The sequence below is a fragment of the Patella vulgata genome, chromosome 4, assembly GCF_932274485.2.
Source record: "Patella vulgata chromosome 4, xgPatVulg1.2, whole genome shotgun sequence".
Lineage (NCBI taxonomy): Eukaryota > Metazoa > Mollusca > Gastropoda > Patellidae > Patella > Patella vulgata.
In genome coordinates, this window is record NC_065882.2 from 38,306,177 (window position 1) to 38,450,355 (window position 144,179).

General features: G+C 35.3%; 1 long non-coding RNA gene and 1 pseudogene across 1 annotated transcript; both read right to left on the reverse strand.

Moving 5' to 3' along the window:
* Positions 1-3,584: 3,584 nt before the first annotated feature.
* On the reverse strand, positions 3,585-86,237 carry LOC126818830 (uncharacterized; annotated as a pseudogene).
* A 39,490-nt stretch (positions 86,238-125,727) lies between these two features.
* Positions 125,728-128,087, reverse strand: LOC126818848 (uncharacterized). Its single transcript, XR_007679362.2, has 3 exons — positions 127,257-128,087; positions 126,642-126,773; positions 125,728-126,322 (listed from the first exon to the last, which is right to left on the reverse strand). It is a non-coding gene; the product is annotated as an uncharacterized LOC126818848 (long non-coding RNA).
* Between the last annotated feature and the right edge of the window lie 16,092 nt (positions 128,088-144,179).

Here is a 144,179-nt window from a genome sequence, read left to right on the forward strand (position 1 = left end):
CGCCTAAAACCGCCGCTATCGAGTTAAAGGGTCTGTATTTGTCTGGCATTTTGGATATTACTATCATCTAATCATCCTACAAAATAATGAACGATTTCCGCGTATTCCTTGGTCCCAAAAACATGCGGTTAGACACCTAAATTAGCATCCTAGACTAAACACTATAGGAGTTATAGGGAATTGTTGGAAATGGCGGCCGTCTTGTACGAATACTACAATATTGAATAATGGGGATAAAGAATTGGGTAAGTTAATTATCATGATAAGTAAACGAAGATACACATCGCCTATCGCATTGAGTCAGCAAGGACGTCAGCAAGAGCATCATATCATGTGTTCACAGCTAAATACGGATTCATTTTCAATATTATAGATATATAGGCCTATTAAATTTAGTATATTTGACCTCTATTGATAGCTGATATGTTAAACTACGTCACCGCGTCACGTCATCAAGTAATATCCCCCCATGTCACGACATGTAACGGCTTGGCACGTCATGTCATGGCACATCAACAATAAAGATACAACATGCAATGTCGAGTATAGTAACAACAAGTATCTAAAGAGTCATTTTCAACTCTTCATAGAACCGGAAGCTATACTTCAAGATCAAACGTTTTGATATTAGCTGTTAATAGAGATCAAGGTTATCATATTGTAATTGGTAATTGTGATATATTTTCATCTTATTCTGCTCGTAATATTGGCGCTATCTTTGATAGTTTTATGCTTATGGGAGCTCAAGTAAATAATATTTGTAAATTGTGCTATTTTAATATTAGAAATATAGGTAAAATACGTAAATGTGTAACTGTAGAGGACACTAAGTCACTTGTTAATTCTCTGGTCACTTCTCGATTAGATAACTTTAATTCACTTTTAGTTGGTTTACCTTTAAAGCTTATAGATAAATTACAAAAAGTACAGAATACTGCGGCTAGACTTGTTACTTTAACTAAGAAATGTGACCACATAACCCCTGTTTTATATAATTTACACTGGTTACCTGTTAAATATCGAATTGATTTTAAGATTTTATTACTTACTTTTAAATGTTTAAATAATTTAGCTCCTGTTTACCTCTCAGATCTTTTAGAACTTTATACACCTGGCCGAACATTACGTACATCAGATAAACTACTTTTAAAGCCCAAAACTGTTCAACTAGTCTCCTATGGTCAGCGCTCTTTTAGTTATCAAGCACCTGTTTTATGGAATAATCTACCATTTAGTTTAAGATGTTGTACATCTCTGTATTCTTTTAAAAAACAACTTAAAACACATTTATTTAATCAGGCTTTTAACTGACTCTGTATACAATCGTTAACATGCCCATAATCTTGTTGTTTATGTGTGATTTACATTGTCACTTTGTAAAATGCCCCTGAACATGTTATATGAAAGGGTGCACTATAAATATGCTGTAATAATAATAATAATAATATATGATTGAAAATGTTGATGAAAGAAATAAAAGATGATATCTGGGGCCATGTCATTTTTAGTCTATTTTCATAAAGGAGAGATATATTCATTTTCGGCAAATATTGGAAGGTCTCGGAAATATCAGGAAGTTTTCGGAAGACATCACACAAATTTCCAATGTGCCATTTTGAAGACATCACTGTGTTTATTTTTGTAATATAATTGGGGATTTATGCCATGTCGAATAAGTTATATGACTATGGTAACGGTCTGGCCTAAAAAGCGACGTGTTTATTTAGAACGGAATTGATTTAACACAAGGTACAATTTTATGGATACACAATTACTGAGTTTAATACTACGCGACATTTCGACGAGGATACTCTCGTCTTTATCAAGCAAATGATACAAATATGTTGTTGTGGTTTATTACAGATTAACATCCAATACAATAAATATGATATTAGGGGCAGGTTGATTTAATTAAAATATTTACACAAAAATAAAAAAAAAAGTCCCTGTAAAGCAAAATGTCACCTTGAAAAAAAAAACACTTAAAAAATCGCTGTCGTGATAAGAGAGAACCGGTCATCTTCTCTCTTTGTCATAATAAAACAAGTTAAAACAGGGGGTCCAGCTGACGGATGTTTGGCGTCATCAGTGAATTTGTTCGTTCGTTCGTTTCTGGTGTTTTACGTCCACTTCCACCTAAGGTGATACCGTAGACAAAGTGAATTTGTGAAGAGTAGACAAATATATATACAGAATATGTATACATTTTATATTACAAAAATACCAATCAAATACAATTAAACACCTTTGATTAGGGGGCGATTTACAACTAAACCAACACAGTGCAATCCTTATAGGTAATTGCTATTGATTTATGAAGATCAATATATTTAACATTTAACACTATTAAGGGGAGGGGGGTTGGGTGGCTGAATGGTTAACACGTGCGCGGGTGTGTTCCCACTTAGCCGGCAGACTGTTAATCCTTTGATTGATGTTAAAACTATAGTCTGTTTAAAAGAAGTCACTCAAGAACTGTTCACTAGTGTTCAGCGTTAATGGGGCTCTTAATCCCTCTTAATAAAATTTATTAACCAACTAATTAATGACATTTTGAACACAGAAGTTTGGCATTCTAAGTTGAATAAAATGACAGCATTCCATCCTAATATTTACAAGTTCAATAACTTAATAAAACAAGAACAATCCTATGTCGAAATCACCATTTCACAGATATTATTTGGTGGTACCAAAAGGCCTCGAGTTAAGAAATATCGACAACTTGATACAAGAATTGAACATTTGAAAACACAGTTATTAAATGGCTCTTTAAGTGTAAATCGGTATGGAACAAATATTTCCTATTAAGTGGGGCTGTAAAATGATTGTTATGTTGTAAGGCATTTATTTATAAATTATATAATGCTATTTAATAAAAGTTAAATGTGTAAATTGTAATGCATTTTTATATGTGTAAATCATTTAATGTTATTTAATAAATATTAAATTTGTTAAAATCAATATATTTTTATATGTGTAAGCTATTTAATGTTATTTAATAAAAGTTAATTTTGTTAAAATCAATACAGTTTTAGTCTTATATAGTTTATAACACCATTGTTCTAGGATTAACTCTGGATTAGCGGCAAAATTTGACATCAAAGCCTGCCGGCTAAGTGGGAACACCCCGTGCGCGCTGTACCATAAAGTCTATCATTGAGTCAACTGGCGTGGTTTCGAATCCTCGGTTGTACGTGGCAAGGAGTAGGGTCGCCTGTCCAACCTCGTGGGTTTTTCTCCGGGTCCTCCGGTTTCCTCCCCTACGCGCAAGCGAATTATTGAAATAAAATTAAACCATGTGTTAGTCCCGAAATGACCTGGTTTGTGTCGAGTGGACGTTAAACCCCCCCTCTCTCTCTCTCTTTCTCTCTTTCTCTCTCTCAAGGGGAACCAATTAACCTGAGCCATAGATAAACAAAAATTAAAAGAAAATGTGTTGGTGGGGGGGAAGTGCTTAAGAGTGAAAAGGAGTAATCGATAATGCAAGTGAACCTGTAAATATACTAATTCAATAAGCTGAAAAATCTAGAAAGATAAAGATAAAATTTACTTCTGACTATAAAGCTGAATAAGTGTGTGTGTGTGTGTGTGGGGGGGGGGGGGGTAATATGCACTGACAGTATAGGTCAAACATGGGGCATAAGCCCTTGGTATAATGAGTCCCACATCACGGTTTATTTTGAGCTTGAAACGTTTCATATTGATGGCCGCAAGAAATTTCCCGGTTTTCTTCTCGTGGTGTTTTTCTACAGGGGTTCTTTTTTGGTCCTAATTTAAAAAATAAACGAATCTTACCCTGGTTAAGTTGAAGTTTGTTTATAATTTAAGAGTCACTTAACACAAAAGGGATCAGATGAGATGTGCGCACGCATGTGTTCTTCAGTCTTTAAAAGAAAGATTTTGCACTTGTTAATTTAATAAATAGATGCACATAATTTGTTAAACTCGACTGGAAGTTCCAGGGTTGGGTAATAAAGAACCTCCTTTATTTTTGTGGTGGGCATCTGATCCCCTTTGTGTTAAGTGACTCATAAAATTATAAACAAACTTCACCTTAACCAAGGTAAGATTCGTTTAGTTTTTAAATTTTATTACGTCACTACACTAAAAGGAACCGTATGAGACTTTAAAGCTCAAGTGCACAATCTTCTAAGAAAAAACAACTACTTTTGTTGATTAAGCATGTGATTTAAACTTTAATTACAATACAAAAATACAACTCATTCAGTCATCTGACGATTGCGGATCACAAATTAATACTGCTTTCTGATAAATCTCAGCAACAGGTTTATTTACATTTTTACAATAGTACTTCGAAAAAGTACCTGAATTAGACCACCCTGCAATTTGCAAAATATGTGAAATAGGAACTTTATCATCTTTTGCCTTTGACACTGAAGCAGAACGAGTACTATGACTAGAACACTCTGATATATCAATACCAGCCAATTGCATTACACATTTTATCCACCTACTAATTGTCTCCCTTGAAACACGTTTATGTGGCTTTACATAACTTATAAACAAAAACTGAGTCTCCTTTCTAATGTCTAATGTACGGACAAATTATTCTTTCAAACATGTCACTACACATAATCTTCTATCTGGTGGATAAGCACGTAGTTCCACTTCTTGATTAGTTGACCCTGGTCGCGATTGTTTTAACAGTCCATTTATGCCTAGTATGTACTTGTCTGTATCTTTATGAATATTATCAATAGAAAGCAAATGAAGTGTTTGAGATCTACCAGTAGTAACTAAAGCAATTAACATAGCTAATTTTAGCGTTAAATTTTTTAAAGAAATTGAATGAACTGGTGATAGTTTCTTTAAATACTGTAAAACAATAATTACATCCCAAATACGTTCACTCCGGGACACACTTGGTCTCAAATTAAACACACCTTTAAGAAACCTGATGACCATAGGATATTTTCCAGCTAAAAATCCATCAAAAATTAAACCTATAGCACTTAAAGATGACCGGGTTGTATTTATAGCACTATATCCAGCTCCATCATCAAATAATTTTGTCAGAAAATCAATAACATTCACTAAAGATATTTGAATTCCACTAATTTGTTTTTCACAACAGTACGATAACCATTTCCGGATATATATTGAATACTGTACCTTAGTTTTGCTTTTCCAAGATTCCATGATGATTGTATTAGATCTCTCCGAAAATTCATGCTTTTTAATGGATTCCCTGATAAACGACAGGCTATCAGAACAAGTTTTGGACTTAACGGGTGTGTTATGATTGTCTGTTTGGTTCCTGGAATTGTCAACAGATGTCGCCATTCTCACAGAATTAGAGGTACACTCACTATCATTTCCAGAAGCTGCGAAAACCAGCACTGCGTTGGCCATAATGGAACGATTATTACGCACTCCGTCATGTCTTTCCTTATCTTCTGGAGAACTCTTTCAACCAAACTGAAAGGTGGAAATGCATAACAATAATATTGTGACCAACTAAAAGAAAATGCATTAATGAAAGCCGAGTCTGGATCAGCTCTCCAACTGGCAAAAATTAGAAGCTGTGTATTAACCCTTGTTGCAAATAAATCTATATCTGGCATACCAAATATTTTAACAATTTTATCAAATATTGAAAAGTCCAATTTACATTCTATCTGATCACTGAATTTCCTGGAGGGTAAGTCGGCATCATTTTCTGCACTTTTAATCAAATCAGCAGATAGCCAAATTTGTCTTCCAATGCACCAAAGCCAAATGTCTAAAGCTAAGGAGTTCAAGAGGAGATTTGATTCCTCCCATTGAACTAAAATATGCCTGGGCACAAGAGTTATTACATTTCTCTGCTGGTAAATAAACTTTCATTGCTGAAGAGGTTGTAAAACAGACTGTCTTCTTCTCATGCACTATAAAACCTAACTTTTCAAAAAGATGTTTTGTACAATCTATGTTTTGTTCCCATTCAGCATAACTGTCAGACACTAGCAATGAATCATCTATGTACCCTAAACTTGTATGGCCAAACCTTCTAAATGTTGAGTATACCGGTTTGGTCATTTTAGTAAAAAAAAACGAGGGGCACAAGCAATACCATTGGGTAGGCAGCTATACTGATATATTTTATTTTTCCAAATAAATCTTAAATATTTTTGATGTTCTTGTGCCATTGGCACAGAAAATAGGCATGACGTAAATCTATAGATGCCAAATAACAATTAGGTTTAATTAATCTTAAAGCAGACTCAAAAGTGTCCATTTTAAAATGGTGGTAAGAAATAAATTCATTAAGTTTTTTCAGATTCAATATCATACGATATTCTGTTGGATTATCTTTTTTGGGCCTTGTGAAAATAGGTGACAGAAATTGACCTTTGCAATAACTAACTTCTTTAATAATGCCCATCTTTAAAAAAATTTCAATTTCTCTATCAATTAAATCATTTTCAGTTTTATTAAATTTGCAAAAATAAAACAAATTTTCTGTAGGTGGGGACGATTCAAATTTTAAGTGACAGTTAGATACTATGTCTAACACTTTTGAATCAGAAGTTATGGATTTCCACTCTTCTACAAAATGAGAAAGTCTGCCTGCCTTAAACTCATTGGTATTGCTTGTTGCTTCATTGAAAATATTCACATACCTCATTTATTTGTGATCCGCTTTCAAGTTTTTTTAATCTTTCTTGGTAGCCTTACCAGTGTCATAAGACCATCGACCCCAATTAGATCTTCCACCTCTGCCTCTAAAACCACCTCTACCTCTACGAGATCCACGACCTCGACCTCTAAAAAACGGTCATAACCACCTCTTGCATTATGAGACGTGAGTTTCTTACCAATGCGATTAATGTCTTGAATCTCTTTTACATTTTTGGTAACGTCGTCACCATATAATAAGTCTGTATACGGTACACTTTGTGAACTGAGGTGAAAATATTCTTTACCTAAATCTGGTTTGTGCAGCTCTTTTCTTTTCAAATTTATTAATTTGTTAGTGTGGCCTAACAGGGCCAAAGAATCTGAAATCATTTGAAGACAGATTTGCATAAAACCAGTCTGGTTAAGTTTATTAACCTCACAAGCAACTTTGGTTATATTAGTTGATGCTTTGATAATACAATTCTGTATAAACTAAAATTTGGAATCGTCAGTTTTGGTTTCATTGCTCAACAAATTCCAGACCAGTTTATTTACTCTAGTTTTTTGCAATGCAGAACAATTGGCAGGTCTATTTATAGATTTAGTTAAGTCGGCAAGTTTCTCATCAGACAAGCCCTCACGAAAAACTAGATTGACTATATCAGCAAGCCCGTTGTCTACTTCGGCATCAGTGGTTTCTGATTTTTTATATTTCTTAGCATACAGTGAAAACATACTCTCTGTAACTATTGTAGTGGTCTGGTCAATATCGTCTGCTGCCTTGGCCTTTTTTATCGGAAGCTCGTCAAGGTTAGTATTATCAGGCTCATTATCAGAATTTTCTCTAAGAAGAAGCCCTTCTTCAGCCTCATCATAGTCATAATAATAGAGTTCATCTACCTTGTCGCTCATATTTTTCAACTTCTCTTCTTGTTTGGCCTCAAATTCTTTTAGAAATGTGAGTACATCGCCTACACCAACTACTTCTGATGGCGTCTCACGGTCTTGTTTCGATTTGGAAGATTTACTACAAGACTTTTTAGAAGACTTTTTTGAAGTGTAACCTGTTTCACACAAGTTATTATTGGTAGTAGTAGCCAAGCCACTACTTGTTTCTAGGCTTATTTGTGAGCTAGCTGAAGGGCCTCTATCAAGCACATTACTCATGTTGTTGTTGTTACTTTCCGCCATATTGTATGCCATGGTAACCTAAACAACAAATAAACGAACACGGATTATTACCTCGTAATAATCTAAATCAAATAATTATTGCCTCGTAATAATAAATGATAATGGCCAATATAATATTGATCTAGAATACTCTAGAAAAAAAAATTCAACTCTACTAGTTGAATACTAGTTGGAAGAAGACAAACATAAAACGTGTCTTGTCTTATTCGAACACACGGAACGAACTGAAGAACACATGCGTGCGCACATCTCATATGGTTCCTTTTAGTGAAGTGACGTAATTAAATTATATGGTGTCCGTTGTTAATGATATGCTTGTTGTTAATGATGCTCCGCTACGGCCGAAGGATTAGTGGAGGCTAAGAACTTGTGCTCTTTTATCCGTACATCATTGGGCGCTTCGTTTCACCTACATATTTTTCGTTCCAAGAGCAAGTAATTTCATATATACATCCATCCTATGCACACCGTGGGGGTTGGTTTGCTGACTATGGTTTACCATTAGCTTTTAATATATTTTGAATATTTATGCCCACTTATTGTTTCGCCAACCTTCTGATCTGGATGTATATATATATACGATTTGGGACCCACGGTGGCTAGGTGGTTAAGACGGTGGTTAATGTTTGCCCGATTGCATTATTGTCCTTTGTTGGGACATGCAAACCCGACCACCATCCTTTCATTAGTTAGGTATTTTTACTGGTCTTTTTTTTAATATCGAATATTTTTTCGACTACTTCCGGTTTACGGATCATTGTCGGGATAGATTTAACACGTTGTATGGGAATTTAACTTCCTGTACCAGAAGTCTCAGAAAGATCCATTGGACAGTTTTTAAAAGAAAGGAAAATCAGAAGATATTTAACGATATTTAGCAAATAGAACTGCGATGCAGTAATGACGGGTTTCACCGGTGCCACGTTACCCTAAACATATGTCACTTCCGGTACCAATGAAATCATTAAACAGGTTTCCACATAAGCATTGTACACATCAAATACAATGGACGCCGAATCAACCAAATCCAGCAATATCAATTCATTATATACATTTGTTACATGTAAGTGAACAGTACTTCCGGTGATAATGAAAATGTTCAATTAGTTTTATGAAATCAGAAATGGCATAAGGCATCACATGGTGAAAATTTTATGTAAATCGAATAATAATTGCCACTTTTATAGACCAAAAACCTTGAAAAGTGACTTGTAGAAAACCGTCTATTTCTCTAGAACCGTACAAGTTAAAAACCATTTTCTGGTATCTGTATGATCGTATGGATTCAATCTATTTGTTGATTGGAATCAAATATCATAATTTTAAAAACATTACAAATCAGACTCATTTGAATCAAATATCTGTTTTGAAGGCTAAAAATACAGTTTTTTCCAAAATGACGTTACTTCCGGTGATAATGAAAATCTTAAATTACTTGCATGAAATTGTAAATGTCATTAGGTATCACACAGTGAAAATTTTATGAAAATCGAATAATAATTGACACTTTTATGGACCAAAAACCTTGAAAAGTGACCTGTTGAAAATCGCCTATTTCTCCGCAACTGAACAAGTTAGAAACCATTTTGTGATATCTATATGACCGTATGAATTTTATCAATATGTGAATGTAAACCAAAAGTTAAAATTATTAATACATATTTAATAATTCTTGGTTAAAAAAAATATTGATTTTAAAAGTTGAAAATGCATTTTTTGCCAAAATGGCGTCACTTCCGGTGTCAATTTTAAATTGTAATCAAATTGATACGACGCATACTTGCTTTTTGAATCAAATCGTGTCACTTTTGTGATAATCCAATAATAATTGACTATTTTACAGGCAAAATAACGAAAACAGTGACTTATGCAAAATTGCCCATTTCTAGGTAACTAGGTAGAAATATTTTAAAATCTGAAAAGCCTGAATGGGTTGTAAATAGGTCAATTTTACACCCTTTTTCACCTCTTAATCGAATTTGTCGAAAATGAAATTGAAATTAAAAAAACCGAGCCCAACATTTTGTGCGCCTTTAAAGGGCACACTCTTTTAGTTATATCAGTTTTTTAAAAAAATAATATCTGCTTTCGAAAAATGGTACCTAACTGCCAAAATTGTAGTTTTTGGTAAAATTAAGCCACTTCCGGTGCCGACAGATAACTCTATCGGTAACAAAATAAATGACAATTGAGACAACGGAGTATATGAACTTTGTTTTATACAAATCGAGCAATAAATAATAAATCTAGGACTGAATAACTGAATTAGCCAATGGCGACCAAGGAAAATTACTGAGACAAAAAAATCAAATTTTTGCCCAAGTCACATGACTCGTTAATTTTGTGTAAAACACGACTAAAAAAAAATATTGTAAAAATTTAAATTTTCAAATTTCGAACGACAAAAGCCATAGATGAATTTTCGAAATTGAAAAATGTGAGATAGCCATTGTCTCGGAAAAGATTCAGGGTTTCCAAAAATGTAAATTGTTTTAAAATAGGTAAAGAATTGACGAAACCACGGCCGATTTTTGATTTGTTGCTACCGTTCAAAATTCGGCCACTTCCGGTCTGCGCAGAAGTTTCAAAAATACTTTATCAAGTAACCACCACATGGTTTCCGGAGAGAAAATTGAACCCCAGATCGATATCTGTTTTCGATCATTTATAAAGCGCACACGTTCCAGCTAGTATAGCTGCTCAGTGGCGCTGGTTTTACATCAAGATAAATACTTTAAAAATACATTTTAAATTTAAAATATATTAAATTTATAATTATTTTTAAAAAACATATACGATTTAAACATGTAAATTTTAAAAGTTAATTAGCAAATACGAATAGAATCATTACATGAATAAAGCAATTTAACCACGATTTACACATTATTTAAAAGCATGATTAAAAAGTTCAGTTTTAAGGTTTTTCTTAAATACTGCATAATTTGAGCTGGATTTGGTTTGTTGGGAAAGTTTGTTCCACAGCATCGGGGCAGAAAATGAGAAGGCTCTTTGTCCAGGAGTAGTGACTTTTGGAATTTCCAAAAGATTTTGATCACTTGATCTTAAAGATCTTGATGACCTGTACGGTTGAATTAGATCTTTAAGATATTTTGGAACATTGTCACAGTTTAAACAAAGGTATGTCAATGATAATATTTTAAACTCAATACGGAATGGGATTGGAAGCCAATGTAAGACTTTGAGCACTGGTGTTATATGTATACTACTGATAGTCCGGGACACTATTCGGGCAGCTTTATTTTGAATTAGCTGTAACGATTGGATATATGAAGAAGGTAGGCCAGAAAGAAGCGAATTACAATAGTCTAATTTTGAGGTGATAAAGGCATTTACAAGTAGTTTAGTTGTGTCATAATCAATGAAGGACCTAATTTTGCCAATATTATACAGATGATAATTGTAGGATTTGCACATTGCAGTTATTTGTGCTTTCCTTGACATCTTTGAGTCGAATATAACACCCAAGTTCTTTACAGTATCAACACATGCGATTGAACTATTACCAACGCGCACTGCATTGATTTTCAAATTGTGTTTATTAAAACGGTTTGAAAATCTTATAACTTCGGTCTGGTCGTCATTAAGTTTTAAAAGATTTGTTTTCATCCAGGCTTTAATATCTAAAATACATTGTTCTAGAATAGTTATTTTCAGTTTCAGAATGTTGATTTACAGCGACACAAGAGTTGGGTGTCATCGGAGTACAACTGGTAGTCTAATCCATGATCTCGAATGACATCACCAAGAGGAGCTGTGTAGGCTTTGAAAAGCAATGGGCCCAATACGGAGCCTTGCGGTATTTCGTATTTTAATTCTTTTGGTTGAGACGAAACGCCGTGTATTGATACTTTTTGACATTTTAATTTTAGATATGATTCGAACCACGCATGAGCACATCCGTTAATTCCGAATCTGGATTTGAGACGTGTGAGTAGAATCTCCTGGTCGATTGTGTCAAAAGCGGCACTTAAATCTAGTAGAGTCAGCAAGACACAATTTTTACCAGCTAATGAAGACACTTCATCGTTGTGAACCCTTAAATGGGCTGTTTCAGTGCTGTGCTTCGTTTTGTAAGCTGATTGAAAAGGTTCCTCCAGTCTGAATTGTTGCAGATGGCTACGAAAACGGGCGGCTACAGTTTTTTTTCAATTACTTTCGAAAGAAAGGATAAGTTGGAGACCGGCCTATAGGTTTTTTTTAAGATTTCAGGATCCAGAGTAGGTTTTTTTAAGTAAAAGGTTTACAATAGCTTGTTTCAATATGGGAGATACAGTTTGTAAGGACGTATTTACAATATGTTTGATAATCCACAGTAGATCTGGTAAAGATAATTTTAATAGCCATGTTGATACTGGATCAAGACTGCAAGACTGCATGATGGTTTGTTTAAGTTCATCCTCCGTTACCAATGTAAATATGTTAAGATCGGTATCACTAGCCACAGAGTTATTGATATGCGTATGATTCAACAGAATGTCACTTTCTAATTCACTTCGTATTTCGGCTACTTTGTTGGTGAAGAAAGACGAAAATCTTTCTGAAAGTTGACATTGTCAGGAATTGATGGTAGCTGACTTTGATTACTTTGTTTAAGCAGACTATCCACAATACAATACACTTGTTTTTAATTAGTTTTGTTTTCTTCAATTTGTTTTGAATGTGATTTCGTTTTGTTGATTTTATCAATTTATTTTCTTCAGTACGGAGATTGCTGTATATTTGTCTGTTTATTTCAATTTTACAATTTCTCCATATTTTTTCCGCTGATTGCTTTTTATTTTTTATAACTAATATGTCCTTCGTAAACCATTGCTTGTTTGGTCGTTTTGTCACCAGTTTTGTTTGTTCTGGAGCATGTTTGTCAAATATTGTAGCCAATTGTTTGTCGTATTCCGAAATTTCATCGTCCAGATTACTTAGTTTGCTAAAATGTAAGAAAACGTCATTAATGTCACTTCTAAAGCTGTTTATATTTATGTTCTTTGTATTCCTAAAAGTCAGTCTTTCTTTTACACTGCCAGGTTTGTTGAGCTTAAGGGAGGCAAAAACACTGTGATGATCGGAGATACAGTGATCAAGAACATTTGTACCGGCTATTATGTCATCAATATCTCTTGTAATAACTAGATCCAGAGTGTGGCCCTTTCCGTGAGTAGGAACTTGCACATGTTGTGTAAGGTTATATGAAGATAAAACATTAAGAAACTGAACAGATTTGCTACCACTGACATTATCAATATGAAAATTGAAATCACGAACTATTAATAAATGACCTGTTGATGTTACTTAATTTTGCAGTAATTCAGAAAATTCGGCTATAAATTGATCAAATGTAACTTTGTTTTTAGGAGATTGTGGAGGACGATATATAGATACAAGTCTAATATGTTCACTTTTGTTCGACAGTAATGTGTGTAATATTTCAAAAGTTTTGGAATCAGGACTTTTAATTTCAATTGAATTAACAGAATGTTTGTATATTATTGCAACACCCCCGAGAGTTCGCCCTTTCCGATTTGCAGTTGTACAGGAATAATTTGGAGGAACTAGTTGATTGATAGGAACACTGTCATTGTCTTTAAGCCAGGTTTCAGTCAGAGTTAGAATATCGATGTCATTATCGGTAATATATTCGTGAATTTCGTCTGTTTTATTTTTGACAGATCGGACATTTAGTAAACAGAAACTGAATGTGTCTTTCGGGTCAAAATGTTTTTCTATGCAAGTGTTATTAGTATGGCCAGTATTAATTAGCCCGAAACTGCTGACACGTTTTTGAACCCTCGAATTTATTGGTCTGGAATGTATTGTTGTTTCAATATTATATACAATTGCAGGTGCATTTAACTGAACATGATTATTAGAATTTACACATCTCTTATAGTTATTAACATCAACTAAATTAGTAAAATCTACTTACCGCATACATTAGTGATACTGTATAGTATAGGCTACGGACAATGTTACTGTATGTCACATGGCATGTCACGTCACGCTACTTCACGTCAACAATCAAGGTACACCACGGACTGTCGAGTATTGTAACATCAATTACGTATTAAAGCGGAATAAAGTGTCATTTCTAATTCTTGCTAAAACAGGAAGTTATATTTCTAGATCAAACTTTTTTACCTGCACTAGCTTCAAAACAAAAAAATAGTTTGCGAAAAACGGACGAAATTTTGAGTCAGAATAATCGATTTGAAGCTTTTTTGTCATAATCAATATGGCGGCGAAACGGTTGAAAATGTTCGCGAACAAGGTGACTGAAAATAAAAGATATTGTGTAGGGCTAACACGAACATATACCATTTTTAAATCCAACCACACACACAGTTTCAAAATGCCACACAAGCCGCCAGGAATACTATTTGGATCGCCTTAGACTATAACCTCTGCTGTCGCAAGACCACGCCTCTCGAAACCGTACACGTTCTGTTAAAAGTAAATATCAAATTGATATTACTAAACGCTGCATTCTAACAATATTTAAATTCATTTGAAAATAAATCATCAGGTCAAACAGTAGCAATTCGTACATATCTTAGTTTATGGTCAAATGTACACTAGTCCGTCAGGAGAAATGTCTTGCCGCCTTTTGTGACATTGCTGACCTTGTCAAATTTGTATATATATAACCATATTTTTTTCATTTTATTTATTTGTGTTATATGCTTGATAACGACTTGTGAAATCTTGTTGAAACGTCGCAGTGAAATAAGCCATAGTAATTGTTATCCATAAATAGTGTGTTATTCGGTTGAATTTTAATGTTAGAAATAAATCTGAAGAACTGACAGATCTCAAGATTTACAGGTATGCTAAAACATTTAAACCCACCTTGTATTGTATGTGCTGGTACTGCGGGCATATCTTCAATTTGTGGTGAGATAGATTTTTCTTGGCTTGTTACACAATCACCTGCAGACATGTTTTCCTGAAACAAAATATTATTCAATATTTCTGAATGGGGCTGCAGAACCGGTTTAACCCCTCTCCATACATAATATATTTACATAATAATATACTAATTAAATAGTTATATATACAAAGATATAACGGTTTAAAACATTTGATTTATATAATAAATCCAAGGAATAAACAGCCACCATACTCTGTAGACCCCAGCAACATAAAAATGAATACAATCCTGTATGAGAATACTGGATGAATATCTGTATAATTATGTTAAAACCACGGTAATTAGATTTACCCTCGTGCGTTTGGGCACATCTGAAAAGGTAATGCTCGAGACATTCAAATATATGACTAGCAGCAAGGCACGACACACCTTTCTGATCCATGTAGTCTTAATATGAATACACGTAAATTGACGTCGCTGTCGTTGTAGTAATCAGTTGTCCTGTAAGACTTGGAAACCTGGTAAAAGAAAACACCGTGAAGATACCTGACAAAACAGCTTCCCCGCGTATACTACAAACATTTCTACAAATATTTGATTGTTTTTGTTCATGATTTTCACACGTATTGCACGTTCCGTGGGAGCCGCGAAGACCCGGCACTTAAGACGTTGGCTCGCTAACCTGGAGGTCCCGTGATCGATCCATGTTTTCTGGCGTGCTTCTCCCTTGTCAGTGGTGTACAGCGAACGACCTACCTGGATGGACGTAAACAAGACTGAATACCTGTGTACGCACTGTGTCGTAGTAAACGAATCTTTGACCGTACAAAGCCGGTATAAAAATGTTTGAAGTTAGGGGTCGGCCGATTTCGTTCATATTCACATGGTTTGGTCGACCCATCGAGCCTACTCCCCAGCCAAAATCGCCGATTTCAGAACATAACCGTTTCCAAGACAAAGGTCGTTTACGTTTTTTCGGCTGATTTTTGCCATTTTCAGGCCAAATTTTAGCTATTTTTGTCGCAGTAATACAGCTGTTACGTAACCCTGGCGAACTAGGTTTAGGTTGTTTATGATATTCGGGGTCTTACCCTATCACATTATCATAGTCACTCGGTCCAAGTTACTTTTCTGTAGGTGTTATGAAATCCCGTGCGCAATAAAAATAGGTGCACCTCGATATTCATTCAAATTTATGCTATTAATATTCGTACAAAATTACGTGTTTTCGTAATACATTGATTGAATGAAAGCTTGCCAATCCTGCTTCGGCTTCAAATTCACATCAGTGCTTTTCTTCAAAATTACGTGTCTTCCGAAATAAGAATAGTTTGTAATGTCAAAACATCGTTTTCTTCTCTTCTTTATAAAATATCAACAAAAATCTCAAAATCTGCACGTAATAATAATAGGGTCTACAGAGTTGATTTTGAGCTTCCCGTGTAAATAAAGGGCTAGTTAATAATTTCTATAACATCTCAAGCCTAAATCAAGACTTGCAATAGGCAGATTTAGCTCTTGCATAATATATGTTTAACAGGTATGTTTATAACCCAATGATCTATGTTCCTTTCGATATTCGCGCATATCGGATCGTAACTTGTACCAAAAAAAAACGCGTTTTTAGCCTGTAGCCCCTCTAGAGGTAACAATTTTTATTCGATTTAAATGAAAAAAACGTGTTAATATATCACCGTTATACTCTAATGATGGCGGAGTTCGAATTTCGTGAAAATCGGATCGAAACTGCCGGACAAAATGGCCACTCCTCGTACGCAAATAGTGTAAAAGTATGTTATTCCAAGGTCGTGGACACCCTCGAGGTCACAATATTTAACTGATTTTGATGAAACTTAACCCAATGATCTCGGTTCCTTTCGATATTCGTGAATATCGGCTCGTAACTTGTACCAAAAACAACGCGTTTTTAGCGTGTAGCCCCTCTAGAGGTCACGATGTTTATTCGATTTAAATAAAAACACGTTTTAATCGGCAATACTATATACCGGAAAACACCGGAAAACAACCGGAAAACACCATTTTATACTGAATACCGGAAAACACCGGAAAAACACTAAATACCGGAAAACATCCTAAATACCGGAAAACACCCTAAATTGGTAACCCGGAGCCTGGTCCTCTGTGTGCGGTTTTGAACCAAGTGAGCGCCGATGAAGGAAGGTCAAGGTCATTACGATGTTTGTTTATGTAAGTCTTCAGCCACCAGGAACTGGTTAACATAGTAATGTTTTATTACGATAGTAGTACATAAAACAAATTGGTTGCCTCATCGGCTAGAGTCCTCTATTTCACAAACAAAAACAACAATTGCTTCCTTGAAACTTTATCGATCAACCCTTTTCACAGACATCCAGCTTACCACTTCCCGTCAATGCAGTAAGATAGAATATGTAGTTTTCTCATGGACAATTGGTCGAAAGTTGGGGTTTTCTCAAGGAAAACTGGTCAACGAGTTGGGGGAAAAAGCTCGAAAAGTAATCAAGAAAAAAATCCTGTGTGCGGCCCTCGGAATATGATGGAATATGTTGAATATTATTATGGTTCAAGTGATTATATTTGACCCTGGAATGAAAGGAAGCTCAGAAACAAGTAGATTTTTAGCCCTTCCAACGAGATGGATAGCTCTTGGAAAGGATAGACACTTTTCAGATTACAGCTTGTCCGAGAATTGCGTGGCATCCATTTCGTTTGGTGATTAGGTCACATAGCGGTTAAACCTGGAACTTCAACTCGAACTATTCAGAGATTTATTAACTCGCTTTTGATGATACTTGCTGTTTTATGATGCGATTTTTTGTTACCTAGGGAGGAGTTGGCCTAATCGTGCCTTCCACTAATTCGTACAACCCTGATGCCAGCGTTACTAGTAAGAACCAGGAGACCGGCGCAACCGGCATATAACGGGGCCCTCAGAGGGCTGTGTTTAATCTACTGAAATACTGAAACACTGAAATCTACTGAAATTTACTAAAATACAAAATAAAATATGGTCAATGATGGAGGTAGACTGATTGCGTCTTTTAAAACATTCAAAACATAATAGGCATCAACAAAATTTTGGAGAAAAAAAATTGGATTTTTTAAATTTTTTTTGCGGGGGGGGGGGACTATTTGTAAAACGAACATCGTAATGACCTTGACCTTCCTTCATCGGCGCTCACTTGGTCCAAAACCGCAACACAGAGGACCAGGCTCCGGGTTACCTATTTAGGGTGTTTTCCGGTATTTAGGATGTTTTCCGGTATTTAGTGTTTTTCCGGTGTTTTCCGGTATTCAGTATAAAATGGTGTTTTCCGGTTGTTTTCCGGTATATAGTATGGCCCCGTTTTAATATATCACCGTTATACCCTAATAATGTAGGAGTTCGAATTTCGTGAAAATCGGGTCGAAACTGCCGAACAAAATGGCCACTCCTCGTACGGTAATAGTGTAAAAGTATGTAATTCCAAGGTCATTGACACCCTCGAGGTCACAATATTTAAATGATTTTGATCAAACTTAAAATATATGTTAGGATCCCAAAGATCTCCGTTACTTTCGATATTCGCGCATGATCAAACCGTAACCTCGTGAAATATGGCACCCGAGTGAACGAAAAATTGATTTGTTTTAGCTTGAAATTCCTCTAGAGGTGACAACTTTTATCCGATTTTACAACTGTTTTAATATATCACCGTTACGCCCTAATGACGACTTGGTTCGAATTGAATGACAATCGGACCGAAACTGCCGGATAAAATAGCCGCATCTCATACGCAAACAGTGAAAAAGTCCCTTCGGTAGTCTTATGCATGAATTCTGGTAAAATAACGTACTGAAAATCAAAAAAAAAGTTGAAAAATCGTGAAAATTTGGAAAATGCTCTATTACTTTATTATTTAAACAATTTTTTACAAAAAAAGTTACACATTCAGAAAGCTGATCTAATTACGATTCTAACGATGTATAATATTTTTTGAAATATTTAAATTTAATTTTCGATATTTTGACATTTTGATATTTTTGACACTTTTGAACATAGGATTTCCCAGGGGCATTTTATCTAATCAGACAATGTAATATATCATTACATAGCCCTGTGGCTATTTTATAAGCCACTCCAGTTATTAAAACTATCCCAACAATAATCTCCATACCGGAAGTATTCAAAAAATGAAGAAAAAAGGTTAAAAAAATAGCGCTCTTGCGAAAAACTTGATTTCTCCATCAGATGTTAGCGGACCAAAAGAACTAAAGTATCACTGGATAGCCCCATTAATGGACTATCATATGGCATCTGAATGATACGATTTAGATGGCTAAAAAATATGGACCATTTGGGGACGCCATTTTCTCGAAAACGAAAACTAAGATGTTTCTTAAACTTTCTTTTACTCAGAGTCCTATCGGTGGACTATGGCGTGAGTCCAAAAATAAAAGCATTGAAATAATATAAGTGTTCGAAAAAGAGCCTCAATCTTGGAAAAAAGTTGAAAAATCCTTAAATTACTGAAAATGCTGTTCTATTTTTCTTTCTTTGGAAAACAGTTAAATGGATTTTTCTGAAACTTCGTGTACAGAAGGTTAGGTAACCAAACAACTTGTTAAAATTATCCCGACAATGATCCAAAAACCGGTAGTAGTCGAAAAAATATCAAATATTTTGAGAAAAAAAACATAAGTTAAAAAAAAAAATGGTGATCTTGCGCAAAAAGTGATTACTACGTAAGATTTCAAAACAACTAAAGAGTCATTGGATAGCCCGAACAATGGACGATCGTGTGACATCTAAATGGTAAAAATTCGCTGGTTAGGCAATATATAATGGGACGCTGAAAATCTAGTATTTTCATTTTTGGGGGCTATTCAGATGCTTTCATCCCGAAAACTTCTCTTTTTTCCTTTCTGAAACTTCTGTTACTTAGAGTCCTTACGTTGGTCTAGGGTGTGAATCCAAATTTAAAAGCCTCAATATAGTATAATCGTCCAAAAAGGGCCACAATCTTTGAAAAAAGTTGAAAAATCGTTATATCTTCTTCTAATGGTATAAGGGAGATAACACATTGGTATCAGACTACCAATTATTTGCTAAATATTGTTAAATATCTTCTAATTTTCCTTTCTTTTAATAGGGTGCCCCGAGCTAAAAAAAAATCTCGAAAACTATTTACAGTTATGACACTATATCTATATAAACAACAACTCTAGACAATCCTTTATTATAAACTGCCAAGAAACTACACCTGCGTGCTATATTTCACAAGATATATCCATTCGACTGTACGTTAAAATACACTGCTTTTGTGTACTACCGGCGGAGATATTTACTTTGAGGTTTCAATGTAAACGGAGTTATGTTTTCTTGGTCATTTAAAATTACAGATTTCTTTTCCGAAATGAATGAACCACCACTACCATTCGGGACTATTCGTTTAAATCGTAATTTGCTATCTGAGGAAATCTGCTTCATGATTCGATAGAATTTCAGATCTCAGAGCATGCGCAACGCAGCTCAGTTTTTGGATCGGCCATTCCCGTGTACTTAATGTGTGCAGTCCAGTTTAAATGTATTTACGTTTTTGTAGATATATTAGAACAATCTATTTATATTTTCTGTATACCCATAGACACATAGGTCTATTTATATTGGTATTTATATGTTAATATGCCTTTGTAAATTTATATTTGATGTCCCATTTAAGAAATAATGTTCGGAAGTATGTTTATTGAAGAAACGTTTCATGGAATAATTAGAGTATTAAATAGATAATGACAAAGATAAATAGGTTAAAAATTAAGGTAATCAGCGCAGGTGTATTCACTTTATCAAACAAAGCATAACTCAAATCTTACCCCAAAACAGTTATTTAAAAATAATGATTTGTTAAAATACTCTGCGAAGTGTTGGAATGTCGGTCTGCTGGTACGTCTGGATTGACAAATAAATTAAAAACGGAGAATGAAGAAATTGTATGTTTTTATAACCGCTAAAAAGGGGCATTGAAAGTTTGGTAGGATCAACCAGGTCAATTAATTTTTGTAAATTTTCTTTTAAAACTGGAATCGAGTGATCCTTACCGGCGACAGAAAAATAAAATATAGACTTATTGGAAAGTTGCTGATTTAAAACATGCCTATGAAACCGGAGCTGTGCCTTCAGTGCCTCTTTCATTTCCCTATCTGTTAGTTGTAAAAGCCCATTTTCCATACCCTCTTTACTTTTCCAAAGACCCACCCCGACAATTTCTGTTGTTAGTCGCTCTTTTTTCCTAATCCCACGTTTTCCCATTTCTATTAATTCATTCTTTTTCGCAAAAAGAACCGCTAGTTTTTTTTCTTTCGATTTTTTCCTGTCTTTGCCTAATTTAGAAAGTTGATTTTTAGTTATCGTTTCAGCATCCATTAAGACCAAATTACGTTTATCAGGTGAAAGATTTTTTTTTAGCCATTCATCAGATTTATTCATTTTATATAAAATGGACACTTCGTTGCCAAAAATATTAGACGAGGGCGCGATCGAGATGACTGAACACGGTTTCTGGTAATTTGTTGTGAGGCATGGCAAAACTCGAACACGAAAGATTAAAGTCATCAGATCTCGATACTCAAGTAAATTTTTGCAATGTACTTTCTGACCAAATTATGGCATTCTGAAGTGTATCTTTGATTTTCGACATCATACAAAATTACTTCTTCCCCACGAGGTTGGGACTTACAACCAGTTTTTTTTATTTGTCAAAACTTTATTATCAGCCTTCGTGCGAATCAATTCTTTTGAGGTCTTCCTTAGTCGATTTTTTAAACGCAAAATTGTTTATGTATACCTATTGATTCTTCTTAATAAATTCGTATTTTTCCTATTTAACTTGGTCAAAGTCACAGCATCGACAGATGTCTGCGTCCCTCTATTTATGAAATGTATCTTGCTGGTATCTGCCGATGGTGTCTTATCCGCTATCTCCACTATCCCGGGGGAAAAGAGTCTGGCTAGATAATCGTCATATAATTTTAAAGATTTATTACAATTTGTCTTCAGTCTGACCAGCCTACTCCGAATACCGTTGTCATCAAACGTCACGCTGTCGTCATGTAAAGCAGTAATTATAGACTGGTGCTCTGTATTGGTCGGAAATTTATTAATGATGCCTACCTAGTACCAGCCTATTTTTAATTTTTGCAAAGGGAAGTTTAGTTATTGTACCAAGATCATAGTGATCGCCCAAACCAATGCTGGATAGTAATTCATCTTTTGACGTCATGCCTGCTAATTGAATCGACTGACAACAAATTAAAAAGAGTCCGTCGGTCAATTCCTGAACAAAATAAAATAATTGTTTACCCTGAACCCTAAAAGCCAATAGTCTCAAACAGTAAATCTGGTCAATCGAGGCTACCCTTCGTTTCCATTAATTCCCGGTGGCAAATTTAAAATACGAAACAATTTGTTAAATTTCTTAACTTGGCAAAACTCGTCTTGGGCAATTTAACGACTATTTCACGAACCTTGCAATATTAAAAGAAAAATACCGGTTGTACTCTTTTCTTGCCCAACACACGTTATTGGAAGATGTGAAATCGCCGAAACTAAACGACAGCACTCTGTAAATAAATACCGAATTGAAAAATAAAAACGACAATAATTTTTAGAATTTTTAAAGTAGTTAGCGATCCAGTAATAACTAAAGACAAAAGCGTAATGAGAATATTTTTAACATGTCTTTATTTACCATTTGATGTTGTGACAATACCACGTGAATGGCCTATATAGTGAATATTTTCTCCGACCACGTGCTCCAAGTGTGCCCGAGCCTGTTTCGTCATCATTGAGAAATTCGTCTTTGCACAGTCAACACCTCTCCAGGTAAGACCAAATCTTTTAGAGCTGCTCGGGGCACCCTACTTTTGAAAACTGTTCAATGGATCTTTCTGAAACTTCTGGTACAGGAAGTTAAGTTCCCATACAACGTGTTAAATCTATCCCGACAATGATCTGTAAACCGGAAGTAATCGAAAAAATATTCGATATTTTTAAAAAAAAAACAGTAAGCCTATTGAGATTACTAAAATTATTATTAAGCTTTCATATTTCATATAAAAGCTTATTGTTTCTGTTCTGCGTAGCTTGTGTGAAACACTGTTGTTTTTGTTAAGATTATTCTTCTTCTTATTATTATTTTTTTTTTTTCAATTTGATTGTATCTCAGAAACTACATGTCGGATCGATACGATTTCTTCGGTTTTATTGGAAAAGTGGGTGTGGCTTAGAGATTAAAGCTATTTTGAGCATTCTGTGACAATGCGAAATGTCCGAAATCACCGAAGTTTTCGTTTTTAAAAAAAATGCCTTAGTATTAACAATAATTATCGAATTTTAACATATGATGCACTTTGACATAGCCGAAGACCAGGCACACGGCTGTACTACTTTTGATTTTTGATTGTCAACGAATCTTCGTAGATATTAAGTGACAAATTTCGAAAATTTAAAATTTTACAAAAAACTTTTTTATTTATGAATATTTTTATATGGCATTTTAACTAGGGTTGAAGAGTTATCCGATTTGACTAAAAATGTCAACATTTTTTGTGTCCGTAATTTTCCTTGGCCGCCATTGGCTAATTCAGTTTTTCAGTCCTAGATTAATTATTTATTATTCGATTTGTACAAAAGAAAGTTCATATGCTGCGTGGTCCAAAATGTCATTTATTTTGTTTCCGGTAAAGATTCGTGTCGGCACCGGAAGTGAAGTAAAATCAGCAAAAACTACAATTTTGACAGTTCGGTACAACTTTTTGAAAGCAAATATTATTTTTTCAAAATTTGATATTACCAAAAGTATACGCCATGCAAAGGCGCACAAATCATCGGACTCAGTTTTTTTAATTTCGATTTCGTTTTCGGGCTATTTCGATTAAAAGGTGAAAAAAGGTCTAAAATTAAGCTATTTACAACCCATCCACCGTCTTCATATTTCAAAATATTTCATCGTAACTTTCATAACCTCGTAGCAATAACCCATACAAAGAGAATGTATGTCAAAATTAGTTTGTAATATCAGCAGTTGTCGAGAAATAGGCAATTTTGGCAAAAACTGAATTTTAGCCTTCAAAACCGATATTTTTTTTCAAATGACTCTTATATGTTAATTGTTTAAAAGTATGATATTTAATTTCAATCAACAAATAGAATGAACCCATACAACCATATAGATACCACAAAATGAGTTCTAACTTGTAAGGTTTCAGAGAAATAGACGATTTTCTACTAGTCACATTTCAAGGTTTTTGGTCTATAACAGTGTCAAATATTATTCGATTTTTATAAAATTTTCACCCTGTGATGCCTTATGCCATTTCTGATTTCATAAAACTAATTTAACATTTTCATTCTCACCGGAAGTAATGCCATTTTAGCAAAAACTGTATTTTTAGCCTTTAAAACAAATATTTTTTTGAAGTGAGTTATATTTAGTATTCGTTTACCATTATGATATTTCATTCCAATGGAAATATAGATTGGATCAATACGATCATAAATATGTCAAAAAATAGCTTCTAGCATCTTCTATTGCAAAGAAATAACCAATTTCGTCAGGATCCATTTTTAAGACTTTTCGCATTTTTATTACAGTTTATGGGTTCTAAATTAATTATTTATTGCCTGATTTGTATAAAACAAAAGCTCATATACTCCTTGATGCAAATTCTCAACATGTTTCTACCTATAAAGTTTTCTGTCGGCACCGGAAGTGACGTAATTCTGCCTAAAATTTAAATTTTGACGGGTCGGGAGGTCTTTTCCTAAGGAAAAATCTTAATTTCTACAAATCTTATCAATGAAGCTGAATACTCCTACTACAGGCGCAAAATATGTCGGGGTTAGTTTTTGTTTTTTTTTTATATCAGTTTTGTATATTTGCGCCATTTAGATTTAAGGTTGAAAAAAGGAGTAAAAATCAGCTATTTACAACCCATTCATCGTCTTCATATTTTAAATTATTTCTACGCAACTTTCATAATTTTGTAGCCTCAATACATACGAGGACAATGTATGTCAAAATTAGATTGTAATATGCGCAGTTGCAAAGAAATAGGCAATTTTGCATGCGTCACTTTTCACGTTATTTTGCATGTAAAAGAGTCAATTATCGTTCGATTTTCAATTTTTGTTACCATGTGATGCCTCATGCCACCTTTGACTAGGTCAAAAGCTCATATACTCCTTGGTGCAAATTCTCAACTTGTTTCTACCTATAAAGTTTTCTGTCGGCACCGGAAGTGACGTAATTCTGCCTAAAATTTAAATTTTGACGGGTCGGGAGGTCTTTTCCTAAGGAAAAATCTTAATTTCTACAAATCTTATCAATGAAGCTGAATACTCCTACTACAGGCGCAAAATATGTCGGGCTTTGTTTTTGGGTTTTTTTTATATCAGTTTTGTATATTTGCGCCATTTAGATTTAAGGTTGAAAAAAGGAGTAAAAATCAGCTATTTACAACCCATTCATCGTCTTCATATTTTGAATTATTTCTACGCAACTTTCATAATTTTGTAGCATCAATCCATACGAGGACAATGTATGTCAAAATTAGATTCTAATATGCGCAGTTGCAAAGAAATAGGCAATTTTGCATGCGTCACTTTTCACGTTATTTTGCATGTAAAAGAGTCAATTATCGTTCGATTTTCAATTTTTGTTACCATGTGATGCCTCATGCCACCTTTGACTAGGTCAATCAAATTTAACATTTTCATTGTCACTGAAAATGACGACATATTTCATATGAAAGCTTATTGTTTCTGTTAAGATTATTAAGCTTTCATATTTCATATGAAAGCTTATTGTTTCTGTTAAGATTATTAAGCTTTCATATGTATTACATGTGAAAACTTATTGTTTCTGTTAAGATATTTCATATGAAAGCTTATTGTTTCTATTAAGATTATTAAGCTTTCATATGTATTACATGTGAAAACTTATTGTTTCTGTTAAGATTGTTATTATTATTTTTTTTTTTTTTTTTTGTGTACTTTCTGCAAATCGGATTTCTCGGAATCTAACCGTGGTATCTTTCTGAAACTTTGACCTCCCCCCCCCCAAAAAAAAAATTGGGGGGGCAGCTTTTGATTAAATATATTTTCAAAACGTTTTACGAATCCGAAATCACCGAATTTTACGAACGAAGTACTGACCTGCATATTTTACTAATTCTTTTTTCTTTGAGTACATTGAAACATTTACTTCAAATCTGCAATTTCGGATTTTCAAATTTCGAAAATTCGTCGCTGTGATTTCGAACCGGAAGTTGAAACCAACTTGACAACTTCTTTAATAGTTGCACGATTTTCATGAAATTTAGTATGTATGTAGATCTTACCAATGCGACTTGAAAAATGTCATTAGAAATTTTCTAAATGATCTCCCCTTGATGAAATTAAGGATCAAGTGCCACCATCTTGAAATGTGAAATGTCGCTAAGGCTTTTTTGATATTTACTTACAGACAAGAGGATTATATTTTCCGAATTCTTGAAGAAAAGCCCATAAATTGTAGGAATTAGAATTTTGATTTTTGGCAAATGATAGACGCCATTTTGAATTGAAAATGAAAAATAGTGAAAAATCCACATTAATGGGCTTTAAAACATCCACAATTTGTCGTGGCTTAAAGAATCTGTCTCCTATTACCGAAATTAATACATTTCAGAATAGCCTGGCTCATGGTCGAATGTTTGGTATTTGAATATTTCGCCTTTGATGTTTTCCGTGCCGACAAGGTTGCTTTGAGTTTAGCTGGTTTTGACTTCGCGCATGTGCTACGCTGGAACCAAAGGTACCATGACCACATCGTCAAAACAACTTGTCTATGGCGTAGAGGACTGCGATATTATTAAATGTAGTGTAAAGGAAATGCGAAACGTGGGTCATTCCTGGTGAAAGTATGCATCGGCGGATGGTTCTTCCGTTGAAATTTATTTGTAATAAAGTTTATGACTTTCTAGGCGTTTTTTTTATTCTGCTTATTTTCAATGCCTGTGAAATGTCCAGCAAAAGAACTGCGCCTTCTATCATCACAATTAATTAAAATAATTATTCAATATTCTAATTTATATATTTTGCATATTAATATAAATCAAACCAAATTATGAAATAGGTGCCAATTGATATGTATAATAATTGATTTTTGTAATATGTTGTTATGTTAATTTAATGTCATTGTATATGTTTTGTTACTATGATTTTGACTAGTTGTTTCATGTACAATGTATAGAGCCATCCTCATCAATTGCGATCTGGGTCGGACTAAACGTCCGCTACTTATTGCTTGATAGGTATTTAAAACGGTATAAAAGTAACCGTGTATCAGAAATGGACAGTACTCTTTCTGTACATTTCTGATACACGGATACTTTTAAGCATGTATTGAAAATAAACAGGACAGTTTTATCAAAGGTTGCCAGTGGCAACGAGTAGAAGTGGGATGTAAGTGATAGGTATTAGTACTATACACATTATCCTTAAAAGACATTTTTTTTAAAATGACCGCAACGATGTATCGACACTAGAAACCGAAATCGCCTATTTTGACCTTTTTTGACGGCTGAGGCATCCTTCCGGTTCTCAAAATCTCTGGCATTTCTAGCGGTTGGCTGCGCCGCGATGATATTTATCACATATTAAAAGGAGAAAATGCTCAGATATCAAGAACAATAAAAATTCGATAAAATACGGCAATTTTTTAAGCAAAAAAACTTTAATCGGTGGGGGTGGGTTTCGAATTTATTTTCAACGTTCTCGGAATTCCAGACTCTTCTATTTTTAATATGTGATAGCTTGAATCCCAAAGTACATCCCGTGCAAATTTGAAGGTAATCGGACCACTGGAACGATGCCTGTGCATTGAAAATTAACCCCGGTCGCAAAAATTCATGAACGCTTGTTCATGTATTATGGCCGCCATCTTAGGTCCACCCGACCTCGCGGATCCACCCGACCACACCAAACCACTCCGAAATTCACCCAAAATCCACCACAACTTCGCTTGACTTCGCGCATGCGCCACGCTGGAACCAAAGGTACCATGACTACCAAATTCCGGCTAGGAACTTTTCACGTTGGTACCTAGGTGCCCTGAAAATTTCAAGGCGCTACATGCATTCGTTCATGTCGTTTGTTCTTGACCCTGTTCCTGCCGTTCGTCAATTTTCGGAATTTAAATTTTGTTTTAATTAATTTTGACATTGCAAATGTAAAGGGATCTTATCGCCTCTTCCGTAAGTGATAGGTGTTAGTACTATACACATTATCCTTACAAGACAATTTTTTAAAATGACCGCAAAACTAAAAACCGAAATCGTCTATTTTGACCTTTTTTGACTGCTGAGGCATCCTTCCGGGGGTCAAAATCTCTGGAATTTCCAGCGGTTGGCTGCGCCGCGATAATATTTATCATATATTAAAAGGAAAAATGTTCGTGATATTATATTTACTGACATGGGAGTTACATTTTCTGAATCCTTGAAGGAATGCCTAAAAAAACGTCCAGAACAGAATTTTGATTTCGGTCAACTGATGGTCTCCATTTGGAATTGAATATGGAGAACAGTGAAAAATCCACTTGAACAGACGTGAAAATAAACACAATAGGCCGTAATATTACAGACATGGGAGTTACATTTTCTGAATCCTTAAAGGAATGCATAAAGAACGTTCAGAGCAGAATTTTGATTTAGGCCAAATGATGGTCACCATTTTGAATTGAATATGAAAAATTGTGAAATATCCACATTAATGGGCTTGAAAACATACACAATTGGTCGTGGCATCAAACAATCTGTCTCCTATTACCGAAATTAATACATTTCAGGATAGCCTGGCTCATGGTCGAATGTTTGATATTTGAATATTTCAAAAATTCGAATTTCGCCTTTGATGTTTTCCGTGCCGACAAGGTTGTTTTCGAGTTTAGCTGGTTTTGACTTCGCGCATGCGCTACGCTGGAACCAAAGGTACCATGAGTACCAAATTCCGGCAAGGAACTTTTCACATTGGTACCTAGGTACCCTGAAAATTTCAAGGTGATACTTTCGCTTTTGATGTTTTCCGTTCCGACAAGGTTGTTTTCGAGTGTAGGCCCGCGCATGCGCGTCACAACCCTATAGGACCCGACCCATGGGGGGCGAGCGGTGGCCATTTTCCCGGGGGTACATAAAGTAAAACAAGAAAATAGAGATGGAATTAGGTGTTCGATTTTAATTTGGAGACAATTTTTGGATGCGCCGAGGTCGGAAATGGGGGGTTAGCCGAAGTTTCGAAGAGATAGGTCCATTTTGTAAAAAAATCCCTTCATAACAAACATATTTAGCTGCTTTTGACTTCGCGCATGCGCAACGCTGGAAACAAAGGTACCATGTCCACCATATTCCGGCTAGGAACTTTTCACGTTGGTACCTAGGTGTCCTGAAAATTTCAAGGCGATACATGCATTCGTTCATGTCGTGTGTTCTTGACACGGTTCCTGCCGTTCGTCAATTTACGGATTCTGTAAGGGGAAAAAATTGGAATTTCGCTACGACACCGGCACCGATTGTCCGAAAACCATGAAATTTGGACACGGCACGCCCATTACCATCCCGGACTCTCTGCTTTACTCCCATTGATCCAATTAAAAAAAAGAGTTTTAGTAAAAAAAAACAACGATTTTCGGAATTTAAATTTTGTTTTAATTAATTTTGACATTGCAAATGTAAAGGGATCTTATCGCCTCTTCCGTAAGTGATAGGTGTTAGTACCAACACATTATCCTTACAAGACAATTTTTTAAAATGACCGCAACACTAAAAACCGAAATCGAATATATTGACTTTTTTTGACTGCTGAGGCATCCTTCCGGTGAAGGAATGCCTAAAAAACGTTCAGAACAGAATTTTGATTTCAGTCAACTGATGGTCTCCATTTGGAATTGAATATAGAGAACAGTGAAAAATCCACTTGAACAGACGTGAAAATCAAAACAATAGGCCGTAATATATTCAATGCGTCTATTATTTCTGAAATTAATGCATTTCAGGATAGCTCGGTATCGAGATCGATTTTTTGGTGTTTGAAAATTTTCAAAATTTCGTGTTTCGCCTTTTGACCTTTTCTGTGCCGACAAAGTTGTTTGCAGGACAATTTATGCCTTTAATTTTCAAAATTTACAAATTTAACCTAAATATTCGAACAGCTAAGGTCAATCTGATTAAAAAAATATTAGTTCCGTTATTTCATTTATTTTTTGGATATTTTCCTGCCCCTTTTTAGTTCTTTCCCGCCATTTTCGTTTCATGTTCTTATCCGTCCCGTTTTTAAACGGCTTGATACATTTTTCTGAAACTTCTGGAACGGAAAGTCATTCCGATTACAGCAATCCAAGTCTCAGTTATTTCCCTTTAGTTTCCAGATTATTTTGTTGCCCGGATGCAATGTTTCTCACTATATTTAGACTTGTAACTTCGCGAATTTTTACTCCGATTTTGATAATTATTTTTTGTTGTTCTTTTTTCTTTTAAGATACTTGATATAATCCATGTCACGTGACGATGAATATGAAAGCTTTCATATCTGCATGGGACAGTAGCAGATCTAGTTATTATTAGGCTTTCAGACTTTCGTCTGAAAGCCTATTGAGATTACTAAAATTATTAGGCTTTCACCCAAAGTTGTTTGCAGGACAATTTATGCCTTTAATTTTCAAAATTTACAAATTTAACCTAAATATTCGAACAGCTAAGGTCAATCTGATTAAAAAAATATTAGTTCCGTTATTTCATTTATTTTTTGGATATTTTCCTGCCCCTTTTTAGTTCTTTCCCGCCATTTTCGTTTCATGTTCTTATCCGTCCCGTTTTTAAACGGCTTGATACATTTTTCTGAAACTTCTGGAACGGAAAGTCATTCCGATTACAGCAATCCAAGTCTCAGTTATTTCCCTTTAGTTTCCAGATTATTTTGTTGCCCGGATGCAATGTTTCTCACTATATTTAGACTTGTAACTTCGCGAATTTTTACTCCGATTTTGATAATTATTTTTTGTTGTTCTTTTTTCTTTTAAGATACTTGATATAATCCATGTCACGTGACGATGAATATGAAAGCTTTCATATCTGCATGGGACAGTAGCAGATCTAGTTATTATTAGGCTTTCAGACTTTCGTCTGAAAGCCTATTGAGATTACTAAAATTATTAGGCTTTCACCCTCGGTGAAAGACTATTGTTATTACTAAGATTATTGTTATTACTAAGATTATTATTATTTTTTTTTTTATTTTTTTTTTTTGGGGGGGGGAGCCTATTTCTCAGCAACTATAAGAGATAGAGGTCTGAAGTTTGGTTTTCTCTTGGGAAAATGGATAGTGGTTAGTGGTTAAATGTAAAACGAAATTTGTGCACGAAAATTGAAAATCGGCCATAATTCTGTTAATTCTCAACCGATTTTCTGATATTTACATATTTGGATAGCTGGAGACATTTCTGATGAGATAGCAGTTCAAAATCGTCGAATTTAAAAACTTTGTCGCTTTCATTTTTTTGGTGAAAATTGGTAAATTTTCAAAATTTTCTAAAATTTTTATTTCTTTGAATTTTTAAATTCTGATTACACTTTTGGATAGCTGGTGTCTATCAGATTCCAACGATATAAGCTTTGTTTTGAAATTCTGATTTTGATTTTGATCGATTTTTAGTCAAAATTTAATAACTCTAAAACGGCTCCAGCGATTTTTTGAAACTTCGATACAAAAGAAGTCATAGTACGAAACTAGTGCTTAAACTATAAATGAAAATCCTCTAATCACCGGAAGTGGTCAAGAAAAGTATCCGAACTTTGACAAAATTCTGAAAAATGGGTGCCTGTGCGGAAGATGGGATGTATCCATTGTGTTTTTGCCGATTAGTTAAAGTTTTATATCGTTTAATAGCCCATTGAATTGTCTATCAGATGGTACTAAAGCGTCAAGTTTCTATCAAATATTGAAAAGGTTATAGGACTTTAAATAGTAAGTTTTTTTACGATTTCGAGCAAATTTAGACGCCATTTTCTCGAAAACCACGCCTATTTTTTTTTTTTTTTAAACTGTGTCAATCGAGAGTCTAATTTGTAGTCTGTTGTGTGAATCCATTATATCATTTTTTGAAATGTCAAGGGAAGCCGAAAAAAGAGATCCGATATCGAAAACGTCGTATTTTTACGATTTGGACCATTTTTAGAGGTCTTTTTCTCGAAAAGTCAACATAACATTTTTTTGGAACTTTTTCTACAGAGAGTCTTATTCGTAGTGCTATGTATGAAACGATTGTACAACAGTTCCAAATATCAGGAGTAGGAGAACAAAGGAGTCGAAAATTGAAAACGGCAGCTTTCACTGTTAAGCGAAACAAGCAGTGAGGGTGGACAGGCCTACAATATGTACGTTTTGTCAACGAATAGAACCTATTCAAGAGTGCTCTTTTTCTTTCACAGTGACGATATTTGAACTAAAATTATTTCAACTATGAGTTTTTACTTCTATCCAAAATATGGGTTTAGTGACCCTATAAAAGAAATAGTTGATTTCTTTGTGTAATAATTAGTCTTTGAATTAATATTGTTGCTTCTTTGTCAAAATTATCTCATAACCGTAATCATCTCGACAGAAATCGAGGGCTCGCGCTATTTATAAGGAAGTCCAATTTGATAAATTGTTATAGTGTTATAGAATGTTGCACTTGTGATAGAAGGCATGGACTGTGTATGTAATTAATAGTAAACTTTTACATTTTAGTGACGTCAAATCTTTAACGTGCACGAAACCAGAAAATTGGCGATATTATATTGAATATTCAATGAATTTTTGAACCAGTTACATATTTGAGTAGCTGACATGAACGCGATTCCGAAGTCCCGTGTACACATTGGTGTGACTGTAAAAGATCCCTTGGCAGTTGGAATCCTATATAAGAGTAGACTAGCGCTACTGTACGAGCATGTTTAGACCGAGCGGGATCTCTCACCCGTATTCCAGCATCCGGATACGAGATTAAGTTAGCAGACATATTCTCTCACCGTATTCCAGCACCCGGATTCGAGATCAAGTTAGCAGACATATTCTCTCACCGTATTCCAGCATGTTTAGAGGTCTTTTTCTCAAAAAGGCAATCTAATATTTTTGCGTGAACTTCTTCTATGAAACCACTGTATCATTTTTTGAAATGTCAGGGGTAGCCGAAAAAAGAGATCGAAAATCGAAAACGTGGTATTTTTACGATTTGGAGCATTTTTTTGGAACCTGTTCTACAGAGAGGCCTATCGGTAGTGTTATACATAAAACGATTGTACAACAGTCCCAAAATATCAGGAGGAGGAGAAAAGAGGGATCGATTATTGAAAACGGCAGCGAAACATAGGGTGGATACATTCTGTCGTTTTGTCAACGTATAGAGCCTGTTCAAGAGTGTTTTTTTTTCTTTCACATTGACGATATTTTGATTTAAAATTATATCAAGTATGAGTGTTTAGTGACCCTGTAGCAGAAATAGTTGATTGCAGTGTGTAATAATTAATCTTTGAATTAATATTGTTACTTCTTTGTCAAGATTATCTTATAACCGTAATCATCTATACAGAAATGGACGGCTCGCGCTGTTTATAAGCAAATCCAATTTGATACTTGTATGCAGTAGTATCGTACAGAAGTATCGAATATTGCACCTCTGATAAAAGGCATGACGTTGTTTGAGCATGGACTCTATCTGAAATTATTAATATATTTTTATAATGTTAGTGACGTCAAATGTTAGTGGCGATATTTCATTGAATATTCAATCAATTTTTGAACCAGTTACATATTTGAGTAGCTGACATGAACGCGATTCCGAAGTCCCGTGTACAAATTGGTATGACCGTAAAAGATCCCTTGGCAGTTGGAATTCTATATAAGAGTAGACTAGCGCCGCTGTACGAGCATGTTTACAGGTCTTTTTCTCAAAAAGGCAATCTAATATTTTTTGGGGAACTCCTTCTATAGAGAGCCTAATTGATATATCTGTGTATGAAACCACCGTACAACGGTCAAAAGTATCAAGAGTGGTCAAACAAATGGCACTGTATATCGAGAAAGTCCGAAATGGTCATAATCGGAACGTTTTGCATACGTATAAAGTATATATAGAGACCTTTTTTTTAAGTGGCAATATTTGAACTAAGGGTATTTTACTGTCAACCAAAATACGGAATTGGTGCTTCTAGGCTGAAAAAAGTCGCCTTCTTCTTATCAAAAATGAAAATCTAATGCTTGTAAGTATGTTTTAGGTTTTGGTAGTTATCTTAGACCTAAGATTCCTTTTTTTGTCCCATTCAGAAAACTGTTTTGTTTATTCCTTTTCTAATTCGTGTAGATCTTTGAAACTGTGACGAAAATTGAAAATCGGCCCTAACTATGTCAATTCCCAACCGATTTTCGAAAAAGTTATATTTTTGTACAGCTGGGGATATTGCGGATATCGTGTCGTTCTCATTTTTTCTTCAAAATTTGAAAATTTACTAATATTGTTATTTCTTGGAATTTTGAGTTTTCGATTACATATTTGGATTGTCGGCAACTGTTCGATTCTACGGATCTAGGATTATCATGATGTGAATTGTTCAGCTATATTTTTCAATTCCCTTCTATCGTAATGCGCATGCAAAGAACGTGTCAATATCTGAGTTATGCAAGTATGTGATTTTATTTGGGGGATGGGGGGAGTGGCGGGGATAGTCTTTGTCATGCATCTGGCGACCGTGTGACGCCTTGGCTAGGGTGAAAGCCTTCAGTCTTGCAAGCAAGTCTAATTAGACTTTCACCTTTCAGTGAAAGACTATTGTTATTACTAAGATTAATATTATTATTTATTTTTTTATTGGGGGAGCCTATTTCTCAGCAACTAAAAGGGATAGAGGTCTGAAGTTTGGTTTTCTCTCTGGAAACTGGGTGGTGGTTAGTTGATAAATGTAAAACTAAATTTGTGCGCATACCGGAAATGCGTCAAATCTTCAACGTGCACGAAAATTGAAAATCGGCCATTTTTCTCTTAATTCTCAATGGATTCTTCAGATATTTACATTTTTAGATAGCTTGAGACATTTCTGAGCAAATAGCAGTTCCAAAACTGTGGAATTTAGAAATGTGTCGCTCTCATTTTTTTTGGTGAAAAATGGAAAATTTTCAAAATTTTTTGGAATTTTGAACTTTCAGTTATATTTTTGGATAGCTGACATCAATCCGATTCCAACAATATAAGTTTTGTTCTGAAATGTTAACTTTGATTTTTCACTTTTTTTCGCTTTTTGGTCAAATCGTAGACTTCTTATTTTTTTACAACAGCTCCAACGATTTTTCTGAAACTTCAGGAATATGAAGTCGAAGGACCAAACCAGTCCATGAAAATCCTCTAATCACCGGAAGTAGTCAAGGAAAGTACCCAAACTTTGACAAAATTCAGAAAAATGGGTGCCTGTGCGGAAAATGCGATGTACCAATTGTGTTTGGGGGGCTGGGTGGCCGAATGGTTAGCACGCGTGCGCTGTATCATACGGTCTGTCATTGAGTCAGCTGACGGAGTTTCGATTCCCCGGTTGTACGTGACAAGGAGTAGGGTTGCCTGTCCAACCTCGTGGGTTTTCCCCGGGTCCTCCGGTTTCCTCCCACTGCTAAAGACCCCTACGCGCATGCGAATTATTGAAATAAAATTGAACCATGTGTTAGTCCAGAAATTACCTAGTTTGTGTCGAGTGGACGTTAAACCCCATTTCTCTCTCTCTCTCCAATTGTGTTTTTGCCGATTAGTTAAAGTTTTACATCGTTTCATAGCCAATTGAATTGTCTATTAAAGAGTACTTCAGCGACAAGTTTCTATCAAAAAATAAAAAAGTGACTTTGAAAAGTAAGGTATTTTGCGATTTCGAGCAACTTTAGACGCATGTTTCTCGGAAACGCCCACAACGATTTTTTTTAAAACTTTCTCAATCGAGAGACTAATGGGTTGGCTGTTTTGTGAAACTACTTTATTATTTTTTTAAATGTCAGGGGTAGCCGAAAAAAGAGATCGAAAATCGAAAACGTCGTATTTTTACGATTTGGAGCATTTTTAGAGGTCTGTTTCTCGAAAAGTCAACATAATATGTTTTTGGAACTTCTTCTACAGAGAGTCCTATCAGTAGTGTTATATGTAAACCCATTGTACAACAGTTCCAAATTTCAGGAGTAGCAGAACAAAGGGATCGAAAATTGAACACGGCACCTTTCATTGTTAAGCGAAACATAAGGGGTATACAATCTGTACGTTTTTTCAACGTATAGAGCCTATTCAATAGTGCTTTTATCAGTGATGATATTTGAACTGAAATTATTTCAACTATGAGTGATTTCTTCTATCAAAAATATGGGTTTAGTGACTCTGTAACATAAATAGTTGATTGCCGTGTGTAATAATTAGTCTTTGAATTAATATTGTTGCTTCTTTGTCAAAATTATCTTATAACGGTAATCATCTGGACAGAAATCGACGGCTCGCGCTGTTTATAAGAAAATCCAATTTGATAAATTGTTACAGTGTTATAGAATGTTGCACTCTAGTTACCCATGACCTAGCCAAACTACAATACTGTTCTACTTAAGGATGTCAGTATTATAAATGAAATGGCAGAGAAGCCTACTTTTCTGCACCATCAACAGAGAGAGAGAGAGAGAGAAGTGGGGTTTAACGCCCACTCGACACAAACTAGGTCATTTTGGGACTTAACATATGGTTTCATTTTTTATTTCAATAATTCGCGTGCGCGTAGGGGTCTTTAGCAGTGGGAGGAAACCGGAGGACCCGGAGAATACCCACGAGGTTGGACAGGCGACCCTACTCCTTGGCACTGTATATCGACAAAAGTCCGAAATGGTCATAATCGGAACGTTCTGCATACGTATAATATAGAGAGCTATTTTTCAAAGTGGCAATATTTGAACTAAGGGTGTTCTACTGTTAACCAATATCTGGCACTGGTGCTTCTAGAGTGAAAATATATCATATTAGTAAATAACAGTTGCTCCCGAAATTAATATCCAAGTTTTTTGTGTACATGACGTCATCTCCTTATACCATTTAAAATAAAGCTCCCTGCTGCAGCTATTTATAAGGAAATCACCCCTCTATATGTATCAACCAAGGTTGATGTTGATAATTATGATTTAGGGTTTAAGTTGTTATCTGAGAATTAAAAGACTGTTTTTGTCCCTTTCGGAAAACTGTTTTTTTTTTATTCCATTTACAATTCGTGCAGATCTCTGAAACTAACAGATGGAGTTCTGAATATTGATTTTTCCCTTGTTTTTAACAAATATTACTTATAACTATTGCGAAAGTTGTGAACAGACCGGAAGTTGTGTAAATCTTTAACGTGCACGAAAATTGAAAACCGGACCTAATTATGTCAATTCCCAACCGATTTTCGAAAAAGTTATATTTTTGTAGAGCTAGAGATATTGCGGATGCGATAACGACCGAATTGAGATACCATGTCGTTCTCATTTTTTCTTCAAAATTTGAAAATTTACTAAAATTGTTATTTCTTGGAATTTTGAGTTTTCGATTACATATTTGGATTGCCGGCGTCTGTTCGATTCTACCGATCTAGGATTATCATGATGTGAATTGTTCAACTCTATTTTTCAATTCCCTTCTCTATCGTAATGCGCATGCAAAGAACGTGTCAATATCTAAGTTATGCTAGTATGTTTGGGGGGTGGGGTTGGGGGGATGGTCTTTTGTCATGCATCTGGCGATCGTATGACGCCTTGGCTACGGTGAAAGCATCCAGTCTTGTCTGAAAGCCTATTGAGATTACTAAAATTGTTATTAGGCTTTCAGACGAAAGTCTGAAAGCCTATTGAGATTACTAAAATTTGTTAAGATTATTAGGGTTTCACACTGCGTAGCTTGTGTGAAACACTATTGTTTTTGTTAAAATTATTCTTATTATTATTCTTATTATTATTTTTTTTTTTTTTCCAATTTGATTGTATCTCAGAAACTACTTGTCGGATTGATTCGATGTCTTCGGTTTTACTGGAAAAGTGGGTGTGACTTAGAGATTAAAGCTATTTCGAACGTTCTGCGACAATGCGAAATGTCCGAAATCGTCGAATTTGTCGATTTTTGAAATATTGCCGTAATATTAACAATAATCGTCGGATTTTAACATTGGATACATTTTGACATAGCCAGAGACAAGGCACATAGCCACGGTTCTTTAGATTTTTGATTTTCCACGAATCGTCGGAGATATTAGGCGCCAAATTTTGAAAATTTAAATTTTTACAAAAAACTTTTTTATTCATGAATATTTTAATGTGGTATTTTACCCAGGGTTAAAGAGTCATCTGATTTGACCAAAAATGGCAGAATTTTTTGTCATCGTAAATTTCCTTGGCCGCCATTGGCTAATTCGGTTTTTCACTTTTGGATTAATTATTTATTGTTCGATTTGTATAAAACAAAGTTCATATGCTCTGTTGTCTCAATTGACATTTTTTTTTGTTACCGATAGTGTTATCTGTCGGCACCGGAAGTGGCATAATTTTACCAAAAACTACAATTTTGACAGTTAGGTACCATTTTTCAAAAGCAAATATTAGTTTTTTTAAAACTGATATAACTAAAAGAGTGTGCCCTTTAAAGGCGCAAAAAACGCTGAGCTTAGTTTTTTTAATTTCGATTTCATTTTCGAGCAAATTCGATTTAAAGGTGAAAAAAGGTCTAAAATTAACCTCTTTACAACCCATTCAGGCTTTTCAAATATCTACGTAACTTTTATAACCTTGTAGCTATAATCCATACGAAGAAAATGTATGTTAAAATTAGTTTGTAATATAAGCAGTTGCCTAGAAATGTGCAATTTTGTTGAAGTCCCCGTTTTCGTTATTTTGCCTGTAAATAGTCAATTATTATTGGATTTTTATAAAAAAGACATAAAGGATTTTTCTGAGACTTCAGGAATATGAATTCGAAGGATGAAACTAGTCATTAAAGTAAAAATGAAAATTTTCTATTCACCGGAAGTGGTAAAAAAAAGTGCCCAAACTTGGACAAAATTCAGAAAAATGGGTGCCTGTGCGGAAAATGCGATGTATCAATTGTGTTCTTGTTGTTTAGTTAAAGTTTTATATCGTTTAATAGCCAATCGAATCGTCTATAAGATGGTACTTCAGCGACAAGTTTCAATCAAAAAATAAAAAAGTTATGTGACTTTGAAAAGTAAGGTATTTTGCGATTTCGAGCAACTTTAGACGCATGTTTCTCGAAAACGCCCGTAAATTTTTTTTAAAAACTTTCTCAATCGAGAGACTAATGGGTACTCTGTTGTTTGAAACCCCTGTATCATTTTTTGAAATGTCAGGGGTAGCCGAAAAAAGAGATCGAAAATCGAAAACGTCGTATTTTTACGATTTGGAGCATTTTTAGAGGTCTATTTCTCGAAAATTCAACATAATATTTTTTTGGAACTTCTTCTACAGAGAGGCCTATCAGTAGTGTTATATATAAAACCATTGTACAACAGTTCCAAATTTCAGGAGTAGGAGAACAAAGGGATCGAAAATTAAACACGGCACCTTTCATTGTTAAGCGAAACATAAGGTGGGATACAATCTGTACGTTTTGTCAACGTATAGAGCCTATTCAAGAGTGCTTTTATCAGTGATCATATTTGAACTGAAATTATTTCAACTATGAATGTTTTCTTCTATCCAAAATATGGGTTTAGTGACCTTGTAACAGAAATAGTTGATTGCTGTGTGTAATAATTAGTCTTTGAATTAATATTGTTGTCTCTTTGTCAAAATTATCTTATACCGGTAATCATCTGGACAGAAATCGACGGCTCGTGCTGTTTATAAGAAAGTCAAATTTATGAAACTGTTGCAGTAGTATCAGACAATATTATCGAATATTGCACCTATAATAAAAGGCATGACGTTGTTTGAGCATGGACTCTATCTGTAATTAAAATTAAATTTTTATTAGTGACGTCAAATCTTTAACGTGCACGAAACCAGAAAATTGGCGATATTTCATTGAATATTCAATCAATTTTTGAACCAGTTACATATTTGAGTAGCTGACATGAACGCGATTTCGAAGTCCCGTGTACACATTGGTGTGACCGTAAAAGATCCCTTGGCGGTTGGAATTCTATATAAAAGAAGACTAGCGCCGCTGTACGAGCATGTTTAGAGGTCTTTTTCTCAAAAGAGAGAGAGAGAGAGAGAGGGAGGGGGGAATGGGGTTTAACGTCCACTCGACACAAACTAGGTCATTTCGGGACTAACATATGGTTTATTTCTTTTTTATTTCAATTATTCGCGTAGGGGTCTTTAGCAGTGGGAGGAAACCGGAGGACCGGGAGAAAACCCACGAGGTTGGCGTACAATCGGGGAATCGAAACGCCGCCAGTTGATTCAATGACAGACCGTATGATACAGCGCAGTTCCAAAGGCACCGTGCAAATTCCAGCCATCATAATGTATCTATATAAGAGACATTTATTCCAACTGGCGATTTACAAATATTGCATGAAGAAATTCAAATCATAAGAACATAAACACGACTAATACACAGTATCATATTGATTATAAAAGTACAATGTATATATTGGTTACACTATATATGTCACAAAACAACAATCATTAGATAATAATAATTATTTACTAATTATATAAATCATTTTAAGAGGTAGGAGTTATCCATTGTTTAATGTAACAGTTATATAATTACCCTGGTTAGAAAGGTACGAACAATTAAGGTATTTAAACAAATGATTACGAAAGAACATAACACTATAGACTTCTATGATAAGACATATAATACATGTTTAATATATATATAAATGACAATGTCCTACGCTAACAAATAATGAAATATGATAGTATCAGTAAATATAAAAAAACAAAGTAGTCGCGAACATCCTGGCTCTTGACTGCTTCAGTAAACTTTTACATGTTAGTGACGTCAAGTCTTTAACGTGCACGAAACCAGAAAATTGGCGATATTTAATTTTTGAACCAGTTACATATTTCAGTAGCGGACATGAACGCGATTACGAAGTCCCGCATACACATTAGCGTGACTGTAAAATATCCCTTGGCAGTTGGAATTGTATATAAGAGTAGGCTAGCGCCGCTGTACGTTCGAAACATTCCTCATGATCCATTCCGAGCAGAATGGTGTTAAACCCCATTTCATTTTACTTTGATATTAATATCTATTGCGACATTGCTTTTCGTCCATTTCGCGAAACTGTTCTTTTAACATTTCGAGTAGATCAACTTTATTTTTCGATTCCCTTCTATCGTAATGCGCATGCAAAGAACATGTCAATATCTGAGTTATGCAAATGTGTGTTTTTATTTGGTTGGTGGGTGAGTTTGTGTTTGTTTAGGGGGTGAGAGGTGGGGGTAGTCTTTTGTCATGCATCTGGCGATCGTGTGACGCCTTGGCACGGTGAAAGCCTTCAGTCTTGCAAGCAAGTCTAGTTAGGCTTTCACCTTCGGTGAAAGACTATTGTTATTACTAAGATTATTATTTTTTTTTTTTTTTTTTTGGGGGGGGGAGCCTATTTCTCAGCAACTATAAGAGATAGAGGTCTGAAGTTTGGTTTTCTCTCGGGAAACTGGGTGGTGGTTAGTGCTTAAATGTAAAACAAAATTTGTGCGCATAGCGGAAATGCCTCAAATCTTTAACGTGCATGAAAATTAAAAATCAACTGATGGACGCCATTTTGAATTGAAAATGAAAAATAGTGAAAAATCCACATTAATGGGCTTGAAAACATACACAATTGGTCGTGACTTAGAGAATGTGTCTCCTATTACCGAAATTATTACATTTCAGGATAGCCTGGATCATGGTCGAATGTTTGGTATTTGAATATTTCAAAAATTCAAATTTCTCCTTTGATGTTTTCCGTGCCGACAAGGTTGTTTTCGAGTTTAGCTGGTTTTGATTTCGCGCATGCGCTACACAGGAACCAACGGTACCATGAGTACTAAATTCCGGCGAGCAACTTTTCACGTTGGTACCTAGGTACCCTGAAAATTTCAAAGTGATACCTGCATTCGTTCAAGTCGTTTCTTCTTGTCATCTGCCTTTCGTCGGGTTTTTTTCCAAGTCAATTTATGGCTTCCATGAGGGGAAAAAAGCGGAATTTCGCCGTGACACCGGCACCGATTGTCCGAAAACCATGAAATTTGGACACAATACGCCCATTACCACCCCGGACTCAGTGCTTTACCCCCATTTTGATCACATTAAAAAAAAAAGAAGAGTTTTCGGAATTTAATATTGGTTTTAATTAATTTTGAAATTGCAAATGCAAAGAGATGTTATCGCCTCTTCCGTATGTGATAGGTATTAGTACTATACACATTATCCTTAAAAGACAATCTTTTAAAATGACCGCAACGATGTTTCGACACTAGAAACCGAAATCGCGTATTTTGACCTATTTTGACTGCTGGGGCATCTTTCCGTACGTGACAAGGAGTAGGTCGCAGGATCACCCGGTTTCCTCACACTGCTAGACTCCTACGCGCAAGCGAATTATTGAAATAAAACTGAACCATACGTTAGTTCCGAAATGACCTAGTTTGTGTCGAGTGGTCGATCAACCCCATTTCGCTCTCTCAATTTTAGCACTCCTAACTCTAAAACTAAATGCAAGGAACGGGCTTATTTACAGAGGTCACAATTTTAACCCTGTAATACCCAGCATATCAGATATGCATACCTACATGATATACATATTATTATAATCCCTATGGGATATTTTAATTATTTACTGTTATAATATGAATTATCCCTTATTCCCCGTTAAATAAATATCGGTCACCGGGTGCAGCTGTACAACTTCAAGGACCCTGGCCTCAAGTGCATGGGACCAACTCTACATTTTCTGAAATGTCAATAAAAGCCCTGGAATGATTTCATTTAAAAAAGATAATCAGAAAGTAAATCTATTTTTATTTATATGCTATTTGTTGCCAGAAAATATATTTTGTTCCTACTCTAATTCAAATTTAAAAATAAACTATATTTTTTCTGGAAATCAATGTCGAAATTTAGTGTATCATATATGATACAATGGGTCTGAGGCATATTTTATTGATATATAGAAATTAATGCAGTGTTCTCATTATGTGTTAAAAGAGTGCCAGAAATGTCTCGAAATTCAGCCATTTGTGTATTTAGTATATCAAGTATATGCGTGTATTACAAAGCTCTGATTTGTGTGATTTGTGTACACCCCGCCCCCCCCCCCTCCTCCTCGTGTCACTATCATGTACATATCAATTCTGCTGCCAACCCACCCACGCGAACATGACTAAATTATGAAACATTGTCTAGTCGTTTGTATGTTACGACAAAACGAGGCCAGCGTGGCTCATTTGTGCAGAACGGAAGGCCTTGCAAGGATTAGTGTCTAGTCGTTTGGATGGTACGAAAACCCGAGGTCAAAGTGGTTCCCCGTTGGCAGTGGTGAAGTATGGAAGGCCTAGCAAGGATCTGTGTCTAGTCGTTTCGATGGGACGAAAAACGCCCGTCCCCTCGTCCATGGTACAAGGATTAGTGCCTAGTCGCTTGGATGGTATGCAAAACAGAGGTCCCCGTTCTCTCCCTTTGTCCGTGGTTCTTGACCGAAGGCCCGACAACTAACTTTGCGTGCATATTGGCGTGCACGAAAAATAACCCTTTGCATTTGTAATTTTATGCACCCACCCCACCATCGAACAACGCTTAACATAACATTTTGTATTCACTACCTACATTGTAAAATTTGTTTGATTTCAGATGACTTAGCCCCGGTTTTTCACAGTGAAAGATTTTGATGAAACTTGACATGCATGTTTATAACCCAAAGATATGGTTCCTTTCGATATTTGCGCATATCGAATCGTAACTTCATGAATTAAGGTCCCTGATTGTAAGAAAAATCACTTTATATTTCGCGTGTTCTCTATCTATCTCTCGGAAATGGAATATGGAAATACACAAGCTAGCTAGTGTATTACAGGGTGGTGGTGGTGGGGAGGAGGTCTTCGATTTGCAATGATTTTTTGACTACAAAATATACGCTCTAACTCATTACTCAAACTACATCAAAAAAGCGGGACCGTAAACCCCATTTTATATATTCTTACAATAGCAACGCACTTCGGGATTAACTTAGAAATGGTTCCACTACTGATGTCTTCCGCCTTACTCCTGCCACAGTAGTGGCTTGTCCTACGGAGTTCCTTTCCGCAAGTTTTTTTTAGTCAAATGACTACAAAAAGGTTACTGGGCTATGTATAGCCCCCTTAATTTACACATAAACTGACCTAAAACTGCACTGCACATATAATAAACCAATTCCCATTGAAATAAAGGTGAAGCCGTACCGCATAATTATATGATTTGATGAAACCCAACTGCTACCTGAAGTTTCTCGCCTATCGAAGTTATAATATCCGCCGGTGTCATGGCGGCTCGCACATTATAAGAATCATTGCTTTGAAAATGTAGAACGCATTAACACAAAGAAAAACTGATCGGTAACTAGTTTAGTGGTCCAGTCTTCACTATAATTTGTGATAGAATTACTTATTTAAAAAAAACTGAATGATGTAAAAATAAAAATGGTTGGAGTGCCCAAGTTTAGATTTGTCGTTGATTTCATAAAGATGTTAGGATATAGAACGTTAAATACTGTGTGATTCAACATGGCGGCCGAGGGGTTTAATATGATATAAGTACGAAATACATGTACATGTGGTACCAAATGGTTTATATGTATGAGAGTCAAGGTTTGGACTAAATGTAGGGGGGTTGGATGGCTGAATGGTTAGCACGTGCGCGCTGTATCATAAAGCCTGTCATTGAGTCTACTGGCGTGGTTTCGAATCCCCGGTTGTACGTGACAAGGAGTAGGGTCGCCTGTCCAACCTCGTCCTCCGGTTTCCTCCCACTGCTAAAGACTCCTACGCGCAAGCGAATTATTGAAATAAAGTTAAACCATATGTTAGTCCCGAAATGGCCTAGTTTGTGTCGAGTGGACGTTAAACCCCATTTCTCTCTCTCTCTCTCTGGACTAAATGTCTTGGGGAAGTAGGAGGCGACTAGTATGTGCCTCTCTTTAGTGGACCGATGTGAGATTGCCCATTGTATTAACTGGACGGGTAGGCCTATTCACCTTCAGTTATGTGTCAATGTCAAATAAGCGGCTTCTTATCAACACGGTCGGCTCTGGGCCGTTTTAATTCTACGTATCTGTCGTAGCTGAGAGAAAAAAAGATTTTTTAGCCGAGAGAATATCTTCCGTCAAAGTGGTTGTTGATTCATAGATTCTAATAACCCCTTTTGCAGTTTATATGAAAGCTTTGATATCTGCTATGCAGACCCAGTTATTATTATTTATTTTTTTTGTGTACTTTCTGCAAATCGGATTTCTCGGAATCTAACCGTGGGATCTTTCTGAAACTTTGACCTACCCCTCCATAATTGGGTGGCAGCTTTTGATTAAATATATTTTCAAAACGTTTTACGAATCCGAAATCACCGAATTTTACGAACGAAGATACTGACCTACATACCAATAACTCTGTGACTCTGAGACTTATTTTAATAATTCTTTTTTCTTTGAGTACATTGAAACATTTACTTCAAATCTGCTATTTCGGATTTTCGAATTTCGAAAATTCGTCGCTGTGATTTCGAACCGGAAGTTGAAACCAACTTGACAACTTCTTTAATAGTTGCACGATTTTCATGAAATTTAGTATCTATGCAGATCTTACCAATGCAAAAATGTCATTAGAAATTTTCTAAATTATCTCCCCTTGATGAAATTAAGGATCAAATTTTTCAAAAAAATCGACGAAATATAGGTCAGACTGCCTTGAATTTTTTTTTCTTTACTAGCTACGAGACTACTGATTCGTACACAAAAAATGGAGTTTGTTGCCCATTCCGGAAGTGCTACCACCTTGTAATGTGAAATGTCGCTAAGGCTTTTTTGATATTTACTTACAGACAAGGGAGTTATATTTTCCGATTCCTTGAAGAAAAGCTCATAAATTGCAGGAATTAGAATTTTGATTTTTGGCAAATGATGGACGCCATTTTGAATTGAAAATGAAAAATAGTGAAAAATCCACATTAATGGGCTTTAAAACATCCACAATTGGTCGTGGCTTAAAGAATTTGTCTCCTATTACCGAAATTAATACATTTCAGGATAGCCTGGCTCATGGTCGAATCTTTGGTATTTGAATATTTCAAAAATTCGAATTTCGCCTTTGATGTTTTCCGTGCCGACAAGGTTGCTTTGAGTTTAGCTGGTTTTGACTTCGCGCATGTGCTACGCTGGAACCAAAGGTACCATGAGTACCAAATTGAATTGAAAATGAAAAATAGTGAAAAATCCACATTAATGGGCTTTAAAACATCCACAATTTGTCGTGGCTTAAAGAATCTGTCTCCTATTACCGAAATTAATACATTTCAGAATAGCCTGGCTCATGGTCGAATGTTTGGTATTTGAATATTTCGCCTTTGATGTTTTCCGTGCCGACAAGGTTGCTTTGAGTTTAGCTGGTTTTGACTTCGCGCATGCGCTACGCTGGAACGAAAGGTACCATGAGTACCAAATTCCGGCGAGGAACTTTTCACGCTGGTACCTAGGTACCCTGATAATTTCAAGGTGATACCTGCATTCGTTCAAGTCGTTTGTTCTTGGCACGGCTCCAGGTCGGTTTTTTTACGGCTTCTATAAGGGGAAAAGGTGGAATTTCGTCGCGAAACCGGCACCGATTGTCCGAAAACCATGAAATTTGGACACAATACGCCCATTGCCACCCCGGACTCTGTGCTTTACTCCCATTTTGATTCGAGTTTTAGCAACAAAAAAAAAAAGATTTTCCATCAACTGATGGTCTCTATTTGGAATTGAATATGAAGAACAGTGAAAAATCTACTTGAACAGACGTGAAAATAAAGCACAATAGGCTGTAATATGTTCAATGCGTCTCTTATTTCTGAAATTAATGCATTTCAGGATAGCTCGAGATCAAGATCGATTTTTTGGTGTTTCGTATTTCGCCTTTGACCTTTTACGCGCCGACAAAGTTCTTTACAGGACAATTTATGCCTTTAATTTTCAAAATTTACAAATTTAACCTAAATATTCGAACAGTTAAGGTCAATCTGATTCAAACAATGTTAGTTCCGTTCAAAGTTATTTCATTTATTTTTTTGATATTTTCCTGCCCCTTTTTAGTTCTTTCCCGCCATTTTCGTTTCATGTTCTCATCCGTCCCGTTTTTAAACGGCTTGATCCATTTTTCTGAAACTTCTGGAACGGAAAGTCATTCCGATTACAGCAATCCAACTCTCAGTTATTTCCCTTTAGTTTTCAGATTATTTTGTTGCCCGGGTGCAATGTTTCTACCTGTAACTTCGCGACTTTGTAACCGATTTTGATAATCAGTTTTTGTTATTGTTCTTTCTATTAAGATACTTGATATAATCCATGTCACGTGACGATGAATATGAAATGAAATGAAATGAAATGGGGTTTAACGTCCTACTGTTCTGCTCTTATACTGGGCTAATGAAGACGTGCATACGCCATACAGTGTGCTATGAGGGAAATTTTTTTGCCCGGGCAGCGGCACTATCGCCTACTCTTATATCGAATTCCAACTGCCAAGGGATCTTTTACGTGCATTCCAATGTTTACACGATGAATATGAAAGCTTTCATATCTGCATGGGACAGTAGCAGATCTAGTTCTTCTTATTATTATTTTTTTTTTTTTTTTTTTGTGTACTTTCTGCAAATCGGATTTCTCAGAATCTAACCATAGGATCTTTCTGAAACTTTGACCTACCCCGCCCCCCCCCAAAAAAAAAAAATAATTGGGTGGCAGCGTTTGCTTAAATATATTTTCAAAACGTTTTACGAATCCGAAATCACCGAATTTTACGAACGAATGCATTTGACCTACAATGCTGTAACTTTGTGACTATTTGACCTATTTTAATAAATCTTTTTTCTTTGAGTACCTCGAGACAATTACTTCAAATCTGCAGATTCAGATTTTCGAATTTCGAAAATTCGTCGCTGTGATTTCGAACCGAAAGTTGAAACCAACTTGACAATTTCTTTAATAGTTGTACGATTTCCATGAAATTTAGCATGTAAGTAGATCTTACCAATGCGACTTCAAAAATATGATTAGAAATTTGCTAAATTATCTCCCCTTAATGAAATTAAGGATCAAAATTTTCAAAATAATCACCGAAATATAGGTCAGAATGACCTATTTTTTTTTTCTATACTAGACAAGTAATTACTGTTTCATATACAAAATATGGAGTTTGTCGATCGAACCGGAAATGCCACCATCTTGAAACGTGAAAAATTACTTTGCTTTTGCGATATTTTACTTACAGACATGGGAGTTACATTTTCTGAATCCTTAAAGGAATGCCTAAAAAACGTTCAGAGCAGAATTTTGATTTAGGCCAAATGATGGTCACCATTTTGAATTGAATATGAAAAATAGTGAAATATCCACATTAATGGGCTTGAAAACATACACAATTGGTCGTGGCTTAAAGAATATGTCTCCTATTACCGAAATTAATACATTTCAGGATAGCCTGGCTCATGGTCGAATGTTTGCTATTTGAATATTTCAAAAATTCGAATTTCGCCTTTGATGTTTCCCGTGCCGACAAGGTTTCTAACTTGTTCAGTTGCGGAGAAATAGGCGATTTTCAACAGGTCACTTTTCAAGGTTTTTGGTCCATAAAAGTGTCAATTATTATTCGATTTTCATAAAATTTTCACTGTGTGATACCTAATGCCATTTACAATTTCCTACAAGTAATTTAAGATTTTCATTATCACCGGAAGTAACGTCATTTTGGCAAAAACTGTATTTTTAGCCTTCAAAACAGATATTTTATTCAAATGAGTCTGATTTGTAATGTTTTTAAAATTATGATATTTGATTCCAATCAACAAATAGATTGAACCCAAACGATCATACAAATACCAAAAAATGGTTTCTAACTTGTACGGTTTTATACAAGTCACTTTTCAAGGTTTTTGGTCTACAAAAGTGGCAATTATTATTCGAATTACATGACATTTTCACCATGTGATGCCTTATGCCAATTCTGGTTTCATAAAACTAATTGAACATTTTCATTATCACCGGAAGTACTGTACACTTACATGTAACAAATGTATAAAATGAATTGATATTGCTGGATTTGGTTGATTCGGCGTCCATTTTATTTGATGTGTGCAATGCTTATGTGGAAACCTGTTTAATGGTTTCATTGGTACCGGAAGTGACATATGTTTAGGGTAACGTGGCACCGATGAAACCGTAGTCATAAAAATATTCGATATTAAAAAAAAAAACCCAGTAAAAATCGGGTGTGACCGGATCAAAACACCTAAAGTATCGTTTGGTAGCTCGATGAATGGGCTATTGTATGACACACGTCCTGTCTGATTCCTGAAAGCCGGCTCAGTCCTGCTTGCAGGTCTAGTTATTCTTATTATTATTTACCGCGGGAGCCTATTTCTCCATGATCAAAAACAGATATCGATCTGGGGTTCAATTTTCTATCGGGAAACCATGTGGTGGCTACTTGATAAAGTATTTTTGAAACTTCTGCGCAGACAGGAAGTGGCCGAATTTCGTGCGGTGCATAAAAATTAAAAAACGGCCGTAGCTTCGTCAATTCTGTACCTATATTCATACAAATGACATTTTCAGAGTTTTTTCTCGGACAATAGCATTTGAAAATTTCGAAATTTCGAAACTTCGTCGCTGACATCTAGCGTTCGAAAAATGAAAATTGTTGTTTAAGAGACAATTTTTGTTATTTTTCAAAATTTTGAAATTTGACCTACTTTTTTGAGTACTTGAAGGCAATCCGATTCCAGTAATATAACTTTTATTCAGAGTTATCACCCTTTATTTTTCGATTTTTTACGAATTCTCTGCCCATTTTGTGAGCCCGAGTTTCGTTTTACGACAGAATCGACTTTTCTGAAACTTCTGGAACATGAAGTTATAGTCCAAATCCAACTAATAAAGCTATTTCGACAAGGATCCTTAAACCGGAAGTGGTCGAAAAAATGTCCGATATTTTGAAGAAAACGCAAAAAATGGGTGTTTTCGGGAAAAACGTGATTTCTCCACCCGATATCAACAGATTAAAGAAATTAAGGTATGGGTGGGTAGCCCGGGGATTTGACTATCATATGATACCAATTTCACACGAATCCTATGAGAGGGTACCAAAATATGACATGCTGAAAATCAAGTATTTTCTGATTTGGAGCGTTTTGGGACGCCTTTATCTCGAAAACTACTACAAGGATTTTTTTTAAACTTTCCCTATCGAGAGTCCTTCCGATAGTCTTGTGCATGAATTCATCCAATAAGACATTGAATTTTTTGGAATAGGTAAAATAACGTACTGAAAATCGAAAAAAGTTGAAAAATCGCCAAATTTTAGAAAATGCTTTATTATTTCTTTATTTTAACAGATTTTCAAAAAAAAAAGTTATTCATTCAGATAGCTGTCCTAATTACGATTCTAACCATGTATAATATGTATTGAGTTATTGAAGTTTAATTTTCGATATTTTTACATTTTGATATTTTTGACACTTTTAAACATGGGATTTCCCAGGGGCATTTTATCTGATCAGACAATGTAATATTTCATTACATAGCCCTGTGGCTATTTGATAAGCTAATCCGGTTATTAAAACTATCCCGACAATAATCTCCATACCGGAAGTATTCAAAAAATGAAGAAAAAAGGTTAAAAAATAAAGCGCTCTTGCAAAAAAATTGATTTCTCCATCAGATGTTAGCGGACCAAAAGAACTAAAGTGTCGCTGGGTAGCCAAATTAATAGACTATCATATGACATCTGAATGATACGATTTAGATGGCTAGAAAATAAATTATGGTACGCCAAAAATCTAATATTTTCCGTTTTGGAGCATTTTGAGACGCCATTTTCTCGATTTCTCCATCGGATGTTAGCGTGAGTCCAAAAATTGTGGTCCAAAAAGAGCCTCAATATTGGAAAAAACTTGAAAAATCCTTAAATTACTGAAAATGCTCTTCTATTTTTCTTTCTTTGGAAAACAGCTGAATGGATTTTTCTGAAACTTCTTGTACAGATGGTTAGGTACCCAACAACTTGTTAAAATTATCCCGACAATGATCCAAATCCGGAAGTAGTCGAAAAAATATCTGATATTCAGGGACGCTGAATATCTAGTATTTTCATTTTGGGGGGTTATTCAAATGCTTTCATCCCGAAAACTTCTTTTTTTGCCTTTCTTAAACTTCTGTTACTTAGAGTCCTCAATATAATATAAATGGTCCAAAAAGGGCCTCAATCTAATGGTATAAGGGAGATAACACATTGGTATCAGACTACCAATTATTTGCTAAATATTGTTAAATATCTTCTAATTTTCCTTTCTTTTAATAGGGTGCCCCGAGCTAAAAAAATCTCGAAAACTATTTACAGTTATGACACTATATCTATATAAACAACAACCCTAGATAATCCTTTATTATAAACTGCCAAGAAACTATACCTGCGTGCTATATTTCACAAGATATATCCATTCGACTGTACTTTAAAATACACTGCTTTTGTGTACTACCGGCGGAGATATTTATTTTGAGGTTTCAATGTTAACGGAGTTATGTTTTCTTGGTCATTTAAAATGATAGATTTCTTTTCCGAAATGAATGAACCACCACTACCATTCGGGACTATTTGTTTAAATCGTAATTTGCTATCTGAGGAAATTTGCTTCATGATTCGATAGAATTTCAGATCTCAGAGCATGCGCAACGCAGCTCAGTTTTTGGATCGGCCGTTCCCGTGTACATAATGTGTGAAGTCCAATTTAAATGTATTTACGTTTTTCTAGATATATTAGAACAATCTATTTATATTTTCTGTATACCCATAGTCACATCGGTCTATTTATATTGGTATTTATATGTTAATATGCCTTTGTAAATTTATATTTGATGTCCCATTTAAGAAATAATGTTCGGAAGTATGTTCATTGAAGAAACGTTTCATGGAATAATTAGAGTATCAAATAAATAATGACAAAGATAAATGGATTAAAAATTAAGGTAATCAGCGCAAAGCCTAACTCAAATCTTACCCAAAAACACGATCTGTTACGACATTTCACAAATTGATTGATAATAAATAATACATAGTCATTATTTACCAAACACAGATATGTAATTTAGAAGTAATCTGTAATAAACATATATTCTCAATTGTTCCCCTTGGGACATACTTAGAGTATGTCAATGGCAACTTTTCAAACACGATATCAAAGTAGATCTACAGTAGTAGGCGTATTTTGTAAAATAAATTGCTACCCGAAAATTAACCGATTGGTTTAAAGAAAACAGTTATTTAAAAAAAGGACTTGTTAAAATACTCTGCGAAGTGTTGGAATGTCGGTCTGCTGGGACGTCTGGATTGACAAATAAATTAGAAACGGAGAATGAAGAAATTATTGGGACATGTGAAATCGCCGAAACTAAACGACAGCACTCTGTAAATAAATACCGAAATGAAAAATAAAAACGACAATAATTTTTAACGTAGCGTAATGAGAATATTTTTAACATGTCTCTATTTATCATTTGATGTTGTGACAATACCACGTGCATGGCCTATATAGTGAATATTTTCTCCGAGCACGTGCTCCAGGTGTGCCCGAGCCTGTTTCGTCGTCATTGAGAAATTCGTCTTTGCACAGTCAACACCTCTCCAGGTAAGACCAAATTTCTTAGAGCTGCTCCGGGCACCCTACTTTTAAAAACTGTCCAATGGATCGTTCTGAAACTTCTGGTACAGGAAGTTAAGTTCCCATACAACGTGTTAAATCTATCCCGACAATGATCCGTAAACCGGAAGTAGTCGATATCTTAAAAAAAAACCAGTAAAAATCGGTGCTCTTGCAAAAATCGTGATTTCACCGTCGGGTGTGACCGCATCAAAACATCTAAAGTATCGCTCGATGAATGGGCTATTGTATGACAAACTTCCCGTCTGATTCCTGAAAGCCGGTTCAGTGCTGCTTGCAGGTCTAGTTATTATTATTATTTACCGCGGGAGCCTATTTCTCCATGATCGAAAACAGATATCGATCTGGGGTTCAATTTTCTATTGGGAAACCATGTGATGGTTACTTGATAAAGTATTTTTGAAACTTCTGCGCAGACCGGAAGTGACCGAAGTTTGAACGGTAGCAATAAATCAAAAAGCGGCCATGGTTTTGCCAATTCTTTACCTATTTTAAAACACTTCACATTTTTGGAAACCCTGAATCTTTTCCGAGACGATAGATATCTCACATTTTTCAATTTTGAACATTCATCTATGGCTTTTGTCCTTCGAAATTTGAAATTACGTTGTTTAGGAGACAATTTTTGTAATTTTTTAAAATTTTGAAATTTGACCTACATTTTTGGATACCTGAAGGCAATCCGATTCCAGTAATATAACTTTCATTCAGAGGTATCACCCTTTATTTTTCGAATTGTTTCGAATTTTCTGCCCATTTTGGGTGCCCGAGTTTCGTTTTACGGCCGAATCGACGTTTTTGAAACTTCTAGAACATGAAGTTATAGTCCAAATCCAACTGATAAAGCTATTTCGACAAGGATCCTTAAACTGGAAGTGGTCGAAAAAATGTCCGATATTTTGAAGAAAACGCAAAAAATGGGTGCTTTTGGGAAAAACATGATTTCTCCACCCGATAACAATGGATTAAAGAAATTAAGGTATTGTTGGGTAGCCCGGGGATTTGATTATCATATGATACCAATCAAATCCTATGAGAGGGCAGCAAAATATGACATGCTGAAAATCAAGTATTTTCTGATTTGGAGTGTTTTTCGACGACTGTATCTCCTAAACTACTCAAAGGATTTTTCTTAAACTTTTCCTATCGAGAGTCCCTCCGGTAGTCGTGTGCATGAATCCATCCAATAAGACATTGAAATGTCTGGAATAGGTAAAATAACGTACTGAAAATCGAAAAAAGTTGAAAAATCGTGAAATTTTGGAAAATGCTCTATTTCTTTATTTTTTAAACAAATTTTAACAAAAAAGTTACACATTTAGATAGCTGACCTAATAACGATTCTAACCATGTATAATATGTATTGAAATATTTAAATTTAATTTTCGATATATTGACATTTTTGCATTTTTGGCACTATTGAACATAGGATTTCCCAGGGCCATTTTATCTGATGAGACAATGAAATATATCATTACATAGCCCTGTGGATATTTGATAAGTCAATCCGGTTATTAAAACTATCCCGATAATAATCTCCATACCGGAAGTATTCAAAAAATGAAGAAAAAGGTTTAAAAAAAATAGCGCTCTTGCAAAAAAATTGATTTCTCCATCAGATGTTAGCGGACCAAAAGAACTAAAGTGTCGCTGGGTAGCCCAATTAATAGACTATCATATGACATCTGAATGATACGATTTAGATGGCTAGAAAATAAATTATGGTACGCTAAAAATCTAATATTTTCCGTTTTGGAGCATTTTGAGACGCCATTTTCTCGAAAACTACAACCACGATTTTACTTAAACTATTTTTACTCAAAGTCCTATCGATGGACTATGGCGTGAGTCCAAAATTGAAATAATATAAGTGGTCCAAAAAGAGACTCAATCTTGGAAAAAAGTTGAAAAATCCTTAAATTACTGAAAATGCTCTTCTATTTTTCTTTCTTTGGAAAACAGCTGAATGGAGTTTTCTGAAACTTCTTGTGCAGAAGGTTTGGTAACCAAACAACCTGTTAAAATTATCCCGACAATGATCCAAAAACCGGAAGTAGTCGAAAAAATATTGGATATTTTGAATTAAAAAAACATAAAAAGTAAAAAAAATGGTGACCTTGCGAAAAAAAAGGGATTACTTCGCCAGATTTCACCGAATCAAAACAACTAAAGTGTCATTGGATAGCCCTAACAATGGATGATCGTATGACATCTAAATGGTAAAAATTTTAGGCAAATGGTTAGGCAATATATAATGGGACGCTGAAAATCTAGTATTTTCATTTTTGGGGGCTATTCAGATGCTTTCATCCCGAAAACGTCTCTTATTTCCTTTCTTAAACTTCTGTTACTTAGAGTCGTAACGGTGGTCTATAGTGTGAATCCAAAATTAAAAGCCTCAATATAGTATAAATGGTCCAATTATTTGCTAAATATCGTTAAATATCTTCTGATTTTCCTTTCCTTTCAATGGATCTTTCTGAAACTTCTGGTACTGGAAGTTAAGTTCTCATACAACGTGTTAAATCTATCCCGACAATGATCCGTAAATCGGAAGTAGTCGAAAAAATATTCGATATTAAAAAAAAACCCAGTAAAAATCGGTGCTTTTGCAAAAATCGTGATTTCACCGTCGGGTGAGACCGGATCAAAACACCTAAAGTATCGTTTGGTAGCTCGATACCACTTGTTAAATCTATCCCGACAATGATCCGTAAATCGGAAGTACTCGAAAAAATATTCGATATTTTAAAAAAAAATAGTAAAAAATAGGTGCTCTTGCGAAAATCGTGATTTCACCGTCGGGTGTGATCGGATCAAATTATCTAAAGTATCGTTTGGTAGCTCGATGAATGGGCTATTGTATGACAAACTTCCTGTCTGATTCCTGAAAGCCGGTTCAGTGCAGCTTGCAGGTCTAGTTATTATTATTATTATTTACCGCAGAACTTTATTTCTCAGTCCGTGTAAGAGATACCGATCTGGGATATAATTTTTTATCGGGAAACTATTTTTGAAACTTCTGCGCAGACCGGACGTTGCCGAATTTTGTATGGTGGCAAAAAGTTTAAAAAAAAACAGCCGTTCTTTTGTCAATTCTTTACCTATTTTCAAACAAATGACATTTTCGGAAACCCTGAGTCTTTTCTGGGACGATAGCAGTTGAAAATTTCTTAATTTCGAAACTTCGTCGCTGACTTCTAGCGATCGAAAAATGAAAAAATGTTCTTTAAGAGACAATTTTGTTTTGTGTCAAAATGTTCACATTTGACCTACATTTTTAGATACCTGATGTCCATCCAATTCCAGCTATATCAGTTTCATTCAGAGTTATCGCCCTTTATTTTTCGAATTTTTTTCGAAATTTCTACCTATTTGATAACCCTTATATTTTTTGAAAGGATCAGTCGATGTTTCTGAAAGTCCTGGAACATAAAGCTGTAATGTCAGACCATTGGATAAAGCAATTTCAACAACAATCTGTGTACCGGAAGTAGTGGAAATAATGTCCTATATTTCGAAAAAAAAAACGCAAAAGAAAATTGGTTTTGGGAAATAAAACTCGATTTCTCCGTCCAGTATCAATGGATTAAATAAATTAAGGTATCGTTGGGCGACAGAAGGATTGGACTATCGTATGATTCCCATTTTATACGGATACTATGACCCGGCAGCACAATATGGCACGCTGAAAAACAAGTATTTTCTGATTTGGAGCGTTTTTGGACGCCTTTATCTCAAAAACTTAACCTACAAATAATTTTCTACATCGAGAGTCCATTCGATAGTCTTGTGCATGACGCCATCCAATAAGACTTTGAAATATCTGGAATAGGATAAAAAAAAAAAATGGACTGAAAATCGAAAAAAAAGTAAATAAATCGTGAAATTTTGGAAAACAAATATTTACAGAAAAATTAAACATTCAGATAGTTGACCTAATTACGTTGTTAACGATGTATAATATGTATTGAAATATATAAATTTAATTTTCGATATATTGACATTTTTGCATTTTTGGCAATTTTGAACAAAGGATTTCCCAAGGGCATTTTATCTGACCAGACAATGTAATATATCATTATAGAGCCCTGTGGCTATTTAAGAGAACAATCCGGTTATTAAATATATCCCGACAATAATCTCCATACCGGAAGTATTCATAAAATGAAGTAAAGGGTTAATAGGGCTCTTGCGAAAAACTTGATTTCTCCATCAGATGTTAGCGGACCAAAAGAACTAAAGTTTCGCTGGATAGCCCCATTAATGGACTATCATATGACATCTGAATGATAATAATAATAATATTAAATAATAATTTATTAAACTTCTATAGCGCCAGAATCCAGCTGGAAAAAGCTGCTCTATGGCGCTTTTACAACATATAATAGACATATAAAAATATATTAGTAAACTTATAAAGATACCATAAAAGACAAGTAAAAGTATTTCAGTAAACTTATAAAACATATAAAAGACATGTAAAAGTATATCAGGACATGTAAAAGTATATCAAAAAATATATTTCAAACAGATTAAAACATGTTAAGAGCTAAGTAAACTTATATTCAATTAAAAGCTTTAATAAATAACTCTGTTTTAAGATTCTTTTTAAAAATACTGAAAGCTGGGCTAGTTTTTGTGGTGATGGACATGTCATTCCAACGTTTAGGAGCTGCCACTGAGAAAGAACGTTCACTAAAAAGAGATTTGGATTTTGGAATGTTGAGGAGATGTTGGTTTACCGAATGTAGTTGGCGTGAGGGTTCGTACTTTGATAAAATATCATGGAGATAGACTGGCGATCCTAGACAATGTAAAGATAAATAAGTGAGACAGAGAACTTTAAAATCAATCCTAAAGGGAATAGGGAGCCAGTGAAGCTGCTTTAGAACTGGGGTAATAGGGTAGCGTGATGGGGTTAACGACACAATTCTTCCTGCTTTATTTTGTATAAGTTTAATAGGGTATAGTGTTGTAGCAGGAAGGCCAACTAATAGAGAGTTACAATAATCTAAACATGAGGTTATAAGAGAGTTTACTAGCATTTTACAAGTTTCAACGTTCAGATATGGTCGAATTCTACCGATCTTATATAGGTTGAAATTACAAGCTTTACATACTGACAAAATATGAGACTGCATATTTAATGATGAGTCGAATATGACTCCAAGGTTGCGAACACTGGGTGTCGGTCCAACAATTGAGTCTCCAATTTTCACGGAATCACAGTTTATATTCAGAACACTTTTGCGTTTTGAAAGACGAATAACTTCATTTTTATTATCATTCAACTTTAACAGATTTTGTTTCATCCACAATCTTATTTCTGCGATACATTTTTCAAGTTTAATAATATTTTGTTCTTCATTGGAACTGATACGATTTAGATGGCTAGAAAATAAATTATGGTACGCCGAAAATCTAGTATTTTCCGTTTTGGAGCATTTTGAGACGCCTTTTTCTCGAAAATGACACCTACGATTTTCCTTAGACTTTTTTTACTCAGAGTCCTATCGGTGGATTATGGCGTGAGTTGAAAAATAAAAGCATTGAAATAATATAAGTGGTCCAAAAAAAAGCCTCAATCGTGTAAAAATCCTTAAATTACTGAAAATGCTCTTCTGTTTTTCTTTGTTTTGAAAACAGCTCAATTGATGTTTCTAAAACTTCTGGTACAGAAAGTTAACTATCCCGACAATGATCCAAAAACCGGAAGTAGTCGAAAAAATATCCGATATTTTGAAAAAAAAACGTAAAATGTAAAAAAATGATGATCTTGCGAAAAAAGTGATTACTACGCCAGATTTCACCGAATCAAAACAACTAAAGTGTTATTGGATAGCCCGAACAATGGACGATCGTATGACATCTAAATGGTAAAAATTCGCTGGTTAGGCAATATTTAATGGGTCGCTGGAAATCTTGTATTTTCCTTTTTTGAGCCTATTCAGGTGCTTTTATCTCGAAAACTACTCTTATTTCCTTTCTTAAACTTCTGTTACTTGGAGTCCTAACCGTGGTCTAGGGTGTGAATCCAAATTTAAAAGCCTCAATATAGTATAAATGGTCCAAAAAGGGCCACAATCTTTGAAAAAAGATTCTAATGGTATAAGGGAGTTAACACATTGGCATCAGACTATCAATTATTTGCTAAATATCGTTAAATATTTTCTAATTTTCCTTTCTTTTAAAAACTGTCCAACGGAACTTTCTGAAACTTTTATTACAGGAAGTTAAGTTCCCATCCCACTTGTTAAATCTATCCCGACAATGATCCGTAAATGGGAAGTACTCGAACAATATTCGATATTTAAAAAAAAAATAGTAAAAAATAGGTGCTCTTGCGAAAATCGTGATTTCACCGTCGTGTGTGATCGGATCAAATTATCTAAAGTATCGTTTGGTAGCTCGATTAATGGACTATTGTATGACACACTTCATGTCTGATTTCTGAAAGCCGGTTCAGTGCTGCTTGCAAGGCTAGTTATTATTATTAGGCTATTTTATTAATTCTTTTTTCTTTGAGCACCTTGACGAAAGTCATTTTGACCTGCAATTTCAGATTTTCGAATTTCGAAAATTCGTCGCTGTGACGTTGTTCCGAAAGTTAAGACCAATTTGACAACTTCTTTAATAGTTGCACGATTTTCATGAAATTTGGAATATAAGTAGATGATACACATGCGACTTGAAAGATGTCATTAGAAACTATCTAATTTATCTCCCCTTGGAGAAATTAAGGATGAAATATTTAAAAAAAATCGACGAAATATAGGTCAGATCACCTTGAATTACATTTTCTGTACTAGCTACGACACTACTGATTCGTACACAAAAAATGGAGTTTGTAGCTCAATCCGGAAGTGCCACAATCTTGAAATGTTAAATATGGCTAAGGCTTTTTTGATATTTTACTTACAGACAAGGGAGTTATATTTTCTGAATCCTTGAAGGAATGTCTAAAAAACGTTCAGGGCAGACATTTGATTTAGGTCAGCTGATGGTCACCATTTTGAAGTGAATATGAAAAATAGTGAAAAATCTACATTAACGGGCTTGTAAATAAACACAATAGGCCGTGGTATGTTCAATGAAGGAATGTCTAAAAAACCTTCAGGGCAGACGTTTGATTTAGGTCAGCTGATGGTCACCATTTTGAAGTGAATATGAAAAATAGTGAAAAATCTACATTAACGGGCTTGTAAATAAACACAATAGGCCGTAGTATGTTCAATGCATCCCCTATTTCTGAAATTAATACATTTCAGGAAAGCCTGGCTCATGGTCGATTGTTTGGTATTTGAATATTTCAAAAATTCGAATATCACCTTTGACGTTTTTCGTGCCGACAAAGTTGTTTTGGAGTGAAAGATTCGCATTAACGGCTTGAAAATAATCGAAATCGGTCAGCGTTTCGTGAATTCGTCTCCTATTTCCGAAATTAATACATTTCTGGTTAGCCTCCTTCCAGGAATGGGTGGTGACCTTGGAATCAATATATTTTCAAAACGTTTTACGAATCCGAAATCCCCGAAATTTACTGATGAAAAAATTGACTTACACAACTGTAACTTTGTGATATTGTGATCTATACTATTCAAAAAAAGTAGGGGATATTTGATTTTGGGGGCATAATACTAAAATATGCAAATGACTACGAAAAAAGTCACTATAGAACCTAACAGAAGAAACATTTCCAGTTACATGTGACGCCCAAACGCACCAATAGCTACCGCATGGAATGCAGGTGATCCTTGGGATCATCATGGGGGTCCAACCCAAGATTTGCACGACTCTGACTTTGAATGTTACAGTCATTGTGGCATTGAATTCCAGGGTGGAAACATCAGTTTAATTGTTTTAGTGACCAGAAAACAAATTTTGATATGCGTCGGCTTACCCAAAATGAAAGTTTACGTGCTCTTGGCATGCTACAGATCGGCACAACACAGGCGGTTGTGGCGCGGACGATGAATGTTTCTCAGTCTGTCATAAGCAGGCTATGGTCCAGATACCGTGATACACAATCTGTACAGGACAGACCACGCTCAGGGCGACAACTCAAGCCCAGGATCGATTTATCCGTACCTTGGCCTTGAGAAATCGTGTCATCACAGCAAATCAGATCAGCGCTCGTCTTCAAACAGACACTGGTGTGAGAGTGAGTGGCCAGACGATTCGGAATCGACTGCATAGGGGTCACCTTCGCGCCCGACGTCCTCGCGTGATCCCTTGTTTGAGAGATCATCACATTCAGGCAAGACGTCGTTGGTGTAGGGATCGTCAACACTGGGATAATCGACGCTGGAGCAATGTGATGTTTTCAGATGAGTCAAGGTTCACTGTTGATTTTTTGGACAGACGTAGGAGGGTGTGGCGTCGTCGAAACGAGCGCTTCCAAGACGTTAACGTCATCAGGCATGATCGATTTGGGGGTGGTTCTGTTATGGTGTGGGGAGGCATCACTGTTGCTGGAAGAACGGCTTTACATGTTGTTGCAGGGCGTGTTACAGGCCAGTACTACCGGGACAACATCTTGGCAGTCCATGTTGTGCCGTTCGCACGACGTCATGGCCGCCGTTTCATCTTCCAGGATGACAACGCAAGATGTCACAGGGCCAGGATCGTTACAGGTTACCTCCAACAACAGAACATCACCACATTACCTTGGCCAGCACTGAGTCCCGACCTCTCCCCCATCGAGCATGTCTGGGACATGCTTGGACAGAGGTTACGTCAACGTCAACAACGTCCTGCCAATGTCCAAGAACTTGCTGCTGCGTTGCAACAGGAATGGGACAATCTGGACCAAAATGACCTTAGACGTCTCATTAGGAGTATGCCACGTCGGATCAATGCTTGTTTGGCAAACAGAGGAGGATTTACCCGTTACTGACTTGGTTGTGATGCTGTGGTAACTTTGCTGTTTGACCCCGGGTATCATTTTACCCTTATAATGGTCAGTCTGTGCCTTACTTAGTCCAACGATCATTTGGAATAAATCGATGAATGTGAACTTCATTTCATTTTGTCATTTGTTTCTTCGTCAGTTTCATTAGGTGACTTTAATAACACTTAAAAATCAAATATCCCCTACTTTTTTTGAATAGTATATTTTACTAATTCTTTTTCCTGTGAGTACCTTAAAACATTTGCTTTAAATCTGCTATTTCCGATTTTCGAAATTCCAATTTTACGTCATTGACAGCTCATCCCGGAAGTAAAACCAACATGATAACTTCTTAAATATTAGAACGATTTTCATAAAATTAAGAATGTAAGTAGACATGGTTGATCCAACTTCTACGATGTCATTGGAAATTTTCTAAGTTATCTCCCCTTGGAGAAATTAAGGATCAAAGTTTTCAAAAAATTCCTCAAAAAGTAGGTCAGATTGTCATTGATGCATACACATAATATGAAGTCTATCCCTCGAACAGGAAGTGCCACTATCTTGAAATGTGAAAAATCCCTCAGGCTTTTGCGATATTTTACTTACAGACATGGGATTTGAATTTTCTGAATCCTTGAAGGAATGCCTAAAAAACGTTTAGAGCAGAATTTTGATTTCGGTCAACTGATGCTCTCCATTTTGAATTGAATATGAAAAACAATGAAAAATCCACTTTAACGGACGTAAAAATAAACACAATAGGCCGTAATATGTTCAATGCGTCTCCTATTTCTGAAATTAATACATTTCAGGTGGTCGGGATGAAGGTCGAATTTTTGGTGTTTGAAAATTTCAGATTTTCGAATTTCGACTTCGATCTTTTCCGTGTCGACACAGTTGTTTACAGGTCAATTTATGTCTTTAATTATCAAAATTTACAAATTTAACCTAAATATTCGAACAGCTGAGGTCAATCTGATTCTGAAAATATTAGTTCCGTTCAAAGTTATCTGATTTAATTTTTCGATATTTTCCTGCCTTTTTCATTTCATTTTCTCATCCGTCCCGTTTTTAAAAGGCTCGATCCATTTTTTTTAAACTTCTGGAACGGGGAGTCATTGCAATTACAGCAATTCAAGTCTCAGTTATTTCGCTTTAATTTTCAGATTATATTTTGCCCGGGTGCAATGTTTCTCACTATATTTAGACTTATAACCTCGCGAGTTTTTCACCGATTTTGATAATTATTTTTTCTTGTTATTTTTTCTTTTAAGATACTTGATATAATCCATGTCACGTTACGATGAATATGAAAGCTTTCATATCTGCATGGGACAGTAGCAGATCTGAAAGCCTATTGTGATTACTAAAATTATTATTATTATTATAATTTACCGCGGACCCTTATTTCTCAGTCCCTGTGAAACCTAATTTTCGACCAGAAAACCATGTAGTGGCTAGTGCATAAACTTTTTTTTAAACTTCTGCGCAGACCGGAAGTGGCCGAAATGGCCAAAATCAAAAACCGGCCATAGTTTCCTCAATTCTTCACCTATTTTCAAACCAATGATATTTTCGGAAAACTTGTGACTTTTCCTGGAAGATAGAAATTGAATATTTCAAAATTTCGAAACTTCGTAGCTGCCATTTTACGTCCGAAATTTAAAAAAAAAAAGTTGTTTAAGAGACAATTTTTGTTATTGTTCCAAATTGTCAATTTTGACCTACATATATGAATACCTGAAGTCAATTCGATTCCAGCAAAATAAGGTTCATTCAGAGTTATCGCCCTTTGTTTTTCGAATTTTTTCGAATTTTCTGTCCATTTTATAACCCTTATATCTTTTTGAAAGCCTCAACGATGTTTCTGAATCTCCTGGATCATACAGCCATATAGTCAAACCGTTGCATAAAGGAATTCCAACAACGTTCCGTAAACCGGAAGTAGTCGAAATAATGCCCGATTTTTGAAAATAACACAAAAATCAAGTATTTTCTGATTTGGAGCGTTTTTGGACGCCTTAATGTCGAAAACTTAACCTACGATTTTTTTTTACACTTTCTCTATCGAGAGTCCCTACGGTAGTCTTGTACATGAAGCTATCCAATAAGACTTTGAGATAATTGGAATAGCATAAAAAAAAGGGACTGAACATTGAAAAAAGTCGAAAAATCGTGAAATGTTGGAAAATGCTCTATTATTTTTTTATTTTAACAGATTTTCAAAAAAAGGTTATACATTCAAATAGCTGACCAAATTCTGATTCCAACGATGTATAATATTATTGAGTTATTGAAATTTTATTTTCAATATTTTGACATTTTTGCATTTATGGCACATTTGAACATGGGATTCCTCATGGTAATTTCATCTGATCGGATAATGTAATATATCATTATAGAGCCCTGCGACCATTCAATTACACAAACCGATTATTAAAACTATCCTGACAATAATCTCCATACCGGAAGTATTCAAAAAATGAAAAAAAAAGTTAAAAAAATTGGCTCCCTTGCGAAAAACTTGATTTCTCCGTCAGATATTAGCGGACCAAAAGAACTAAAGTGTCGTTGGATAGCCTTATTGATGGACTATCATACGACATCTAAATGATACGATTTCGATGGTTAGGAAATAAATTATGGTACGCCGAAAATGTAGTATTTTCCGTTTGAGATGCCTTTTTCTCGAACGACACCTACGATTTTTTTTTAAACCTTTTTTACTCAGGGTGTGAATCCAAAATTAAAAGCATTGAAATAATATAATATATATGTTTGAAAAAAGTTTAAAAAATCGTTAAATTACTGAAAATGCTCTTATACTTTCTCTTTTTTTTTTTCTTTTTTTTTTCTTGAAAACAGCTTAATGGATATTTTTGAAACTTCTGGTACAGAAAGTTAAGTATCCAAACAATTTGTTAAAACTATCCCGACAATAATAAAAAAAAAAAAAAAGGAATTAGTCGAAATAATATCCGATATTTTGAAAAAAACGTAAAAAGTAAAAAAATGCTGATCTTGCGAAAATAGTGATTACTACGCCAGATTTCACCGAATCAAAACAACTAAAGTGTCTTTGGATAGCCCGAAGAATGGACGATCTTATGACATCCAAATGGTAAATATATTATGGGACGCTGAAAATCTAGTATTTTCCTTTTTGGAGCCTATTCAGACGCTTTTATCTCGAAAACTACTCTTATTTCATTTCTTAAACTTCTGTTACTTAGAGTCCTAACGGTGGTCTAGGGTGTGAATCCAAATTTAAAAGCCTAAATATAGTATAAATGGTCAAAACTGGGCCACAATCTTTAAAAAAGGTCGAATAATATGGTAAATGTGGTATACGGGAGGTGACTAGTACTGCGCAAGATGGAGTCACACTACCAATTTTTTGCTGAAATCCGATTTTTTGAATAAAATGCAAAAAATTTTTTCGAGTTTTTTCGAATTTTCTGTCCATTTCACAACTCTTATATTTTTTGGAAAGGATTAATCGATGTTTCTGAACGTCCTGGAATATAAAGCCGTATCGTCATACTACTTCATAAAGCAATTTCAACAACGACCCGTAAGCTAGAAGTAGTAGAAATAATGCCCGATATTTTGAAAAAAAACGCAAAAAATGGGTGCTTTTGGGAAAAACGGGATTTCTCCGCCCAATTTCAACGGATTAAACAAATTATTGTATCGTTGGGTGGCACGATGATTGGACTGTCGTATGATACCCAATTCATACGGATATTATGACCAGGCAGCAAAATATAACACGTTGAAAATCAAGTATTGAGAGTCCATTCGATAGTCTTGTACATTAAGCCATCCAATAAAACTTTGAAACTTCTGGAATACGATAAAAAAAAAAAGGGACTGAAAATCGAAAAAAGTAGAAAAATCGTGAAATTTTAGAAAATGCTCTATTGCTTTATTATTTAAACAGATTTTTACAAAAAAGTTACACATTCAGATAGCTGGCATAATTACGATTCTAACCATGTATAATATGTATTGAGTTATTGAAATTTAATTTTCGATGTTTTGACATTTTTGCCTTTTTGGCACTTTTGAACATAGGATTTCTAAGGGACATTTTATCTGATGAGATAATGTAATAATTTTCGATGTTTTGACATTTTTGCCTTTTTGGCACTTTTGAACATAGGATTTCTAAGGGACATTTTATCTGATGAGATAATGTAATATATAATTGCCCAAACCGGTTGTTAAAACTATCCCGACAATAATCTCCATACCGGAAGTATTCAAAAAATGAAAAAAAAAGGTTAAAAAATTGGCGCTCTTGCAAAGAACTTGATTTCTCCGTCATATGTTAGCGGACCAAAACAACTAAAGTGATTTCTACGTCAGACTTCTGGAATACGATAAAAAAAAGGGACTGAAAATCGAAAAAAGTAGAAAAATCGTGAAATTTTGGAAAATGCTCTATCGCTTTATTATTTAAACAGATTTCTACAAAAAAAGTTACACATTCAGATAGCTGGCATAATTACGATTCTAACCATGTATAATATGTATTGAGTTCTTGAAATTTAATTTTCGATGTTTTGACATTTTTGCCTTTTTGGCACTTTTGAACATAGGATTTCTAAGGGACATTTTATCTGATGAGATAATGTAATATATAATTACAGAGCCCTGTGGCTATTTAATTGCCCAAACCGGTTGTTAAAACTATCCCGACAATAATCTCCATACCGGAAGTATTCAGAAAATGAAAAAAAAAAGGTTAAAAAATTGGCGCTCTTCCAAAGAACTTGATTTCTCCGTCATATGTTAGCGGACCAAAACAACTAAAGTGATTTCTACGTCAGACAGATATCAAAACAACTAAAGTTTTGCTGGATAGCCCGAATAATGGATTATCATATTATATAAATTCGTTGGTTAGGAAATAAATTATGGTTTTATTTGGACCCTATTGAAGCGCATTTACCTCGAAAACTTCTTTTATTTCTTTTCTTACACTTCTGTTAATCAGAGCCCTACTAACATTCACGTGCTCAAACCGGTTGTTAAAACTACCCTGAGAATGATTCTTATACCGGAAGGGGTCCAAAAAATGGAAAAACAATTAAAGTGTCGTTGGATAGCCCCATTAATGGACTATCATATGACATCTGAATGATACGATTTCGATTGTTAGAAAATAAATTATGGTACGCCGAAAATCTAGTGTTTTCCGTTTTGCGGCCTTTTGAGGCGCCTTTTTCTCGAAAACGACTCCTACGATGTTTCTTCAACTTTTTTTTACTCAGAGTCCTATCGGTAGTCTATGACGTGAATCGCAAAAAAGGCATTGAAATAATATAAGTGGTACAAAAAGAGCCCCAATCTTTGAAAAAAGTAGAAAAATCTTTAAATTACTGAAAATGCTCTTCTATATTTCTTTGTTTTGAAAACAGCTCAATGGATGTTTCTGAAACTTCTGGTACAGAAAGTCCAGTATCTAAACAACCTGTAAAAACTATCCCGACAATGCTCAAAAAACCGGAAGTAATCCCAAAAGTATCCGATATTTTAAAAAAAAAAGGTAAAAAGTAATAAAATTGTGAACTTGCGAAAAAAGTGATTAGCACGCCAGATTTCAACGAATCAAAACAAGTAAAGTCTCATTGGATAGCCCGATTAATGGACGATCTTATGGCATCCAAATGGTACAAGTTCGCTGGTTAGGCAATATATTATGGGACGCTGAATATCTAGTATTTTCCTTTTTGAAGCCTATTCAGAAACTTTTATCTCGAAAACTAATCTTATTTCATTTCTTAAACTTCTGTTACTCAGAGTCCTAACGGTGGTTTAGGATGTGAATCAAAATTTAAAAGCCTCAATATAGTATAAATATAGTATAATCTTTGAAAAAAGACGAAAAATCGTTATATTACTAAGAAATTTCAAATGGTAAAAGGGAGGTAAGTAGTCCTAAATAAAATGGGATCAGACTACCAATTATTTACTAAATATCGTTAAATATCTGATAATGGCCCTCTAATTTTCCTTTCTTTTAAAAGGTGTCCAATTGATCTTTCTGAAACTTCTGGTACAGGAAGTTAAGTTCCCATACCACTTGTTAAATCTATCCCGAAAATGATCTGTAAACCGGAAGTGGTAAAAAAAATATGCTATATTTAAAAAAAAACAGTAAAAAATTGGTACTCCTGCGAAAATCGCGATTTCTACGTCAGGTGTCACTGAATGTAAACAATTTTAAAGTATCGTTTGGTAGCTCGATAAATGGGCTATTGTATAACGCTCTTCCTGTCTGATTCCTGAAAGGCGGTTCAGTGCTGCTTGCAGTTCAAGTTATTCTTCTTGTTATTATTATTATTTTTCTTCTTTTATTTTGCTTATATCTCAGCAACTACTTGTCACATCGTTACGGAGTCTTCGGTTTTACTGGGAAAGTGGGTGTGACTTAGAGGATAAATCTATCTTGAACGTTCTGCGACAATGCGAAATGTCCGAAATCACCGAAGTTGTCGTTTTTTAAAAATATGGTCTTGATTTTAACAACAATCGTTGGATTTTAACTTTTAATACATTTTGGCATAGCCTGAGACAGGGCACACAGTAGTGCTACTTTTGATTTTTGATTTTCTGCAAATCTTCGTAGATATAAGGCGCCAAATTTTGAAAATTAAAATTTTTATCAAATAATTTTTTATTGATGAATATTTTTTTTAGGGTATTTACACCGGATTAAAGAGTCATCCTACTTAAGCAAAAATGTGAAAACATTTGGACTCAGTAATTTACGTTAGCCTCCATTGGCTAATTTAATTTTTCGTTCCTAGATTAATTATTTATTGTTCGATTTGTATAAAACAAAGTTCACACGCTCCGTGATCTCAATTGTCATTTTTTTTGGGGGGGTTTTTTGGGTTTTTTTGTTACCTATAGAGTTTCCTGTCGGCATCGGAGGTGACATAATTTTACCAAAAACTACAATTTTGACAGTTCGGAACCACTTTTTGAAAGCAAATAATATTTTTTCAAAATCTGATATAAATAAAAGGATGCGCCCTGTAAAGGCGCACGTAATCTTTAGCTCAGATTTTTTTAATTTCGATTTTATTTTCGGGCAATTTGGATTAAAATGTGAAAAAAGGTGTAAAATTAAGCAATTTACAACCCATTCAGCACCTTCATATTTTAAAATATTTCTTTGTAACTTTCAAAACCTCGTAGCATTAATTCATACGAAGAGAATGTATGCGAAAATTAGTTTGTGATATGAGCACCTGCCGAGAAATAGGCAATTTTGCATGCGCCACCTTTCACGCTATTTTGCCTGTAAAAGAATCAATTATTATTCAATTTTCAATATTTTTGACAATTTGATGCATAATGCCAATCTTGACTATGTCAAACCAATTTAACATTTTCACTGTCATCGGAAATGACGTCATTTCGGCAGAAACTGTATTTCTAGCCTTAAAAATAGATATTTTATTCAAATGAGTATTATTTGTAATCATTTTAAAATTATGATATTTAGTTCCCATCAACAAATAGAATGAATCCATACGATCATACAGATACCACAAAAAGGTTTCTAACTTGTACGGTTGCAGAGAAATAGACGATTTTCCACAAGTCACTTTTCAAGGTTTTTGGTCTATAAAAGTGTCAGTTATTATTCGATTTTCATAAAATTTTCACCATCTTATGCCATTCATGATTTCATACAACTAATTTAACATTTTCATTATCACTGCAAGTAATGTCATTTTGGCAAAAACTGATTTTTAGCCTTCAAAACAGATATTTTATTCAAATGAATCTGTTTTTTACAATTATGATTGTCGGATGGGAGGAAACACCGAGGTTCCGTGTAAACATTGGCGTGCCCAACTGTAAGATTAAATCAAACGTAAAGTAGAAATACAACCATATGTCATTTTACATTATGTGAGCTGTATATTAACAGAAATGCCATTTGAAATAGTATTTTTACAACAAATTGTAAACTTACTGTCAAATAGTGTTCAAATCGGTTATTCCTCTTCGACCACATAATTATCGAATTTTGTGCAAAATATTTACTGTTATTTCAGTTAGATTAGTCTATTTTAGAGAAAATGTTATTCAAAATCTGAATGCACCTAAAGGGCGTATGAAAACAGTGATATGCCATACATAGGGTTGTGCGGGACATTTTGCTTCGTGTCAAGTCTCGTACTCTTTCCATTGTAAGAAGTAGAACAGTAGGCCGTTAAACCCCATTTTATTTAATTTCTTTCCATTATTGAATGAGGTTTTGCATGCTCGGCTGAAAGGTCCGCAAAACATTATGTGCTCTCCAGGATCGAACCTAGGACTACTTAGCCGAGTGGGGACAAACACATTCCTTTTAAAATGTCACCTTTTCAAAGTATATTTCAAGTAAATATACGCTTTAAAATGTTATTTTTACTGTAAAATGACTGGCAGAAAGTTGCCAGCAGTAAAATCACTGTATTTGTAAATGTACCCCTAAATGGTAGATTTAGATTTACAAACACCACGTAAATTTACAGTGAGTGTAAAATAACTTTGAGGTAAATTTACATTGTGCTTGTAAATAGAAAGTGGGGTATATTTACATTCACTCTAAATTTACACTGTGGTTGTAAATTCACCTCAAAGTTACCTTACGCTCACTGTTCTTGATAATTTTACATACTGCGATTTGCATTGCCAGTCATACATTTATTTTATTCCCGGTGAAGGTCATGATATATGTTGTGGATTTTCGTGATTAAACTTAAAAAATTGGAATGCAATTTCATTTACAGAAATAATAGTGAGAAAGATCATTTTAAAAGTGCCCTATTTGTGCCAGCCCACAACTGACAGATAAAAGAGAACATTTAGCCCAATGATACAAAATAGTAGGCTACTTGCATGTAGTGTAATTATTATATGGAAATCCTGTAGATAAATAATATAAAAAAATTATTATTCCCACTTAAATTCTGCATGGCATTTTCTGATACAAAGGTCTCTCTGATTAATCTTTACAACAAAAGCCAGTATTGGTACACCGTCAGCATTTTGTCTTCCCAAGTAGCCCCAACACCACTTGACAAACTGTCGATAAGCCATGTTCAGTAGCAATGTCTCATGAAAATATAATTAATATACATATTGGTATATTGTTTTTACTCAATATGTTTAATGTCCACAACACAAATTAGGTCATTTCAGGAATAACATACATGTATGATAGAATCTTATTTCAACAATTCGCTTGCACGTAGTGTCGTAGGGGTCTTTAGCTGTGGGGGACCCAGTACAAACCCACATAGTTAGGCAGACAACCCCCAATAGTCAGATACAAGTGTGGGATAAAATGTGTATTTCCAAGATTTGCGTGCCTATCTTATTTGTTAGGGAGACAGTGGCTAAGTAGCCTGGAGGTCGCGGGTTTGATCCCGGTGTTTGCCTATAAAGTTCATTGGGATTTTCCGGCGTGGTTTCAGGACATCCGTCTAGTCGTTCGGATGGTACGATAAAAACGAGTTCCCGTGTACATATTGGAATGCACGTAAAAGATCCCTTGACAAATAGAATACGATATAAGAGTAGGCCATAGCGCCCCTGTCCAGGCCAAATTTCCCTCATGGCATACTGTATGGCATAAGTAGAACGTTAAACACAATTTCATTTCATTTCTTATTTGTTAGTACAATAATCACCATGTATCACTTTGAACACTTTACAACTAATTTTTACCCAAAATAATAGAAATCAGATTTTTTCCCAACCCTACTACCACTTAAAATACATACATATTTATATAATACAAATGCCAAATCTTCAGAATAATGATATGGGACTAGGCCTAATAACAAGCTGACAATAGTAACTGATCTACAGATAAGAATATATAGTCCTAGGCCTAATAATAAGTACCTGATCTAGAAAAATATAATTGTGTGTTACATGTATACCATTATTATATAGATTTTTAAATTATATTTATAGTCTTTAGCGGCAGAAATAGGCCTAAAAGTATACTCGCGTTTGGTTAATGATTGTTTAGAAGAATCCATACCAGAGTCAAAGAACGTTTGAATTTCAATTTGATACAAACACAATATTACTGATAGATAATTCACGAAAATTGAAATATAAATCCCAACGTAGATAATAATAAAACTAACAATTAATTGCCTTCGAACCCAGACGATCGTGCTTGTTCACGCCGTCGATAGGGTCATCTTTGTCTGACCCCTTCCAGTCTGTATGAGGCTCAAATTGATACGGATGAACCCTGTCGCCATTTTCAATGATATCTCCATCGGAATCTTCAAACGACGATTGATAAAATTGATGTACTATCCGAATCTAGAGGGGTGGGGTGACCGAATGGTTAGCGCGTGTGCGTTGTATCATAAGGTCTGTCAAGGAGTCAACTTGCGCGGTTTCGATTCCCCGGTGGTACGTGACAAGTGTTATACTATAGGGGTTAGTTTGGAGTTCTGTTTAATATACTGAAGTGGTTAAATAAATGGATGACAACGAGAAATGCGCTTAGTAGGTATTTTGCAAGATTCAAGCTTCTAAGACTAACTCACAGACATGTCCTGCTGAAAGTAAGGTACTATCGTCCAGTCATCTCGTGCACAGATTAGTCCAATTAAATAGAATAATGTTGACGTAAAACGGTGCCCATGCGAAACACCCAAAAATGGTAATTGCCCCGCCCTAATAACTGACACATAAATACTTTCTATATAAGAACGAGCGGGGTTAAATTTCCCTTCAGACATCATTCGGAGTTCAAAGGGGAACATCATACCCACAGCCTCCTCAGCTTAGAGGCTAGGGTGAAGACATCATTTAGAGAGCCTATGAAAGACATCGTTCGTAGTTCCTAGGGGAACATCATACAAACAGCCTCCTCGCCTTAGATGCTAGGGGAAGACATTATTTGAAGTTCGTAGAATTAGAAAGATTTTAATAGGGGGAGATCATCATGCAGACTTAGAAAGAAGGGCGTAACGCCGCAAAACCCAAGCTAGGGATGGATGTTATAAAAATATAAAAAACATAGTTAACCAACAAAGTCTTCCAAAGTCAATTGATTCTTGAAGTTTTATACACAACGTGAAGTCGAAGTTAGTTCCTAATTGACTGTAGTGTCACATTACCGCTTTTCGGTGCCGTGACGAATGACAGTCACATCTGTCCCCGTAGTGTCACAGTCCCTCTCTTTTTTGGTGCCGTTGACGTAAGAATGTCGACCCTGAAGAAAATCAGTGGAAGAAGATTAAGTTTCCAGGGGAAAATGGGAGCAGAAGAAGTTTCCAGGTTAGGTGGGTACTTATTTCCTAGTAAAATGGCCATGGAAAGCCAAACAGACCAAGGGATAGATTTAATGAAGTTTTAAAGATTATGGATTTTCTGAAAGTAAAGTTTAAAAAGGGACATTACATTTTTAAGATATTAATGTTAAGAAAATAAGGGTTAGGTTTAAAAATATACGTATTTGTCTACTAACGCAGGGAAAAATAAAGAAGAAAACTAATGAAACGAATGATCCCTAAAATTGAAATGAAAAAGCTACGGTAAATGGAAAAGAAATTAAACGAAGGATTCCTTAAATTGAAATGAAAAGGTTCAGGTAAAGGAAAGAAATGATGTCTCCAGTCTAAGTAAGAAGGAAGTTTGCAAATAGAGGTTTAGCGCCTTTGATACAAAACTCCATGATAATCGTTCCGCCTAGGTCGTAATTACTCTTCCATTAAAATTATTAATGTAAATGCTAACTAACACTATAATTATAATATATAATAAATTCGATAACCCATGACTCCCAACTAAACCGTATTAACAAATACTATTAGATCTCTACCAGCCACTGAACTTGAATTACATGTATAATCAGTAATGAGTAAAAACTAACCCCATTATTTTAATCATAATGTATCCAAAATCATCAATGCAGTAATACATAATTCTGGTACCTGATATTAATATAAGATATCTGTACCAATATTTATTATAAAAATGTAAATTTTTTATTGTATAACATTAATCACAAAACCCAAATGTTGATGCATAATTATGATATAAATACTTTGTCTCATGATATACTAGTACACAGTTCCTTACCTGGACAGTAAACATAATATTATTACTGCTGTGATGGGATAGGTCATAACCCTAAACATTGTACTCACTCCCTCCCCCCCCCCCTCCCAAGCTCCCACCCCACCCCACCTTCCTCCCAACGCCACATTTGGATACGCGATTAGCTCTTCTGGAATTGCTATCAAATTTCGCAGTTTCGTTAACCTGCCTTAATTACCCAATATACACATACCAACTTATTAAGCAAACTATGGCAGTCTGCCTCTAATAATTTTAACAAGGCAAATATTTCTAGTTTCTCAAATTTATATTGAGTTATTTATAATAGCAATCGATAGCTTTTTCAATTGAAGATGGTTTCTAATAGTCGTATTAAAGTTGTTTCGAGTATAGTCGATTAATACGGCAAGATGATACGCTCTGATAAACATTGGTAGTTTGGTTTGATATACTAAACACTTGTCCTGTGAGCAATGCTAAAAATTAGTTGCGAGAATTAAATGCTCGAAATGTTAATCTTAAAGAAAAGTCCGAGGAGACGTTTAGATGATACACATTCTTAGCCCAATGAACCTATTCCAAGCTACGTGTTAGGCTTTTAAGCAAATGAAAAAATATCTAGGCTAAATGTGACTAGAAAAACGCGACTACATATTCTTATGCAACATAGACTGTAGGTGCCTTGAAACACACGACTAGATATGTCTATACTGTAATACAGTGTCCAATAGTCGCATTCGGTATTTTAGCGTGTTAACTCATGAAAGCCATGCTATAAATTTAAGTTGTTTTATGGATGAATGATCTTCTTTTGTTCTTTTCCTTAAATAAGCAAATTATTTTCCCTCTAGTATATTGGGTGGAGCTAATCAGTGCAATAACTAGACTTTTTCAATGTTATTGCACGATTTTACTTGGTCAACACAAGTTACAGGTCATCTATATAACCTAATCATAATGTATCCAAATTCATCATAGCAGTAATACATAATTCTGGTACCAGATATATAAGATATCTATACCAATATTTATAATAAAAATGTAAATTTACTATTGTATAAAATTAATAGAAAAACCAAAATGTTTAAGTATAATTATGATATAAATACTTTGTCTCATGATATACTAGTACACAGTTCCTTACCTGGACAGCAAACATAATATTATTACTGCTATGATGTGATAGGTCATAAAACTAAACATTGTACCCCCCCCCCCCCGTTCTCAACGCCATATTTGCATTGGTATAGGAAACTTATTTTTACAGTTAATGTTATGCTAAATATTTAATACGCTATTAGCTCTTCTGAAATTGCTATCAAATTTCGCAGTTTCGTCAATCTGCCTTACCGAATATACACATACCAACTTGTTAAGCTAACTAGTGCAGTCTGGCTCTAATGATATTAACATGACAATACAACTTTTAATTTATCAAATTTACAAAATAAGAACATTGATATATTTACAATAGCAGTCGATAGCTTTTTCGATTGAAGATGGTATCTAATAGTCGTATTAATGTTGTTTTGAGTATACTTAATTAATAAGGCAAGATGATACGCTCTGTTAAACATTGGTAGTTTGGTTTGATATACTAAACACTTGTCTTGAGAACAATTGCTAACAATTAAATGTGAGAATAAAACACTCGAAATGTTTTTCTTAAAGGGCAAGTCTCAGATCGGGTTAGGATGTTACACATTCTTAGCCCCATGCAACTATCCTAAACTGTGCGTTACGTTTCAAAATAAATACAAGCTAATGAAAAAGTGACATAGACTGGAAAAAGATATCCCAACACTGTGGGTACTTGGAAACATACGACTATTTCTATACTGAAATAGAGTGTCTAATAGTCGAATGTGTCAGGCCATTTGACTAACTACTTAAACTAATGGCACTGTAGGTGCCTGGAAACACACGACTATATGGCTATACTGCATTAGTGTCTAATTGCCAATAGTCGCATGCGTCAGGACATTCGTCTAACTACTTTAAACAATGACTACGCAGCTATTTAAGCGAGAAAATTAATTAGTCATGAACGTAAACAAAACAAAAATTTGATCAATATTTCTAAATACACCACAATATTTACACTTTAGCGGCAGTTAAATATTTTAGGCAACCCGAGACTGACCCTTTGAGTTTAACAAAGTAAGACATTATAAGGTAAGAACATGTATATGGTAAATGAAATAATATCATGGAATTGGGAGTGTACCGAGCTACAAAATATCTCTTAAACTTTTAGCGAGGTAAAACTTGTAATCACAACCCGCGATGATGGTTTGCATATTACATTGTTTATTTTTTGTGTTTTTGTATATACTTTTCATTCTTATATTTTATATCTCATTATACATGTTTAATACTTATGTACATTCTATGCATAATTTGATTATTGACATTTGTAACTGTAAATATGTTATTGTATTTGATTTATTACGTACCCTACAACCCCGACCTCATTATAATTATTTTGGATTAAAGCCCGTAACCTATTTTGAATATTTTGTATTATTGCCCTTAACATGTCATATTATACCATATAGTTTAGCCATTGCCCTTACTTATATAATAATAATACTTTCAGGTGATGTAGAACTTCATCCTTTAACTGTAAATAATTCACTGTTTTTGTCTGTATATATGTTTTATTTGTTTACTAGTTATTTACATCATGTTCTCATGTCTCTATATCCACCAAAACTAACCACTAAATATTTAAGATTTAACTGTTTGATAATTTCTCAGTCTTCTCGTGCAATACTGGCGCAAGTGAAACACTCATTATATTTTCATCGCTATTGTAATAGTTGACATTTACTACACAGTAAAGCACGAGGCATCTGAGGAATGGCAATGTCGAATAATATCTCTAATAGTTTTATGTGAACTTGATAATTTATGTCTGCTAAGTACTGTTTTGGCCTTATTAGTTCTAAGATCAGGAGACGTTCATAAAAATCCTGGACCTTCAAATCACGATTCAAATGAAAAGCTATCAGTCTATCACTTAAATGCACGTAGTATAAGACACAAACTTGAAACAATATACAACGATGTCAATGATTACCATATTTGTAGTTTCACTGAGACTCATCTGGATAACTATGTGTTAGATTCATCTCTAAAATGGGACGGTTACCATTCTCCATACCGGAAGGATCGGACGTCGCATGGTGGCGGATTATTATTATATGTTAATAAAACCATTTATTGCAAACGGCGAGATGATCTTGAGGTTACAGGTATAGAGAGTATTTGGGTGGAATGCAAATTTCCAAACACCGTATTACTTGTTGCCTTATTTTACCGCCCGCCAAACAGCACAATTGAATTCTGGTCATTGTTCGAAAGATCCATTGAACTAGCCTATCAAACCACGCTTAAGGTTGTAATTTTAGGTGATCTAAATGATGACTTGCTAGCACAACGCTGCAAGCTACGGGATATTTTATCTTTAAATAATCTCAGAAATGTTATTGATGAACCTACACGCGTTACTGGGACGTCATCAACCTTATTAGACGTAATTTTAGTAAATGATGAAATTCAGATTAGTTCCAGTGAAACGATTAATGTCACTCCTGACATATCCGATCATAAGGGTGTTTATGCATTATTAGATTTTCCAGTTTCAAGTCCCAGGAATTTTAAACGGGAGATATTTGTATATAAGGATGGTAATTATAATAGGTTAAATACTCTTATCAAAGAACACGATTGGGAGAGTACCTTTGCAAATTCCGATATTAACTTAGTATGTTCAAAATTTTATGAAATTTTAAATAGCTATATTACATTGTGCATACCAAAGAAATCAATAACTATAAGACTAACTGACAAACCGTGGTTCAATACAGAAATACGTAGAGCGATAAGAATCAGAAACAGGTTACACAAAAAAGCTTTGAAAACACAACATGAATGCGATTTAAGAAAATACAAAGTTCAAAGAAATAAAGTAAATAATTTTAAAAAAGCGTTAAAAACAAAATACAAAGAAGAAATCACAAATTTCTTGAATTCTAACGATACAAATAGCCAGAATTACTGGAATAATTTAAGGAAAGTATTAGGCCAAAATGTATCAAATGACATTCCTCCACTTTTAGACCCCAATGGAAGAATTGCTCATTCAAATTTTGATAAAGCTGAATTACTTAACAACTATTTCGGATCAATTTCAAATAACACTCAGCAAGGAGAATTACCAAAATTCAATAAGCGAACAAATTGTCAACTTGATATTCCTTTAGTCGAAGAAAAGGAAATCGCAGATCTTATAAGTACACTGAAATTGAAAAAAGCCAATGGATTTGATAATATTAGTAACAAGTTACTAAAATATACCAAAACCTCAATATGTGTACCATTAAAATATATATTTAACAAATCACTAGAATCAGGCGTTTTTCCAACAATTTGGAAAAAAGCAAATGTCCTACCTTTCTATAAAAAAGGAGACAGCTCTCTAGTTTCAAACTACCGACCTATAAGCCTATTAAGTTCTTTGAGCAAATTATTAGAAAAGGTAGTTTTCAAACACCTGTTTAACTATTTTCATGAAAACAATCTCTTGTACAAATACCAATCAGGGTTTCGACCGAACTACTCTACTGTTCATCAACTTTTAGAAGTGTATCATGATATCTCATCTGCAATAGATAAGCAACTATATTCCTGCTATGTTTTTTGCGATATATCTAAAGCGTTTGACCGCGTATATTTACCTGGTTTGATACACAAATTAAGTCAATATGGGGTTTCAGGCATGCTAATTACGTGGTTGTCTAGTTATGTCCAAGACCGGACTCAACGGGTATTCGTAAATGGTTCTGTGTCATCAGAAATTACTCTTCAATCAGGAGTTCCCCAGGGATCAGTTTTGGGCCCCTTTTTGTTTTTGACTTACATCAATGATGTACAAGATGTACTCCATAATGTGGCTAGATTATTTGCAGACGACACGGCACTTGGGTGTAGCAAACAGTCAGTTTCAGAGATAGAACAGTCCCTAAACTACGATCTGACAAATCTCAACATTTGGGCGAATAATTGGCTTATAAACTTTAATCCAAACAAAACAAAAGCTATTTTATTTAGCTCCAAAAAAACAGAAAATTATCCGAGTCTGATATTCGATAATCAAGCACTTGAAGTGGTTAAATGTCACAAACACTTGGGCATTACCCTTTCAAATGACGCCAAATGGACCATCCATATAGAAACTATTATCTCGTCCACCTCAAAATTATTAAATATTTTGCGTAAACTAAAATTCACCTTTAATAGACAAACTCTAAATAACGTATATTTGATATTCATAAGGCCAAAATTGGAATACGCATGTGAAGTGTGGGATGGGTGTAACGTTTCCAATACCGAAAAACTTGAAAAGGTACAGCTAGAAGCTGCCAGGATTGTGACTGGACTAACTAAAACTTGTTCTCGTGAAGCGCTTTATTTTGAAACCGGATGGAATAAATTGTCAGACAGACGTACACAAAAGCGACTAACCACATTTTTTCAAATTAAAAATCAGAGAAACCCAGCATACTTATATGACATTCTAGAATATTATCAACAAACACCACAAAAATACAATTTAAGAAACATTAGCGAATATAGATATCCTTATTGTAGAACAGCATTACACCAAACTTCGTACTTCCCCACAACAATTCGAGATTGGGAATTATTAGAGGACCCCATAAAGCAATCAACCACTCTTAAATCCTTCAAATATCTATACAAACAAAAATTACGTTCCTTAATACATAAAGCGCCAATCTACTACTGTAAAGGTAATAGACATGAAAATATTATTCACACTAGAATACGGCATGGGTGTAGTTCGTTGCAAAATGATTTGTATGAAATAAACGTTGTGAATGATCCCACATGTTCTTGTGGCAAATTTATAGAAAATGCCGAACACTATTTCCTGCAATGTCACTTATATGATGTAATTCGTGCTGAACTATTAAATACATTGTCAAGTTATTCTGTGATAAATATAGATATCCTATTGTGCGGCAATTCAGAATTGTCAATTGAGATGAATACAAACCTTTTCCTTGAAGTTCACAAATATATCAAACTTTCAAAACGATTTAAATTTAAATAAAAGTTATTGTTAGTAGTTACATCTTAGAATAAATTATTAGCTTTAGCTTTTTTGGTGGATAACTTTTTTTTTTTTTTTTTTTTTCTTCCGCACCCCCCACCCCCCATTTTTTTTTTTTTTTTTTAATTATTTCTTTTTATCATTTTATACATGCATCAGTTCATTTATATCCCATTTATTAAACTTTATTTTTCAATGTTTTAAATATAATTTTATATTCTCTTTATCACCTCTTCACTTATTTTATATAGAGCTTTGAGATATAATTCATCTGACTTTACTTATATTACTTATAAATTATTTATTATTGTATATACTATTTCGAAATCTTGTTAGTATTAAATAATGTCTATCATTTCTATGTAAAGGGCTTCTCTAAGTTTTTGAAACTTGTGCTCAATCCTTTTGATATTTGTCAATAAAATATGTTTAAACTAATTACATTTCGAAGTCTTTAGGGAGGTTGAAGACTTGATGTTTGTTTGGAAATGACTGTAATGTAATGTACCAGAGTCATTTGATCCTTGAAGTTTTATACACAACGCGAAGTTGAAGTTAGTTCCTAATTGACTGTAGTGTCATATTACCGCTTTTTTGGTGCTGTGACGAAGGATAGTCACATCTGTCCCCGTAGTGCCACACAAGGAGTAGGGTCGTCTGTCCAACCTCGGGGGTTTCCTCCGGTTTCCTCCCACTGCTAAAGACCCATACACACAAGCGAATTATTGAAATGAAATTGAACCATACGTAATTCCCGAAATGACCCAGTTTGTGTCGAGTGGACGTTAAACCCCCATTGGTCTCACAACATATTTCAGCGAATTACCTGAAGTAGACTCGTGTGCTTATTGGATTTTACCAAGCAGGTGGAAAGAGCGTTTCCAAGTGAAATGGCCGATTTTCGTCATTATTTGTTTTATTTATTTATCATCCCTATTCATTTAAAGAAAACAATTCTTGTCTCAGGCTGATCTTTAATGTTAATTCTCGTCTCTTTTACCGGATCTAACCTTTTCACAAATGTTAGTGGGGTTAAACGCTGTCTACCACAGATTGAGCAACACGTGGCAACATCTTGCTCAAAAGCAGTTATGAGGTTCACCATGGAAATCTTCAGATACACAAAACTGGAAGTAGCATACAACTAACCATGCAACTGTGTCCGCCTTACGTCGTCTTCATTAGCCCAGCCGGGGCCGAACAGTTGGACGTTAAACCCCAATTCATTTCCTTTGTCCGCCCTATATGTCAACGTACCCAATCTCTTAACTATCTTATACTTCCGCCTCAAAATCATGAATATTCACCACATCCTGGCAGAAAATGTACATTCAAACCCATTCGTCGATTCTGCACCAACATTTCTACAAAAGTCGCCATACAAAAGGGGGAAAGGGAAAGGAAGAGAAAGACTAAAAATAACTTTAGCCCTAAATTTGTGGGTAACCAGGGTAGGAATTAATGATGACCCGTGTATAGGCGTGAACTTTAGGTATCGGCAAAAGACCATTTTTATTTGTATTCTGGCAACGTGCCAGTGAAAGAAAATCAAAATCAAAGAATAACTGCAAAAATGATGGCCCTTTTAGTATGCATGCTGCTTTATGTACAGCGTTGCATCGCAGGTCCTTGGAAAATACTTATAATTTGAATCTTATTTTAAAAATATAATTTTTTATTACTATATCATGAAAAATGTACAAAATATATATGTAGTATCTTTCAAAATACCAACAATTTTCTATTTTTTAGAGAGCCAGACTTGCAATGAATATATTTTTAGAAACTTAGGACAATATGCAAACATAAAAATCAAGAACCAGTTGCATTGATTGTAATATAAGAGATCTATACTGAAATATGTATCCCTACCCCCTAAAAATGTCTTTGGTTGCAGAACTAACATTACCAAAGGAATCTGCCTAACAGCTATGTTTTACAATCCCTGGCTATATGTACATTTAAACTGAAGTACTTGCAATAAAAATGAATTATGGTTCAAAATAGGCCTTGATAAATGGAGAAAAATTCCATATTCGGTTGATGATCACCCCTCTCTAACAAACACACAAAAGGGTGACAGAATACACAATGTTAAAAAATTTGGGAATATTTCAATGTTTCCAATATTTCAAACCTCAGAGGCATCATTCAAATTTGTATTGCAATCCTTGTGCTGAAGCAAGATGTATTGACCTTTACATCAATGGAAAGATGAAGTCGAAAAAGTAGTTATGTCAGAGTTAAACCCTTTGCTGGTAGGAGAACTAGAAATTCTTTGTAACTGTGGAAAAAATTGCGATACGAATGATTCTTGATTTTTATGAAAGGTATATGTGAGTATGACTTCTGGACAAAAGTTCCCAAAAATCGGCCTCAGGCAAAAAAAATTATAGCCATTTTTAGTTTTGGTATCCGAATTTTGGGAAAAAACAATATATCGTATATTTTCTTTGACATTGTTACTTTGTATGGTGTCAAAATATAGGTTTTCTGGGTCGCAGAATCCGAAAAAGCCATTAATTTTATCGTCCGGTTACCATGGCAGCCGGTTTCATACTAGGTATCCGATTTTCAATGAAAAAATATGCAAAAAACCGAAAAAATTACGTGTGTATATCTATTTATGGTTCATTTTCTAAACACTGGACGCAGTAATACAACATAATCATTTCTCGTGGTATTAAGATCAAGTTTAACATTGGATGATTTGGACATAAACCCGTAGAGCATGATGAAATGCCGTTCAGGTTCAATCTTCTTCGCATTAGACACCATTATCTGATATTTTTTATAGCGCAAACTGGTCAAAGATTCACCATTCTTTCCACTATTGACACTAGTATCAGAAAATATATATTATTTTTGCATGCATGGTCAGGCTGCGATACGACGTCTACGACTTTTGGACAGGGCAAACTTTTTGTCTTGAAACGAATGACTAATGAAAAGATACACAGTTTGGCTGATATTATCAGCTCTGAGAAATCGGACCAGGCAGAAGTTGGTGCTGCTGGAATTGAACTCTTCAATATTTTATACGGTGGAAAGAATGGTGAATCTTTGACCAGTTTGCGCTATAAAAAATATCAGATAATGGTGTTTAATGCGAAGAAGATTGAACCTGAACGATTGCCACCGACAGAGAGGGCGGCATTTCATCATGCTCTACGGGTTCATGTCCAAATCATCCAATGGTCCAAACTAGACAATTGGTGTTTGGATTCTCTAGAATGGGGTTGGAAAATAGAAAGAGATTTTTTCACCCCTATTATGACAGATATAGCTGTTGGGCATGAGAGCATTTTGAAATCTATTCGTTGCTCGTGTAAATCTGGTGATTCACAGTGTTCTACGAAAGTCTGTTCATGCCGTAAACATGGTTTAAAATGTGTTACTGCCTGTGGGGTATGTGACGGTAACTCCTGTCAGAACAAAGAAATCGTTGAGTCTAATGAAGATGGTGAGGACTGATCGTATTAGATAACCAGTTGACAATGATTTTGATTATTTGCAGTTCATTATTTTTGCTTATGAAATTATGACGTCCTATGAATATGATATTTTAAAATGTTAAACTTGATCTTAATACCACGAGAAATGATTATGTTGTATTACTGCGTCCAGTGTTTAGAAAATGAACCATAATTAGATATACACACGTCATTTTTTTCGTTTTTTGCATATTTTTTCATTGAAAATCGGATACCAAGTATGAAACTGGCTGCCATGGTAACCGGACGATGAAATTAATGGCTTTTTCGGATTCTGCGACCCAGAAAACCTATATTTTGACACCATACAAAGTAACAATGTCAAAGAAAAAATACGATATATTGTTTTTTCCCAAAATTCGGATACCAAAACTAAAAATGGCAATAAATTTTTTTGCCTGAGGCCGATTTTTGGGGACTTTTGTCCTGAAGTCATACTCACAATCACATATACCTTTCATAAAAATCAAGAATCATTCGTATCGCAATTTTTTCCAAAGCTTGGAGGTTCTCCTACCAGCCTGACAACAAACTAAAAACAATCAGGGGCCATAATTCAGAAGTTGCAATCCGATATGCGCAAATATCGACAGCAACCAATAACTTTGGGTCATAAACATGCATTACAAGTTTCATCAAAATCGGATCAAAATTGTTACCTATAGAGGGTCCACAACCTTGTTATACCAGACGTTTACTCTATTTGCGTAGAGGGGCAGCCATTTTGTCTGGCAGTGTTTTCGTCCGATTTTAACAAAATTCGAACTCGACCAATATTACGGTGTAACGGTGATACATTCGAAAAGTTTTTTTTTTTTAAATCAGATAATAATTGTGACCTCTAAAGGAACCACAAGTTAAAAACGCGATTTTTCGTACAATTAAGGGACATAATTCAGGAAGTTACGATCCGATATGCACAATCTTGATACACCAGATCGATAGATGTTTACACTATTTGCGTACTGGGGGGGGGGGGGGCATTTTGTCTGGCAGTTTTGGTCCGATTTTCATGAAATTCAAACTCAACCAACAATACGGTGTAACGGTGATATATTAGAACCCCTTTTAAATCAGATAATAATTGTGACCTCTAGAGGGACCACAAGCTAAAAACGCGATTTTTGGTACAATCAGGGGCCATAATTCAGGAAGTTACTATCCGATATGCGAGAATATGGACAGGAACCGTTATAAACATGCATTTCAAGTTTCATCGAAATCGAATGAAAATTGTGACCTCTAGATCTAGAGTCCACGACCTTGATATACCATATTTTACACTATAAGCGTACGAGGGGTGGCCATTTTGTCCGTCAGTTTTGGTCTGATATTCACGAAATTCGAACTCAACCATCATTACGATGTAACCGTGATATATTCACACGGGTTGTTTATATCGGATAATAATTGTGACCTCTAGAGGAACCACAAGCTAAAAACGCGATTTTTCGTACAGTCAAGGGCCATAATTCAGGATGTTACGGTCCGATATGCGCAAATATCAAAAGGGGCCAAGATCTTTGGGTTATAAACATGTATTTCAAGTTTCATCAAAATCGGATCAAAATTGTGAGCTCTTGAGGATCCACAACCTTGATATACCATATTTTTTACACTGTTTGCGTACGAGGAGCGGTCATTTTGTCGTGCAGTTTCGGTCCGATTTTCACGAAATTCGAATTCAACCGTCATTAAGGTGTAACAGTGATATATTTAAACGGTTTTTAAAATCGGATAAAAATGGTCACCTCTAGAGAGACCACAATTTAAAAACGTGATTTTTCGAACAATCAGGGGCCATAATCCAGGACGTTACGGTCCTTTACATGTCAATATCGACAGAAACCGAGATCTTTGGGTTATAAACATGCATTGTAAGTTTCATTGTGGAGTGCCCACAAACAAAATGTGGACGGACGGACAAGGGCGACGACAATAATGCGTCCACGTGAAAATATGGGCTTATAAAAGTGTTTAGAAAGACTTGAATTTTGCGTTCTACATGAAGGAAATGCAAGAATTTAATGTTTCAAAGAGTTAAATATTACTGTTTTTTAGAATCGTTATGTATAGATTTTTTACGACTTTAGTAGTTGATAGATGTGTTGAAAATTTCACTTGCTCAATAGAGCAAATTTTGCCTGAGTTGCGCACCCTACTCTTGCTCAAAAGCAGGTATAAGGATCGCCATGGAAATCTTGAGATAAAAAAAAACTGGAAGTAGCAAACAAGTAACCATGCAACTGTCCACCCTACGTTTCAACGTAACCAACCTATTAACCCTCTATAATTACGCCCCAAAATCATGAATATTCACCATGACCTGGCGCAAATGTATATTCAAAGCCTTTTCTTCGATTCTACACCAAAAAGTTAACAAAAATCCCTATTTACAAGGGGGAAAGGGGGAAAGCGAGAGAAAGCTAACAACAACCTTTGCCCTAAATTCGTGGGTAACCAGCGTAGGAATTAATGGTGAGAGGGTAACCATTTTGTTCACTGGGCCTGCCATAAATATATTGCCTCTACCGAATATCTATTTGATATTGAATTTTCGATATAATATTTCTGCGTTATACCATGCACATATACCATACACACACTAAGGTCATGTGGACTATAGTAACAAACAGTACCTTCTTACCTATGATCCACCAATAAACACGTAAATAAAGCACTCTATGGCCATCTCAATCTACCTATCCAAATATTTGGTATGAATTTTGATTGGGTAGCACGCTTCAGAATGTATTGATACCATTCACTCCGACGACGTGTAAACGGGAGAAATAACTTTGGCTTTTAAAATATGAGTTTATCTTCTCATACATGGTATTGTACTGTCAGCTAATTTTACGTTTATAGCGGCAGCTTCGGCGCGTGCCTGGGTTCGTCCGTTTTTGTCAAACGGCAAACGGCGAGAAGTGAGTCCTATTTTATCGATTAACATATTCTTTTGTCATGGTCGCTACGTGGAGACGTGCTCTGCGATATTAAGCCCCGATATACTCCACTGTTTATGTCTTAGTAAATTAAAATGGACGGCTGATATTTTATACATCTCTAAATTTAAATGAAGTTGTATGTGCTTTCTCTGTTTCTCTGTTTATCAGAAATCAAACAAACAACCACAAAGAGATTTAAAAGTTGCAAAACAATAAAGCCAAGGATCTTTTTCACCCAAACATCAAAGAGACAGCATCTAAAGAAACATATCCTAGTAATACAAGCCCATCTCGTGTAAATAGACACGGTGTGTAAAATGAGAAAATATAAAAATCAAAATAATTTTTATATCAATGGTATTAATGTATGTATTAGAAATACGTCTATAATGATGCACGGTGTAAATTTGTTTAAAGGTCAATCTATTTAACTTAGAACCCGATGGGCAGGCTACAGGCAAGTCATGTCGTATAATATTTCCGATAAACTGGAGACAGGTAATCAAATATTGCAAATAACAAGTACACTTATTCGACAGTGTGACTTTGCTTGACCTACAAAGCAGCCATTGTCCTTTACATACCAAATTGACCTAAGCAATAAAAAACTAATGTTTCTAAAAAAATAAAAACAATAAATATATTTGTTGATATACTACACAGTTTATTTGATTAAAAGGATTCGGTGAAAGGATGCCATATTGTATTTATCGGTGACAATGTTAGAACGATAAAAATAACACCTTTAATTGATGTGTATTTTAAAAATGTATATAGTATTTACAGTACCTCTTTTTGTTTTCTTGCCGTCGTATTTATTGACATGATGTTTTTATGTTCAGTGTAAATATAAATGACCTGCTGAACAAGCAATCAAATATAGTTAATGATACACATGCCACCAGCCCCGTTGTAAATTTACACACTTCACTCTTTGATTTCCCACTTTTTTATCGCCAACCTATCGACCGACAACAAAATCTGTACTCCTCGTGCACTTTCTGGTTAGGCACCAAAATAAAATCATTAGCTGCCCTCAGCACCGCAGTGATCTTTCCCCATCTGTCTGAAGATGATGGGCAAAAGTAATTATCGACATTTTCGGTGGATCATAAGTACAGAAAAGACTGGAGCATGCGTGAAACAAATAATAATAAGCCCACTACACAAATTGCAGGAGGGAACGGTATCAAGCCAAGTAAGCGGTCACGGGGTACGTAGCTGTTACTCTCTTTTATAGATTAATGGTGTTCTGTTGTCAATACGCGCCCCGAGGGCTCGTGCGGTCCTTCTCGTATATTGATCGAACTATTTTAGCGCGTGTTGCAGTCAATAACAGGCGATTCAGAGAGCTTACAGCACAAACTAACAGGGGGCTCTTATAAAATATGATAGGTATATTGACATATTGGTTGGATCAAAGAATGGCATACTGTATTTTTTTAAAAGTCATCAAATGAAATTCATGCGCATTAAAACGGAATCATTCTTAACGACTCAAGCCCACCGGCTGATATCAGCAACGTAAATATGCTGTTAATGGCCAAATATAGATTCCAAAAGTTTTGATTACTGATTACCTTCAATTGCATAGTGGATCTCTATAAAATATTCCTTGCTTAAAATGAGATAAATATAATATTAAATGCATATAGCCGACACCTCACCTATTTCAAACTGTGGTAGTAAAGTACACGTGTAGATGGTTAAATTTGCACCTTAGTGGAAGCCGTTTCGAAAATTCCCAGCAATGCAATGTCAGGACGCCACACACAGTTAACTTTAAGCACTAATAAAATAGAGCTCCCGATGATATAGCTGGACCCATTAGTAGAACCGAAATTTTCGAAATTAGAAACACCGGGTCAGACAGACCCAGCACCGAAAAGCTTTTTAACACTTTATTTACACAATTTAGAGACAATATTTGCTAAAAATTAGTATAAAAAAATGGTCAGATTTATCAGATTCAGAGTGAAACCTTCACTTAAATTATGTCTTTTGTCGTCTTCATCTATTAACTGGTTTCACCGATAAAAGTGCGTCTGAATTGAAGAAAACTGACGAACTGTATTTTAAAACGTATCCAGCCCAAACTTTTAAAACCGCTTGTTCATTTTTGAGAAAGGAACTTAGGGGTGTTCGACTGGTTCGGACCATCTGTAAAAGCCTTTACGCAGTCTGAGGATTGTTATTTACCTCTTAAGTTATATCGCCATTTCACCGTAACCGGTTTAACATTATTATCCACCATGTCGCAATTGTAAATTATATTACTAGCATATAAAAATAATCTTGGTGATTTTGTTTTATAGAATAGAACAACCCAAAAAATACTCTTAGATATTAGAATTCCGCCATTTCATATTGAGCTTTGGGATTGATAGGTAAATTAACTACTGCTCCACTGAGGCGCATAATTATTATACTCTTCAAAAACGTAGGGGATATTCAGAAACAATACAAAACTGCGGAAATGCACTGCTGTTTCTATTAGAGGTAACCAGTATATGTTAATAACAGGCCAATTGCCTACACATGAACATAAACAGTTCATATGGGCGGCTTATCTGACGGCCCCATTTCACTTGCAGAGAGATACACCGTCAAACGTGAAAATGGACGTTTTTGATTTTTGTCTTAATAATGAGTAATTGCGCCACCAATCCTCAGACATTCAGCAATACGTCCTGGCATGCTTCTAATTAACTGTCCAATCACGATTTGAGGCAATATGACCCACTCCTCTTGCAGTGCCACGGCCAATTCTTGCAGTGTTGTCGGTTGACGTTGACAAACCCGTTTCCCGATCAAATTAAACGTAACACACTAAAGCAAAGATACACTAAACAGTAAATCTTATGCAAGAACCGATAGGAAAGCAAACATGGATAGATAAACCAGCACGCGGCAGTTTTCATCAACCCTTCCTTGAAGTGTCAAATTTGACAATGAACCCCTCCCACGTGTATTGCGCTATTGCGTGTCCCATGTGCAGCTCAGTGGTTCTGCTGGGACGATAAGTTCTTCATCTGTGAACATACTCTCAAAGCATGTCAAGTGTCCATAACTATTTATCATATCACAACCTGCATAGGTATTTGCATTTCAATATCCCCTACTTTTTTGAAGAGTAGAGAAAGCAGCGTTAATGCTCTTGATATGAAAACTATTTATCAAAAACTACAAATTTTTTTTTTAAAAAACGCGAATATTCAACACTTGGTAGAAGGTAAATCGATAGGAAAGCAAACATGGATAGATAAACCAGCACGCGGCAGTTTTCATCAACCCTTCCTTGAAGTGTCAAATTTGACAATGAACCCCTCCCACGTGTATGGCGCTATTGCGTGTCCCATGTGCAGCTCAGTGGTTCTGCTGGGACGATAAGTTCTTCATCTGTGAACATACTCTCAAAGCATGTCAAGTGTCCATAACTATTTATCATATCACAACCTGCATAGGTATTTGCATTTCAATATCCCCTACTTTTTTGAAGAGTAGAGAAAGCAGCGTTAATGCTCTTGATATGAAAACTATTTATCAAAAACTACAAAATTTTTTTTTAAAAAACGCGAATATTCAACACTTGGTAGAAGGTAAATCACACCCGTTTGAATCTCTAATCAAACTTTCAAATGATTCGGTCCTTGCTAACCTGACGAAATTTAATTCTGATTTGAATCTTAATTCACTGTCAACTGATCAGCTATTCCATATTTGACCATTTAGATTGATTAAAATAGGCCATCATTCTTTACGTAATACTCTAATTGTTCCGTGAATAAACCGTAGAAAGTTAAATCCCATTTCATTTCATTTCTGTTCATGAAATTTTTCTAAAATAAACATACTTTCGAACATATTTATTTTTTTAATGAGACATCAAATCTAAATTTACAATAACATGTTCACATATACATATCAATACAAATAGACCGGTTTGTCTATGGGTATACAGAAAATAATATTTGCCAAGACCCTTCGGCTTTACGGCGTCTTCAGGGCTATGTACAAAAGACAATAACATCGCTTAGTTACATAATAGAGCAGCAATTGTAAATGGAACAGCCACATTGATAGTATAATTAGCAAGGTATCAAAATTAGTAAACGGTCTTCGCTCCTTGAAATATCATTTAAATAGAAAATCTCTACATACCCTATATTCTTCCTTCATTCTGCCGCACTTTGATTATGCCGATGTTATCTGGGACGGGTGCACTGACTACTATGTAATAATCTCGAATACCTTCAGCTTGACGCACTACGCACTATTTGCGGGGCAGTTAAGGGTACTAACCATGCTTCCCTCTACGCAGAAACTGGGTTTATTCCACTCAAAGAAAGTCGAAATCGACATAAATTAAAACTACTTTACAAAATCATCAACAACCTAACGCCTCCTTATCTTAAGAATCTCATAAACCATGAACCTACAAACAAATAATCCATTCGTAATAAAGACAAAATAAAAGAAATTCGGTGTCGTACTGACATTTTTGCTAAATCATGTATTCCATCCAGTATAAGAGAGTGGAATAAACTCAATACCCCAGCAAGGAATTCTAGAACTCTGAAAATCTTCTCCGATAATCTATCCAAATCTGATATCAAAGTTCCTTCGTTTTATTATAACGGTCAGCGGAAACCTCAAATAATACATTGTAAATTACGACTTCGATGCTCTGACTTGCAGGGTCACAAATTCCTAAGACATGTTGCCGACAGTCCCGCATGCCTCTGCGGTCATATATTTGAAGATCCCGACCATTACCTTCTGCGATGTTCCTTACATTCAAATGCCCGAACAGTAACCAAAGACAAAATACAAAATGAAATTTAAAAATATAAACCTTCTTTTATTCGGCTCCACAACCCACAGTCTCGACGTTAAGACTAATATTCTTAATCCGGTCCATAAGTTTATAGGAAATGAAATGAAATGGGGTTTAACGTCCTACTGTTCTGCTCCTAAACTGGGCTAATGAAGACGGGTAAGTCTATAGGTATGTCAAACAGATTTTAATCTCGATCGAATAGTATTTTATCGTCTATTTAATGTATAATTTTAGCCTGTCTCTCTAATGTTGCCTGTTATTAACAAAAAAAATCTTACTATGCTTGTATATGTTTAATTATAAACTACTTTACATTTTCACCCATTTTATTATATTTATATAATATGTATGTGTCTGCCATTATAACTATGTATATACACCGATTTTGCATTACTAATATATATATATATATATAAATAAATTATTTAGGGAGAGGGGTTTTACATAGGCTATGCCTGTTACCCAATCCCATGCAGACAACCTGAATAAAAATAGTGTTTAAAAAAAAATAGAGCGGCGTTAATAAGGGGACATAACTCCAGTATTAGTCCGGGCGAACTATAGCTGAACCTGGAAACTGTATACATTTTTTTTTATGATTGATTTTAGTATCTGCCGGGTGAACCTTGGTCCTTGGTCACCCTTAAGCTTTTTTAAAAATTCAAGATGTCGTCCAAGACGGCCGCCATTTAAAAAAAGTAGGGGATATTGAAATGTAAATACCTATGCAGGTTGCGATATGATATATAGTCATGGACATTTGACATGCTTTGATAGTATATTCACCGATGAAGAACTTATCGCCCCAGCAGAACCACCGAGCTGCACATGGGACACGCAATAGCGCCACACACGTGGGAGGCGATCATTGTCAAATTTGACACTTCAAGGAAGGGTTGATGAAAAATGCCGTGTGCTGGTTTATCTATCCATGTCTGCTTTCCTATCGGTTCTTGCATACGATTTACCGTTTAGTGTATCTTTACTTTAGTGTGTTACGTTTAATTTGATCGGGAGACGGGTTCGTCGACGTCAACGGACAACACTGCAAGAATTGGCCGTGGCACAGCAAGAGGAGTGGGTCATATTGCCCCAAATCGTGATTGGACGGTTGATTTGGAGCATGCCACGACGGATTGTTGAATGTCTGAGGATTGGTGGAGCAATTACTCATTATTAAGACAAAAATCAAAAACGCCCATTTTCACTTTTGACGTTGTATCTCTTTGCGAGTGAAATGGGACCGTCAGATAGGCCGCCCATATGAACTGTGTAGGCAATAGGCCTGTTATTAACATACACTGGTTACCTCAATAAAAACAGCAGTGCATTTCCGCAGTTTTGTATTGTTTCTGAATATCCTCTAGGATGCGAATTTTGGTGTCTAACCGCATGATTTTGACGAAACTTGAAATATAGGTCTATCTCCCAAAGATCTCGGTTCCTTGCGATATTGGCATGTATCGGACCATAACTTCATGGAATATGGCCCCTGATTGTACGAAAAATCACATTTTTAGCTTGTTGACAATCTAGAGGTCACAATTTTGATCCGATTTTGACGAAACTTGCAAATATCTTGTTTCCTGTCGATATTCGTGCATATCGGATTGTAATTTCCTGAATTATGGCCCTTGATAGTACGAAAAATCACGTTTTTAGCTTGTGGTTCCTCTAGAGGTCACAATTTTTATTTGATTTAAAAAGCGTTTTAGTATTTCACCCTCACAGCCTAATGCTAATGATGGTTGAGTTCGAATTTCGAGAAAATCGGACCAAAACTGCCGGACAAAATGGCCGCCACTGTACGCAGATAGTGTAAACATCTGGTATATCAAGCTTGTGGGCCTCCTAGAGGTCACAATTTTGATCCGATTTTGATGAAACTTGAAATGCATGTTTATAACCCAAACATCTTGTTTCCTATTGATATTTACGCATATCGGATCGTAATTTCCTGAATTATGGCCCCTGATTGTACGAAAAATCACGTTTTTAGCTTGTGGTCCCTCTAGAGGTCACAATTTTTATCCCATTTAAAAAAATGTGTGAATATATCACATACACTAATGATGGTTGAGTTCGAATTTCTTGAAAATCGGACAAAAACTGACGGACATAATGGCCGCCCCGTGTACGCAAATAGTGTAAAAATATGGAGGTTGTGGACACTGTAGAGACCACAGTTTTTATCCGATGAAACTTTAAATATATGTTTTTATTATACAGATCTTGGTTCCTTTTGATAATCACACATATCCGAACGTAACCTCCTGGTTTATGGCCCCTGATTGGTCGAAAAATTGCATTTTTAGCTTGTTGATTCTCTAGAATCACAATTTTTTTTCCGATTTTAAAAACCGTTTAGATATATCACCATTCCACAATAATGAAGGTTGAATTGGAATTTCGGGAAAATTGAAATGAAAGTGCCTGGCGAAATGACCGCTCTTTGTACGCAAATTGTATATGGCAGTGTGAAGTTAGCTCGATTTTCGTTTTTCGTTTTTCGATATTGGTGAATAACGAAAAACGAGCTACTCGTTATTCGATATTGGCGAATAACGAAAAACAACTAGCCCGTTTTTCGATATTGGCGAATTACGATATATTTAGTTCGTTTTACAAAACTGATTAAATCAAATGTGTTTTGGAGACATTCTGTCGATGTACATCCATTAAATCTACTTTTTTGAGATTCAAGTTTGAATATCGAAAAATCCACTGCTCAGGCATCCTCATTAATGATATCTTTAGTTCGTTTTACAAAACTGATTTAATCAAATGTGTTTTGGAGACATACTGTAGCTCCTTTTTCGATATTCAGGCTTGAATCTCAAAAAAGCACATTTGATGGATGTATATCTACAGAATGTCTTCAAAACACATTTGATTAAATACGTTTTCTAAAACGAACTAAAGATATCATAAATGAGGATGCCTGAGCAGTGTATTCACATAAAACTGATATTTCTCCTTGGGTTTTTTCTATATTGGCGAATCTCGAAAAACGAGCCACTCGCTTTTCGATATTCAAACTTGAATCTCAAAAAAGTAGATTTAATGGATGTACATAGACAGAAGGTCTCCAAAACACATTTGATTAAATCAGTTTTGTAAAACCAACTAAAGATATCATTAATGAGAAGTAAAAATATCATAAATGAGGATGCCTGAGCAGTGGATTCACATAAAACTGCTCTTTCTCCTTGTTTTTTGGGGGGTTTTGATATTGGCGAATCTCGAAAAACGAGTTACTCTTTTTTCTATATTCAAACGAACTAAAAATATCATAAATGAGGATGCCTGAGCAATGGATTCACATAAAACTGCTCTTTCTCCTTGTTTTTTTTTTTATATTGGCGAATCTCGAAAAACAAGCTACTCCTTTTTCGATATTCAAACTTGAATCTCAAAAAAGTAGATTTAATGGATGTACAGAATGTCTCCAAAACACGTTTGATTAAATCAGTTTTGTAAAACAAATAAATATAGCGTAATAGAGGATGCCTGAGCTGTGTATTCACATAAAAACTGCTCTTTCTCCTTGTTTTTTGATATTGACGAATTTCGAAAAACGAGCTACTCGTTTTTCAATATTCAGGCTTGAATGTCAAAAATACAGATTTTAATCATGTATATCTACTGAATGTCTCCAAAATACATTTGATTATATAAGTATTCTAAAACGAACTAAAAATATCATAAATGAGGATGCCTGAGAAGTGCATTCACATAAAAGTGCTTTTTCTCCTTGTTTTTTTTTTTATATTGGCGAATCTCGAAAAACGAGCTACTCGTTTCTCTATATTCAAACTTGAATCTCAAAAAAGAAGATTTAATGGATGTACATCGACAGAATGTCTCCAAAACACATTTGATTAAATCAGTTTTGTAAAACGAACTAAATATATCGTAATAGAGGATGCCTGAGCAGTGGATTCACATAAAAACTGCTCTTTCTCCTTGTTTTTTGATATTGGCGAATCTCGAAAAACGAGCTACTCGTTTTTCGATATTCGGGCTTGAATGTCAAAAATACAGATTTTACTCATGTATATCTACAGGATGTCTCCAAAACACATTTGATTATATATGTATTCTAAAACGAACTAAACATATCATAAATGAGGATGCCTTAGCAGTGGATTCGCATAAAAAAGCTCTTTCTCCCTGTTTTTTGATATTGGCGAATCGTTTTTCGATATTCAAACTTGAATCTCAAAAAAGCAGATTTAATGGAATTACATCTACAGAATATCTCCAAAACACATTTGATTATATGTGTATTCTAAAACGAACTAAACATATCATAAATGAGGATGCCTTAGCAGTGGATTCGTATAAAAAAAAGCTCTTTCTCCTTGTTTTTTATATTGGCGAATGTCGAATTCGAGATTCGCCAATGTGAAAAAACAATGAGAAATATCAGTTTTATGTGAATCCACTGCACAGGCATTCTCATTTATGATATCTTTAGTTCGTTTTAGAAAACATATTTAATCAAATGTGTTTTTGAGACATTCTGTAGATAAACAACCATCAAATCTGCTTTTTTGAGATTCAAGTTTGAATATCGAAAAACGAGTAGCTCGTTCGAGATTCGCCAATATCAAAAAACAAGGAGAAATATCAGTTTTATGTGAATCCACTGCTCAGACATCCTCATTTATGATATTTTTAGTTCGTTTTAGAAAACGTATTTAACCAAATGTGTTTTGGAGAAATTCTGTAGATATACAACCATCAAATCTGCTTTTTTGAGATTCAAGTTTGAATATCGAAAAACGAGTAGCTCGTTTTTCGAGATTCGCCAATATCAAAAAACAAGAAGAAATATCAGTTTTATGTGAATCCACTGCTCAGGCATCCTCATTTATGATATTTTTAGTTCGTTTTAAAAAACGTATTTAATCAAATGTGTTTTGGAGAAATTCTGTAGATATACAACCATCAAATCTGCTTTTTTGAGATTCAAGTTTGAATATCGAAAAACGAGTAGCTCGTTTTTCGAGATTCGCCAATATCAAAAAACAAGGAGAAATAGTAATTTTTATGTGAATACACTGCTCAGGCATCCTCTATTAAGATATATTTAGTTCGTTTTACAAAACTGATTTAATCAAATGTGTTTTGGAGACATTCTATCAATGTACATCCATTAAATCTACTTTTTTGAGATTCAAGTTTGAATATCGAAAAACAAGCTACACGTTTTTCGACATTCGCCAATATCAAAAAACAAGTAGAAAGAGTAATTGTTATGTGAATCCACTGCTCAGGCATCCTCATTAATGATATCTTTAGTTCGTTTTACAAAACTGATTTAATCAAATGTGTTTTGGAGACATTCTGTAGATATACAACCATCAAATCTGCTTTTTTGAGATTCAAGTTTGAATATCGAAAAACGCCAATATCAAAAAACAAGGAGAAAGAACAGTTTTTATGTGAATACACTGCTAAGGCTTCCTCTATTACGATATATTTAGTTCGTTTTACAAAACTGATTTAATTAAATGTGTTTTGGAGACATTCTGTCGATGTACATCCATTAAATTTACTTTTTTGAGCTAGTTGTTTTTCGTTATTCGCCAATATCGAAAAACGAAAATCGAGCTAACTTCACACTGCCATTGTATATTCGATTTTGTTTTAATTGAACGTAAAACATATCTTTATATTCCAAAAATCTGAGTTCCTTTTGATATTTGCGCAGACTTTCTGGATTATGGCCCCTGATTGTACAAAAAATCGTTTTTGTTTTTAACTTGTTCTCTATCCATCTCTTGCAAAATGTGGGCATATCCTGCCTGGCAGTCGCTGGTTGAACATTTAAAAAAATCAAATTCTACCCGCAAAACACGCTAATAACACGGATGATTAAGTAGCAAGAGTCAGCATGTACGCTGGTATTTAGCAAACTAAGAGAAAGAGGGTAATCCAAACGCTATCTCCGACGTATAAAAACAATACTCTATCGGAACTTTCCGCCAAAGTAACAAACAATACGCAATCAGCAGTCAAAACCAAAACTTGTGGCCGCCCAAGATGTCAAACATGCAAAATCATAAACATATCCGAACATTTCCATAACAAAACATCTGACACACAATTTCCAATACTAGACCAACTTTGTAATACAATATCATTCGAGGTCTTAATTTAGTATTATATTCTGAATTCATGATATTTGTGTACATGTACATGTAATATTTAATCTGTATGTGTGGGGATTAATGACATAGTATTATGTATGATGTAATGGGTTATTCAAACAATGTATAGCCGGCTTGTCTTGTATAGACAAGTATATTATGATATAAGATTTAGGTAACAAGCATTAACACATATTGTCTAGAGATAAGATGTGTGAATCTTAATAATTAGTTCTCATTGTTCTGATTACTAATGGTATTAACTATGGCGTGCCCTAGCCGATATAAAAAGCCTAGTTTAGAAGCAGGCAGAGGAAGTACAGAAGAGGCGCAGAGAGAGACCTAGAGAGAATTCGGCCCGGACCTCGGGAGAAGGCCTGCCCTCGACCCCGGAGAGAGGGGTCCTGTGAGGCCGAGGAGAAGCAGCTATAGCTAGACGTTACTATACCCAACCAAATGATGTTCATATGTACCTGTAAAAATGTTATCCAGTATTAAAATACCTTTTTAATAAATAAGAGTTATGTATTCTATTACATACTCTTAAGTGATGCCGTGATCGACGAACCTGAGGTTATGACCAGACCAATGTTTTTGAAGTCCTGACCACTAGAAGATTAAGCATTTTATTAAGAGGTAAGTCTTTTTCTGATCCTAATCATGGTCACGGATAATGCTGATATGTTATGTTTAATAATTTAACTGCCGAAATAAGCGGTTTATCTTCAACGCTTAAACATTATGTAGTAACTCAATTAGCTCAACCATTTTCTAGTGTTAAGAATAATGATATTCATCTGTTGTATCTTATTCAAAAAAAAAAAAATTAAATATATTGCTAGTAGTGGAACAGTACTCAACTATTTGTATGAAAATTACTAAAACAAACATCAATTTTGTTTGTTTTACAGTGAGTTATGTTGAGTTTTTAAATAATACGGTATGTAAATTATATTTGTTTGTTTTGAACACATATTTTGGCTTAAAATTAGTAGTAACTATTAAATGCCTAATAATTCGAAGTGAAATGTTTTATGATTGTTTAATTAACTGGAATTGAGTTATGAGTATCCTAATTGAGAGATATAACTCATAAATATTCACACTGTATAAACGGTTTTATCTCTTATATTTTTTTTTTTTGTTTTGTCTATATATATTTTTACCCCGGGATTTACGGGATGCCCCGATATTTTACGGGAGAGATTTTACTTGTGTTAACCCCAATTATGCCAAATATGTTACGGGAAAAGTTTTATGTGCAATTCCTATAAGTTGGGATTGGTTTTGCCCCGGGTTTTACGGGAGAGATTTTATTTGTATTAACCCCAATAATATGCGATTGGGAAGCCCGAGATGTTACGGGACAGTTTTATGTGAAATTCTTATAAGGCGGAATTGGTTTCACCCCAGCGAGGGTCTTGCTCGGAATTAAGAGCGAATGTGATGTATTGTTTTGTGTTTTGTTTAAAAATTATAGGGATAAAACCACTGTTAATTTTGATAGGTTGTTTCCAAAATATCTTATTTAAGATTAATGAAATGTGTTCATATCAGTCATTATAATTTAACCTGCGGTAAAGCAATATGGCCTACTTTTAATTTGGTTTATGTCAATTCTCATGTAAATATTTGAAAATAGATCGTGATCTAAAAGTCTGTTCCACTTACTAATTTGATTAAAAGTTAATTGAGTTCACTCCATGATATAATAAGCAGATGATAAAACTTGGGCACGCATGGCAGTTAAAATATTTCTCATGACACGACATGTCATTAAGCACCATTGGCCAGGCGGTATGGAAAGGAAAAAGGCTAACCGACAAGAATAATAGCGGCCAATAAACAAAATAGGTGACGATACCATGTATAGAGTGTTGAAGAAGATGGTGACGGCTAAAAGCCACAAGCGGCAGTAAGCTTGAGAATGGAGAAATTACCAATTCAGTATACCTTGACAAAGCAGAGCATACGAAACCACATAACAAGAGAATATTAGCTCATTGTATCCCTCGCTCCAGCTTGCAGCCACAGAGATGACTACGATTTCCACGACCCATAATCACTAACATTGGTGGATACTAGATGCATACTTGGTGGAAAATATATGTTTAAATGGTGGAGAATTTATGCAGAATCGGTGGATACTTTGTGCATAATTGGTGGACAAGATGTCCATCTATCGATAACTAATGGAGATATTTCTCACTTTTGGATTCCCTAATTTGGATCGCGTGTGATTGTGATTATGTTCGTGTATTTCATTTATCATTTATGTGACATTAATTTGTGTGACGATTTTTCCGCGTACTGTGTTCCCACGTAGATGTGCCTTTATTCATAGAATATACTGATCTAGGACTTACACGTACTGTGACCAGTGACTCTTATACATTTGTGAATTTTTTAGTTTCGATGTTGTGTTACTTCTTGTGTATAACTTTTACGAAATATGTCCGCCACGACGCCATATTTACCCCGGCATTACTCCGTGAACTAATGAACATTTTTTTTACCATATTTCCATCTGCTTTTGGATGTTTCAGTTATTGTATTATGCTTTTATTTTTTTGTTTTAAATTCGTTTCATATATTATTTTATATATATATTCCACTATTTTAAATTGTGGTTGATGGAGGAATGTAATACAATATCATTCGAGGTCTTAAATTTAGTATTACATGTACATGTAAGATTTAATCTGTATGTGTGGGGATTAATGACATAGTATTATGTAAGATGTAATGGGTTACTCAAACAATGTATAGCCGGCTTGTCTTGTATAGACAAGTATATTATGATATAAGATTTAGGTAACAAGCATTAACACATATTGTCTAGAGATAAGCTGTGTGAATCTTAATAATTAGTTCTCATTGTTCTGATTACTAATGGTATTAACTATGGCGTGCCCTACTTGCCTACGATATCACCTTAGGTGGAAGTGGACGTAAAACCCCAGAAACGAACGAACGAAGCGTGCCCTAGCCGATATAAAAAGCATAGTTTAGAAGCAGGCAGGGGAAGTACAGAAGAGGCGCAGAGAGAGACCTAGAGAGAATTCGGCCCGGACTTCGGGAGAGGGCCTGCACTCGACCCCGGAGAGAGGGGTCCTGTGAGGCCGAGGAGACGCAGCTATAGCTAGACGTTACTTTACCCAACCAAATGATGTTCATATGTACCTGTAAATATGTTATCCAGTATTAAATTATCTTTTTAATAAATAAGAGTTATGTATTCTATTAGAACGTTCGTGCAGTAGTTCAAACATAATTTATCTAATTCCATGTAGACAATGTGACAAACAATACGTAGGGGAGACCCAAAATGCACTCCGGGAAAGAATTAACGGTCATCGGTCAGACAAAGTCACTAAAAAAGACAATCCGGTCTCAATTCACTTCATCCAACCAATCAAGATATTTCTTATCTCATTATCACCCCAATAGAAAAGACTAAGAGCGACTTTGAAACTATGATAGAAATTAAAACGTTTAGGCTAAGAGTTGAAAACAACAGCCCACTAGGTCTGAATATCCATATGGCTAGCGCAATAGCCCCTTTAGTAGTCCCATTTAGCGCAACAGCAGCAAGTGCACCCAAAATCATCAGAAAACACTACACTGATCTTCAGGAAAATCACCCGAAAATCTTCACACCGAAACTTATAATTGCATATTCTAAAGATAGGTTGCCAGGCAACGAAACATACGCCCACAGCAGCTATATCGTCCGGGCAGCCAACAAGAGTTGTCGCATATTTTTACTTTTTTCGGTAATGAAACATTTATAATACATTAAAATCTGATTAAGAGTAACAACTCATTAAGTAATTATCAGAAAACCATTAGAATTTGTTTGGATTTTATAAAGTTCTGTCCCATCCTAATGTTTAGTATACAAAACTTTTAACATCATGGATTTAGCTGTTCAAGTCATAAAGATTCATTGAAAATCAATATACTTGTTCGTCTTAAGACCTTAAACTCTGTGTACCAATCTGAAGTCAATCGGATGATAACTTTAGCCTCTAGAGCGTCACAAGATTTTTCAAAGTGATCAAGGGCCATAACTCTGGCAGTAATTATCCGAAATCGTTGAAAATCAATATGATTCTTCATCTCATGACCTCAAACACTGTGTATAAATTTAAAGTCAATCGGATAATAATTTTAGCCTCTACAGCGTCCACAAGTTTTTTCAAAGTGATCAAGGGTCATAACTCTGGCAGTAATTATCGGAAATCGCTGAAAATCAATAGGCTTCTTCGTCTCATGACCTTAAACACTGTGTTGAGTTGAGTTGTGTTGAGTTGAGCGTGTAGACTGCTCCTCAAGTGCTCTGTGGTTTTTTCTATTTTTATGTCTGTTCAAGTTGCTTTTATGTTGTTATTTTAGTACCAGAACACGTGTCTTAGATTGGTGCATATAGTGAGGAACTTTTAGATTCAATTTAACTGGGTATTTATGTGTTTTTTGGAGAAAACTATTTGTATATTTCTGGAAGGTAAATAATACTCAGTATAATATTGTAGTGACCAGTGGACCATTGACTTTGGAGATTAGTGGTCTTAACTATGTTGGTTAACAGTGAACATAATTCACATGATAACCTTATCAGATATACTCGTCTTCAACTCTTACAACTTAAAGGGACTGTTCCACTAAAAGACAATAAATTATACCTGGATATAAAAACAACAGTGTCCTCAATATTAAAATATAAGATCACTCGACGTAGAAAATGGTCATCATACTGAACGCCAACCTGGCAATATAAATCTTACAAATTCTATTGTAATATCTCCCATAGAGAGTGTTCAGCCTCTAAGACGTACTAAGAATTCTCCTAGACGCATTCAATTGGATAATTTAGTAACCATCAAATATTCTTCTTCCTATCACCTCCTGAGTAACACACGGCTATCTGTCTGGAACGCCAGATCAGTATGTAACAAGCTTCCTGCCATATGCTTCTCTATATTCAGTCAGAAAATATATATTTTCATTATCACTGAAACATGGTTGAGTGAAAATGCCAAGCAGCAAACAGTTATAGGAGAATTTAAGTCACTACTTTCGGGATATGACTTCATCAGTAATCCTCGTCGGAATCGCAAAGGCGGGGGAGTTGGTGTTATTGTTCGTCGGGGGCTCAAGGTTCAGATTAATAGGGGCGTTTGCTATGAGTCATTTGAACACTTAGACGTAAATATCTCAATGGAACTAAACGTGATCCATCTCATTAACATTTATAGACCCCCTCAGTCAAAAAACAACAGTAATTCGACACAAAACGTCCTTCTGGAGTTTGCCTCCTTTCTAGAATCTGCAATACTATCTAGTGGAATACTTCTAATAACAGGGGACTTCAATCTTCACTTTCAAGATCATACTATTTCGGATGTTAAACAGTTTAAAAATATTCTTGATTCATTTGGGCTAGTGCAACATATTCATGTACCTACTGATGAGTACAATACCAAACTATCATTGGTGCTCGATGAACTGGCTCCAACCAAGGAGAAGATCATTACAGCGAAATCTAGAGCACCCTGGTTTAATGACACAGTCTTCAAGGCCAGGGCCCAACTTCGTTCGGCTGAGAGAAAATGGAAGCAGGATAATCTTCAAATTCACAAGCAAATCTTCCTTCAAAAGCGCGCCGTGTATAATCATCTCACCAATCAAATGAAGGTAGAGTACTTCAGGTCACGCATTGAAAATTCTGATCAACGTTAACTTTTCTCTGAAATTGAAAACATGACTGGTGATCAATCGATTTGCAGTACACTTCCAGATCACACTGATCCCGTAGAACTCGCACACAAGTTTGCGGACTTCTTCACAAACAAGATTGATACGCTACGCTTCAAATTTACAGATATTGCTGTTGACAACGAACATTCAAATCTTGGTCATCTTTTTCCCAGTTTCTTTAATGTGTCATCGAACTATGTTTTGCGTTTGCTGAAATCGATGAAACCTAAGTCATGCGAGCTTGACCCAATCCCATCATATCTTCTCAAGCACTGTTCCATACATTACTAGGGTGATCAACGCTTCTCTTGCAGAGGGTGTGTTTCCGTCCTCTGAAAAGTGTGAGATTGTCAGACCACTCGTGAAAAAACAAGGACTTAATCCAAATGAACTAAAAAATTACCGACCTGTGTCCAATATCTCGTTCCTTGGCAAACTTATAGAAAAGGTTGTTTTTAATCAAGTCGATAAGTATTTATCCGATAACTCCATGTACTGCAAGTTCCAGTCGGCATATCGCAAATTCCATTCCACTGAGACTGCTCTGGTAAAAGTTTTTAATGACATTTTAATCTCATTGGACAATCATCACGAGGTCGCTCTGGTAATGCTTGACCTTTCAGCAGCTTTCGATACGATCGACCATTCCATTGTATTACAACGTTTGCATAGACGTTTCGGATTCAGTTGTAAAGCCCCCTCTTGGTTTGAAACTTACTTAGTCGGCAGAACACAATCTGTAAAAGTAGGCTCTGCATCATCAGAAACGTCAGTATTAAAATATGGCGTCCCGCAAGGCAGTGTGTTAGGTCCGGTTTTGTTCAGTCTGTACTGCACACCACTTGAGGACATTATAAATCAGCATGGTCTTGACTTCATGGTTTACGCTGATGACACTCAGATCTATTTTTCATTTAAATCCGGTGAACTGTGTACTACTTCAATAGAAAAATGTGTAGATGAAATCAGGGCATGGATGGCAGCAAACAGACTTGTACTTAACGACGGCAAGACAGAGGTCATACATTTTTATTCACATTTCGTAATCAGTCTATTTTAAACAATGTTCGTATTGGTAGTGAATCTGTACATCCTGTAAATAGTGTTAGAAATCTTGGTTTTAATCTTGACAACGTATGCTCATTGTCGTCACACATTATTTCTGTATGTAAATCTGCAAGTTTCGCTTTGTATCGAATAGGCCGAATTAGAAATATCCTAGACCGCACAAATACTGAAAAACTAGTCCACGCTTTTATCACTTCTCGTTTAGACTACTGTAACAGCTTACTTCTTAATGCACCTGACTATCTAATCAAGCTTATCCAATGTCTTCAAAACTCTGCTGCACGCCTTGTCTGTCATTTTAAGAAATCATCACACATCACTCCCACCCTTTTTTCACTACACTGGTTACCCGTCGCACAACGAATCCATTTTAAAGTACTTGTCACGGTTTTTAAAATTCTACACAATCAAGCACCTTCGTACTTATGTGATCTTATCTCCTATCGTCAGTCAACTAGAACCACCAGATCAGATCTTCATCAGAAATACAACTTTTCGAGCCAAGATACAAGCAGGAGTTTTATGGCAAACGAGCGTTTTCTATTGCCGCCCCTCGTCTTTGAAATGCAACACCTTTAAACATCCGTAATGCACCATCACTTGAATGTTTTAAATCCCTACTAAAAACTCACCTTTTTAGCATAGCATATTATCAATTTTAATTATTATATTTGAGTCATTTATTTAAGCAATTTTTAATTTTTGATTTTGTTCTTAGACTTTTTTCTGGATTGATTTCTTTTTAATTATGCATCTACGTTTAACGTACATGTTCTTTATATACATACATCTTTGTTTTCACTATGCTCTGTGATATTTTATTGTTTTTCATTTTATGTTGTACCGCCTATTGAGATCTATCTTGATGTAATTGGCGTTACATAATAAATATTATCATTATTATTATTATAAATTTAAAGTCAATCGGATATTAACTAGATTTTTCAAAGTGATCAAGGGCCATAACTCGGGCAGTAATTATCGGAAATCGCTGAAAATAAATAGGCTTCTTCGTCTCATGACCTTAAACACTGTGTAAAAATTTAAAGTCAATCGGATATTCACTTTAGCCTCTAGAGCGTCCACAAGATTTTTCAAAGTGATAAAGGGCCATAACTCTGGCAGTAATTATCGGTAATCGCTGAAAATCAATAGGCTTCTTTGTTTCATGACCTTAAACACTGTGTATAAATTTAAAGTCAATCGGATATTAACTTTAGCCTCTAGAGCGTCCACAAGATTTTTCAAAGTGATCAAGGGCCATAACTCTGGTAGTAATTATCGGAAATCGGTGAAAATCAATAGGCTTCTTTGCCTCATGACCTTGAACACTGTGCATGAATTTAAAGTCAATCGGATATTAACTTTGACCTCTAGAGCGTCCACAAGATTTTTTGAAGTGATCAAGGCCCATAACTCTGGCAGTAATTATCGGAAATCGGTGAAAATCAATAGGCTTCTTTGTCTCATGACCTTAAACACTGTGTATAAATTTGAAGTCGATCAGATATTAACATTGACCTCTAGAGCGTCCACAAGATTTTTTGAAGTGATTAAGGGTCAGAACTCTGGCAGTAATTATCGAAAATCGTTGAAAATCAATAGGCTTCTTCGTCTCATTACCTTAAACACTGTGTATAAATTTAAAGTCAATCGGATATTAACTTCAGCCTCTAGAGCGTTCACAAGTAATTGTGGACGCCGGACCGACGAACGGACCGATCGAGAGGGTCCACAATCTAAAAACATGATTTTCTTTAACAATAAGGGCCCGTAATCCAGGAAGTTGCATCTGATTTGCACAAACATTGAAAGGAACAAAGATCTTGCGGTTATAAAGATAAATTTCAAGCCTCAAGTTTCATCACAGCCAGATAAAAATTGCGACAGTCCACCAGCTAAAATAAAAACGTGATTTTCAGTGCAATCAGTGGCCATAAACAATAAAGTGGTCCAACACATGCCAATTTCGAAAGGAACCGAGATCTTTCGAAAATTTCGGATAATATTGTGACCTGTCGAACGCCCAAAAACAAATTGTGGACTGACTGGGCTAATGAAGACGGGCTTACGCCATACAATGTGCTATGAGGGAAAATTTGCCCGGGCAGCGGCGATACGGCCTATATGGAATTCCAACTGTCAAGGGATTTTTTTACGTGCACACCAATGTGTACACAGGACCTCAGTTTTCCGTCTCATCCGAATGACTAGACAGCTGTCCTTGCCAGGCCCTCCGTCTTGCATCTACAAGGGGAAACCACGCCGGAAAATCTGGATGAACTTTCTTGGCCAATGCAGGGATCGAACACCCGACCTCCAGGCTATTGAGCCAGCGTCTTTACCATGTGACACCCCTGGACTGACGTCCAGGCAGGGGCGAATCAGGTCGACGACATGATATACCGGTATGGTCACATGAAAATGTGAGAAACTTCCAAAATGTGGGCATATAAAAAACAGTAAACTTATATTATCCAACATTGATATGCATATAAATTATTGTGATACGAGTTGAAATAATAGTGGATTTGGTTACAAGTGGAACTTCACAAATTACTAGGAAATAAATTTGGTGGGGCCATTAGACACAATGAAATGAAATTTAATGCCCCACTGTTCTGCTCCAAACTGGGCTAATGAAGACGGGCATATGCCATACAGTGTGCTATGAGGGAAATTTTGCCCAAGCAGCGGCCTACTCTTATATCGAATTCTGTCAAGGGATATTTTACGTGCACGCCAATGTGTACACAGGCCCTCGGTTTTTCATACCATCTGAACGACTAGACAGCTGTCCATGTCAGGCCCTCCATCCTGCATCACTGACAAGGGGGAACCACATGAAAAATCTGGATGCACTTTCTCAGCCAATGCAGGGCTCGAACACCTGACTTCCAGGCCAGTGAGCCAGTGTCTTTCCCACTTAGCGCCATCAGACACAAAAACCGTTAAATAAATGTGGACCTATTATTTTAAATTAAAAATGACGATTTGGTATAAAGACCAGAGAGAGAGAAATGGGGTTTAACGTCCACTCGACAAAAACTAGGTCATTTCGGGACTAACATATGGTTTTAATTTTATTTCAATAATTCGCTTGCGCATAGGGGTCTTTAGCAGTGGGAGGAAACAGGATCACCACAAATAACAAAAAATGTCATATCTTCTTATCAACAAAAATTACAGTGCTAGCTTTAAAATGTGCATTTTAGACTTCTCAACACCCTTAATACTGGTGAAACGAGTCGTAAAACTAGTCCTCACCTCAGGCTATTTTTATGACGAGGCTTTCTGAGCACTCCATCGGCGAAGTTAAAAGCTGTAGATCTATACAGTCGTAAAAATAGTACTGTGGCTATTGTTACGACCATAGATTTCTATTACTCCTTTGAATCAATGGATTTCAACTTCACTACATAGGCACTCTGATGATTACACTTTGCTCAAATGTATGCCGGGGGTCGTGTGGCTAAGTGGGTAAGACGCTGGCTCGCTAGCCTGGAGGTCGGGTGTTCGATCCCTGCATTGGCCGAGAAAGTTCATCCAGATTTTCCAGCGTGGTTTCCCCTTGTCATTGATGCAGGACGGAGGGCCTGAGAAGGACAGCTGTCTAGTCATTCTGATGGGATGAAAAACCAAGGTCCCGTGTACACACTGGCGTGCATGTAAAAGATCACTTGACAGTTGGAATTCGATATAAGAGTAGGCCATAGTGCCGCTGCCAGGGCAAAATTTCCCTCATTGCACACTCTATGACGTATGTCCGTCTTCATAAGCCCAGTTTAGGAGCAGTAATAATAGCCTGAGGATTATTTTTACGACTCGTCATAACAATAGCCACAGGTTTATAATACATGTATATAGATTTCAAACTATTACTAGACTAGTAGGCCTAATACTCTATAATACTTAATTATCATCTAGGCCTAGTCTAGGCTAGTTAATAGGCCTAATTATCTGTTTTCGACTAGGATTACTGACTTCTGTTAGTCACGAAGTGTTACACAAAAGCCCACGTAAAAATAACAACATTGGCAATGACTTATGGTTTAACAATTAAATAAATTGTACTCACCGTCTAATAAATCTTCTTTTCGCCCGGTCTTCGCCTTAGATATTGGTCATTTTTTTTCCACTTCGACAGTAAGTAACGCACTGTGACAAAAACAGCGCCATTTTTGAAATAATCTCTTTCATCCAGACAAATCCCGTACGTTGAAGACTAGGGGGTTCTGGGTGACCGAGACCATTTTTGAACGGGAAACGACATTCGGTAGACTTCGTTTTTTTCCAATACCTTGCATATGACCCAACCGTCACATTACTTGGTCTATAACATTCCGGTGATCTTAATCTCTATACCCACAAAGAGCCCATTTGTGGATATAATATTACGATGAACTCGATGACCTTGAACAATTTTTTTCTTTAACAAAGTTTGGTAAAAGAATTAAAAAACGTAAAATAATTTATTTGAGACCTTAAAATTTGAATGTTTGGCCAAGTTCAAGGTCGTGGTTCAAAAGAACATCAAATTCCTTTCAAACCATCTGAACTGTCTCAAGGTCCTAGGCCAAGATCAAATAGGTGAAACTGACTTTGAAATAAAACTTTTAAGGTCAATTTTCCATTCTCTGCCTTGACCTATAAATAACCTGCCACAAATGATCTTGAACTTGGCTTTACGTCTTGTATTTATTTAGCTATATCTCAAAACACAAAGGCCCTTGTAGATGCATGTCCCAGATGTCAAGGAAAGACCATGGAGTTGGTTTAGTAGATAATTGTCAGTGTTTTAACACACCAAAAAATAATAGCCACAGATGCAACACCGAGGTACAAAAGCCCAAGATACCCATTACAAATGGCCTTTAAAAATTACGCGTCAATCAAAAAGCAATCATTTTGAAAACAAAGATGGTAGCCCTAATTAAGGCCCAAACTAGTTTACGGCGCATCTATCCGGGCTACTTCGGTATATTATGTCTGGAGAAGCCTACCCAGGGTATAAGAGTCCGACCTTATACCATAAACATCTCCTGGGGTGTGAAATCCCCCCCCCCCCGCGGGTAAAGGAAGTTGACAAATATTGGTACACCAAATTTACTATCAGAGTAAGGTCGACTAGGGTTCTGAACTAAGTTTTAAAACAAATTTCATTTTTTGTCTTCCCCGCTGCCTATTTGAAGGATTGGCTTGGAATTGTTAGGGCCCTCTGGCCATGGACCCCATTCGAACACACAATGAATTTCTGATTAATACTCATTAGGGTTCCAAAGATATGGCGTCTTCACGAACTTGAGTCAAAGTTAAATTTTGGACTAAAATAATTTAACTTGAACATTTTGCTTTTTGGGAAAAATCTTTAATTTGATAACTTACAACTTTAAGACTTCGTCTATCTCAACTAAATCGTCAACGGTGAACCAGAATATTGCCTTGTATTTTACCTCAGAGGTCAAAGTCATATCAAATTGACCTTTAATGTGTTGAAGTCCATGTAATTGCCTACCGAGAAGTGATCTTGAACTTGAAAAAAGCTCTGAAAGTCATATCACGACAAGCCAATATCCAGATTAAGATGGGACTTTTGGCCAAGTTCAAGTTCATGGGTCAAAAAGAACATTAAAGGACCATCAAATCTACTAAGTAGACTCCGAGTATGACTCCGAAATAAGATTTCTTTTTCAAGGTAAATGCTTTGGCTTCGACCTATTGAATATATAATAACCTTTCATAAATGACTTTGAAGTTGACCTTACCTCTCATATTTACTTACCTATATCTCACAACGGAAAGGCCCTTGTAGAAACATGCCCCAGAGATCAAGGTCATAATGTCGGTTACGTAGAGAATTGTCAGTGTTTCAGCATACTAAAAACTGATGGCCACCCAAGGAACAGTGAGGTACAAAATACCAAGATTCCTATTAAAAATGACCTTTAATGAATTTGGTCCAGCTAAAGAGCAGCCAATTTGAAAAAAAAGATGGCAGTCCGAATTAAGGCCATAATCAGTTGATGTCTGAATATTTGGAACATTTACTGGTTAGATTTGGTTCTGTTATGTCGAAAATATGTTGTGCTCGTCTATGGCAGCCATTTTAGGTCGTAAACTTTTCGTAGTGAACCACACTTTGTCAACTTTCATCGACTGATTATTACGGTGTGGGTAGTGCAAAAAGTAAGGGTCTACGTCAAAATTTAACTTTTGCAAAATGTTTGGACTTTTCGTATGACTTCTGATGTCCTTGATTATTTTTTTTATCAATGTTGAGGATTTCAAAAATGTACATGTAATAGATTTTTGTCGTACTTTGCCAAAATTTTATATAGGGAATAGTGTCGAGGTAGAATTTTCGAATTCTTAAAAAAAATCGTGTACTGTTTGTAGTACTTCGAATTGAAGTCGCATTTCAGAATTGGTCAAAGAAGTATCAGATGGTTCATCCGGAGTTAAAATCTGAACGTTTTAAAAGTTTACAAATGTCACTAGATCGATATTAATTAATGTTTAGTAACGTTTCATAGTAGCAACGATGTAACTTCAAATAAAACATTAAACATGAAGATTTTTCGACTGTTTCGTTTAATTTAACGTTTTTAGATTATGAGAACGCAACGTTTAAAAAACTAAGATCCAATAGAATCAATATAAAGGCATGAATACATATATTAATAACGTTCAAAGAATTATAAGTTAAAACGTTACATACTTTATTTTATAAGAAATAGTTTACTAATGTGTACAGAAGGTCTGGTTAGGCTTAGGAAATAACTTTGTATCAGATGGATCATTTGATGTTCTTGAAATAGCTTATTTGAACGTTAGTAAAGTAAACGTCAATAGATCAATACCAATTAAGGTTTTGTAACTTCTCACAGTTTCGACGACGAAACGTCAAATAAAACGCGCCTGAAACATTAATCGTAAGTCTAAATGCAGTTCTTGTCAGTAAAATATTTTTTAAAAAAACCCATCTAAATATAAAACGTTTTACGAACATTTTTGGACGGTTATTTTTGTTCGTTTAATTTAAAAGTTTATTCTATTAGGAACATGGAACGTCTTTAAAAACTAAAATCCAATATAATCAATATGACGTCACGAACAAATATATTTATAATGTTCAAAGAGCCATAAGTTAAAACGGTACAAATATACACTAGAAAAACATAGTGTACTAACGTTTGCAGGTTGTCTGACCAGGCTTGAGATATAACGTTGAATCAGACAGTTCATTTGTCGTTGTTGGAACAAGTAATCTGAACGTTTCTAAAGTAAACGTCACTAGAAGGATATTAATTAATGTTTAGTAACGTCTCGCATTAATCTAAAGTCTTTATGCAACGATTGTCTAACGAAAGATCAAAAAAGCACTGGAGGGTTATTTTTGTTCATTTAATTTAAACTTTTTAGAAGAGGAACACGGAACGTTTAAAAGTAAGTATAAAATCTAATATCAATATTACGTCTAGGAAATTACGTTTTATCAGATGACTCATCCGAAGTTCTTTAGAACATCAAATCTTAACGTTTTAAAAGTAAACGTCACTAGATACACATTAATTAATGTTTAGTAACGTTTTACAGTATCAACGATGTAACGTCAAAGAGAACGCGATTCAAAGTAAAGGCACAGAAAAATATTTTTTGCATTAAGATGTAACACGAAAATACAACGTTTTCAGTCCGACTTTCATTGTTCGTTTAATTCAAATATTTTAGATCAATAAAACGGAATATTTAAAAAATACTAAAATCCAATTAAAATCAATATAACGTCTTTAATAAATAATTTAATAACGTCCAAGCAATTATAAGTCAAACCGTTACATAAGCCACGCCACGTTAGAAGAAAATAGTTTACTAACGTTTACAAGCTAACCATGCTTAGGAAATAACGTTCTATCAGATTATTCGACGTTCTTGGAACAACTAATCTGAATGTTGCAAAAGTAAACGTTACTAGAACGTTTACAAATGTCACTAGACCGATATTAATTACCGTTTAGTAACGTCTCAGAGTCTCAACGATGTAACATCTAATAAAACGCGTTTCAAACATTATTCTAAACTTTAAATGCAAATTGCCGTGGGGGGGGGGGGGGTATTTTTATTTGTTTAGTTAAACGAGTCTGAAAGATAAATTTAATGTTTCAATGGAACGTTTGTCAATGAAACCTTGCAAAAACTTCTAAAATAACGTTAGGTCATTGTTAAATTACAGGAGACAGATGTTAAATAAAAATAGAACGTTTTACGAACTTTATTGGAAATTATTTTTTGTTGTTTTAATTGAAACATTTTTAGATTAGGAAATCAGAACAGTTTGAAAACTCGAATCCAATACAATCAATATAACGTTACAAACAAATATATTAATAACGTTCAAAGAATCATGGGGGGGGGGGGGGGGTGTGAATGGTTAGCGTGCGCGCGCTGTATCATGAAGACTGTCATTGAGTCGACTGGCGTGGTTTCGAATCTCCGGTTGTACGTGACAAGGAGTAGGGTCGCCTGTCCAACCTCGTGGGTTTTCTCCGGGTCCTCCGGTTTCTTCCCACTGCTAAAGACCCCTATGCGGAAGCGAATTATTGAAATAAAATTAAACCATATGTTAGTCCCGAAATGACCTAGTTTGTGTCGAGTGGACGTTAAACCCCATTTCTCTCTCTCTCTCTCTTTCTCTCTCTCTCTCTCTCTCAGAATCATAAGTTAAAACGCTACAAAAGTTATGTTAGAAAAACATACATTAGTTTATTGACGTTAACAGGTTGTTTGACCAGTCTTGTGAAATAACCTTGAATCAGATGGTTCATTTGACGTTCTTGGAAAAATTAACCTGGATGTTTCTAAAGTAAACGTCAATAGAACGATACTAATTAATGTTAAGTAACGTCTCACAGTATCAACGATGCGACTGCCCCCCACCCCCAAAAACGGGATTTAAACATTAATCTAATGTTTTAATACAACGTCTGTCAATGAACATTAACAAACATCCAAAATAACACCAGGTCATTGGTAAATTACAGGAAAACTATGTAACATGGAAATAAAACGTTTTTACGAACTTTATTGAGGGGTTATTTTTATCGTTGAATTTCAACGTATTTCGATTGGGAAACAGAACGTTTTAAAAACCAAAATCCAATACAACCATTAGTACGTTACAAACAAATATATTAATAAAGTTCAAAGAATCATAAGTTAAAACGTTACAATAGTTACGTTAGAAGAATATAATTTACTGACATTTACAGGTTGTCTGGTCAGGCTTGGGAAATAACGTTGATTCAGGTGGTTCAGTTGACGTTTTTGGAACAACTAATCTGAACGTTTCTAAAGTAAACGTCACTAGAACGATATTAATTAATGTTTAGTAACGTTTCACAGTATCAACGATTTAACGTCATAAAACACGGGGTCGAACCATTAATCTATGTTTTAATGCAACGTTTGCTAATGATGTAAGATGTAAAGAATATGTAAAATAGAAATACAACGTTTTACGAACTTTATTGGAAGGGTTTATTTTTCGTTTAATTTGAACGTTTTTAGATTAGGAAAACGGAACGTTTTAAAAACTGAATCAATATAACGTCACAAAGAAATATATTACTAACGTTCAAAGAATCATAAGTTAAAACGCTACAATAGTTACGTTAGAAGAACATAATTTACTGACGTTTACAGGTTGTCTGACCAGGCTTTGGAAATAACGTTGATTCAGGTGGTTCAGTTGACGTTCTTGGAACAACTAATCTGAACGTTTCTAATGTAATCGTCACTAGAACGATATTAATTAATGTCTAGTAACGTTTCACAGTATCAACGATATAACGTCATAAAAAAAACGGGTTTGAAACATTAATCTAATGTTTTAACGATGTAATATGGAAATACAACGTTTTTACTAACTTTATTGAGGGGTTATTTTTATCGTTTAATTTCAACGTTTTTCGATTAGGAAAAAGAACGTTTTAAAAACCAAAATCCAATATAACCAATAGTACGTTACAAACAAATATATTATTAAAGTTCAAACAAGCATAAGTTAAAACGCTACAAAAGTTACGTTGGAATAACGTGGTTTACTGACGTTTACAGGTTGTTTGGTCAGCCTTGGGAAATAACGTTGAATCAGGTGTTTCAGTTGATGTTCTTGGAACAACTAATCTGAACGTTTCTAATGTAAACGTCTAAACGTCACTATAACGATATTAATTAATGTTTTGCAACGTTTCGCGGTATCAAGGATATAAAGTCATAATAAAACGGGGTTGAAATATTAATCTAATGTTTTAATGCAACGTTTGCTAATGATGTAAGATGTAAAGAATATGTAAAATAGAAATACAACGTTTTACGAACTTTATTGGAAGGGTTTATTTTTCGTTTAATTTTAACGTTTTTAGATTAGGAAAACGGAACGTTTTAAAAACTGAATCAATATAACGTCACAAAGAAATATATTACTAACGTTCAAAGAATCATAAGTTAAAACGCTACAATAGTTACGTTAGAAGAACATAATTTACTGACGTTTACAGGTTGTCTGACCAGGCTTTGGAAATAACGTTGATTCAGTTGACGTTCTTGGAACAACTAATCTGAACGTTTCTAATGTAATCGTCACTAGAACGATATTAATTAATGTCTAGTAACGTTTCACAGTATCAACGATATAACGTCATAAAAAAAACGGGTTTGAAACATTAATCTAATGTTTTAACGATGTAACATGGAAATACAACGTTTTTACTAACTTTATTGAGGGGTTATTTTTATCGTTTAATTTCAACGTTTTTCGATTAGGAAAAAGAACGTTTTAAAAACCAAAATCCAATATAACCAATAGTACGTTACAAACAAATATATTATTAAAGTTCAAACAAGCATAAGTTAAAACGCTACAAAAGTTACGTTGGAATAACGTGGTTTACTGACGTTTACAGGTTGTTTGGTCAGCCTTGGGAAATAACGTTGAATCAGGTGTTTCAGTTGATGTTCTTGGAACAACTAATCTGAACGTTTCTAATGTAAACGTCTAAACGTCACTATAACGATATTAATTAATGTTTTGCAACGTTTCGCGGTATCAAGGATATAAAGTCATAATAAAACGGGGTTGAAATATTAATCTAATGTTTTAATGCAACGTTTGCTAATGATGTAAGATCTAAAAAATAAGTGAAATGGAAAACGTTTTGCGAATTTTATTGTAAGGTTGTTTTTATTTTCGTTTAATTTCAACGTTTTTAGATTAGGAAAAGAGAACATTTTAAAAATTAAAATCCAATAATCAATATAACAAATATATTAATAACGTTCAAAGAATCATAAGCTTAAACGCTACGAAAGTTACGTTAAACGAACATAGTTTACTGACGTTTACAGGTTGACTGACCAGGTTTAGGAAATAACGTTGAATCAGATGGTTCATTTGACGTTCTCGGAACAACTAATCCCAACGTTTCTGAAGTAAAAGTCGCTAGAACGATAATAATTAATGCTTAGTAACGCCTCACAGTATCAAGGATATAACGTTAAAATAAACGGGTTTGAAACATTGATCTAATGTTTTAATGCAACGTTTGCTTATGATGTAAGATGTAAAAAGAAGATGTAAAATGGAAATACAACATTTTACGAAATTTATTGTAAAGTTTTTATTTTCGTTTAATTTCAATGCTTTTAGATTTGGAAAACAGAACGTTTTAAAAACTGAAATCCAATATAATCAATATAACGTTACAAAGGAATATATTACTAACGTTCAAAGAATCATAAGTTGAAACGTTACAATAGTTACGTTAGAAGAACATAATTTACTCACGTTTACAGGTTGTCTGACCAGGGTTGGGAAATAACGTTGATTCAGGTGGTTCAGTTGACGTTCTTGGACGAACTAATTTGAACGTTTCTAAAGTAAACGTCACTAGAACGATATTAATTAATGTTTAGTAACGTTTCACAGTATCAACGATATAACGTCACAAAAAACGGGTTTGAAACATTAATCTTATGTTTTAATGCAACGTTTACTAATCATGTAAGATGTAAAAAAAAGATGTGAAGTGGAAATACAATATTTTACGAAATTTATTGTAAGGTTTTTATTTTCGTTTAATTTCAACGCTTTTAGATTAGGAAAACAGAACGTTTTAAAAACTAAAATCCAATATAATCAATATAACGTTACAAACAAATATATTACTAACGTTCAAAGAATCATAAGTTAAAACGTTACAATAGTTACGTAAGAAGAACATAATTTACTGACGTTTACAAGTTGTCTGGCCAGGCTTGGGAAATAACGTTGATTCTGGTGGTTCAGTTGACGTTTTTGGAACAACTAATCTGAACGTTTCTAAAGTAAACGTCACTAGAACGATATTAATTAATGTTTAGTAACGTTTCACAGTATCAACGATTTAACCTCATAAAACACAAGGTCGAAACATTAATCTAAGTTTTTAATGCAACGTTTGCTAATGATGTAAGATGTAAAGAATATGTAAAATAGAAATACAACGTTTTACGAACTTTATTGGAAGGGTTTATTTTTCGTTTAATTTTAACGTTTTTAGATCAGGAAAACAGAACGTTTTAAAAACTGAATCAATATAACGTCACAGACACTCAGCCAAATTAAAAACTTGACACTCGGGATTTTTGGGACTAGATTTTTAATATTTGGTTTAAGGCAACTATTTTAGTGTTATGTTGTGCACAGACGACCTTAACATCAACAGAAAGCAAGAATACGTCTCGCCGAAAGTCCTTGACATTGATAACGTTCGTGATGTCACAGTACCCCCCAAAATGAAATTCACAGACTTGGAGAACAATCGGAATAAAGTGTTTAGTAACAGTTGTGACCTCCTCTAGCGTCTCGTACTGCCACACAACGTCTTCTCATGGATCTCAGAACATTAGTAAACACTACCCGAGGAAGACGTCGCCATTGCTCAGCAAGAGCATGTTGAAGGTCCTGCAACCTCAGTGGTGGATTCACTTGCTGACGAACACGTCGACCCAGTTCGTGCCAGATGTGTTCAATAGGATTAAGGTCGGGGCTAAGCGACGGCCAATCCAGGACTTGGACATCGGCATTTCTTAAAAAATTCTGGGTAGCAATTGCTGTATGGGGTCGACCATTGTCTTGTTGAAACGTTAGTCCAGGTCCATGTCTCTGCATAAACGGAAGAAGAACAGGTTGCAAAATGTGATCCCTGTACTGGACAGCTTTTAAGTTCCCTTGGACAACAACAAGAGGAGAACGTCCATGTGCACAAAAAGAACCCCAAACCATGACGCTGCCGCCACCAAATCGGTTAACTTCTCTGACGCATACTTGAGCGTAACGTTCACCTCGTCTGCGGTACACTCGGACCCTGCCATCGGCAAATCTCAAAGTGAATCGAGATTCGTCACTAAAGACAACCGAATTCCACTGTCTTTGAGTAAATCTTATGTGTCTTGTGGCCCACACAAGTCGGTTACGGCGATGAAGAGGTGTCAATATTGGTCCATTATAGGGCCTCCGAGCTCGAAGACCAGCAGCCTGCAAGCGATTTCGAACAGTTTGTGCAGTTACCCTTCCACCAAACATCTCTCTACTTGTGGAGGTTGCAGTGACAAATCTGTTTCTAAGATGACGTAATCGTATTGCTTGATCTTCCTGGAGTGACGTCACACGTGGCGCTCCCGCTCTTGGGCGGTCGGCAATAGTTCCAGTTTGAAGCACTCTCATTCTAGGATTAATTATTGTCTGGCGTGAACAATTAAAGGCTCTTGCAACAGTGACCACAGACTGACCAGCATAGAGCCTACCAATAGCACGTAGACGTTCTACATTTGAAAGGCGCGGCATTTTCTAACAAAGATGAAAATAACAATTTTAATTTGTTTTTCCAGTTCAAGTTACGTGTGCGTGTTCAGTTTAAGCAAACTTGCATCGATTGACCTCACAAGTTTGTGTTTGCACGTGTTTTTCAGGTTTTTCATCTTTATATGCTCAAAAGTCACGTAATCCACGTGACTTTACAATTTTATGAAATTAAAGGCTTCTTACTACTTACTATCGTTAAAAACACTTTAAAAATTATTTGACTTATCAGAAAAAAAAAATTGTTGAAATTCATCAGTGTCAAGTTTTTAATTTGGCTGAGTATATATTACTAACGTTCAAAGACTCATAAGTTAAAACGCTACAATAGTTACGTTAGAAAAACATAATTTACTGACGTTTACAGGTTGTCTGACCAGGCTTTGGAAATAACGTTGAAGCAGGTGGTTCAGTTGACGTTCTTGGAACAACTAATCTGAACGTTTCTAATGTAATCGTCACTAGAACGATATTAATTAATGTTTAGTAACGTTTCACAGTATCAACGATATAACGTCATAAAAAACGTTTCTAATGTAATCGTCACTAGAACGATATTAATTAATGTCTAGTAACGTTTCACAGTATCAACGATATAACGTCATAAAAAAAACGGGTTTGAAACATTAATCTAATGTTTTAATGCAACGTTTGATAATGATGTAAGATGTAAAAAAGAAGTAAAATGGAAATACGTTTTTCGAATTTTATTGTAAGGTTGTTTTCATTTTCGTTTAATTTGAACGTTTTTAGATTAGGAAAACGGAACGTCATAAAAACTAAAATCCAATAATCAATATAACGTCACAAACAAATATATTAATAACGTTCAAAGCATCATAAGCTAAAACGCTACGAAAGTTACGTTAGAGAACATAGTTTACTGACGATTACAGGTTGTCTGACCAGTATTAGGAAATAACGTTGAATCAGATGGTAAATTTGACGTTCTCGTAGTAACTAATCCCAACGTTTCTGAAGTAAAAGTCGCTAGATAAATAAAACGGAATATTTAAAAATACAAAAATCCAATTAAAATCAATAGTTTTAATAAATAACCAATTTGGGCAATTATATAGCCACAGGGCTATGTAATGATATATTACATTATCTGATAAGATAAAATGACCCTGAGAAATCCTATGTTCAAAAGTGCCAAAAATTCAAAAATGTTAAAATATCGAAAATTAAATATCAATAACCCAATAAATATTATACATCGTTAGAATCGTAATTACGTCAGCTATCTGAATGTGTAACTTTTTCGGAAAAATCTGATTAAATAATAAAATAATATAGCATTTTCCCAAATTTCACGAATTTTTGACTTTTTTTCGATTTTCAGTCCCCTTTTTTTTTATCCTATTCCAGACATTTCAAAGTTTTATTGGATGGATTCATGCACAAGACTACCGGAGGGACTCTCGATAGGGAAAGTTTAAGAAAATTCCTTGGAGCAGTTTTCGGGATGCAGGCGTCCACAACGCTCCAAATCAGAAAATACTTGATTTTCAGCATGGCATATTTTGCTGCTTGGTCATACTATCCGTATAAATTGGGCATCATACACGACAGTCCATTCCCAGGGCCACTCAACGAAAGCTTAATTTGTTTAATCCATTGATATTGGACACAGAAATCGAGTTTTTCCCCCAAAACACACATTTTCGTGGGGGGTTTTCGAAATATTGGACATTATTTCGACTACTTCCGGTTTCCGGACCGTTGTTGAAATTGATTTATCAAGCGGTCTGACTATATAGCTTTATGTTCCAGGACTTTCAGAACTATCGATTTATCCTTTCCAAAAAATATAAGGGTTGGGAAATGGGCAGAAAATTCGAAAAAAATCGAAAAATAAAGGGCGATAACTCGGAATGAAACTTATATTTCTGGAATCGGATGGTCTTCGGGTATCCAAAAATGTAGGTCAAATTTGAAAATTTTGAAAAATAACAAAAATTGTCTCGTAAAAACGTATTTTCAAAATTCGAACGACAAGAGCCATAGATGAATTTTCGAAATTGAAAAATGTAAGATAGCCATTATCTCGGAAAAGATTCTAGGTTTCCGAAAATGTCATTTGTTTGAATATAGGTAAAGAATTGACGAAACTACGGCCGATTTTCAATTCCGGAAAAAAGTAGAAAACTCGGTTACTTCCGGTATGCGCAGAAGTTTCAAAATTGTTTTATCAAGTAGCCACCACATGGTTTCCAAATAGAAAATTTGGTTGCAGATCGATATCTGCTTTCGATCATGGAGAAATAGGCTCCCGCGGGAAAAAAAAAATAATAACTAGACCTGCAAGCAGCACTGAACCGGCTTTCAGGAATCAGACAGGAAGTGTGTCATACAATAGCCCATTTATCGAGCTACCAAACGATACTTTAGATGTTTTGATCTGGTCACACCCGACGGTGAAATCCCGATTGTTGCAAGAGCACCGATTTTTTTTAAATATCGAATATTTATTTGACTACTTCCTGTTTACGGATCATTATCAGGATACATTTAACAAGTGGTATGGGAACTTAATTTACTGTACCAGAAGTTTCAGAAAGATCCATTGGACACTTTTACCTCCCTTATACCATTAGAAGCAGATTTACAGATATAACGATTTTTCGACTTCTTTTCAAAGATTGTGGCCCTTTTGGACCATTTATACTATATTGAGGCTTTTAAATTTGGATTCACACCATAGACCACCGTTAGGACTCTAAGTAACAGAAGTTTAAGAAAGGAAATAAGAGAAGTTTTCGAAATAAAAGCGTCTGAATAGGCTCCAAAAAGGAAAATAATAGATTTTCAGCGTTCCATTATATATTGCCTAACCTGCGAATTTTTACCATTTATATCTCATAAGATTGTCGATTGTTCGAACTATCCAATGACACTTTAGATGTTTTGACTCGATGAAATCTAGCGTAGTAATCACTTTTTTCGCAAGATCTCCATTTTTTAAATTTTTACGGGTTTTTTTCTCAAAATGTTCGAAATTTTTTCGACTAGTTCCTTTTTTTTTATCATTGTCGGGATAGCTTTAACAAGTTGTTTGCAGAGAGAGAGAGAGAGAGAGATGGGGTTTAACGTCCACTCGGCACAAACTAGGTCATTTCGGGACTAACATGGTTTATTTTTATTTACATAATTCGCTTGCGCGTAGGGGTCTTTAGCAGTGGGAGGAAACCGGAGGCCCCGGAGAAAACCCACGATGTTGGACAGGCGAACAAGTTGTTTGGTTACCTTACCTTCTGTACAAGAAGTTTCAGAATAATCCATTCAGCTATTTTCCGAAGAAAGAAAATTAGAAGATCATTTTCAGTAATCTAAGGATTTTTCAACTTTTTTCCAAGATTGAGGCTTTTTTTTGGACAACTTATGTTATTTCAATGCTTTTATTGTTGGACTCCCGCCATAGCCCACCCATAGGACTCTGCGTTAAAAAAGTTTCAGAAAAATCGGAGTTGTCGTTTTCGAGAAAAAGACGTCTAAAAAGGCCCCAAAAACGGAAAATACTAGATTTTCGGCGTACCACAATTTATTTTCTAACCATCGAAATCGTACCATTGAGATGCCATATAATAGTCCATTAATGGGGCTATCCAAAGACACTTTACTTCTTTTGGTCCGGTAATATCTGACCGAGAAATCCAGCTTTTCGCAAGAGCGACAATTTTTTAACCTTTTTTTTCATTTTTTGAATACTTTCGGTATGGAGATTATTGTCGGAATAGTTTTAATAACCAGTTTGAGCAATTAAATAGCGGCAGGGCTCTGTAATGATATATTACATTATCTGATCAGATAAAATGACCCTGAGAAATCCTATGTTCAAAGGTGCCAAAAATGCAAAAATGTCAAAATATCGAAAATTAAATTTCAATAACTCAATACATATTATACATCGTTAGAATCGTAATTAGGTCAGCTATCCGAATCTGTAATCTTTTTGTAAATGATAAAGTAATAGAGCATTTTGCAAAATTTCACGATTTTTCGACTTTTTTCGATTTTCAGTCCCTTTTTATCGTATTCCAGACATTTCAAAGTCTTATTGGATGGCATTATTCACAAGATTTTCGAATGGACTCGCGATAGAGAAAGTTAAAAAAAAAGTTGCGGTTAAGATTTGTGATACAGGCGTCCAAAAACGCTCCAAATCAGAAAATACTTGATTTTCAGCTTGTCATATTTTGCTGCTTGGTCATAGTTATCCGTATAAATTGGGCATCATACGACAGTCCATTCCTCGGGCCACTCAACGAAAGCTTAATTCGTTTAATCCATTGATACTGGACGGAGAAATCGAGTTTTTCCCCAAAACACCCATTTTTTACTTTTTTTTCGAAATATCTATCATTATTTCGACTACTTCCGTTTTCCGGATCGTTTTTGAAATTGCTTTATGCAGCGGTCTGACTATATAGCTTTATGTTCCAGGACTTTCAGAACTATCGATTTATCCTTTCCAAAAAATATAAGGGTTGGGAAATGGCCAGATTCACACCATAGACCACCGTTAGGACTCTAAGTAACATAAGTTTAAGAAAGGAAATAAATAAGAGAAGTTTTTGAAATAAAAGCGTCTGAATAGGCTCAAAAAAGGAAAAATAATAGATTTTCAGCGTTCCATTATTTATTGCCTATCTCGCGAATTTTTACCATTTAGATGTCATAAGATCGTCCATTGTTCGAACTATCCGATGACACTTTAGTTGTTTTGATTGGGTGAAATCTTACGTAGTAATAACTTTTTTCGCAAGATCACCATTATTTTCACTTTTTATGGGGTTTTTTTTCTCAAAATATCGGATATTTTTTCGACTACTTCCGGTTTTTGGATCATTGTCGGGATAGTTTTAACAAGTTGTTTGGTTACCTAACCTTCTGTACAAGAGGTTTCAGAAAAATCCAGTCAGTTGTTCTCCAAAGAAAGAAAAATAGAAGAGCATTTTCAGTAATTTAAGGATTTTTCAACTTTTTTCCAAGATTGAGGCTCTTTTTGGACCACTTATATTATTTCAATGCTATTATTTTTGGACTCTCGCCATAGTCCAGAAGTTTAAGAAAAATCATAGTTTTCGTTTTCGAGAAAATGGCGTCTCAAAATGCTCCAAAACGGAAAACACTAGATTTTTGGTGTACCATAATTTATTTTCTAGCCATCTAAATCGTATCATTCAGGTGTCATATGATAGTCCATTAATGGGGCTATCCAGCGATACTTTAGTTCTTTTGGTCTGCTAACATCTGATGGAGAAATCAAGTTTTTCGCAAGTGCGCTATTTTTTTAAACCTTTTTTCTTCATTTTTTGCATATGGAGATTATTGTCGGGATAGTTTTAATAACCGGATTGGCTTATCAAATAGCCACAGGGCTATGTAATGATATATTACATTGTCTGATCAGATAAAATGCCCCTGGGAAATCCTATGTTAAATAGTGCCAAAAATGCAAAAATGTCAATATATCGAAAATTAAATTTAAATATTTTTATACATATTATACATCGTTAGAATCGTAATTACGTCAGCTATCTGGATATGTAACTTTTTTGTAAAAATTTTTTTAAATAATAAAGTAATAGAGCTTTTTCCAAAATTTCACGATTTTTCAACTTTTTTCGATTTTCAGTACGTTATGTTACCTATTCCAGAAATTTTAATGTCTTATTGGAAGGATTCATGCACAAGACTACCAGAGGGACTCTCGATAGGGAAAGTTTAAAAAAAAATCCTTGGAGCAGTTTTCGAGATACAGGCGTCCAAAAACGCTCCAAATCAGAAAATACCTGATTTTCAGAATGTCATATTTTGCTGCCCTCTCATAGTATCCGCGTGAAATGGGTATCATATGACAGTCGAATCCCCGGGCCACCCAACGATACCTTAATTTCTTTAATCCGTTGATATCGGGTGAAGAAATCATGTTTTCCCAAAAGCACCCATTTTTTGCGTTTTCTTCAAAATATCGGACATTTTTTCGACCACTTCCGGTTTAAGGATTCTTGTCGAAATAGTTTTATCAGTTGGACTTGGACTATAACTTCATGTTCCATAAGTTTCAGAAACGTCAATTCGGCCGTAAAACGAAACTCGGGCACACAAAATGGGCAGAAAATTCGAAAAATAAAGGGTGATAACTCTGAATGAAAGTTATATTCCTGGAATCGGATTGCCTTCAGGTATCCAAAAATGTAGGTTAAATTTGAAAATTTTGAAAAATTACAAAATTTGTCTCCTAAACAAGGTATTTTCAAATTTCGAACGACAAAAGCCATAGATGAATGTTCGAAATTGAAAAATGCGAGATGGCCATTGTCTCGGAAAAGATTCAGGGTTTCCAAAAATGTGAATTGTTTTAAAATAGGTAAAGAATTGGCGAAACCACGGCCGATTTTTGATTTATTGCTACCGTTCAAAATTCGGCCACTTCCGTTCTGCGCAGAAGTTCCAAAAATACTTTTTCGAGTAACCACCACATGGTTTCCAGAGAGAAAATTTAACCCCAGATCGATATCTGTTTTCGATCATGGAGAAAAAGGCTCCCGCGGTAAATAACAATAATAATAACTAGATCTGCTAAGCAGATATTAAAGCTTTCATATTCACAGTCACTGTCACATGTCATAGAAATAATATGAACAGAAAAAAAAAATCATTATAATGAGTAAAAATTTGGTGAAGTTAATTCGATTTTTCACTGGTAAATAATTAAATAGACAAGTGGCATAACTTGACCCGCATCCCATCAGCTATCCTGAAAAATGCTGGAAAAATTAAACAAGTAAATTGTGTTTAGTACTGGGTTAATTAAGACAGGCATATGCCTTTGCTATACAGGATGACATGAGGGAAATTTAGCTTGGGAGGTGTAGGCCTGCAGCCAAAATTTCTAGCTAGCTTAGAAACACAACTCCGCTACACGGTCTTCCATAAAAGAAAAACTATACATTTTTGGAAAGCTTATGATGCCAGGAAGACAAAATCTGGGAGTTCCAAGCAAAATGTTTGCAATTTATTGATTTAGGGCCAGATGAAATTCGTCAAAATTGTCAAATAAATGCTATTTGTGTACTAACAATTCTGAAGTTGACATAAAATTAAATAGTTGGTAAAACACCTCATGCCTTCATCCTTGGCAATGAACAGTTTATTGGACAGATTTTGATGTAAATAAAAATGCTCAAAACACAAATGTCATGGGTGAATAAAGAATTGTGGAAATCCATTAACGGTAAAAAAGAATTATCTCCCTTTCTGTCAAATGCCTGTAATTGATAGACTATCAGGTCTTGTATGAATCATAAGACCAGGTGTGGGCAAACAAGCCCAATAATTATTTTGTTTGTTGGATCTCAAGGGCCTGTTAGGGTTGGTTGTTGGATGTTTGCTCAGAAATTATCGCTTGTATGGAACATGCTAGAGCCGATTTGTAGCATATTCTAGCCAGGGGATATGTTTGACAGTAGTTGAGTGATATGCTTTTGAAATAATGGAGATCAGTAGCACTTTATAAGCATTGAACCACATGATTTTTTTCCACTAAGATAAACATTCTAAACCCACATACATGTTCCCTTTCAATTAGCCACTACAGTATTTTTACAACTGTACATGTAGCTGTGAACTACTATTTCGGATATGATTAATGGTCAAATTACAAACATACATGTAGATATAAGTTAAAAAAATAATTGTGTTTCTGGGCTGGAATGAAGGGAAAGGTTAGAAAACAGGATGAACAGTTGTGAAATTATTTATTAAAGTGAAACAATCATTGAAAATCAAAATTAAACAGTTACTCTGCACATCAAATGTCATCAAAGTTAATCTTCATTATCATCATCACTGTCACTAAATGTATTAACATCAAATTCGGTCTCTTTAACAGTTTTTTTTTCATTTTCACATTGACTACACATGCACAGGTCTGTACAAGAAAGGGGGGTTGGGATGGCCTAGAGTGCCGCGCTTCGACCTCTAGCTGGTCGGTCACCTCTGGCTTGTGGCTGTGGCTTTGATCCCAGGTGTGAGCGTATGTGGCATGGAGATAGAGGCGTCTTCTCAACCTCGTGGGTTTCCTCCGGGCACTCCGGTTTCCTCTCACTGCTAAAGACCCATATGCGCAAGCGAATTATTGAAATAAAATTGAAACCGTATGTTAGTCCCAAAATGACCTAGTTTGTGTTGAGTGGACGTTAAACCCCATTTCTCTCTCTCTCTCTCTGTACAAGACAACTTTGCTGGCCATTTATGATTCTTTCTCTTATGACATCTTCACAGAATATATTGTATGTGGTTTAATATTCGACGGAGGGCTAGTCATCTTTGCTGAAAAATATAAATAAACATATACATGTACACAATTAAAACAAAATTCTGGAGCTTGGTTTACTCTCATTAATTTCGTACAACAGAGGAAAAAGACACTTACACAGGGGTTAACATCTTATTTTCATGCAGAAACCAGCTAATGAAGACAGGAAGGCATTAGCAGTACAAGGAGAGATAGAGAGGAGAATTGCGGTTTAACGTCCACTGGACAAAAACATAGTAATTTCAGGACTCACCCATGGTTCAGTTTTATTTGAATAATACCAGTGGCAAGAAGGCGGAGAATACAAATAAAAAAAACATCACAAATATTTACCTTTCTGATAACTGTCTAAGAAATTCAGTACATGTATATTGCCTATAACATTTTTGGTGATATCTGACCTCAATGGCCACACAATCTTGCCCTCTGATATGCCTTTCAATTCAGCAGCTTTCAACAGTTGGCCTACAAACAAATTTGCAAACAAAGTATACACCATATAGCGTTGAATGTTGTTTGTGCTCAAGGGTGGGGGAGGGAATGTCACTTTGAGGCCTACATGTACATGTACCTGGCTGGTCAACTCTGGCATGCGGTTTAGTTCAGATCCTTTGTGTGAGCGGAAATGGTCTAGAGACAGATCGTCTTAGCAAGGCACCTACAAGTGGGCCAAGAAAATAAAAAACAAGTTAACTTCTCTATGTTTCATCCCTTGTGCAAGCAAATGTGCAACACTTTAACCAATGACTGTGCCAAATCAACAAATGGGGTAAAGGGCTTTACTGGCTAGCTTCATAACAATTTTACAGTGATTGCAGTAGCACTTCTGATTCCATTTACAACAAAAACAACAACACAATAATTAAAAACTGTAGGATGAATATATTTAATATTTATTAGTAATAATTATAAATTTAGTAAGTAACATAATATTAACATTAGGCCTACCTGAGCCTGTTTGGGTCTGAGTCTGTGTTAATACATCCTTCTTCCTATTTTCTCCAACAGTGACAAATCTGTCACGTTTTTTACATATAATACACACAACAGGCAGCACCGATTTACTCTTTCTTTTTGCTTCAGGAGCGTAATTTGTTTGGAGAGCTAGGTCCCAGATCGTCTACACTCCCGCTATTCCCTGGTTGGATTGTAGCCGGGGATTTTAATTTTTCTTTATCTATACGATTACGGGCAGACCCAATTCGGAATTTGTCTGTAAAAGGCCTGTAGCATGTTGGGTGAAATCCAGTATCTTTTGGCGCGTCGATAAGTTCCTTGTTTGATTATATCACCCGATGTCGCCTGTTCAGCTATCCATTTCGCTCGCCCATCAAGTTTTAGCCATTCATGGGCACATTCACGGAATTTATCCCAGCGAGATTTTGTAAATAATTGTTCTCGTTCCTTTCTAAATCCTTGGTAATGAATAATACAGCGTAAATTTGATGAAATATCAGTCGATTCACGTTCTTTCATGGGCGCAGCCATTACACATGTGTGTTGTTGTTTACAACTTTCAAGGTCGGGTCAGCAGTTCACAATACGAGCTCCTGATTGGCCCATGGTGACCAATCACCAGTTATTTCCCTACGCTTTATAACAGCGCGAGTCAAATAAATCCCGGACGAATAAATTTATATCACCCTTAATGGATTTGAAATAAAGAATTATAAAATGTATTTATAAATATACTATGCTTTATTTGAACCTTATGCCTACTACTATTCTTACCTGACTCTATCCAATTTATTTTAATCATATCTTTCATTCTATTTAAGTTATTTTTTTTTTCCCACCATTCCCCCCCCCCTCCACTGTTCCTTATCTCAGACGAAATAATCCCAGATTAGCTGTAAGACCAGATACTCTTTTTTTCTTTCTTTCTTTTCAGGTCAATGACAGCTGATTCATTGTTTAGTTTTTTATATGATATATTTAATATCAATAATATATGTATATGCATGCTTTATTTTACTTTACACGACCTCTAAAAATGCCCCAAATCGTAAAAATACGACTTTTTGGATTTCGATCTCCTTTTTTCGGCTACCCCGGACATTTTCAAAAAATGATACAATGATTTCACACAACAGGCCAGCTATTAGCCTCTCGATTGACAAAAGTTTCATCGCCCTCCATTCATTATAACCAATGTCATCGTGCCCTAAAGAATCAACAAATCAGCTTGCTTATCTCTGCTTACCCTAGGCAAAAAATGCTCATCTTTGAACTCAATCATGACATTGACCTAGTGAACGCCTACACCAAGTTTGAACATTCTAGCTTAATTAGAAGGAGAGTTCTTGTGTTCCAAAGTCCCGGCCCTTCAAATTGCTTCTATTTTTCATTTTCAATTCAAAATGGTGACCATCACGTGACCGAAATCAAAATTCTGATCCGATAGATTTTTAGGCATTCCTTCCAGGATTCCGAAAATATGACGCCCGAGTCTGTAAGTAAAATAGCAAAAAAGCCTTTTTGATTTTTCACGTTTAAAGATGGTGGCACTTCCGGTTCGATCGACAAACTCCATATTTTGTGTACGAATCAGTAATTACTTGTCTAGTATCGAATTTTTTTTTTAGGTCATTCTGACCTATATTTCGACGATTTTTTTGAAAACTTTGATCCTTAATTTCACCAAGGGGAGATAATTTAGAAAATTTCCAAGGACATCATTGAAGTCGCATTGGCAAGATCTACTAACATTCTAAATTTCACGAACGTCGCACAACTATTAAAGAAGTTGTCAAATTGGTAATAACTTCCGGTTCGAAATGACAGCGACGAATTTTCGAAATGCCAAAATCCGAAATTGCAGATTTGAAGTAAATGTTTCAAGATACTCAAAGAAAAAAGAATTAGTAAAATAGGTCAAATAGTCACAAAGTTACAGCATTGTAGGTCAAATGCATTCCTTCGTAAAATTCGGTGATTTCGGATTCGTAAAACGTTTTGAAAATATATTTAATCAACAGCCACCACCCATTTTTGGGGGGATAGGTAAAAGTTTCAGAACGATCCTATGGTTAGATTCTGAGAAATCCGATTTGTGGACAAAACACAAAAAAAAAATAACAACTAGATCTGCATAGCAGATATCAAAGCTTTCATATAAACTTCAAAAGGGGTTATTAGAATCTATGAATCATCAACCACTCTGACGGATGTAGAAAGGAATATATTGTTACTAAATCTGTTGTACTGTTTCTTGTTATGGTAAAGAAAACATGAATACAACTATGAGATTTGTATAGAATTGGCATTAATCAATATATTTATTGTTTAATACTACATGTATATTATAGATACAAAGTGAATTAAATGAACCCAATTACATGTACTTTATATAAGCAATGTTTTTTTATTCATCGTTACTTTGAAATCACATTATTTTCATTGATGATAAAAAGGTTGTATTTGTACCGAATCCAAAAAGTATGTTGTATGACATTGCATTATCTGTACCAATTATTTATTTGCAAACCAATATACAATGTTTATTTCTACTCCAATATATTTGTTTCAACCCATGATAGTTTATTCACTCTTCTCACTTAAATACAAGAATAACACACGATTAAATTACTGAAACAAGTAATGCTGGTAGATTATAATTTGATATTGTATACCATTTACTCTCTGTTAGATAAGGCGACGTGGTAATCTGTTAGATAAACATACATGGAAGTATATGTTAGATAACTACAATTTATGATATATTTTAAACCAAGGAAGTGGCCTTTCTAAAAATAAAAAAAAATAAAGGAAAATATATTTCATACAATTGTTATACTGTTACTGTTATCGTGAAGAAACATGATTGTTTATTTAATGTTGTTTATGACAAACATGTAATCATGTACATTTTTTAAATAAGAACAATTATGCTACATGTATGAATAACTCTCAAAAATTATGTTTTCATCAATCCAAGTATTTTTTTATTTGTATTACTTGATTTATACTGAATAAAGATTACACAAACATACAAAATGGTGTTGGGTGTGTGACTGAATTCCTCGTTGAGAAGTGGTATCGGGTGTCCCATAGAGAAGAAGCAAACCCTCCTTGTGATACACTTGTGAACATTTTAAAAGACCCATTTCGCTGTGTTCCAGAAAAATCCCCATTATAGCTAGTGCATTACATGGTTGTTGTTGGGGGAAAGGTGGGTCTTTTCTATTGGCAATGATTTACTTTTTATAGGCCCACATTGAAATGTGGTCGTATATTGTCGTCGCCCCCCTTTTGCTGTTAATATCCGATTGACTTTAAATTTATACGCAGTGTTTAAGGTCATAAGACGAAGAAGCCTTTGATTTGCTCTGCCCAGGCAACGTTCCTGTGCTCCGATTGCCTTCAAATATGCACAGAATGTACCTTGGGATTCTAGCTATCACATATTAAAAATAGAAGAGTGTTGGATTCCGAGAACGTTCAAAATAAATTCAAAACCCGCCCCCAACAATCAAAGGTTTTTTGCTTAAAAAATTGCCGTATTTTATCGAATTTTTATTGTTCTTGATATCTGAGGATTTTTCTCAATTTAGTATGTGATAAATATCATCGCGGCGCAGCCAACCGCTAGAAATTCCAGAGATTTGGACCACCGGAATGATGCCTCAGCAGTCAAAAAAGGTCAAAATAGGCGATTTCGGTTTCTAGTGTCGATACATCGTTACGGTCATTTTAAAAAATTGTCTTTTAAGGATAATGTGTATAGTACCAGTACCTATCACATACGGAAGAGGCGATAAAATCTCTTTGCATTTGCAATTTCAAAATTAATTAAAACCAATATTAAATTCCTAAAATCGTTTTTTTGCTAAAACTTTTTTTTTTTTAATCGGATCAAAATGGGAGTAGGGCACAGAGTCCGGGGTGGTAATGGGCGTATTGTGTCCAAATTTCATGGTTTTCGGACAATCGGTGCCGGTGTCACGGCGAAATTCCACTTTTTTCCCCTCATGGAAGCCGTAAATTGACTTAGAAAAAAAACGACGAAAGGCAGGTGACAAGAACAAACGACTTGAACGAATGCAGGTATCACCTTGAAATTTTTAGGGTACCTAGGTACCAACGTGAAAAGTTGCTCGCCGGAATTTAGTACTCATGGTACCTTTGGTTCCAGCGTAGCGCATGCGCGAAGTCAAATCCAGCTAAACTCGAAAACAACCTTGTCGGCACCGAAAACATCAAAGGAGAAATTCGAATAAAAAATGATACAATGATTTCACACAACAGGCCAGCTATTAGCCTCTCGATTGACAAGAGTTTCATCGCCCTCCATTCATTATAACCAATGTCATCGTGCCCTAAAGAATCAACAAATCAGCTTGCTTATCTCTGCTTACCCTAGGCAAAAAATGCTCATCTTTGAACTCAATCATGACATTGACCTAGTGAACGCCTACACCAAGTTTGAACATTCTAGCTTAATTAGAAGGAGAGTTCTTGTGTTCCAAAGTCCCGGCCCTTCAAATTGCTTCTATTTTTCATTTTCAATTCAAAATGGTGACCATCACGTGACCGAAATCAAAATTCTGATCCGATAGATTTTTAGGTAGGGTCCTTGAAGTTGTACAGCTGCACCCGGTGACCGATATTTATTTAACGGGGAATAAGTGATAATTCATATTATAGCAGTAAATAATTAAAATATTTCATAGGGATTATAATAATATCTATATCTTGTCTGGGTACAGGGTTAAAACCAATATTAAATTCCGAAAATCGTTTTTTTGCTAAAACTCTTTTTTTTTAATGGGATCAAAATGGGGGTAAGGCACAGAGTCCGGGGTGGTAATGGGCGTATTGTGTCCAAATTTCATGGTTTTCGGACAATCGGTGCCGGTGTCACGGCGAAATTCCACTTTTTTCCCCTCATGGAAGCCGTAAATTGACTTGGAAAAAAAACGACGAAAGGCAGGTGACAAGAACAAACGACTTGAACTCGAAAACAACCTTGTCGGCACGGAAAACATCAAAGGAGAAATTCGAATAAAAAATGATACAATGATTTCACACAACAGGCCAGCTATTAGCCTCTCGATTGACAAGAGTTTCATCGCCCTCCATTCATTATAACCAATGTCATCGTGCCCTAAAGAATCAACAAATCAGCTTGCTTATCTCTGCTTACCCTAGGCAAAAAATGCTCATCTTTGAACTCAATCATGACATTGACCTAGTGAACGCCTACACCAAGTTTGAACATTCTAGCTTAATTAGAAAGAGAGTTCTTGTGTTCCAAAGTCCCGGCCCTTCAAATTGCTTCTATTTTTCATTTTCAATTCAAAATGGTGACCATCACGTGACCGAAATCAAAATTCTGATCCGATAGATTTTTAGGCATTCCTTCCAGGATTCCGAAAATATGACGCCCGAGTCTGTAAGTAAAATAGCAAAAAAGCCTTTTTGATTTTTCACGTTTAAAGATGGTGGCACTTCCGGTTCGATCGACAAACTCCATATTTTGTGTACGAATCAGTAATTACTTGTCTAGTATCGAATTTTTTTTTTTAGTTCATTCTGACCTATATTTCGACGATTTTTTTGAAAACTTTGATCCTTAATTTCACCAAGGGGAGATAATTTAGAAAATTTCCAAGGACATCATTGAAGTCGCATTGGCAAGATCTACTATCATTCTAAATTTCACGAAAATCCCACAACTATTAAAGAAGTTGTCAAATTGTTAATAACTTCCGGTTCGAAATGACAGCGACGAATTTTCGAAATGCCAAAATCCGAAATTGCAGATTTGAAGTAAATGTTTCAAGATACTCAAAGAAAAAAGAATTAGTAAAATAGGTCAAATAGTCACAAAGTTACAGCATTGTAGGTCAAATACATTCCTTCGTAAAATTCGGTGATTTCGGATTCGTAAAACGTTTTGAAAATATATTTAATCAACAGCCACCACCCATTTTTGGGGGGATAGGTAAAAGTTTCAGAACGATCCTATGGTTAGATTCTGAGAAATCCGATTTGTGGACAAAACACAAAAAAAAAATAACAATAATAATCTTAACAGAAACAATAAGCTTTCATATGTAATATGAAAGCTTAATAATAATCTTAACAGAAACAATAAACAATTCTCATCATCGAACTTAGGCAAGGTATTGATGTAATGAAACTATACACCAAGTTTCATCACTCTCACTTAATTAGAACTAAAGTTATCATTTACCACAGCATCAACCTATCAAATTGCTTATCTCTACTTACCATAAGCAGCAAATGCTCATCTTCGCACTCTATCAAGGCATTGACCTCATAAACACCTACACCAAGTTTGAACATTCTGGCTCAATTAGAAGGAGAGTTATTGTGTTCCAAAGTCTCGGCCAATCAAATTGCTTATCGTTCTGCTTACCCTCAGCAGAAAATGCTCAATATCGAACTTAGTCAAGGTATTGATGTAATGAAACTATACACCAAGTTTCATCACTTTCATTTAATTGGAACTAAAGTTATCGTGTCCCAAAGCATCAACCAATCAAATTGCTTATCTCTACTTACCCTAAGCAGAAAATGCTCATCATCATACTCCATCAAGGCATTGACCTAATAAACACCTACGCCAAGTTTGAACATTTTACCTCAATTAAAAGGAGAGTGATTGTGTTCCAAAGTCTTGGCCAATCAAATTGCTTATCGCTCTGCTTACCCTGAGCAGAAAATGCTCATTATCGAACTTAGTCAAGGTATTGATGTAATGAAACTATACACCAAGTTTCATCAATCTCACTTAATTAGAACTAAAGTTATCGTGTCCCAAAGCATCAACCAATCAAATTGCTTATCTCTGCTTACCCTAAGCGGAAAATGCTCATCTTCGAACTCCATCAAGGCATTGACCTAATCAACACATACACCAAGTTTGAACATTCTAGCTCAATTAGGAAGAGAGTTATCGTGCCCCAAAGTATCAACCAATCAAATTGCTTATCTCTGCTTACCCTAAGCGGAAAATGCTCATCTTCGAACTCCATCAAGGCATTGACCTAATAAACACATACACCAAGTTTGAACATTCTAGCTCAATTAAAAGTTATCGTGTCCCAAAGCATCAACCAATCAAATTGCTTATCTCTGCTTACCCTAAGCGGAAAATGCTCATCTTCGAACTCCATCAAGGCATTGACCTAATCGACACATACACCAAGTTTGAACATTCTAGCCCAATTAGGAAGAGAGTTATCGTGTCCCAAAGCATCAACCAATCAAATTGCTTATCTCTGCTTACCCTAAGCGGAAAATGCTCATCTTCGAACTCCATCAAGGCATTGACCTAATAAACACATACACCAAGTTTGAACAGACAGACGGACGGACGGACGGACCGACAGACAGACAGACAGACAGACGGACGAACCCATTTTAATAGTCCCCTGCTTTCTTCGAAAGGCGGGGGACAATAATAATAATAATAATAATTATTATGGAAGCCGTAAATTGACTTAGAAAAAAAACGACGAAAGGCAGGTGACAAGAACAAACGACTTGAACGAATGCAGGTATCACCTTGAAATTTTTAGGGTACCTAGGTACCAACGTGAAAAGTTGCTCGCCGGAATTTAGTACTCATGGTACCTTTGGTTCCAGCGTAGCGCATGCGCGAAGTCAAATCCAGCTAAACTCGAAAACAACCTTGTCGGCACCGAAAACATCAAAGGAGAAATTCGAATAAAAAATGATACAATGATTTCACACAACAGGCCAGCTATTAGCCTCTCGATTGACAAGAGTTTCATCGCCCTCCATTCATTATAACCAATGTCATCGTGCCCTAAAGAATCAACAAATCAGCTTGCTTATCTCTGCTTACCCTAGGCAAAAAATGCTCATCTTTGAACTCAATCATGACATTGACCTAGTGAACGCCTACACCAAGTTTGAACATTCTAGCTTAATTAGAAGGAGAGTTCTTGTGTTCCAAAGTCCCGGCCCTTCAAATTGCTTCTATTTTTCATTTTCAATTCAAAATGGTGACCATCACGTGACCGAAATCAAAATTCTGATCCGATAGATTTTTAGGTAGGGTCCTTGAAGTTGTACAGCTGCACCCGGTGACCGATATTTATTTAACGGGGAATAAGTGATAATTCATATTATAGCAGTAAATAATTAAAATATTTCATAGGGATTATAATAATATCTATATCTTGTCTGGGTACAGGGTTAAAACCAATATTAAATTCCGAAAATCGTTTTTTTGCTAAAACTCTTTTTTTTTAATGGGATCAAAATGGGGGTAAGGCACAGAGTCCGGGGTGGTAATGGGCGTATTGTGTCCAAATTTCATGGTTTTCGGACAATCGGTGCCGGTGTCACGGCGAAATTCCACTTTTTTCCCCTCATGGAAGCCGTAAATTGACTTGGAAAAAAAACGACGAAAGGCAGGTGACAAGAACAAACGACTTGAACTCGAAAACAACCTTGTCGGCACGGAAAACATCAAAGGAGAAATTCGAATAAAAAATGATACAATGATTTCACACAACAGGCCAGCTATTAGCCTCTCGATTGACAAGAGTTTCATCGCCCTCCATTCATTATAACCAATGTCATCGTGCCCTAAAGAATCAACAAATCAGCTTGCTTATCTCTGCTTACCCTAGGCAAAAAATGCTCATCTTTGAACTCAATCATGACATTGACCTAGTGAACGCCTACACCAAGTTTGAACATTCTAGCTTAATTAGAAAGAGAGTTCTTGTGTTCCAAAGTCCCGGCCCTTCAAATTGCTTCTATTTTTCATTTTCAATTCAAAATGGTGACCATCACGTGACCGAAATCAAAATTCTGATCCGATAGATTTTTAGGCATTCCTTCCAGGATTCCGAAAATATGACGCCCGAGTCTGTAAGTAAAATAGCAAAAAAGCCTTTTTGATTTTTCACGTTTAAAGATGGTGGCACTTCCGGTTCGATCGACAAACTCCATATTTTGTGTACGAATCAGTAATTACTTGTCTAGTATCGAATTTTTTTTTTTAGTTCATTCTGACCTATATTTCGACGATTTTTTTGAAAACTTTGATCCTTAATTTCACCAAGGGGAGATAATTTAGAAAATTTCCAAGGACATCATTGAAGTCGCATTGGCAAGATCTACTATCATTCTAAATTTCACGAAAATCCCACAACTATTAAAGAAGTTGTCAAATTGTTAATAACTTCCGGTTCGAAATGACAGCGACGAATTTTCGAAATGCCAAAATCCGAAATTGCAGATTTGAAGTAAATGTTTCAAGATACTCAAAGAAAAAAGAATTAGTAAAATAGGTCAAATAGTCACAAAGTTACAGCATTGTAGGTCAAATACATTCCTTCGTAAAATTCGGTGATTTCGGATTCGTAAAACGTTTTGAAAATATATTTAATCAACAGCCACCACCCATTTTTGGGGGGATAGGTAAAAGTTTCAGAACGATCCTATGGTTAGATTCTGAGAAATCCGATTTGTGGACAAAACACAAAAAAAAAATAACAATAATAATCTTAACAGAAACAATAAGCTTTCATATGTAATATGAAAGCTTAATAATAATCTTAACAGAAACAATAAACAATTCTCATCATCGAACTTAGGCAAGGTATTGATGTAATGAAACTATACACCAAGTTTCATCACTCTCACTTAATTAGAACTAAAGTTATCATTTACCACAGCATCAACCTATCAAATTGCTTATCTCTACTTACCATAAGCAGCAAATGCTCATCTTCGCACTCTATCAAGGCATTGACCTCATAAACACCTACACCAAGTTTGAACATTCTGGCTCAATTAGAAGGAGAGTTATTGTGTTCCAAAGTCTCGGCCAATCAAATTGCTTATCGTTCTGCTTACCCTCAGCAGAAAATGCTCAATATCGAACTTAGTCAAGGTATTGATGTAATGAAACTATACACCAAGTTTCATCACTTTCATTTAATTGGAACTAAAGTTATCGTGTCCCAAAGCATCAACCAATCAAATTGCTTATCTCTACTTACCCTAAGCAGAAAATGCTCATCATCATACTCCATCAAGGCATTGACCTAATAAACACCTACGCCAAGTTTGAACATTTTACCTCAATTAAAAGGAGAGTGATTGTGTTCCAAAGTCTTGGCCAATCAAATTGCTTATCGCTCTGCTTACCCTGAGCAGAAAATGCTCATTATCGAACTTAGTCAAGGTATTGATGTAATGAAACTATACACCAAGTTTCATCAATCTCACTTAATTAGAACTAAAGTTATCGTGTCCCAAAGCATCAACCAATCAAATTGCTTATCTCTGCTTACCCTAAGCGGAAAATGCTCATCTTCGAACTCCATCAAGGCATTGACCTAATCAACACATACACCAAGTTTGAACATTCTAGCTCAATTAGGAAGAGAGTTATCGTGCCCCAAAGTATCAACCAATCAAATTGCTTATCTCTGCTTACCCTAAGCGGAAAATGCTCATCTTCGAACTCCATCAAGGCATTGACCTAATAAACACATACACCAAGTTTGAACATTCTAGCTCAATTAAAAGTTATCGTGTCCCAAAGCATCAACCAATCAAATTGCTTATCTCTGCTTACCCTAAGCGGAAAATGCTCATCTTCGAACTCCATCAAGGCATTGACCTAATCGACACATACACCAAGTTTGAACATTCTAGCCCAATTAGGAAGAGAGTTATCGTGTCCCAAAGCATCAACCAATCAAATTGCTTATCTCTGCTTACCCTAAGCGGAAAATGCTCATCTTCGAACTCCATCAAGGCATTGACCTAATAAACACATACACCAAGTTTGAACAGACAGACGGACGGACGGACGGACCGACAGACAGACAGACAGACAGACGGACGAACCCATTTTAATAGTCCCCTGCTTTCTTCGAAAGGCGGGGGACAATAATAATAATAATAATAATAATTTTAGTAATCTCAATAGGCTTTCAGACGAAAGTCTGAAAGCCTAATAATAATAACAATAATTTTAGTAATCTCAATAGTCTAACTAGACTTGCTTGCAAGACTGAAGGCTTTCACCGTGCCAAGGCGTCACACGATCGACAGATGCATGACAAAAGACTATCCCCACCACTCCCGCACCCCCAAATAAAAACACAAATATGCATAACTCAGATATTGACACGTTCTTTGCATGCGCATTACGATAGAGAAGGGAATTGAAAAATAGAGTTGAACAATTCACATCATGATAATCCTAGATCGGTAGAATCGAACAGACGCCGGCAATCTTCTCATCCCCTAAACAAACACACACTCACCCACCCCCCAAATAAAAACACACATTTGCATAACTCAGATATTGACATGTTCTTTGCATGCGCATTACGATAGAAGGGAATCGAAAAATAAAGTTGATCTACTCGAAATGGACGAAAAGCAATGTCGCAATAGATATTAATATCAAAGTAAAATGAAATGGGGTTTAACAAAATTCTGCTCGGAATGGACCATAAGGAATGTTTCGAACGTACAGTGGCGCTAGCCTACTCTTATATACAATTCCAACTGCCAAGGGATCTTTTACAGTCACACCAATGTGTATGCGGGACTTCGGAATCGCGTTCATGTCAGCTACTGAAATATGTAACTGCTTCAAAAATTAAATATCGCCAATTTTCTGGTTTCGTGCACGTTAAAGATTTGACGTCACTAACATGTAAAAGTTTACTATTAATTACAGACAGAGTCCAGGATCAAACAACTGAAGCAGTCAAGAGCCAGGATGTTCGCGACTACTTTGTTTTTTTTATATTTACTGATACTATCATATACTATTCAAAAAAAGTAGGGGATATTTGATTTTGGGGGCATAATACTAAAATATGCAAATGACTACGAAAAAAGTCACTATAGAACCTAACAGAAGAAACATTTCCAGTTACATGTGACGCCCAAACGCACCAATAGCTACCGCATGGAATGCAGGTGATGCTTGGGATCATCATGGGGGTCCAACCCAAGATTTGCACGACTCTGACTTTGAATGTTACAGTCATTGTGGCATTGAATTCCAGGGTGGAAACATCAGTTTAATTGTTTTAGTGACCAGAAAACAAATTTTGATATGCGTCGGCTTACCCAAAATGAAAGGTTACGTGCCCTTGGCATGCTACAGATCGGCACAACACAGGCGGTTGTGGCGCGGACGATGAATGTTTCTCAGTCTGTCATAAGCAGGCTATGGTCCAGATACCGTGATACACAATCTGTACAGGACAGACCACGCTCAGGTCGACCAAGGGCGACAACTCAAGCCCAGGATCGATTTATCCGTACCTTGGCCTTGAGAAATCGTGACATCACAGCAAATCAGATCACCGCTCGTCTTCAAACAGACACTGGTGTGAGAGTGAGTGGCCAGACGATTCGGAATCGACTGCATAGGGGTCACCTTCGCGCCCTACGTCCTCGCGTGATCCCTTGTTTGAGAGATCATCACATTCAGGCAAGACGTCGTTGGTGTAGGGATCGTCAACACTGGGATAATCGACGCTGGAGCAATGTGATGTTTTCAGATGAGTCAAGGTTCACTGTTGATTTTTTGGACAGACGTAGGAGGGTGTGGCGTCGTCGAAACGAGCGCTTCCAAGACGTTAACGTCATCAGACATGATCGATTTGGGGGTGGTTCTGTTATGGTGTGGGGAGGCATCACTGTTGCTGGAAGAACGGCTTTACATGTTGTTGCAGGGCGTGTTACAGGCCAGTACTACCGGGACAACATCTTGGCAGTCCATGTTGTGCCGTTCGCACGACGTCATGGCCGCCGTTTCATCTTCCAGGATGACAACGCAAGATGTCACAGGGCCAGGATCGTTACAGGTTACCTCCAACAACAGAACATCACCACATTACCTTGGCCAGCACTGAGTCCCGACCTCTCCCCCATCGAGCATGTCTGGGACATGCTTGGACAGAGGTTACGTCAACGTCAACAACGTCCTGCCAATGGCCAAGAACTTGCTGCTGCGTTGCAACAGGAATGGGTCAATCTGGACCAAAATGACCTTAGACGTCTCATTAGGAGTATGCCACGTCGGATCAATGCTTGTTTGGCAAACAGAGGAGGATTTACCCGTTACTGACTTGGTTGTGATGCTGTGGTAACTTTGCTGTTTGACCCCGGGTATCATTTTACCCTTATAATGGTCAGTCTGTGCCTTACTTAGTCTAACGATCATTTGGAATAAATCGATGAATGTGAACTTCATTTCATTTTGTCATTTGTTTCTTCGTCAGTTTCATTAGGTGACTTTAATAACACTTAAAAATCAAATATCCCCTACTTTTTTTGAATAGTATATTTCATTATTTGTTAGCGTAGGACATTGTCATTTATATATATATATATTAAACATGTATTATATGTCTTATCATAGAAGTCTATAGTGTTATGTTCTTTCGTAATCATTTGTTTAAATACCTTAATTGTTCGTACCTTTCTAACCAGGGTAATTATATAACTGTTAAATTAAACAATGGATAACTCCTACCTCTTAAAATGATTTATATAATTAGTAAATAATTATTATTATCTAATGATTGTTGTTTTGTGACATATATAGTGTAACCAATATATACATTGCACTTTTATAATCAATATGATACTGTGTATTAGTCGTGTTTATGTTCTTATGATTTGAATTTCTTCATGCAATATTTGTAAATCGCCAGTAGGAATAAATGTCTCTTATTATATAGATACATTATGATGGCTGGAATTTGCACGGTGCCTTTGGAACTGCGCTGTATCATACGGTCTGTCATTGAATCAACTGGCGGCGTTACGATTCCCCAATTGTACGTGACAAGGAGTAGGGTCGCCTGTCCAACCTCGTGGGTTTTTTCCCGGTCCTCCGGTTTCCTCCCACTGCTAAAGACCCCTACGCGCAAGCGAATAATATAAATAAAAAAGAAATAAACCATATGTTAGTCCCGAAATGACCTAGTTTGTGTCGAGTTGACGTTAAACCCCAATTCTCTCTCTCTCTCTTTTCATACACATATATATCAATTAATCTCTCTATAGAAGGAGTTCCCCCAAAAATATTAGATTGCCTTTTTGAGAAAAAGACCTCTAAGCATGCTCGTATCGCTGCGCTAGTCTTCTTTTATATAGAATTCCAACCGCCAAGGGATCTTTTACGGTCACACCAATGTGTACATGGGACTTCGGAATCGCGTTCATGTCAGCTACTCAAATATGTAACTGGCTCAAAAATTGATTGAATATTCAATGAAATATCGCCAATTTTCTGGTTTCGTGCACGTTAAAGATTTGACGTCACTAATAAAAATTTAATATTAATTACAGATAGAGTCCATGTTCAAACAACGTCATGCCTTTTATTATAGGTGCAATATTCGATAATATTGTCCGATACTACTGCAACAATTTCATAAATTTGACTTTCTTATAAACAGCGCGAGCCGTCGATTTCTGTCCAGATGATTACCGGTATAAGATAATTTTGACAAAGAGGCAACAATATTAATTCAAAGACTAATTACTACACACAGCAATCAACTATTTCTGTCACAAGGTCACTAAACCCATATTATGGATAGAAGAAAACATTCATAGTTGAAATAATTTCAGTTCAAATATGATCACTGATAAAAGCACTCTTGAATAGGCTCTATACGTTGACAAAACGTACAGATTGTATCCCACCTTATGTTTCGCTTAACAATTAAAGGTGCCGAGTTCAATTTTCGATCCCTTAGTTCTCCTACTCCTGAAATTTGGAACTGTTGTACAATGGTTTTATATATAACACTACTGATAGGCCTCTCTGTAGAAGAAGTTCCAAAAAAATATTATGTTGACTTTTCGAGAAATAGACCTCTAAAAATGCTCCAAATCGTAAAAATACGACGTTTTCGATTTTCGATCTCTTTTTTCGGCTACCCCTGACATTTCAAAAAATGATACAGGGGTTTCAAACAACAGAGTACCCATTAGTCTCTCGATTGAGAAAGTTTTAAAAAAAATTGGGGGGCGTTTCCGAGAAACATGCGTCTAAAGTTGCTCGAAATCGCAAAATACCTTACTTTTAAAAGTCACATAACTTTTTTATTTTTTGATAGAAACTTGTCGCTGAAGTACCATCTGATAGACGATTCGATTGGCTATTAAACGATATAAAACTTTAACTAAACAACAAGAACACAATTGATACATCGCGTTTTCCGCACAGGCACCCATTTTTCTGAATTTTGTCCAAGTTTGGGCAATTTTTTTACCACTTCCGGTGAATAGAAAATTTTCATTTTTACTTTAATGACTAGTTTCATCCTTCGAATTCATATTCCTGAAGTTTCAGAAAAATCCTTTATGTCTTTTTTATAAAAATCCAATAATAATTGACTATTTACAGGCAAAATAATGAAAACGGGGACTTATACAAAATTGCCCATTTCTAGGCAACTGCTTATATTACAAACTATTTTTAACATACATTTTATTCGTATGGATTATAGTTACAAGGTTATAAAAGTGAAAAATCAAAGTTAACATTTCAGAACAAAACTTATATTGTTGGAATCGGATTGATATCAGCTATCTAAAAATATAACTGAAATTTCAAAATTCCCAAAAATAAATTTTTTAGAAAATTTTCCATTTTTCACCAAAAAAATGAGAGCGACAAAGTTTCTAAATTCCACAGCTTTGAACTGCTATTTGCTCAGAAATGTCTCCAGCTATCCAAAAATGTAAATATCTAAAGAATCCATTGAGAATTAAGAGAATAATGGCCGATTTTCAATTTTCGTGCACGTTAAAGATTTGACGCATTTCCGCTATGCCCACAAATTTCGAAATAGCTTTAAGCAGTAGCTGCACACCACTTTTCCGACAGAAAATCAAATTTCAAACCTCTATCACTTATAGTTGCTGAGATCTAGCTTGCCCCAATAAAAAAATAATAATAATAATATTAATCTTAGTAATAACAATAGTCTTTCACCGAAGGTGAAAGCCTAACTAGATCTGCTACTGTCCCATGCAGATATGAAAGCTTTCATATTCATCGTCACGTGACATGGATTATATCAAGTATCTTAAAAGAAAAAAGAACAACAAAAAATAATTATCAAAATCGGTGAAAAAGTCGCGAAGTTACAAGTCTAAATATAGTGAGAAACATTGTACCCGGGCAACAAAATAATCTGAAAACTACAGGGAAATAACTGAGAGTTGGATTGCTGTAATCGGTATGACTTTCCGTTCCAGAAGTTTCAGAAAAATGGATCAAGCCGTTTAAAAACGGGACGGATGAGAACATGAAACGAAAATGGCTGGAAAGAACTAAAAAGGGGCAGGAAAATATCAAAAAAATAAATGAAATAACTTTGAACGGCACTAACATTGTTTGAATCAGATTGACCTTAGCTGTTCGAATATTTAGGTTAAATTTGTAAATTTTGAAAATTAAAGGCATAAATTGTCCTGTTAACAACTTTGTCGGCACGTAAAAGGTCAAAGGCGAAATACGAAATTTTGAAAATTTTCAAACACCAAAAAACGATCTTGATCTCGAGCTATCCTGAAATGCATTAATTTCAAAAATAAGAGACGCATTGAACATATTACAGCCTATTGTGGTTCATTTTCACGTCTGTTCAAGTGGATTTTTCACTGTTCTTCATATTCAATTCCAAATGGAGACCAGCAGTTGACCGAAAATCTTTTTTTTTATTTGTTGCTAAAACTCTTTTTTTAATCGGATCAAAATGGGAGTAAGGCACAAAGTCCGGGGTGGCAATGGGCGTATTGTGTCCAAATTTCATGGTTTTCAGACAATCGGTGCCGGTGTCGTGGCGAAATTCCCCTTTT